The 144179-nt window shown below is 39.5% G+C and overlaps 8 protein-coding genes across 14 annotated transcripts; 3 read left to right on the top strand and 5 right to left on the bottom strand.

The window, feature by feature from the left end:
- Positions 1-23006: 23006 nt before the first annotated feature.
- On the top strand, positions 23007-63458 carry phf21aa (PHD finger protein 21Aa). 3 transcript variants are annotated; one of them, XM_034299746.2, is made up of 17 exons: positions 23007-23330; positions 33811-33862; positions 35511-35603; positions 37530-37562; positions 37693-37758; positions 46217-46387; positions 46704-46952; positions 50889-51332; positions 52141-52320; positions 54255-54306; positions 54500-54579; positions 54663-54720; positions 56547-56713; positions 57407-57562; positions 57929-58004; positions 58533-58636; positions 58775-63458. In XM_034299746.2, the coding sequence occupies exons 2-17, from the start codon at positions 33833-33835 to the stop codon at positions 59405-59407; spliced, it is 2592 nt and encodes an 863-aa protein (XP_034155637.1). In that variant the 5' UTR covers positions 23007-23330; positions 33811-33832; the 3' UTR covers positions 59408-63458. The 3 variants fall into 3 exon arrangements, with proteins under 3 accessions (XP_034155637.1, XP_034155638.1, XP_034155639.1); XM_034299747.2 differs by lacking the exon at positions 57407-57562 and having other exon boundaries at positions 23008-23330; positions 58775-63457; XM_034299748.2 differs by lacking the exons at positions 56547-56713; positions 57407-57562 and adding an exon at positions 56446-56468 and having other exon boundaries at positions 23008-23330; positions 58775-63457.
- Positions 63459-73324: 9866 nt separating this feature from the next.
- zgc:110699 (uncharacterized protein LOC325371 homolog) lies at positions 73325-78684 on the bottom strand. The gene is made up of 7 exons (XM_026946713.3): positions 78026-78684; positions 77748-77828; positions 77504-77560; positions 77311-77384; positions 75973-76120; positions 75540-75633; positions 73325-75056 (listed from the first exon to the last, which is right to left on the bottom strand). The coding sequence occupies exons 2-7, from the start codon at positions 77815-77817 to the stop codon at positions 74867-74869; spliced, it is 633 nt and encodes a 210-aa protein (XP_026802514.1). The 5' UTR covers positions 77818-77828; positions 78026-78684; the 3' UTR covers positions 73325-74866.
- A 915-nt stretch (positions 78685-79599) lies between these two features.
- harbi1 (harbinger transposase derived 1) lies at positions 79600-83038 on the bottom strand. Of its 2 annotated transcripts, none has more exons than XM_026946693.3 (3): positions 82884-83038; positions 80636-81320; positions 79600-80192 (listed from the first exon to the last, which is right to left on the bottom strand). In XM_026946693.3, the coding sequence occupies exons 2-3, from the start codon at positions 81303-81305 to the stop codon at positions 79816-79818; spliced, it is 1047 nt and encodes a 348-aa protein (XP_026802494.1). In that variant the 5' UTR covers positions 81306-81320; positions 82884-83038; the 3' UTR covers positions 79600-79815. The 2 variants fall into 2 exon arrangements, with proteins under 2 accessions (XP_026802494.1, XP_026802493.1); XM_026946692.2 differs by lacking the exon at positions 82884-83038 and adding an exon at positions 82684-82877.
- A 98-nt stretch (positions 83039-83136) lies between these two features.
- On the top strand, positions 83137-103636 carry atg13 (ATG13 autophagy related 13 homolog (S. cerevisiae)). Of its 3 annotated transcripts, XM_034299620.2 has the most exons (18): positions 83137-83340; positions 84359-84439; positions 84580-84660; positions 84751-84870; positions 87589-87635; positions 87754-87894; positions 88034-88074; positions 88219-88315; positions 91155-91253; positions 91513-91606; positions 92755-92853; positions 97739-97834; positions 98667-98803; positions 98999-99116; positions 99194-99271; positions 100316-100429; positions 101346-101474; positions 101673-103636. In XM_034299620.2, the coding sequence occupies exons 2-18, from the start codon at positions 84368-84370 to the stop codon at positions 101748-101750; spliced, it is 1641 nt and encodes a 546-aa protein (XP_034155511.1). In that variant the 5' UTR covers positions 83137-83340; positions 84359-84367; the 3' UTR covers positions 101751-103636. The 3 variants fall into 3 exon arrangements, with proteins under 3 accessions (XP_034155511.1, XP_034155512.1, XP_034155513.1); XM_034299621.2 differs by lacking the exon at positions 92755-92853; XM_034299622.2 differs by lacking the exons at positions 92755-92853; positions 97739-97834.
- Positions 103637-104508: 872 nt separating this feature from the next.
- Positions 104509-108998, top strand: si:dkey-23n7.10 (SPRY domain-containing SOCS box protein 3). Its single transcript, XM_026946740.3, has 4 exons — positions 104509-105225; positions 105496-105624; positions 105733-105923; positions 107584-108998. Exons 1-4 carry the CDS (start codon positions 105069-105071, stop codon positions 107785-107787), a joined length of 681 nt encoding a protein of 226 aa, XP_026802541.1. The 5' UTR covers positions 104509-105068; the 3' UTR covers positions 107788-108998.
- Positions 108133-127365, bottom strand: arhgap1 (Rho GTPase activating protein 1). Its single transcript, XM_026946739.3, has 13 exons — positions 127285-127365; positions 122676-122842; positions 120574-120666; positions 120369-120456; positions 119234-119365; positions 117489-117575; positions 117166-117264; positions 116951-117061; positions 115630-115706; positions 115186-115263; positions 114874-115002; positions 111345-111448; positions 108133-110793 (listed from the first exon to the last, which is right to left on the bottom strand). Exons 2-13 carry the CDS (start codon positions 122809-122811, stop codon positions 110623-110625), a joined length of 1305 nt encoding a protein of 434 aa, XP_026802540.1. The 5' UTR covers positions 122812-122842; positions 127285-127365; the 3' UTR covers positions 108133-110622.
- A 682-nt stretch (positions 127366-128047) lies between these two features.
- Positions 128048-135218, bottom strand: f2 (coagulation factor II (thrombin)). The gene is made up of 14 exons (XM_026946770.3): positions 134976-135218; positions 134691-134848; positions 134460-134484; positions 133121-133192; positions 132768-132873; positions 132387-132517; positions 131349-131660; positions 131129-131236; positions 129791-129914; positions 129500-129667; positions 128978-129151; positions 128613-128791; positions 128419-128489; positions 128048-128288 (listed from the first exon to the last, which is right to left on the bottom strand). The coding sequence occupies exons 1-14, from the start codon at positions 135049-135051 to the stop codon at positions 128133-128135; spliced, it is 1860 nt and encodes a 619-aa protein (XP_026802571.1). The 5' UTR covers positions 135052-135218; the 3' UTR covers positions 128048-128132.
- An 878-nt stretch (positions 135219-136096) lies between these two features.
- znf408 (zinc finger protein 408) lies at positions 136097-141949 on the bottom strand. Of its 2 annotated transcripts, XM_026946767.3 has the most exons (6): positions 141756-141949; positions 140096-140318; positions 139638-139843; positions 139472-139539; positions 138923-139188; positions 136097-138302 (listed from the first exon to the last, which is right to left on the bottom strand). In XM_026946767.3, the coding sequence occupies exons 2-6, from the start codon at positions 140103-140105 to the stop codon at positions 136543-136545; spliced, it is 2310 nt and encodes a 769-aa protein (XP_026802568.3). In that variant the 5' UTR covers positions 140106-140318; positions 141756-141949; the 3' UTR covers positions 136097-136542. The 2 variants fall into 2 exon arrangements, with proteins under 2 accessions (XP_026802568.3, XP_026802569.3); XM_026946768.3 differs by lacking the exon at positions 140096-140318 and having other exon boundaries at positions 141756-141944.
- Between the last annotated feature and the right edge of the window lie 2230 nt (positions 141950-144179).

The raw sequence follows: 144179 nt of genomic DNA, 5'->3' as shown, positions 1-144179 counted from the left end.
CTGGCACCCTCATCCAAATTTTCTAGTCCACTAACTCCAGTAACACATCAACTACGTTTACATGCACATCAATATTCCGAATTAATATTAATCAGAATTTAGTAATATTCGAATTATTATTGAGTCATGTAAACATCGCAATCCGACTGTCCGATTCAGATTAAGACAATATTCTGATTCCCCGAATTCTGATTCCCCAAATTCCGATTCCCATCCCTGGAATATGCCTGTCTTAACTGGATTTTTTTTTTTGCATGTATACACCTTATTCAGAAAATCCACTGAAAGGAGATATATGCGCACACTCAGACCGCAAGGAATTGTGGGGCTAACAGATGCTTAGCTTAACAGATGCTTACCCGACCCTTTCCATTTCGATGTGGTGTTGTCAGGCATTTTTTATGGTGAGAAGTATTCGAGTCCTAATTAAATTAGTGTGAAAAAGTAGTAATAAACCTAATAACTGAGCATACTCTATAACCAATGGCAGCATCTTGAATCTCCCGGGAAATAACAGCGGGAAAGGAAAAGCGCACGTGTAGATCAGCATACTTACAACAACCACGTATACAGGAATATTCCGATGCCTGTACGCATATAAACATTGTATTCAGAATATGGCTGCAACATGAATATAAACCTTAAATGGAATTTGCTGTGCATGTAAACATAGCCACTCTTGCACTGTTATCTCCTGCTGATGTTTTTCCATTAAAAAAAATCTAAAAATGAATGAAAGCTCATCAACTGCTAATCCTTTATGTAAAACGCTAGTGTTTTACAGAAAAGTTACAGGGGATTATGTCTTTGATGGAGAGTAAATCTGGAATATCTTCTGATGTGTGGTTGTCTAAATGGAGTTATAAAGTAACTGTTTGGGAGAAAGACCAGGCCTGAAGCTTCACCTTCTTCCTAGTTAACTTCATCTCAACTATTCCACAACTCATGTCCAAGACTCGTCAGAGGAGAGACTGGCTATCTAGTGCAAAACAGAAGCCACACAGAACTTCAGCTCAAATTCTAAGAGTCCATCCACCATCAACGCCATTTTGTGAATTCTCCCATATTTTCAAAAGTGGATGATGTTGCCATGTAACAGTAGAATCGCACAGTGCTACACAGGCGCTACTTGCTTTCACTACTACTTTCTGCTCTCTTTTACTCTACTGCTATTTCTACACTTTTTTCTGCCTCTGATTCTCTTCCAGTCTGATGTCCTCTCCTCCCATATTCCATTTCAGTTTCACAATAGCTTGCTGTGTAGTGAACATGGTCAAAACAGACAGTAATGATCCTCCATTGCTAATAAATGCTGCTTACAGTGCTACATTGTTAAATGCAGTTCTTTCCTGAAGCAAGGCAGTGCTGATAGCCATCAGTGTACTTCAATATTCCAATGGGTAGGTTTGTGTGTGTTTGTGTGTGTGTATGACTGTCTCTGTTGCAGAGGAGAAAAGGGCGTGATAACCTTCTGAGGGGTGCTCAAAGTGTTGAAATGCCTTTTCACTAAAAAGACAAATGTTTATCTTTTTTACTTTTTTTTTTTACCAGATTGGGACAAAGCATCTCTTTCAGCTAATTTATGTCAATAATTATCTGGTTTATGCTGAGTAGCTCTAACACTACAGTAAAATCTACACTACATGGCCAAAAGTATGTGGACACCTGATCATCACGCCCATATGTGGTTCTTCTCCAAACTGGTGCCTCAAAGGAAGCACTCAATTGTATAGAATGTCTCTGTATGCTGTAGCATTACAATTTCCCTTCACTGGAACTAAGAAACCCAAACCTGTTCCAGTATGACAATGCTCCTGTGCACAAAGCGAGCGCCATGAAGACACGGCTTGCACTGACTGCGCTCCAGGCCTCCTCACCCCACATCAGTGCCTGACCTCACTAATGCTCTTGTGGCTGAATGAGCACAAGTCCACAAAGCCACGCTGCAAAATCTAATGGAAAGCCTTCGCAGGAGAGTGGAGGTTATTATAACAGCACAAAGTTATCTGGATTGGGATGTTCAACAAGCACATATGGGTGTGATGGTTAGGTGTCCACAAACTTTTGACCATATAGTGTATAAATTCTATTTTTTTCAATTCAACAAGCGTTATTGGCATGACCATATACATGTGCTATATATATATATATATACATATAAGAATATAAGATACAGTAATTAATATAAGATATAGAAAGAATATAAGAATAAAAATTAAGCATTAATACAAATATTGGCAATCTTAAAGAAAACCAAAGAAGACAAACAGGGCTGTGTGTGTGTGTGTGGGCGTGTGTGTTTGGGTGGGTTACTCACTGTCCCTCTGGTTGTGGCAGGCAGATATGTGCTGTCCTGCTAAAACACAGCTCTCCTTCATTTCTCCTAACAGAATGGGCAGTGTGTCAGTGTTGGGCAGAAAGGAGAACTGGGGATGTGTGAATTGAATTTTTTAAACAATATATATTTCACGTAAGTTTTTGAATTTGTTACACTCTGTTAGAAAGTACAGCTCTGTCTCCTCTGTGGTGCTGTTGCAGTGTATGCACACTCTCTGCTCTTCAGGGAGCCATGATTTCTTATAGCGGCCCATCTCGATGGCCAGTGTGTGTGCTGAGTCTGTACTTTGTCAGCGTGGTTCTGTGCTGGTGCTCAGTCACTGTGCTAGTGTACTGTCAGTTTAGGGCCAGATAGCACTGCATTTTATTTTGTGCTAGTGTTTGTGTGTTCCAGTGGGTTTTTGTAGTGTTATAATTTGGTGAGGTCTGATTGCTCTTGTGTCCGGCTGCTCCTGCTGTCGAACCATGTTTCATTTAATGGAAATATAAAATATTATACAAATACTGGCCACAAATAATGAGTAGTACAGTATGTAATATGTAATATTATGTAACCCAGTTTCACACAGCTTTAAAAAGAAAGGCTTTCATTCTGAAACGTGATTCATTTGTTTTATTTTTAATGTATCAGTTGACTTTGCCAGAAAGTACAAACGACGTTAAAACAATAAGGTCTGTTTCCAGTTGTAGTTAGTTAAATTAAGCCTGAATACAGAAACTAATATACTGAAAACCTGTTTTAATCACATTTACGTGATGTCACCATTGCATGAATTGCATATAATAACGCTTGATTTAAGCAGTACTGCTCCCAGACTGTTGTCACACATGAAAGAAATAGAGCTCCTCCACTTCATACCTCCCAATTTATTCTGTTGGACATGCTAAAGAGAATTAAAATACACTGTGAAGTAAGAGAATAACAAAAAAAAATTGTATTTGTATGTATGTTGCAACATGTAGGCATTTCACGCAGGATGCACGTGCATAAACTCAGCATGTGCTTTATTTTATCTGAAAATCGTAGTGAAAGGTCATAGCAAATGTCAGAATACAGGTAGGAAGAGTTAAACAGGAATTATAATGGAAAGGAGGCTAAGAGACGCACGTTAACACTGAACCAGCCTTCACCAAGGAACAGGAGGGTAGAAATAGTCAAACTGATTAAGAGCTAAACACAAAACACCTAAACACATTAGAGAAATAAACCAATGATACGATAAAAGCAAAGACAGAACAAAAGTACGTCAGAACAAACAAAAGCACAAATGCATCCTGGGCTGAGGGGCAATTTGTGACATACTGTATGTTCTGCATTTTGAATTTTCTGTTGTTTTTTTACATTATTCAATCAAATCAATCTAAAGTAAAGGCTTAGAAAGAAATTCTTAGAAAGCTTGATTTCCAGACATAATAATTTCATATTAATTTCATTATATCCATATTTGGTAGATATTCAACATGGTCTCATACTTGACCATTCCAAACAGGTTGCACAACTTGACCTAATATCCAACTACACCGCAATGTTTGTTCAAATTCATATGAATTTCTCAGGAGATGAAGACGTGAAGACAGTGAGAGCAGATATCATGAACACATGAACATCACATACACATGCTGATGCATTGTTATCTGTTGCTATAGATTTCTATAGCATCTATCTGATAATATCTTATACTTCAGGTTTAGTAGTTTGTTAGTAGTAGTTATTTAGTAGCTGTGCCTCAAACCCTGTATGCAAATCATATAATCTGAATACTCCACACATATACACACACACACACACACACACACACACACACCCCTTCCAATTATTCTAACTACAGCCCTGGATTAAACAATGCAACACCCAATTAAGCCTATGATTAAGTAGCAAATGAATCATCTGAATCAAGATGTTTAACAGTGCTGCAGGTCTCTGTTACTGAACAATGTTGTCCTAGATATTTCTTCATTATTGTCTCCTAAGAGCCTTCTTCAGAGTGCAGTTTAGTCTCTTTCCTCTGGAGGAAGGAGTTAGATGTATTTTGACACAATTCCACATGGCTGCTGCTTATAATATCTGTGTTTTTCATCTGTCTGTGGCCCTCGTGCCCTTGAGCAAGGTGCTTGAGCCCAAGCTTCTGGAGGGTTGCGACAAAATCCAACTTCATTCAACACATGTGACTGTATATCACCCCACAGAAATTCTCCACTAAATATCACTTCAGAGGAGAAAAGTTTAACAAAAGCAGTGATAGATGACCTAATTCTCTGGTGTATCCAAGCAACAGGCTCTCGTGATTTTGCCACAGAATTGCTACAGAATAATGTAAAGACATAATATAAAAGACATATATATATATATATATATATATAATAAATTTCTGAGGTTTAGGTGAGAGTTCTACCCAGAATGCCAGATCTGTTCACAGACATCTTGGGGGACCGGGGTGCAAGGGCACAACCTCCACTTGAATTTGCTACTAATGACTATTAATAATCATTACTGATGATAACCACACCAATTCCGGATTGTGATTGGTCAGAAGGTGTTGATTAATTTTCTGTAACACCAGCTCTGACAGTAGTGTCGGCTGCAAGGCAAATCACAGGTTTATATTAATGAGCTTGTTCTAATACATTAATATTTCTCTAGTGGGACTTGTATGGCGGACACTCCACATAAGCAGTTTTTAGAAAAACGTGTAATTGTTGATACGGTGAAGCAGGAAGGAGTCTCCAGTGTCAGCAATTTTGTACCAGTCAGAGGCAAAGCTGTTCCTTTAAATTTTAGACACAGAACAGAGGGTTTTGCAGTTTCTTGTTAACATCAAGAGAGAGAAGTATAATTGTTATAACATAATTCTAACAGGATCTATCTTGTTTCACGGATGTTCCACAACATTAAACGTAACTATAAATGGATAAAAAAAGTATGAGATGTCATTTTTTAATAAATAAATAAATTGTGGTTGTTGGCAAATTGCTGTGCCATAAAAGGAATAAAACACTTCAGGACATGCTGTTAGAGAAAAGGAATCAACTTTGGGGCAATATGCCATTTTATCAAGATAAAATCAAGATAGTATATTGCTATCACATTACTCGAAAGAAGCGACCAGAAGACACATGACACAGGCACAGATTAAATATACACTTTGCGCATTGACTATAGGCATATTGTTAGCTGTGCTGTGTGATAAGTTCATTTTTAATCAGATAGCTTTCTTACATTCATAGTGACCCACTGGCTGACATTATGCATTTTAACTGATTCTCAGTGATATTAAACCATGCAAAAAATGTTAACAGGAAATTCTAAATGTCACTTGATTTATATTGTTTGCCCATGAAGCCCGTAGCTGCTGAACTGAAGCCACTACTGAAGCGGATCTTGTTTATTGATGCTGCTGGGATCGAGTCCCTGACCACAGGCACGAAGGCCATCATTTTTACACATTCCATCTCAGAGGACACCTTTGGCTAATTGCCCTAAAACTGCATTTGAGTCAGTTTGTAATAACAGATTAGATTAGCGGCAGTACATTGGTGCAGTGTAGCGTTGCCGCCTCACAGCTCCAGAGTCCGCATGCTAGCATATTTAGGGATGTAGCACTGGGTGTATCATTTAAAGTTCATTGTTTTTCCATTGGCCTTCAGTAGGATGAAATAAATTAAATCACTACGCAAACTGCTGTAATAAAAAAAAGTAATGTTCAGAAATAAACAGAAAAGAAAGGAAGAAGGAGAGCATGTTGGAAAGAGATATAAGTTGAGCTCAATGGAAATGTTGAGATGAACAGTGTTTCCATGATGTCATGTCACATCAGGTGCCATACTGACCATACCTGATTCCTGCAGCAATGGCCAATAGCACACACACACATTCGAGATCCTGACGCACCAAGCCACCATGACAACCAACACGGAGGAGCCAATGCATGAATAAGAGAGAGAAAGAGAGAGAGAGAGAGAGAGAGAGAGGGAGAGACAATCCATGAAAAACATTGTTGCTGAAATCAAACCTTGATTTTTAATAGAAATATGGAAAAGAACTGTGTCACTGAATTTACTTATAAAAATGACACCAAGTTAGCAATGCAGCTTCCAAGAGTGTGTAACACCTTTTATGACTTTCCACTCAAGCAAAAGTAACAGTTCAGTGAATTTCTGAATCTGTAACTAGTAATTAATGATTTGGAATTGATTGGAGTGACAGTGTGCCTGTGTTCTGACCCTGAACATGAAGGCTAAGAACCAAACAGTGATTCACTCATTTACGAAGGACAGATTTTCCATTACATTCGTGTGTGTGTGTGTGTGTGTGTGTGTGTGTGTGTGTGTGTTTGTGTCTGTGTCTGTGTATTCAATCTGGTGCTGCGATGAGTCAGTGTGTTAGTCATCATGTCAAAGCAAAGGGAGAATGTGTGTCTGCACTAGCCCTTTTGTGATGTTGTAGCTCAAATCAACCATTACTCACAGACTATCAAACAACACAACTGACTTGATTTATTGTATTGTTATGGAATCCACACACACACACACACACACACACACACACACACACAGACACAAGGGAAAGTGAGAGAGAGAGAGAGAGAGAAAGAGAGAGAGAGAATAATACATAAATGTCACAATGCAAATAAAACTGTTGGCAAAATGTCCACTTTTGTCAAACATTTGTGTGTGTAACTAATGTGATGGTGTGTGAAAAATTGTAACAATCAGTAAGAAGAAAAGAGGCTGCTCTGTGTGGATGTGACCTTTTCTGCATCTCTGTGTGTGTGTGTGTGTGTGTGTGTGTGTGTGTGTCTATGTGATCCTGACCTTTTCTCATGTGTGACATCTGTTTGAGATGAATATTCTGATGAACACACATCAGATGTAAGGCATGAGAAAGTGTGTGTATGAGAGAGTAAATGAGTGTATAGTGGATTGTGTATTGTGTACTGCACCCAAAGTATTGTTCCACGCCTGGAACTGGCTGTGGCAGTAGTGTGTTACTCCCATGCACTCTAGGATCTTCTCTTGAGTCTCCAGTGATGAGGGATCCTAGAATGCATTCTTGATTGTCCTGGTCACACCCCTCATTGTTCCTGTTTCATGGATGCATCGTTGGCTGAGATGTTCGTTGACTTGATCCAGTGAATGCGAAGGCCAGAGTGTGAGATACAGAAAAAAGCTATAGTTGCTTTTGTCTTTTTGTCAGTTGCTAGATGCAGCCAGTGTATGGCCAGTTAAGTCCCTGGGAAGTATATTATGGATAATGTGTAATAAGTGAAGTGAGAAGGAGTGAGAGATTTCTTTTTGGTTCTGGTGCTCAGGGAGAATGAAGAAGCCTGCGGTGACTGTGCAGAGTGTCAGTTTCTCACCACCACGCTGGAGGCCTGGTTTCTTCAGAGGAATTTGTTTGGGGAAAAAATGAGTCGATATAGAGAATGATTTGGCAACATAAAATGACATCTGGCTGGCAGCACTTTCTTCATTTTGATGCATTCTGTGATGACTGGTACTGTTTTTATCCCTCTTTAAATGTGCATGTGTGTGTATTTATCATATTGCATTATGGTCTTATGAAGTTTTTGAAATAAAAACATAATATAATGCTAAACTCAGTTAAACAATTAGCATAGCAGATTCCAAACATTATTTACAGTTTATTTAGTATATGATGTAATGTAGAAATGTGTGTGTATGTCGGTGCTAAAAGCCAATGTTTTGCTGCTATATGCATTCACGTTTATATCTAGTTTAGTAAGACCTCATGCAGGACATGATGATAAGTGAAGGTATGCTTGTGTGGTGATATGATAATGCCAAGCTTCTTGTTTCTGTGTTTAAATCAGTTGTTATTGTATTGGTGTTAATTCAGCTGATTGAGATTGTAAGCTGTAACTGGCGAGACTTTAGATCCATGTGTTAAGCTGTGATAGGAAAACAATCAGAAGAAATTAAAAGTATGACATACTGTCCTTGAATACATAGCACTGGCAAACTGTTATGATATAAGAGGGAAAAAAAACACTTTGCGACATGCCATTATAGGAAAATAATCAACTTCAGGGTGATGACAGTAACTCTGCTTTCCACATCACACCATTCCGTTGTTGATTATTTTCCTTCAACAGCACACTCCATGAGTTTTATTCCTCTTATACTACAACACTTTGCCAGTGCTATTTTTTATTTATTAAAGAACACATGATGCTTTTTAACCATTTATAGTTACTTTTAATTTTATGGAACATCCGCAAGACAACCTAGTTCCTGTTATCACTTATATTATAGCAGCTATAAACGTTTCATCACCAGACTTTTCTCTCTCTTAAAGTTCATTCATTCATTTTCAGCTGGATCCACGGAGGGAGTACACCCTGGATGGGATGCCAGTCTATCACAGGGCACCATGCACACACATTCACACACTCATTCAAACCAAGGGGCAATTTAACATAGCCAAACCACCTACCTGCATGTTTTTGGGAGGAGGGAGGAAACCCGAGAACCTGGAGGAAACCCACATGGACATGGGGAGAACATGTGAAACCCTCCACAGAGAGTAATCCGAGCTCAGGGTTGAACTGGGGACCCTGGAGCCGTGTTGCTGCTCTTGAAGTTAATTAGACAAAAAAAAAAAAGTAATTTGCCATGTTACAGAGAAACCATAGAGTGCTCAGTTGTGAAGACTTAAAGTTACAGCTTTACCTCTGACTGTTACAAAGAGCTGACACAGGAGACTTACAAAAAAGCTAAATAAATGTCTCCTCACAGAAAATTTTACCATATCAACACTTACAAACATTTTTAAAAAGTGTTTATGGGGAGTGTCTGCCATACATGTCCCTGTGTTACTATAGAAACAATAAATTATTAGAATGAACTTATTAACATAAACCTGTGCTTTGCCTTTCATCCAGAACTACTGTCAGAGCTGCTTTCATATAAATTAATCAACACCTTCTGACCAATCAGAATCGAGAATTCAACAGCATTGTGGCATAAAGGTTTTAATGTTTCAGATAATTTCACAGGTAGTGCATGAAGTTATAAAGGCATACATAATGTAGTTAAAATTAAAAGGTCACAAATTGACAGTGACAAAATTCAGCATGACATTCAGTGCAAGTCACACGCTGTACCATAATGACTCAAGCATGGACCATTCTCTTTTTTTTCTCTGTCATCTCTCTCTTTCTCTCCTTCAGCTCCCCCGTGTCTGAGGTTTGCTATGTTATTCCAGTCAGAGGAAAGCCAAAATGAAGCCCTTTAGGCTGTAGCCTCAGAGGCAGCCGGCAATGAAAGAGCTATTTATATTTCTCCGCAGGGTCAGAGTGTCTGCCTGTCTCGGCTTATTATGTAAAGTGTTTTTGAAATGATGAAACTAAAATTCATTTGACCTGCCTTGACTTGACTTCAGTGGATAGTCTGAGGTTTTAGCTACTGATAATTCTTTAGTAGCTTACTACTCAAAGATCTCAGATGATAAAGCACTTTTCTTCTCAGCTCCTAGAGATCATCAAGGAAATAGTGTATTGTTGTGCTTATTGTCGGGTTAAAACTGATGGATTTATTCCTACCCAGAATCTCTCCGGTTCCATTGTTACAGTAAAGTATCCGTCACTGTGTCATATTACAGTTAATGGTGTCAATAAAACTTGCAGTATACCTTGAGCGAGTCTGAGAGTTGAATCTAGTGTGTGTGCTGCAGAAGTGTTCACACACTTCTAGTAAGACTTGTAAATTTCATCGCAGTTCACATAGGGTTTCTTTTTTATTTAAATAGGCAGAATACAGGAAATGCTGATTAAATGTGTAATGTCTAATTCGCATTCAAAAGGATGACTAGTTTCTGTTTTTGCTCTTTATTTGGCGGCTAACCCTGGGAAAGCATGCAGAACATGGACTTTTTGGCTGCATCCGTGTTTTAAAAAAGCGGAATTTACAACAAGAGCGAAATTAATGTGCTGGAGTCTAAATGTAGCTGTCTTGCCTTTTATATTTAAGTGAGTGTGAGGAAGCACAGCATGAAGCGATTCTTACCTGTATTGTTCTCATTAGCTGCAATTATCCTTAACACCACTTTATTAATGCAACCTCATTCAGAGGTAGTGTTACTGTTGTAATACACTCATGACACTAATCATAATTCTATGCTTAGTGCCTCGGTGCAACATCATCAGAGCATTTCTTCTAACTGCTTCTATGAGCCTTTTTCTAACCTTTTTCTAAGTAGCTGAAACTTAGAAACCATTTTGGTGTCAGTAATATTCAAGATCATCTTTTGATTTCCTTTTAATATTGACTGTGAGCTGGTTGGGAGATTCATAGTCATGTTCCTGTGAAATGCTACACCACCTGGTCTGCAGCTTGAGAATCAGTGTCAAAACTCCTTTGTCTCATCAGCAGTGACGCAGAGATTAGTCAGGTCAGTCTGGGGAAGCCTCACTGCCTACTCTCCTGAGGATTTCTGCAGTTCTGCTAAGTTCATCAGTGTTGTTTTGATAGCACCCCACTTACTGACCTCTAAATACGCACAGAAACCACAGTGAATAACAATTACTGCTGCATCTATGAATCGACATTTGATTCATTCATGCCATAACGATCATCATCTGGCTTTTGTCATCACAGATCTATATCAAAATCTGAAAAGTTTATGATATAAATGTTTCTAACAGTTTAAAACCTTTATCCATCTGTCATGTTTTTTTTAGCAGACTGTCCTGCCATAGTTGTAGAAAGCTTTTTAACAATAGAGATTGTCACAAAGCAGCTTTACAGAAATCCAGATGTAGATTTACATCCCTAATGAGCAAACCAGATGTGACAGTGGCAAGGAAAAACTCCCTGAGAAGACATGAGGAAGAAACCTTGGGAGAAACCAGACTCAGAAGGGAACGAATCCACTTCTAGGTGATACTGGATAGTGGGAATGTACTGTAAATCATTACAGTATACAAAAGTAAAGGCACAAAGCACCGAGTGTGCTGAAAGGATGTTCAGTATGAACATCATAGTGTTCTTGATTATAGCAACTGTTCTTAGGTACTGCATGTGAGATTATCCACTGATGCAAGCGTAAACTTCTTTTGGGAAATGCAATCTACTATGCAATCAATTACTCAGTTCAATTTTTAAGAAAGTGATCTATATATCATCATGGAGTTGTCTCATGTGATCAACTTTAGCATATTAACTCATATTAACTATTAACATATTAGCATATGTAGCATATTTAAAATAAATGCATAAGTACTAGCAGTATGCAGACAGCAAACCAGCAAGATCATGCTAGTCAAAAAGACTAGGCTCAAATACTGTACACGGTCTAAGCTTTTCCTCATTCTCATAAGTAAGGGAATCAAAGAATTTCTAAAAAAAAAAACATTTGGCATTTGTTGTGCATATCTTGCATATCTCGCTTAAAAAAAGAAGCTATGCTGCTAATTTTAAGACTACACATTAGCTACCAAATTATTAACAGTCGACTTTAACAGCAGTTTTATTCATAGCCGATGAAAGCAAGCTTACAATCTATTTAGAGTATGTATGCTAGGATTGAAAATGGCTGAAAGCCAGATAAACATCTGTACTAACACTAATTTTCATCTGATTACTGCAACACCAACGAGAACTATTCCTCGTCTATGTTTGAAGTTTTACTCATGTTTGGTCCCTTTGAAAGGTTCTGGAAATGCATTCATTGTCTAATAGATTCATTGTGTGTGTGTGTGTTTGTGTGTGTGTGTGTGTGTGTGTGCAAAATATACAGCCTGTAGAGCCCTCTAGAAGTAACAGGCTATAGCAATGAAGTAAATGAAATGAAAAATTGTGGCAATACTATTTTTACATATATTTTTACATATGTGGTTGAGGTCAACTCTAGTGTTAACCCTCCAGCCTGACCCTAATCCTTGGCCTAGCAAGAAGGGTAGCCAAATTTAGCATGGGTACTTAGCTACAATATGACTTGTTCCACAAAAAAAAAAAAAAAAAGGAAAGATGAATGTTGCCATATCATGCCATACCACACTGTATGATGGAAAAATGTCCAGAAGAGTCATTTTTTGTGTTAGACAAGAGTGGGGAAGAATGTAGATTAGTGTCTCAGAATAGATCTTTACTCCAGTTACATCAGCCTCAGTTATGAGAATATAAATAAGATGATTTCATGCTAAAGTGTGAGGGGCGTATGTGTGAATGTGTGTATGTGTGTATATACTTGCCTGCAAGCATGTGAGCATACAGTTTTAAGGGCTTCCCACAAAACCACCTCACAGCAGTCCTTCCCATCACCATTTCAAACGCCGTCCTCATAAAAGCACATTTTTATGGAGGCTTTTTGCTTAATATGCCTGATTCTTTTGCACCCAGCATATGTGTGTTTTAATGCATGCTGAGATTTGCACGGTGTAAAATGGCTGGGTGAATTAGAGTTTAAAATGAGAATGTTAAAAGAGGTTGACTCTTATTAGAGTGAAACTTATGTATACTAGATTGCATGTATGAAATCTCAGTTTAGAAAGTGCTTATACAGTTACATACAGATCCACACACACTTTATTTGTGCTTGAGAAAATGAGAAAATCAGTCAAGGGAAGGATATTCCTCTCCTCAGCCTGCACTATGTCAGGAGGTAATAAATAGCCTGACGGAGTGATGGACAGACGAGAATAAGAATTTAATGATAGAGAAATGGTAGAAATCCCATGTGACTGATGTGCAGGTTGAGAAGAGCAGAGAAAATATTGATGAATATTAACGTTAGGGAGACTGTCTGCTTTCAGTCTTTCCCCTCTTCTTTCTTTCTTTCTTTCTTTCTTCAGAGCATTCACAGGTATTTTGGACAATTATATGCTTCTGGCTAAGAAGAAATCTATGCTATTACATTTATAATAAGAGCATTTCCTGGAATAAGTCATTTTAGGCAAATCAGGCACAAAAGAATAACTTTTCCCCCCATTTGTCTCCCCACTTCGGTCACCTGCCAATTCCAACCCACCAGCCAGCTCGCACCTAGCACATAACAGCTACCAACCCGGGAAGGGTGAAGGCTAACACGTGCTTCCTCCAGGACACATCAGGCAGCCGCATCTTTTTGAACTGCTGCTCATGTTGTACCAAAGTGGGAGGGTTAACATATTCAGAGTAAAGCGCTATCTACCCTCTTCCACTTACATGAGCTCATAGACTAGCCAGTGTCTCTGTGATTGACAGGGGAGAGAGTATACCATCCCTCCTGTCCTGAGAGAACGGCCAGTCTTGCTCTCTTTGACTCCTGGCCAAAGATGGCTGTTGCATTGTCAGGATTTGAACTCACAATCTCTGGACAAAAGGGAGAATGGTTCTCTATTCCATTACTCAGAAGCCAAGAATACATTTTTCATAAGATTACATTTGCGAACTAGATATTAACTATATATGCAGCAATGGTGGTATTTTAAAGTATATACCCCCTCCTCTCTGACGCACCCACACCTCACTCTATCATCACCCCTACACCACTACCATCATCCCATCCCCCAAAACACACACACACACACACACACACACAGAAGACTCACACTTGTGGTTGTCCATGATTGTGTGTGTTGTGGGTCGGATGGCAGAGTGTGTGTGTGTGTGTGTGTGTATGGTTTAGTGAGTGGAGTAAGATGGGCTGGTTAGGGCTGTGGTTGCTCTGATGAGAGGGTTTAGATCAAGGTCATGATGTAAAGAAGTTCACCACGCCCTGCGTTCACTTCTGCTCCCGGATAAAGATGTAAAGTAGTCATCACTGAGGTAAAACAGACATCACAGCATTATATTAGACTAAACTGAGCTGTGTACTTGCTCCCCCCTGTATTATTCTGGAATTATCCTCTCACCGAGAAGCAGGCTGACCAATCACAGCAAGGCAGAAATGAAATGGATCAGAAATATCCAATCACAGCACAGGACACGGGAGATGAGTCAGTCTGCCAGAGACTACAGTGTTTGACTGATGGTTCAGAATCTCAGACCATAATGAAAGACTTTCTGAGATGAAAGGATTTATGCAGTCTTCATTGTCTTCAGCGGCTCACTACAAACTCTTTTCAAATTAGCTAAAATGACTGAACTATTGCTAATATCAGTCATTTTGCAGGTTTGTTAATGGATTTAAATCTAATAGTAGCTTTAGGGGGATACAAATTTTCAGGATTTGTAGGAGAGAAGCCATGATATTTAACAAGAAAGTTTTAATATTTCAAACAATGAAATGCAATCTCTCACTGTGCACTACTGCAGCTAAAGATTGGCTGAACACACACGCACGCACGCACACACGCACACACACACACACACAAACACACACATTTGTCTTACAATCCTTGTGAAACATAATTTTTAAAGCAGCTAATTAATCGTAACTAACCAACAAGAGCTCACACACACACACACGCACAGACACACACACCAAAAAAAGCATTTGTGTGTGTGTGTGTGTGTGTGTGCGCGTGTGTCTCTGCGTGTGTGCATGTGCATGTGTGCGTGCACATGTGCGTGTGTGTGCGCGTGTGTCTCTATGTGTGTGTGTGTGTGTGTGTGTGTGTGTGTGTGTGTGTGTGTGTCTTGTTTGTCCAGTGTAATTAGCTTATTTACTTAGCCTTCTGGAACTTTGGTTTGTTCCCTGGGACATTTTTCAGGGCAGATGGAACATGACATCTGTATAACATCTGTTTACATCCATCATATTCTTTTGATAATTTTACAGTCAGCTGAGGTTTTTGTGACTTCCAATAATTATTTATCATTTATTATTTATCATGGGCACGTCTTACTTAGGTTTAATTATGTTCTAAACGTGCTGAAAAGGTAACGGTGAGGTCTGTATTTTTAGGCTTTGGGGAATAGAAATATTGGTGAAACAGCACAACTACACTGGACTCTGTCTCCATCTACAGGTTACATATACAGTAAACTAGTAGACGATAACTTCAAAGTGTATTTAAGTATTTAGAGGAAATGATATGGAGCAGTGGCAATGTGCTGCTTCTCCTGCAGTGGCTGTTTAGAATCAGTAGTAAATAAAGGGCACTGTTTGTAAGATCATTGTTAAATGGCAGAGCGAGTATCACAGTGAGCACTCTCTCTACTACACAAGAATAAATAAAAATGATTGTGATGGCTAGACAGCTGGGTCAGAGCATCTCCAAAATGGCAGGTCTTGTGGGGTGTTCCTGGTATGCAGTGGTTAGTACCTACCAAAAGTGGTCCAAGGAAGGACAACTGGTGAACCGGCGACAGGGTCATGGGAGCCCAAGGCTCAGTGATACATGTGGGGAGTGAAGGTTAGTCCATCTGCTCTGATCTCACAGAAGAGCTACAGTAGCACAAATTCATGTGGATGTTACTTTGACACGTACCACCTACCTAAACATTGTTGCAGACCAGGTACACCCCTTCATGGCAACAGTATTACCTAATGGCAGTGGCCTCCTTCAGCAGGATAATGCGCCATGCCACACTGCAAAAATTGTTCAGGAATGGTGTGAGGAACATAAAGACAACAAGGTTTCTGCAAATTCCCCAGATCTCAGTCCTTTCAAGAATCTGTGGGGTGTGCTGGACAAACAAGTCCCATCCATGGAGGTCCCACCTCGCAACTTACAGGACTTAAAGGATCTGCTGCTAACATCTTGGTGTCAGATACCACAGTACACCTTCAGAGGTCTTGTGGAGTCCATGCCTCGATGGGTCAGAGCTGTTTTGACAGTACAAGGGGAACCTACACAATATTAGTCAGGTGGTTTATATATATATACATATACATATATATATATATATATATATATATATATATATATATATATATATATATATATATATATATATATATATATATACATACATATACATATATATATATATATGTTAAGATATTATGCACTTTGAGCTGTGTATTGTAATGTATGAAAGGTGCTATATTAAAAAAGCTGATTATTATTATTATTATTATTATTATTATTATTCCTCAGCTCTGCAGTATGAAAGCTACTGGGTCACCAGCTATCACCAATTAGAACTCAGCAGTAAGATGGGTCTGATAGTGCACGAATTTGCCTACAGAGATCATGCTCTACAGTATAAGCAGAATCCCAAGACTGACTACTACACCATTGTCATTAGTAATTGTCAGGGAAACACTAGATCTGTTTTTCTACTGTTTTTTTCTACTAATAAACTGTTGTGACCTGCTAATAGTTTTCCTCTGACACTTAACTCTGCTGGAAATTTCTGATATTTTTTTAATGACAAAACAGAAAAATCTATCTGCAGTTTCAGCAATCTTCTATTCCTGTAATCGAACCTCCCCCACTCCTGTTAATGGGCAGTTTTCTACATCTATGCCACTGGAAATAAAGTTTTGTTGCATCCAGAGCTAACACTTGCATTCTGGATTGTATGCTTACTCCTTTAATCAAAGCATGACTTCTTTCACCATGGCTTCTCATAACTAAGAATATCAATGCTCCTCTTAGTTTTGGCTCTGTTCCCCTAAGTTGAAACTGGATGCAATCATTCTGGTTCTTAAAAAGCCAGGGCTTGACCCTGAGGAACTCAATAATTACAGACTCATTTCTAACCTGCCTTTTCTGGACAAGCTACTTGAGCATGCGGTAGCAGCTCAGCTCAAAGAACACTTAGCCTCCAACGACCTGCTTGAGGAATTTCATTCTGGGTTTTGGACAAACCATAGTAATGAATCCGCACTTGTCAAAGTTACAAATGACTTGTTGGTTGCAACTGATCGTGGGTTGCTGAGCATATTTGTTCTGCTTGACCTGACTGCTGCTTTTGACACAGTATCCCATGACATATTCTGGACTCGACTAAAAAAAATTTTGGCCTTTCTGGTGCTGCCCTCTCCTAGTTCCCATCTTATCTCCCTGACGCACAAGAATTTATTTTAATTGGTAGGTCGAGGTCTCATGGCGTTCCCCAAGGCTCAGTTCTTGGCCTGCTGTTATTCATTATATACGTGCTCCCCCTTGATAATATCATCAGGCAAAGGATCTAGAGGCTCTATAGTTATGGTATGTGTCCACTTTTTGAGGCCTTATGCCTCTGTGTGGCTTCTCTTTGTTCATTATCCGTTTCTTTGACGTTGACGTAAATTCGGTTATGGCGAATCAAAATGCTTCCCTTTCGTGAAGCACTTTCCAGAGTGATGGCTACATGTGCTCTACACCTGCACGAGTGAAGCAGAGCTCTCCATTAAAATGAAATGAATAGCATGCGGTGTGGTGATTATCAAGATAGCATTCTTTCAGTCTTTTTTCCCCTCCATTACACTCTTGGTGGCAGAGATGCTTGTCCATAAGTTTTTCACTTCCAGACTTGATTATTGCAACACTGTTCTTGATGGACTCTTGGTCCAGGGTCTGAACACATTGCAGTGTGTGAAGTTCTTATCCACACCAGTCCATGTAGCAGTGCTACCACTACTACTACTCCTACTACTACTATTACTGCTACTGCTATTACTTCTACTGCTACTACTACTACTGCTGCTACTACTATTCAATTCAATTCAATTTTATTTGTATAGCACTTTAAACATTGGACATTGTCACATAGCAGCTTTACAGAAATAAATACATTCAGATTAATTTGAATCAAAATAAATTGTAAATGTGTGAATTTATCCCTAATGAGCAAGCCAGAGGCGACAAGGAGGTGGCAAGGAAAAACTCCCTGAGTCGATATGAGGAAGAAACCTAGAGAGGAATCAGACTCAAAATGGAACCCATCCTCATAGGATAGTGCATATTATAAATATTTCCCTTCTATAACTGTGTACTACATGGACAAATAGTGCAATTGTACAACCAGTAAGTTCATTACAGTTTTCACATGAAAACTACTACTACTGCTGCTGCTACTACTACTTCTATTACTCCTGCTACTGCTGCTACTACTACTACTTCTATTACTCCTGCTACTATACTACTACTACTATTGCACCTACTACTTCTACTACTCCTGCTACTGCTGCTACTACTACTACTATTGCTACTACTACTTCTACTACTGCTGCTGCTACTGCTACTACTACTACTACTACTACTACTGCTGTTACTACTGCTACTACTACTACTACTACTTCTACTACTGCTGCTGCTACTACTACTACTACTACTACTACTACTACTGCTGTTACTACTGCTACTACTACTACTACTACTACTTCTACTACTGCTGCTACTGCTGCTACTACTACTGCTACTACTACTACTACTAGTGTTCATTTTAAAATTATCCGGATGGATTAAAATCTTCACGTGTGTAAATTGTTTAGATAAGATGTGTGTATATAAGTTTAAGGTATATAAGGTCATGTAGAAAGCTGAACTGTGCATTCCAGTGCTTGAACACTAGTACTAGTGTAAAGGTGTCTGTTAGAAATCCTGTCATTTACCTTTTTAGCAAATTAAAATATATTTTTCTTCTTAAATATAAGGGAGGATGATGCATGCCTAGGCTGCAGACTTATTTGTAAGGATGAAAGCGTTCAAATATCTAATAACTAGTGTGAGACTGTGTGTGTGTGTGTGTGTAATAGTTTGCCCCACATCATTTTATTATTCCACTGATGAGAACTCGGGACATAATGCATTACTCAGCCCTAACAGTTTCATTGTTGAGCTATAGATAGATGTTAGTATTTAGCCTCCCATCTAATATCACCACCAGCCACTGCTGAGGACATCATACTGCAGATGAGCAACAATCCTCTGACAAAGGTTAGGGACACTTCTTTCTGTCTGTCAGATATTCTGTTCTTTCTATAGAAATTGTTTCATTTTTACTAATTACCAATTTACAACTCAATGCAGACATAACAAACACAAATTCACTACGAACTCAAATCCTGTTATTATACACCCTACTCCCAAAACCTTAAACCCACAGGCGAAACTCTACACACATGCCTCAAAACCAAATGAATGAGAATCACAGACAAGCAGAGCGTATATGTGTACACACACAGGTCAGTGAGTAAAACAGTGTCATAAAACACAAAGCACTCCTGTTAAAATACAACCGCCACATAAAAGCCACTGAATAACCAGTTTATTTATATTCTGAAATCACACTGCTTTATCACCCACCAAGAGCTGCAATCACACACAAAACTAAAACAGCTGAGCAATTTTCTTAAGTACTGTTTACTACACACTACAGTATGTGAAGAACTGTTAAAAATCCATCTGGCCTACATTTTACTGTAGCGTTAAAATAAATTATAAATCAATCAAGCCTAAGTGACTTGGATCTGGTAATAACATCTGACTTGCATCACGGCTAAAAGTGTTCCCTTGAACAACACATGGACCAAACACCTAAAATGACGAATCCATCATTGATAGACTCTTGAGCTGGAGATAAATTGGAGTGCTGAGTTCCTTCATCTTAGGTTCATGTCGACAGCAAGCAGCCCTGAGCTATAATTTGATGTAAATATAAATGGTGACATTGCATATTGGTGATGATAATGATCACGTAATACACTTTCACACTGCTTTAGAGAGAAATGCTCTTCCTGGATGACCCCCCACCCTCCCACAGGGCTCAAAGGCTCACTGAACAGTTTCATGAAGATGAAAATGATGTAAATCATATGCTGTGGCCTTTACATTCACCAGATCTCAATCCAAGGAACAGAATAGACAGTGATCTCCTTCATCAAATCACCAACTGAAGGAATATCTTTTGGAAGAATGCCGTTCATCGCTCCAGTACAGTTCCAGAGCCTTGTAGAATGTAGCTGCTCTGGTGGCTCGTGGGGACAAAAAAAACCCACCAAAGACACTTTTACTAAGATAATTTATCTAGTTTTTTTTTTAACCTTTAATTTGTCACTCGTCTGAATATTTAATCATTAAGGCAAAATTTGCTAGTTTAAAAGCTTTACTGTATCATGTATCTTAGGCAATAAAGAATCAGGATTTTTTTCCCCCATTTTGTCCTTCAATTGGTCTTGGCCAAATTACACTCAAAAGCCATCTCTGCCCTGTCATACAACAGTTACAAACTAGGGAGGGTGAAGGATAGTACATGCTTCCTCCGAGGTATGTGAGGCCAGCCAAACACATCTTTTCAAACTGCTGCATCACAGTGCAGCATAACACACTCGGGGGAAAGTGCAGTCTGCACTCTTTCGCATACATGAGAACAGATGTCCACAATTGGCTAGTGTTTGTGTCATTGACAGGGGAGAGAGAATATCCATTCATACAATAATAGACTGTATATATGGCTCCCACATTGTACAAAAAAAAAAAAAAAAAAAACACTTAAAAATAAGGCTCCCCCACCTCCTAATGCCAAATTTTGTGAATTTGATCCCTTCGCTTAAGGCGACTGCTCTGTGCATTGCCTCAAAAAGACCCACTTGGTCCTATGGGTTCAAATCATATACCTTTTACCGGCAGACTGAAATCAGTTGTCTTGAGAAAATAGTGGAAGGAATATAAATAATTTGGATGTGTGGATGGTCGGTGAACCATTACCGGATGTCTCATTCTACAGTATAGTGTTGTCTGGGACCCTGTGCTGTCTCTCAGGGAATATGAAGAATGAAGAATGAAATAAGACTTTTTAAAAGTAGTCCTGTGTTGTGCAGGGAAATAGTGAATGTACAAGCTCTTGTAGATTGATAACAGGGCTTTGTTCTTCACATACAGTATAGTTATGTATCATCAATATAGCCTCTTTCACATGGTCTTAACTCCTCTTAAATGGGACTCCATATATTTGTTCATGCTTACTGGGTTTCCTCTTATTATATAATCATCATTCCTTCATGTTTTTAAAATTCATCTTTAGTAACTGCTTTAGGCTGGGTCAGGGTTGCAGTGAATCCGGAGCCTATTTATAACATAATCAGTTGTTATGTAAGGAATAACACATAGGGGGAGTGCTGTTATAGGATAATAATCAACGATAGAAGGATGTGATGCTGCCCAACATGAATTATTTACATATAACAGCATGTCATGACCTGTTTATTCCTCTTATACTATGGCAATTTGCCAATGCTAACAATTTGTATTTATTAAAGAATGACAAGACATGACGTCATTCCCTCACCAGCACCTTTTTTTTTTCTTGAAGTTAACAAGACAAAAATTCTCCTTGTGATATTACTGAGAAGCTATAAAGTCTTCCATCCTGAAGACCGCAGTGGAATACTTAAAGAAACTGCTTTACCTCTGACTGTTACAAAGTGCTGACACAGGAGACTCCTTCCATAAACGGTAAATAAATGTTCCCTTACAGAAAGCTTCCCCATGGCAATGAGAATACATCTTTATTTGCTAAATAGCAACCGTTTTTTTTTATTTAATTTATTGTTAGGCTTAGATTAGGATATCCAGGTGAGTCCCTGTGTGAGTTGTGTAAAAATGAGCACATTAATATAAGCGTGTAATTGAATTATAGCTGGCACTATTGTCTGAGAAGCTCTTATAGAAAATTCATCTTTTAAGAATTCCAAGTCAAGAATTTCACAGCGGTGTGCTACAATACTGTATGAGCATATCTGATCTGATCATATGAGCATCTAGTTGTCTAAAGTGCTAGATATTCATTTTTTCATAGTGTTTAATAAGTTGTGATTGGAAAGATAAAGTTGATTACAACATGTGGTCAAATAAAGTAGACCAAGTAGACTAAAAGAGCATTACTGCATATTTTTTCTGTTGTGTATGCAGTGGCACATTCTGCACAGGAAAGACGGACCATTCTGTTTGTAATGTTTTTTATATGCTTGCAAGCACTTTTGTTTCTTACAGTAAGTACTTTTGTTTTTCATTTATTGATTAAAAACATTTTTCAAAATTCTGGCATTTTATGTCTTACTAGAGCTCTACCACCATCAGAGTAATGTTATTCTGATAGATAGATAGATAGATAGATAGATAGATAAACTGTTTTTATTTAATGATGTATGAATAATTTTGATAAAATTTTTACAAAATGTTTACAAGTAAATGAGCAAACAAGAAAACAACAAAAAAATCTTTACAAAATCTTAGTACAGGCCCATTGTGTATATGTATATGTATATATATATATATATATATATATATATATATATATATATATATATATATACAATGGGCCTGTACTATACAGTATTATAAACCTTGTATCATTCTTAGCTTAAAGAAAACATTTTAATATTACTTATATTCTCCAGCTTCTGGAGCAGCACATAATGAAGTTTGATGAGGGATGCCTGTGTGTGTGTGTGTGTGCGTGCGAGAGAGAGAGAGAGAGAGAGAGAGAGAGAGAGAGAGAGAGAGAGAGAGAGAGAGAGTTGTGCAGGATGGTGATTGGTCCATCCGCGCGTTCACGTGCACCGTCTAACTTCAGTTTCACCGAGTTTACATCCGGGTTCTTTTCCCTAGGCAATGGGGGCGCACTACCCCCGTTCCTTAGGCAAAGTGAAATAAATTCGCCGCACCGGCACATAAAGTAGTCCTCTTTTTCAAACTAATCTTTCCTTTGCTACGTAGCCAATTTCATCGCGAGCTATAACGGTATAAGAGTGCTTTCCGTGCTAACGAATAATTCAGAGGACGATTCGGGACAATTTGTGGTTTATTCCGCATCCTTTCCCTGTCCCATTCTCTAGCTGGCTTCCTGCGCGCAGTGATATGTGGTGTTCGCAGGCCCGGCTGAATGAGATTGAAGAAGAGTTCTTGTTTTGTATGGCAGTTTCTCTGTTTTTCATACATTTTTATAAAAAAAGAAATTCAACTCGTCTGTTAAGGAATGTATTATCCTACGCTATGAAGTCTGTAGCGTATCAAAAGGAATAAAGTCAGAGACGGGACGGGTTCCGGTGGTGAATATCGGGCTGAGAGTGAATATTTATTTAAATAATTAGCGTGTGTGAGGAAACGCGAGCTAACTGCTGCTGCTGCCTGCTAACTGCTGCTGACTGACTGACTGCTGGAGGAGTGAGTACCCGGGTGAGTACCACCTCCACATTCCTGCCTTCTAACCGCAACTTTTATTCTCGACCAACCTGAATACACTTTTCCAACAAAAAGGGACGTTTTCCTGAAACTGTAATTCGACGGAGAGCTTCTGGTTTTGTTCGTTTCTGCTTATTCTAGGAGTTGGCCGAGAGTGGAGGGGAAGGGGGGGGTGGAGATGGAGAGAGGGGGAGACAGAGAGAGAGAGAGAGAGAGAGAGAGGGAGGGAGGGAGGAAGACAGAGAGAGAGAGAGAGAGAGAGAGAGAGGGAGGGAGGGAGGGAGGAAGACAGAGAGAGAGAGAGAGAGAGAGAGAGAGAGAGAGAGAGAGAAGGGGGGGGGGGGGGGTAAACACAGTAACTTGCAGCTCTTCTTCCAGATGAAATGAATGTTAGCTCCAGAGTAAAGTAGTGAGGTTGCAGCAGTTTGGACAGGAGGTGGAGGTGCTGAGTTCCTGAGGCTGGGAACCGCAGCATCTCCTCTCAGCTCTTCTCTCCAGTGCACTTTGCGTTCTGTGAGCTTTCATCAGCTGTATGAAGCCGTTATAAGCGCTTATACACACACTAGCATCCAGGTTCAGCATCTGATTCTTTAAGCTGCTGCAGGAGTCTAATGGCAGTGATGCTGAAGGGGCCTGTGGTCAAAGCATCAAGTTTATACAGATGATGGAGAAGAACTCAGTAGCATGCCTCAAGACTGAGGCGTGAATGAGCTGAGCTGAGGAGAGCTGAAGTGAGGGAGGTGAGGTGAGGAGAGCTGAAGTGAGGGAGCTGAGGAGAGGAGAGCTGAAGTGAGGGAGCTGAGGAGAGGAGAGCTGAGCTGAGGTGAGGGAGCAGAGGCTCTGGAGGAGGTTTCTGCCTGGGGTTGGGAAGCCGGTGGAGCTGAAGGCCCACTGACCCACTGCAAGTGCGCCGAGGTTGGATTGCATTGTAGCGTAAAGTGGTCAGAGGTGCTCTGTGTTGCCAGATTGGACGCTTTCCCTCCCACATGCAGCTTTTCTAATCACCTTTGGCTGGGAATAAATGGCCCAAGGCCTTTAGCCTGTAGTTTAGTGGAGTTACAGTTGAGGGTGCTGAATGAGGAAGCTGTAGTGAGCTGGGCTTTAAATGGTAAATCCAATCTGGCAACCTCAGCAGGTGGAAGCTCTGTTTCTGTTTTTATCGCTGTTTATTAATAATGTTTCTCCTCCTTGCAGATGCCTTTATTTTATTTTTACATAACCCACAATCCTTATTTCTGTACATAACAGTGCTGCCTTGTGCTGCTTGCTAATTCCCATCCAGCATGTTCCTGTAGAAGGTAATTATTAGAGACAGTATTAGAGAAGTGTGGGGATGACGTGTTTGTGACGTAGCAGAGAAGCTGTTGTGAATGTGATGACGTAGATTTCAGGTTTATTTATACACATTAATCAGTAGTAATATTACAACTGATGTGTATTTACAGTGCATGTCTTTTGGACAAAATGAAGAAGACAGAAAAATGTAATTCATATCAACATAACAAAAAGCATTAGTGTATGTTAAGATGTTAATAGTGAAAAATGATAAGGTCAGTAGTTTGCATTTCCCTTTTAGAATCTGATTTAAATATTCTCTAACATGTCCCCCCTTTATAGCTCAATGCTTTTCTTCTTGACATCTCTGTTATAGCTGGCAGATTGCATGTTCAATCGTTGCCCATTCTTCTTGAAATACCTGCTGTAACTCTACCAGATGGCCAACACTGCCTTCTTAACCCCTTTATAGTCCCGGCTTATTATTCTGTTATTATTCAGTCCATATGAATCATTAGTCAAACTAAACAGTTGAACAAAACTGAGGGCTTTTCTTTGTCCTCCAGAAACAAGGGGGTGCAAACTTTTGCACACAACTGTATAACAGATAACACTAAAAGTAAATATATCAGTTTGACACTATAAGATTTTAATTTATGAGTGACTGTGAAATGAAACTGTTCAACAGTCAGGAGTTAAAACAGCACCATAAAGTCTAGCTGTTACTGTGACTATCAGTGCGCTTTGGTCTGTGTTAAAGGTTCTGATGATACTCGTGATGTTAACAGAAAAGCATACTGATATAATTTATCATATTGATATCATATAGCCAGGTCTTTGGCTAGTCTGAGGAAGGAAGCTGTTCATGGTGCTTTTGGTTTGAGGATTTGTTGTTGTAGAGGACAGTGTTACTGATATGAGCTCGAGATGGACAATCATAAATGTATGTATCAGCTAGCTCACTGGGCCAGTAAAAGCTCCGGTGTGCTGTCCAGAGCCGTGTTCTGCTTACCTGCAAACCTGACTGACTAGGCTAAAAGTGGTAGCTAACAGAACATAATAACACATGAACAGCTAGTTAACTAGTCTAGTGCATTAATACAGACTAAGGGAGATGAATGTATATGTTAATTCCCAGGGGCTAAAGCTTGCAACTCTGAATTTCCAGCTTCCGATTAGGGGGAAAAAACAAACACCACCAAAAAAAACCCCCACAACTCAGCTCAGAATGCCAGAGATGTTACGTGTTCATGTTCAGGAACTCAGTGTCCATTTTCTGGCTAGCTACAGTTTTTGCCATCAGTCCATCTGTATGTCCAGTATCCCCGAGAACGAGTGATTGAATGTTTGTAGGCTTTATGTGGAATGATCATTGTAACCAGCAGATGAACTGATTCAATTCTGATCCAAACAGGATCAAGGTCACAGCAAGGTCAAATGTCTGAAATAGTTTTTCTACAATAGCTTCTTCCCTGTTTGAAATATAATTTAAGGGTACTTGAGGTATAAATTATTATTAACCAGAAGGTCTACCCAGAACATCGGTGCCGTTGGTATCGAGTTCTGCTTGTTAAATCTGTAGCACTGACTATACAGTTTGCTGTTTTGAGGAGGTAAATAAACATCACTCACATCATTGTTAGCTGGTTAGATTAGTGGTAACAAATGACGAGGAGTCCATGTTTTTCCACTTTGTAGCTCGAATGCACGGAGGTTGAAAATGATGTAATGAGTTAAGTCAAGCCCGGCAGTAGTCCTTATCCTGTCCTGAGAAGCGTGCTGAAAGTTTCTGCTATGAGCTGTGCTGAGCTCTGCTCTGCTCTCACTATCGATTATTTTGCTATTAAATTAGTTGAACGTTTCTTTCGATTAATAATCAAGTAGTCGTTATCAGATGGCACTTAAAACTTGTACAGTAAACTAAATCTCTTGTACAGATAATTCTTAACGTTTTTTTTTCCTAGATAAATTCTACATAAGTCCTATATAAATAGACTTCAATTTAACTTAAAATTCTGACTTTTTAATGAGAAATAAATTCCCTACAATTACTGTATTTTTTATAATGTATATACAAAATGTATTTTTGTTTTATAGTGTATGGCTTTTTCTGTAGCATGAGCGTTTCTTTCTTAAGGCTGCGGACACACGAGACTTTCAGCATGCGAAATTTCTCTGGAGACCTCTGCGAATATGGGCGGCAACCGGATATGACATCACACGCCAAGACGTTGGGTTTTTTATCCACACATCGTGGAATCCAGCGTGCTTTGTTTCAGTGTTTAAATATACCATCTGTTCCTGTATGCAGCGACGCCGCAGTCCAGGCAGCTTCTCTTCTGATGCGGAATTTATATTCATTTAAAGCTGTGTTGTATAAAAGGGGATGGTGCGACACTGCTGTAATCAGCGCTTCTGAATTCGTGATACGAATTTGCAGGTCAGATTTCACCAAACCTTAACTTTGGAACGGAGCGAAATGTGGAACTTCTTCCCATGAGCTTGCGTTTCCGGGCTCCAGCATTTGCATGCTTATGGACGGAAGTCAGTGGAACGAAAAGGGTAGTGTGACCGCCCCTTAAGGGAGACACGGACGAGAAATAAAAAAAAAAAAAAGAATGAAAAATTCTTCTCAGTTTAAAATAAATAATTTGATAAATAATTTCATTTGAAATAATTTGTTATAGTTAAGTTAAAATCATCCATTAAAATTTACGCTTTAATGTTGCAGTGTTATAAAAAACGTTTGTATTTTCAAAATGATAACTTACACTTGTTATTGCCAGAGGTGGTTAGAGTATTAAAAATAGTTATTCAAGTAAAAGTAGCATTATTAAGAAGAAATACTCAAGTAAACGTAGTTCTCATCCAAATATCAACTTGAGTAAGAGTAAGAATGTATCCAGTTAAAAAAAAACTACTACACAGGAAGCGTCACATAAAACAGACTGTAAATAAATGTAGATGCATCTGATTTAAACTCATGTATTAAGATTCAAATGCTGGTTAACGGAACGTAATTATAAATTCATACAGACACAGTGCTTGTATTATCATTTAATGAAGAATAATAATGTTTCCGCTTTGTTTTATTCACCCTCCGTTATCGTCCATCCTCTACACACCTGCATGCAGGAGTATGTATAAACACGCCAACATTAACATGCTGTAACGTAAGTAAAAGTACATTTCTCTTTACTAATTTATTAATAATTTAATTTAGAATTAAAGACACCTCTGTGTTGTTCCTTGTCGTTTTCATGTCAGGCTCTTTTGTTTTCACTCTGTTTCACTCGTTCCTCATAAAGCAGCGGTGCTCCATGCTCGTTTGTGCCTTAGGTGTGTCTTCTGTTGCCTGTGCCATGGGTCAGCCCTGTGTGTGTGTTCACCTCTCTCACAGAGAGTAATGGGATGTTATAGGTGATATAGAAATCTTCTCAAGTCAGACAACCCTACACACACCCCTGTGACCAGGATGCTCTCCCTGAGCTCCTGGCAGTTAAAGCTTATAGCTCCAGTCAGGAACGGCTGCATCTGTCTGGCCAGATTTTGGTGCTGCACCACAGGAACATTATGTTGCATTTCAGTGTTTGATATTGGTGATTAACCTGTAATAGCATAAACTATTAAATGAAACAATAACTAATAGCTGGTTTTAATATTTGATACTGAACTGGTATTATGTGAGTTGTGTCCTGTTTCAGCTAATGTTGGAACTGGTTCTTTATAGGCTCAGGATTTGAGTTATTCAAGTTTGACTTATTTATTTTTTAATACCATTAAAAAATAAATAAGTCAAACTTGAATAACTCAAATGGTGGTCACTAAAAATGTTCAAATTCTTTTTCCACATACACAGTCAGAAAATCCTGTGTATTTTACCATATTATCATTATTGAGGCTGTAACTGACAGAAATATGCTCTCGGTTTTTCAAACACCTGAAACGTGTATAGGATATCTTGGACTTTTAGTCTACATTAATGAATTGTGATTATTTACAAGCTATTGTCCCATATCTAGTAAAATTTGCTGGGAGCAGGAATGCTCTAGTGAAGTTCATAGGGGAGTTAAACATGAGATTAATATCATTTGGCATTAAAGATGCATGAAGGCTTTCTAAATATCATATAGGCATTATTGCACTCACAGTTTGCTTTACCTCCTCTCAGTGGTGGTTCGTCCATAGGGCAGGTGTGGCAGAACCCCACTGTTTATCTCAACCGTTCAAATATGAATCTTCATAAAGTCCTCATTCACAACTCCATACATTTTAAATTCCATTGAAATACTAATGACCTCTTGTGAGTGACCAGTGATTTAAAAATGTTGCTATTTGACAGAAAGCAGCCAATTTTTCCATTGATGTGCTTCTGTTTCTAGATGTTGTGCGTTTGCGGGCAGCATGTGCACTGCTCTGCTTAGCTTGTGTAGAGTTATTATTGCACCTAGAGGTCAAAAATGGGAACTGCAGTCCTAATAGAGCTGCCAGATGATGCTAGTTCAGAAATACTCCGCAGCCACCAAGATCTTGTTTTAGAGCAAATAATCCAGATTAAATCTAAAAACTTCTATAATTTCTGTTTTAAGATACGTTGCACAGATTGGGTGAGGGAAAGGGGGATTATATACGGGATAATGTCCTTACAATGTCCTTATTAAGAAATGTGTGGAATTCTTGTTTTTCCACGCAAAGGCTGAGGAAAAGGAAAAAAAAAAACTTTTTTTTCACTGGCCAAATTTTTGGGCTAGTTTCAGGTAATTAGTCTGGATTTTGAGATGTAGTTTTGGAAATTTTGCTGAAACCTTATAAACCCTGGTTAATGGCATTACCTCGAACACAGCTGAAGGAATATCTAAAACCTCTGAGTAAAATGAGCTGCTAGACTGTACGCTAGATCCTTTATGTTCTCACACCTATCTGCCTATTACAGGGTTGCTCTAAAAATACACTAGATAGTAGTCTACATCATAAGTCAAGTGTGAGAGCCTCTCTAATTTTGTTTGAGACTATTATTAATGTCAGCCTACCTCACCAAAATCCATGATCACGAGCTGCTGCTGCACCTTTACATTCTCGTTCAGGCCTACCAGTTTGTGATTTTAGATATCATTCACTTGATAAAGCCATTATGACAGCCTACAACAAATTTGCCACAGTGTCTAGAGACAAAAAAAGGCAAACAGAAAGTAATTATTGTACCTAGAAGAGCGTTCCATCCACCAAAATGACACTGAATCAATGATGAAGCCGTGTTCACTTTTTCACTTAAGTGCTGTCATTATCCCAGCATCAGAATTAGTACGCTTGTTTTGTTGAATGCTGTTGATGCAAGTATTAAACTTTGGCCTGTGATGCAGACTGCAGAGTTCAGTACAACAGTTCTTTAGTTTTTGCTATACACTATAAGACATTTGGGTTTGAGATCAAAAGATGAATATGAGATGTTAGATCAAAATTTCAGCTTTTCTAATATTTACATCATGATGTGTTAAACAACTTAGAACGTGGCACATTTGGTGGCAGACAACCCAATTTTCAGGTGAGCAAAAGTATAGGAACAGATTAACACTTAATATTTAGTTGCATATCCCCTGCTTGCAACAACTGCATCAAACCAGCGACCGACTGACATCACCAAACTGTTGTATTCTTCTTTTTCAGGCTTGTACCGCAGCTTCTTTCAGTTGTTGTTTGTTTTGGGGGGTTTCTGCCTTCAGTCTCCTCTTCAAGAGGTGAAATGCATGCTCAAATGCATGCTCAGAAAGGTCTGGTGATTGGCTTGGCCAGTCTAAAACCTTCCACTTTTTCCCCTGATGAAGTCCTTTGTTGTGTTGGGGGTATGTTTTGGGTCATTGTCTTGCTGCATGATGAAGTTCCTCCCAATTAGATTGGATGCATTTCTCTGTAAATTGCCAGACAGAATGTTTCTGTAGACTTCTGAATTCATTCTGCTGCTACCTTCTGAATTCATTCTGCTGCTACCTTCTGAATTCATTCTGCTGCTACCTTCTGAATTCATTCTGCTGCTACCACTTCCATCACTTTGGTAGAGGTTAATCTTGGTTCCACAACTTATGGACATTCCAAATTGTTGTATTGGCTATGTCCAATGCTTGTGCAATGACTCTGATCAATTTTCTCTCTTTTTTCAGCTTCAAAATGCCTTGCTTTTCTCTCACAGACAGCTCTCTGGTCTTCATGTTGGTTTTATCCTTTTAAACAACAAATGCAGTCTTCACAGGTTAAACCCACGGCTCAGTCCAAGAGTAGACATTCATCTCTACTAACTGTTTAAAGAATCAATCTAACGGCACATTTGGGCAACAAGAAACCCCTGTCACATGTACAAATATTTTTGATCACTTGAAAGATGGGTGGGTTCAAACAACACGTGCCATGTTCTAAGTTTTTTAACACATCTAGATATAAATATCAGGAAATGAAAGCTGAAATTGCATCATCTCATCCATCTTTTGATCTCAAACTCAAATGTTTTCAGTGTATAGCAAAAACAAAAGAATTGGCCTTGCTGTTCCAATACTTTTGGAGGGGACTGGAACTCGCTTGATGTTGCATCATCCTTGAATGCGATCAGATGCTTCATTTGAAAATGTTAATGCACACTTAAGGTTCAACAACATTCTCACTCCTCATGTTTAGTAAATGTATGTAAGTCTGTCCAGCCTTTTTATAAATAGATAGCTCATTATTAGCCGTGTTAAATTAGCAGTGAACCTGAACAACATGTGGCAGAGACCTCAGCAAGCGTGGTCTCATGGTGTTGATGAGTCAGAACCTGCCTGTGCTTATTTTTAACAGTTAATCAACAGAGAAAGGGAATGACCAGTGTGGCACGGCTCTGAGTTGGAACTTGCTTGTTTCTGTATCGCACCAACTTCCTCTGAGTTAAATTTCACTTTGGACTAGAAAGATGATTCTGCTGAACTCAGCTTCACTCCACTGAAGTCTTAAAGGAGAAGTCCACCCTGAAACCCATTAACACTTTATATTGAAATATTTGCAGTATGCTTAGTGAAGCCGGTGCTAATTTGTTGGTTGGTGCTGTATTGTCATTATTCCCGTGAGAAGTTAGCGGTTGTTTGCCGCACTGACATCGCAGAGGGACATTTCTAGTGCACTTACAATGAAGTTCAATATGAAAAAAAAATTTCAACAATCTCAAAACATATGGGATAACAGTCAGGTTTCACTGTTAGCTCCTAAAAACAAGTGCAAGAGATTGCGCAACAAAAACAAAAGCTTCTTTCCTCACTCACCATTTTCCAGCATTGTTGAATGTCATATTAATGAGAAATCCAAAGCAGACTTTGGCGAGATGGCAGACACCAGATTCCAAGCTCCAGTACGCAGCACAGCTACATGACGAAGCTGAGCTGAGTTACAGCTCGGCTACGTAGCGATCTTCCAGGCAGTACTAGCATGGAAGTTGATGCTTGGAAAGCTGATCTGTGTGAGCAGAGTGTTCTTCATCGCTCTCTTCAGGTAGTGATCGAGCAAGGGCTAAATCCCACTGGCACTACTGTCAGCAAGTAGTTGAACAGCATTGTGGGTAATGTAGAAAACCAAAGAGAAAATAGCTCAACATGTTGGTGAAAGAAGTTTCCTTTAACACCAGCACATGGCTGAGTATGAGATGCTTGATTAGTGTTAGGGATGAGAGGCAGACATGTAGACATGTGTTTGTGTGTCTAAAGTAGTCCAACGTCTCTTCTCTTTGGCCTTGATGAGAGAAAAATGAGACAAGAGTCTCAACATTGTGGGGAGAGTTTTTAAGATCCCTGTGAAGTCAGTTCTGTTACTGTATGTTAGGATTTTAAGTGCAGCAATATTTAGTGATTCATGGTCTCACACTTGCAAATTCTCATGAAAATATCTGGATATCATGGTTAGGGTTATGGGTGGCTTTAGCATTATCTCTTTTATAGACTTTTTTTTTTTCCTAATTCTAACTACATCACCCTTGCACTTTTACAATAGAATTTACTGATAATCAGTTCAGTAGTATATTACAGTATTCAGCACATGGTAATGTTTAAATATTGCAACTGTCTCCACATTTCCCTGTGTGTATTAACATTTCTGGGCTGCATTTGCATGTTTATTACACGTAATGGTACCTTATTTTGGTCAACACAAATTTAGCAATCTTACATTTCGAGTTTGATGAAAATTACACAATATGTTACACAACCAAGGAATACTTTTTTCAAATATAAACTAAGTACAATTCCGTTGCTGTTATAATTAGGTTGTATTTGTATATTTATAGATTGTGACGACTCTTATTATTAGTGTTAGCTTAATGGCAGTGTATGCAGTTCTCATCAGTCAACTAGCCAGCTATATGATTCAGTTCATTACAGTATAAGAGATATCCCTATTAAAAACAAACAAACAAACAAACAAAAACTGAGGTGTATTGTGTACGGTGACAAACATGAAACATGCATTTATGATTTTGACCCCTTGTTATGGTGAGTCACCTGAAAGCAGTGTCAGACCAAATATATATATATATATATATATATATATATATATATATATATATATATATATATATACAATAAATATTTTACATTTCTGTATCAACAGACAGGCTGTTTATGTAGGGCATCATATTTTTCAGAATTGTTATGTTCATATTTGGCCAGACAAGTGGTTTTATTTGTTTGATATTTTCCGTTCATGTCCCTAATAAAGGTGTAAAGAGCAGTTTTTAAACTGTACTGGTGTAAGTCAGTTGATCAGCAGTAAATATCTTTGACTAAACAGCTTGTCATGATGTGCAACATGTGGACATGGAGCAGACTGCAAACTGGACATGACCCGCTTTTCATTTTCTCTAAAGTACACACTCAGCCTGTTGTGTATAAATCCAAACATTTGAGCATATTGCAGTTAAGTCTCAGTTCAGTCAGTGCACGCTGTATGATTTCGGCTGTTAGCACGGAGCTGACTCGTTCACTGATGTGCACTAGGGCTTTTGGCTTAGAGTTAGGTGATTCTGCCTGTTAGGAGTTACTTAACACTGATAATATTTTTCAAAAAAGTGCTATTCGTAAATACCTTTCAAAATTAGGCTTTTGTTTGTGTGTGCGCGCATGCATGCGTGCGCATGCGTTTGTGTGTGTGTGCGCGTGTGTGTGTGACTCATTTCTGCCCTTCATCTTTCCAGGCTCCCCCACACTGCCAGTTGGATGGTGTTCAAGACAGCAGTCGCTGTGAAGGTATACCACAGACTACACTGTGCTTTGGGGGAAACAGAGATCAGATGACAGATGTGATCCAGTGGTTCTGCTTTCATACTGTCATTTATAGGTTAAACGTGTGCAAGCTAAAGTGCGGTGTTTAGGTTGGAACTCAGTACAGAGTATCCTCCTCAAATTATAAATGCACTTGCACATACAAGTTTGCTTTTGTGACATTTCAGGACATAATATTATGCATATGTCATGTAAATATAGTATGTAATCATGTATATGTAATAGAGGTGTAATGCAATGCTATTATCTGGATCTGTTTAGTGCTCAAAAAGTTCACATCTGTTTTCATATCCGTTATTCGGCTTTAAACTGGAAAAAGGGCGTGGTCTATACCGGAAGGTTATTAATTTATTTTATTTATATTAATCCTACTATTATGCTTTGGAAATGCTGGAACACAAGTGAAAAATTACTTTTTCATTCACAAACTGTAATAAATACTAATTTGCAGAACAACTCTTGCTCCAAACGCCCTGTGGAACTTTCTGGCAAGCTTTCTATTTTCTATCCGATGTGACTGAGTAAGCAAGCCGACTATGTTTCAAAGCAGTGATGACTTTCCCAAATCAAGAAACTGTTATTTAGGCTACAGTGGACAACTATATCCATCTAATAATATTTTGTCAGATTTTCCTCAGTTTTTGAAGTTTTTGGAGTCCAGTGTGGCATTGTGTAGGTCTGGCTAAAACTGAACCGTGTATCTCCCTTTAGCATGCTAATGAACTTATTTTTGATTTTTCAAAACCTGCAAGCAGCATTGCCAGGTTCTGCGTATAATATCTGAGTATTGCAAAATCAGAAAGCTGCATGACTGTTAACCTGTACTCTCCAAAAGACTGGAGAAAGGAGAAAATGTGTCTACCTTTTTTATGCCCAAACATTTTAGGCTCGTTTCATGTCTTGGTGTGCTTTCCGAGTTGTAGGATGGGAATTTTGCTGAAATCTGGCAACCCTCCCCACATGAGCTTCCGCTAGCTGTTCTTTAACGCTCTATATTAAAGTAAAAACCTCACACTGGCACGACTTTTCTTGTTTTGTCCTGTGGGATCCCAATGCACACATCTATTCTGAAGCCTTCTGCCAAGCATTCTCAGAATAAAAAAAACCCTGAATACTCTGCATATTGCCTGTATTCATATTCGTTTCGGATGCATTATCATTCAGTCCAAATAATGTATTCAGTTACATCCCTAATATGTAATGAGAATTTTTCAACACCAAATCCTAAATCTAAACCTTACCTCAATTTGAGTAACCACAAACAAATGGTTTTAAACTTCAAGTATTGAAAAAAGAAGCACATAGCTTTTATTAAAAAAAAAAAAAAACACTTTATTTTGTCAGAATAATCTTGCTGCTCCTGACAAAGTAGAATACCCCTGTTCTTTTCTGTCTTTCTTATATAATCACATAATTTTTGTCCTGAAAAAAAAAAAACATGCAAACCCAAGCAACATGATGTTAATAAGCTTTTATTATCCATTCTAAATTAGAAGAATGAATAAAAGTATTTACCTAGAGTTCTTTAATCACCCTCCCTCCCATTTCTCTCTCTCTCTCTCTCTCTCTCTCTCTCTTAACTATCTCTCTCTTTCTGTCTGTGTACCTCTAGGCTGAGGGAGGTGTGGAATTCGGGCAGAAGGGCTTGATGATGGAGCTACAGAGTCTACAGGAGGCTCTCAAGGTGGAGATACAGATTCATCAGGTAATAAACACAAGGACTGGGAATCCTGGCACAGGAAATCCTGTGTAAATCCTGAAGTGGCTAAAAGTAGTATACATTATAATCACAAAAGAAAAAAGTGGGGAAAATATTTAATCAATATCCACATTATACCACTCAGATATTAATGTAGGGCCCCAGAGATTGCATTATTCCCCCAAATTCTGTTTTAATCTTTTATTTTTATTATCCAGAATTATTTTTCTATCATTTTGATTTCTTTGGACAGAAGGGATTTGGGCAGAAGGGCTTGAAGATGGAGCTGTACAATCCATTTCTGGCTCTCATGATTAGAGTCTGAGCATTTTCTTGCACATCAGTGCCTGGATAGGATCTTAAACTTTGTCTACATTTATGAATAATAGCTAGTTACAGTGGGCTATTGCCCATTGTTTGACCCATATATACCACATCTGTGTAAATGTGGTATGAGCATGAATACTCTTCTGCTGTACACTAATTTTGGCGTGCACGATTCCACAGTGCAAAGCACACTGCTCATTGTGGAGTTAAACATTAATTTAATATTATTTGGCATTAAAGAAGACATTTTCACTTCAACACCAAAGTGTGGATTTTAAAGGAGAATTGAAGGGTTTAGGGCACTATTTGAGACAAGGCCAGAGTCAACTCTCTTAACCATAGTGACAGCATCATAGAAATGCTTAAATGACTTATATACCACCCATGATCTATTCCAAAATGTAATAAATACTTCGTAGCCTATCTGGGTTAAATATGAGCCAGGTAATGAAGTGAAACATAACAGGGCGTTTAATAGGAGGAACATTTTAAATGATCTCAGATAGACTGTAAGTGAGAAGTGTCAGGTTTTGCTCTTAAAAACAAAAGAACAGGTGCTTCTTTTCTCACTCATCATTTTTCAGCACTGTTGAATCATACGAATCATAATACATTGATATTAATAATCATTGCATGTTAATAAGAAATCCAGTATGGATGTAGCAGAGACAGAAAACATTGGACTCAAAGTTCCAAAACGCAGAGCTGCTGTATGATGCAGTTATGCCGCGTCAGGGGCGCGGTCAGCAGACAACTCGGCTAGACTAGCTACAGGATATGAAGCATGATGGCCTTGATGGAGGACAGATGAAGTGAGGGCTCTCGCACACCAACATGTTAATGAAAGAAACAATTGTATTATGTGTCCTAAAAGTGATATTACATGCGAGTAGTTAACACCCTCATCTTTAAAGACGTTTGACTGGCATATAGTGTACAGTTACATAGGTTCTGCAGCAGTATTGTGTTATTCACTATTTAGTGAAGAAGCTATATGTAGTGAGCAGGAAGGATTTAAAACATTAAGACTTAATGATTTCTCTGCAAAGATCTTTTTTTTTTAGACTTTTTATTTTAAATATTTATTGTTTTTTTTTTTTTAATTTATTATTACTCATTGTTTTTGTCATGTGTTTTTGTGTTGCTTGGACATTGTTTGCATTAATACGCACACTATGTTGTAAATAAAATATTCAGGTTTTTTTTTTTCCATTAACACGTTTATTACTGTAGTCCAAGAGGACCCAAACATAATTATTTTTGGCTTTTTGAGTTTATCAGATCTGGAAATGTCCCCACAATGAGAAAAATTTCATGTACTCCTGTAATCCTGTACTTCCACATGGAGTACAACTGTAAGAAGGCTGGATTTGTGCTGCTGCTTGCAGTTCCACTATCTGCCTCTAAGAGTCGCTGTGTGAACAGTCTGAATTACACTCTGCTTGGCTAACCAAGTATATGAAGAGCTCTGAATAATCTGTGTTCTGACTATTCTCTCTTTGCTTTTCTCTCTCTCTCTCTCTCTCACTCACACACACACACACACACACACACACACACACACACACACACTTATTCTTTGTCTCATTGTCATTCTTTCTGCAGAAGCTAGTTGCACAGATGAAGCAAGATCCACAGGTGAGAGCTGCATCAGCATGAAGACGGTCACTTCTCATTCCGCTATATTAACAAATATGTAGAGAGACACACAGATATGATTTCTCAAAGGGAATGTCAGTGATTATTTGTGTGTTCCTTTTGTGCGTAGAATGCTGAGCTGAAGCTACAGCTGCATGACCTTCAGGCCAAGATCACAGTGCTGAGCGAGAGACAGGTAAGAGACAAAAGACATCTGAATCTGTAAAAGAGAGAGACAGCTGGCTCTGTTAGAGACAGTTAAAGACAGTTGAATCATAAAGACACTGGCTAATTTGTGTGGAGTCTTGAATCATTTTTGGTTTTACAGTTTTATTTTTCAGTAGTCTAATTCCAGTGAAGCAGAGAGAACTGTTTTAAAGCAGAAGAACTGCCTCTTGTGTAGTAGTTGCTTCAGTGTAAAACTAGAAATGTCTAACAGTTATTTACTAATTAGCAAACAGCCCACGTTTCTGGTGATTGTTTACACACAGGTATTGCACTCTGGCACACAATTCTCAATAACCAAATTGCATCTCTCTCTTCCCTAAAGGATTAGCACTATTCTCTAAACAATTCTCTAAACCAGTGATCATCAGCTGGCAGAGTCAGCAAAGTACTGTCAGTGGACTGCGCCGAGTTCTTAGAAAACTTCTGTAGCAGAGCCGAAAAATGTGTGAAATAACTTGCTACTCTAGTTTTCAAAAAATGAACCAGGGTGGCGCCTGTAGTCGTTCTTCTTCTTCATGCATTGATGTGAAGAAGGCAGCTCATTGGACCTGAGACTTGGTAAAGGGCTAGTGACATTATCTCAGAAAGGGGGAGTTTTCACAGACTTTGATGAAATCAATTGAAATATGAGACGAGGGATGATGAGGATGTGTAAGAGGTTTGAGCAGGCCAGTGGGTATGTGTCTGGTGGTGTAAGAACGTGCACAGATCTGTTAGGCCTGGACACAAACTGCGTTGAGTATTTCGTGAGAGAAGGCCACCAGAACTTACTGACTAGGGTTACTGGGATGAAAGTTTTCCCAGGTGGACATTTGGATGAAGCTGGTTCTTCTCTCTGAGCCCGTGTAATGTCATCCATTATCTCCCACCTTATGGGAGCTACAACGCAGGAAAATGGCAAGATGATTTGTTCACTGGGATAGAACATGGCGTCCTTGTGGAAAAAGAGAGCATATAATGGCTTGACAAGGATTTAGTCTCTTCACGGATTCACATACTCAAGCTTATAATATATAAAGTAATGAAAGGCTGCTTTATGGTGGAGAAGTATGGAGGAAACAGTGAAAGAAAGAAGAGAGAATAGAGATTGACTTAGACAGAGAGATGGAAGAGTGGAAGAAGGGCTCTCTGTCCAGGTGACCAACAGCTCAACTCAACTCAAATGAAATTCAATTTACACTAATTGACTATGCAGCTGGCAAAAACATGCCAGTAGGTGGATTGGCGACTAGGTGTGAATGTGTGTGTGTGCGCGTGTGTGCGTGTGTGGGCGCACACGGTGCCCTACAATGGACCCATCCATGGTGTATTCCTGCCTCATGGCCAGCATTGCAGGGACCGACTTCAGATCCTCGATCAGGGTTGAATAAATGTATACAGCACACACATTGTGACAGACATGTTCTCAAATAATCAGTGTGGCATGAAAATCATCCATTTTATAAGAAAAAGTGGTATTTTGACACACATGTTTCATTTTGTTTTCATCTTGTTCATGGTTTTGGGGCCAGTGTTTCATTTTGCTCACAGTATATTTGTGTCTTTCTGAGAATTGTGTTAGAGCATTTTAGATAGTGAGACATTGTTTACAGAAATTGAGAGAAACTGCGAGCACACACATTGGCATCTGGCCTAGTCAGTTATTTCTGTCTTAATGTTCAGCAAGAGAATTTGTTTGGAAACTTTGAAAAATAAAAACTGATACTAGACCAGTAAATACAACAAGAAGCCTCTATAGTGGCACAATCGAACCTGGCACTTGTGCTGAATCTAGATTGTGTAGAAGTAGAGCCTTTTGAGTGGGAGAAGGTGAAAAGAAAGGTAGTCAAGCAACAGAGGGAAAGAGAGAGAGGGAGAGAGCAGTCTCTCTGCAGTGTGTCTGACGAGCTGTATAGTCACACAGTGTGAAATCTCCTCAAGAAAACACTTTCCACCTGTCGCTTATTGATCTGCCTCATTCTTCCTGCCTGCCTCTCTCTCTCTCTCTCTCTCTCTCTCTCTCTTCCTCTCTCTCTCTCTCTCTCTCTGTTCACTCATGCTGAGAATTCTTTTAAACACCACCAGTTATTGGTGCTAAGGACTGCTGCTAGATCCTCATTTAGAAAGACATAAATGAGGTTGTGACCCTGCCTGAGCTTTGTCCTTTCTCTTCTTTATGCTCTCTCCATTGTTTTATTTGTTTTGGCATCCACATACTGGTCTTCCTCTGTCTCTTTGTTTTTGCTGTATATATAGGAACATTTTGCCTGAGTTAATGTGCTTAACGGTCTTAATCAGTAGATTTAGTAGAGTTATCATATTAGATATGGCTAAAGATCCGTATGTGAAGTATGCTTTAAATACAACCAGAGATATGTTATAATCAACCTACATATATAGTATATAGTGAATCAAAATAAGAACTTTGGTTTTTTTTTGTCTTATTTGTTCATTTTATCATGTCAGTGGTACATATCAAGTACAACAAAGCAAACATAGTTATTAGACTATTGATAGTTATCAGACTGGGAGAGATGGAGTTAAAGACTTTGTTTCTTAGCAACAGGTAGAGTAAATGAGTTTCTCACAACCAGTCAGAATCTGTGTGTGTGTGTGTGTATACGTGCACGTAGCAGGTAATTTCTTTTCAGTCATAACAAAGTGTGTACTGTTTGTGTGTGTGTGTGTGTGTGTGTGTGTGCGCGTTTCTGCGCTTGCGTGCCAGCTTGTGTGCTAAAAGGGTTTTGTGTATCAGGGCCTCCAATTGCTTTTAAAGCTAATACAGCAATGGAGTGGACATTAAAGTAGAAATCAACACTAAATGTGAATATTTAACTTGTAAACATGTTTATATACATTTATTTTGGTGGATTCTGTTCAGTAGTACGTAATAGACGTAGTATACAATAAATGTTAGGTTTAGCTGTATCTGATCGTGACCTGGTTAAAGCAGTTGCTGAAAATGAATGAAAGATGAATGATTGTAGTAGCCTCATATCAAAGCAGGATGCGGTACAGGGGATTTGATCCTATAGTACGTAAAAGTGAACCATTCAAGTGCACACATTTTCAGTTGTCGATGCCCCAAACTTCAGACGTGTCAAACATAAATGCAGATCCCTCTTATTTTGCGTTCTGTTTATGCAGCCTTTAAATGGACAGCTATTTGTAATTTATATATGTGTTAATTCTTAGGTAATTTACTTTTATTGTTAGCATAGTGTTACCTAGATAGTGTTCATCTTCTGGTATAGTATTTTTTCTAATTGTAGTTCTATCAGAACAGCTCAGTTAAATAATAGCTACAAAACCATGGTTAGGTCTTGTGCTGTTTGGGGATGCAACAGCACTACAGACCTTTCCTCACTGATCTTCACAGTTACGGTAATAGGACATTGGCAGAGAACTTCTCTCCAAGCAATTATACCATTCACAGAAGAATAGCACTCAAAATAATAATGACGCAGGGTACATTATTAGAGGACTTTCACTCACCATGCCTTTCCTTCTTCCCCTGCTCTTCAACTCAAGATCCACCCCTTCTGTTTTCCAAATATGCAGAAATCAAGATGGAGTGATAATCAAGAGTCCTCAAAGGGAAAAAGTGAGATTACAACTACTATAATTCAGCCCTGAATTGCACATGTTTAAGAGAAACACTTGACACTAAAATATTCTACTTCTTTTTTTTCTTCTACCCTCTTATTTCCATCTCTAAATTCTGATTTGTGTGTAGGCCTGAATATTATCTGTTTATTTCTAGTAACGCGCTCTATGACAGCAGCTGTTTCAGTGCTTCGGCTGTGTCTCAGGTATTGGACTGAGCAATGTGTGGCATCTGTTCTTTTTAAGGCTTTGAAAGCCCAGCCACAGCCACACACAACTCTGCAGAGAAGCTGTATGTGGTTTTATAAAACTCACTGGCCTGGATATAGAAAAAAATTAAATGTGTGTGTTAACATTTCAAGAAAATGTATCAATCTCAAAAGAGAGCTATGTTCCCGGCTGTGCACCCACACACCCCTGCACTTCCATCGTGATTGTCTAAGTTTGGGTTAATTGAAATGAAAGATAGAATGCTTCGTGAATCAGCCTGTGAGAGCCAGATCAGCACTTCCATGCTGTTCCTAATGACTAGATGTGCACTAGTGCTGAGAGAGAGAAATGTGGGGTGTATGTGTGTGAGGAAGCAGGCAATGTGAGTGGAATTTTAATCGGAGGCTCAGAGCTGGTTAAATACCAGCACAGAGAGAGTGACAGCAAGCAGAAAGATCCTCACAGCTAGTCTTTGTGTGTGTGTGTTCAGGTATTATCGCTATCAAATAAAAAATAAAATGACATCAAGGACAAAGAAAGAACATCAGAAAAAAGGAGATAGCATCTTCAGCTGAAAGAGAGAGAGACTGCATCATTTATTGCAGTACATATTCACTGTGTCACACTGTATATGCTTGAAGAAGTTCAAAAGCTTTTACACGTTCTGGCGTACAAATTAATAGCTTGTTTGTACACACATAAGCACACCACCATGCACAAATCATTACTAAGGTTCTTGTGGAATGGTACAATTGATATTGTTTCTATAAATTGTAGGTTCTGCTGAGATTAGTGAAGGTTGGATGTTAGCAGTTTCTGGCATAGACAACTTTCCAGAGACAGAGCTGCAACATGTTGTACACTATATGGCCAAAAGTTTGTGGACACCTGACCATCACACCTGTATGTGCTTTAGACATCCCATTGCAGATTATAATGCTCCACTCTTCTGGGGAGGCTTTCCACTAGATTTTGGAGCATGGCAGTGGGGATTTGCTTATTCAGCTACAAGAGAATTGGGCACTGATGTCAGGTGAGGAGGCCTGGAGTGCAGTCAGCGTTCCAACTCATCCCAAAGGTGTTCAGTGGGGTTGAGGTCAGGGCTCTGTGCAGGCCACTCCAGTTCTTCCAATCCAGCCTTGCCAATCCATGTCTTCATGGAGCTCGCTTTGTGCACAGGGGCAGTGTCATGCTGTAATATGTTTGAGCCCCTTAGTTCCAGGGAAGGAAATAATGCTACAGCATACAAAGGCATATTAGACAATTGTGTGCTTCCACCTTTGTGGCAACAGTTTGGGGAAGGCCCACATATGGGTGTGATGGTCAGGTGTCCACATACTTTTGGCCATATAGCGTATATGGATGCTTCTGAAACCATGTAGTAGCATTGCGAGCCTGGTGTCCTGCCACGTTACCCAACTCTATTTGGTTAACATTTGCAGCCCACCCTGTCCACCTAAATTTAAAATTTCACCTCACGCTAATGAAATAGATCAGGATGGCCATTGTGGTTGACTCTTTGGTTGTAAATTAAAACATCACTTCATTCTGTACATTATGGACATGTGTGAATCATAAAATTCTGCACATGTGCTATAATAAATTGCACACAATGCTTTGAACCAACACATAAAAAAACCCATAACAAAAAGATTAGACTATTGCCAGCAGGAGCCACACTGAATGATTTTAGCTCAGTGTTCTCACATTTAAATCTGGAGCTATAATAATGTTTGTTTAATAATATAAGTTTACATTAAAATAGGTTTGTTTATGATTAACAAATTGTACCATACAAAAATATTTTGTATGGTACAACCCTGAGCTCAGGCTATTGTCTGTGCGGAGTGCGTGTGTGTCTGTGTGGGTTTCCACACACCTCCTAACATGCCTCCCCAGCGTGCCAGTAGGTGGACTGGCTATGATAAATTGCGCCTGGGTGGGAATGAGTGCCTGTGCGTGATGCTCTGTAAGGGACTGGTGTCCCATCCAGGGTGCCTTCATGCCCAGGGTTCCTGGGATAGGCTCCTGATTAACAGTGACCCTGACCAGGATAAAGCAGTTACTGAAATTGAGTGGGTGAGTTTTATAAAGTTCATTTCTTCAATAAACCTGACATCAAAGCTGACCTTGTTAGTTTATGTGCATTTGTTAGTTTAGAGTGTGTACTGGGCACAAAAACATGCTGCAGGCTCATCTTCATGGAACACTGCAAGGTCAATTATTTGGTTGGACAGAAACCCCAGGTTTAACCTCAAGGTAACTGAAGAGTCCAGCTTCCACCTAAGAGCATGCAAGACCTGTGTACTAAAGGCTGTTGTATTCATGAGTGTTTCCTGGACTACTAGGTCCCAGTCCTCAGTTAACAATTTCTTTTAAGCGACCAAACACACATTCACAGGTGACCTGGCTGAGGGTCACCAAACTCCATCCATTTGGGACAGCTTGGGGAGGAAGGCATCTGGGTGCTCTGATCACTAGCAAAAGCAGCAGTGGAAGCCAAGGTCTTGTCATCTCTGGGCCATGAGCAGGACTCTGTTAGTAGATGGTGCTAGTAGATGGTGTCATATCCCTGGGACAACACTTCTGGGTGCAAACACCACTCTTCCATCTGCTACACCATTGTACAGAGTTGGTATATGGTACACAATCAAGGAATCTGTGCAAGGTGGGCCTTCTGAACTTGTACCACCCTAATGATTGATATATTTGACTGTTACAATGTCTAAGTGGACCATGTGGTAATGTCACATGGGGCCAGTAGGAAAAGCTTGGGCAGGATGGGCTACCCTCGGTTCTGACTGGATGGTGTGTTCTGATCTCATACAGGGGTGCCACATGCCCCCTTTGACACCATACTGCTCCACAGTAGTAAGGTAACTGTCCATGGTGTCAATATCTCTCTAATGAGGCATTGCATCCATTTTGTTAGAAAAACCTTCCATCTACAGCAAAGTAGAGCCCATGTTCCTCTCACTGAGACAAAAGCACTTCTCTGGTTGTGGCATTTGGGTACCACAAAAAATGCTTTCATTGCAGCAAGCCTAGAGGATAAAAGCTAACGTTCCCATCTACATAGCGACCTGAATGGCAAGGATAAAGATGCCTGCAGCACGACGGGTGACAGGGTGGCTAGCATTCTCAGTTAATCTAGCTTGAACCTGATGAATCGTGTTCATTGCAAGGCCAAGCACTGCAGTGCGTATATGGAGGGTAGATGTGCCCTGAATTTCCTGTTTCTTGGTGGGGGCATATAGGAGCCAGTATGGCAATCCAAGTACATCAATACTGGCCATCAGAGAGGACAAAGCCACTTGCATACATCTTGAAAACCCCTATTAGAGAGAGATTAAAGGGTAGAACTCTGAATTGCAATGCCTTTCCTTAGAAGTCCAGGTTTGCTTTAGAACCCCCACTTCTCATACAGTCAAGTGCTGATGGACAAAACCACAGTGAAGCCACACATTATTTCCTGCCCAAATATCAGATTTCATTATGGAAAATAATGTATTGTTTTGAGTTTCATTTTGTTATTAAAATCAATATTTTATTAATCAGAAAACTTTTTGCAGGCCAGGAGTAATAGGGTGGACCTTCAAAATATATCGGGAAAGCTTTTGTTTTCATACAAATGGCAAGTCAGAAAGTTGCAAGAGTATGTTGTGCATACTTCTAGTAGCATAGAGCTTAAAGCACAAAGCAAAAATAGACTTGAAGCAAGAAATTCTGCTTTGTGCACAAATGACTGCATGCATTGACCACTTGACTGCAACAAAGACTGTTGTTCTATTTTGGCATATTTTAAAATGAGGTAACCATCAGGCAGTTTGTGTACCTTGTCTCATTTTACATACTTCTTTAAAACCAGAAACTTTAGTTTCTCAAGAGCTTCTGGAACATGAAACATATTGGACTGCACAAACTTGATGCTGCTGTTTGTTTACCCAGTATCATGTGAAAGCTTTCAGTGCTGCATTGTTCTGATCTCACATGCTATTTTATTTCTATAAGGAGCATTACATGTGTGCATGCACACACACACACACACACACACACTTAAAATTTACCCAAGCATACCACCTATTCTCTTTCATTCCCTTGTCATTAGTTGAGTCAAAGAATGGCCAGTGACTGTGACTCCCACTCTGAATGACGGAGAGAGTCGGTTATATAAGAAGCATCCACCTAGTGTAGTGCTAACCTTGTGACAGTACAATGAGGATACTTCTGGAATGAATATTTTACGACCTGCAATAGAAGGATATTGAGAATGTTTGTTGAGAACGAAACATGTAGAGTGAGTCAAATTCAGAACATACTGCACCATGATCACATGTTGTGGTTTTACATATTATTAGAGGTTTTACATTAGTTCTGTTTATATTGCAAGAGATTTTTCCTTTTTATAGGCTCATAAAATACAGTCACAGTGGGAACAGAAACACTTAGACCATCTGTTATAGACTGCTGCAATGAGAGAGTTGAAATCCACACAGCAATATAGGCTTGGCCGAGTGGGTGTATGTGTGGAGTCTCTTCAAGCCTGTGGGGCTGTCATTACACTTTTCACCTCTTTAGAACAGAGCTTGTTGTGTATTCACAGCTTTAGTGTTGCTGTATTCTTTCCCCAGAAAAAGGTGGTGGAGCAGTTGAGGAGAGATTTGCTGGTGAAGCAGGATTCGGCGGAGATCAGGCTCCAGACACACACACAGCTCCCTCTACAGGCTGATGGCAAAACTACCACATTGATCTCCAACCAGAACCAGAGCTCTCTTCCTCCAACTCACCTCAACACTCCACAAGTAGTTGTCCTCCTCTTCCTCCTTTAAAAATGCCAGACTTCTGTATTACTGAAATGTAGAAGAAGTTACACTTTATAATGTGTGATATCACAACTTCCTGCCTAAAATGCCATGTACAGTATGATGCAAAGAATTTCCAAGAATTAAGTTAAGAAAAACAAACAGCTTGGTCAATTACAGTTAGTATTTTTTTTTTTTGAGCAACAGCGTTTAAGTGTTTCTCTCTGGTTCAGCAGAACTTGAGGTGTGTGTATACTGTGGTTCTATATTGTGTGCTTGTATGTGTGAATGATGTGACTGATTTTTCTCTCTCTAGAACTCAGTGAGTGTGACTCCAGTCATTGCCACTAAAACTCTACCTCTGATGCTGAGAGCTGCCACACCCACCACTCCCATTGCCATGATGCCTACGCCCACCATTGCCATGGTTACCACCCTCACCAATACACCCCGCCCCAGCCTTCCAAACTCAGACCCCCAGAATTCAATAGGTCTCCAGACAGCCAGCAAGCCAGCCAATCAGGGAACGGAGCCTGTGCGGATTGTTCCCAAAAACACCATTGTTGTAAGTGAACATGTAAATGTGTTTTAGGGTGTCAGGCAGTGGTGTGAGAGGTTCACAAATATAAATGAGAAAGCAGAGAAAACTATGGAATTTTTTACTCCTGTTTCTACAGTAGTAGTGAAAACTACAAAGACAACCGGATTTGTTTTAATACAATACTTGTTACAAATCCTTGTTAGTCCTGTTGTTTTATTCAGTTCTTTTGTTTTGCTTGCACAGATTTCTATAGTTTTACTTTGTTTTCCTTAATGTGGTATGTGGTGTTGCGTAAACCTATTTCATAAAACTCAAACAACATCTGATGTCTAGGACAAACAAGAAAAATGAATACTTTCAGAAATGGAGCCATATTCTTAGTTAGTGTGCAGTCCTGGCTTTTAAATTCACACTGCGTGTGACTCATTGGCACTCTGCCAGTCAGAGTTCCTAAATTTGTCCTGTCCACCAGACAGACAACTGAGCTTCTCTACTGCCAGTTTGTTCCCATGGCAACCATTCAGTCCCCATCCCAGCCGGCACGACTAGCGTGTAGAGCAGGGGTTCAACTTTTAGCAACCGGGGACCCCTTTAACTGTAAAATAAATTCCATGGACCCCTTCCAATCACAGTCCAATTATTCAAATATTCAGCTCATTATTTCAATGTGTACAATAATATTTTGGCTATCAATTGCAACCAGAGAGTTTTTAAATTCCTGCAATTTCTGTCAACAAGTGAGGCCCAAGATGACCAGACCAACAGGCTAATAACTGTCAGAACTTAATAATGAATATAATAACTTTGACATTTGTAGGTTGTGATTTCCAGCACTCTAACAGTGTAAAGTTAAATAAATAAATAAATAAATAAATAAATCACAGACCCCTGGCTATGCTTCACGGACACCTGGGGTTTCCGGACCTCACTCTGAGAACCACTGGTGTAGAGAATGTGTTACTGTTATGAACATGCTTATCTGCTCACTGTTTATGCTTATCTTTCTTGCTCCCAATTGCCGTAGCTTTTTGTGTTTCTGCTTTTTATTCTCCATCAAAGGCAGCATTTCTGTCATTCAGATTTGCCTGGAAGCAAGTGGTTCTTGTAATTGCCGATAATGCTGTGAGAGTGTGTTTTTCTTTCTGCTGTATCTGATTCCTCCTTGAGTAAAGTCCTTCAGTTTGTTTCAGGATACTATACCTTTTTGCAAAATTTTCTATAAACCTTCATTTTTATTATACAGTGCTGATGTGCTTTTTGGGTTCAGATTTTCAGATTTTAACATTATTAAGTTAATGTTTTGTAGAATTACTATACCTTTTACACCTAATGCAGATATTTCTCACATTGATTTTGAATAAGTGATCTTTGGGTCTCTATTATTTGACATTGCACAGAAGGACAGTTTAATTAGAAATAGGGGGCACAACAAGAGAATAAAGAAATATGTAAGTATGTACAATTGTAAAATTCTAAAAATACAAACCTCTTAGAAAATGCTGAATAATGTTTTTATGAAGTGCCAAATGAAAAAGATTGGTTGCTCAGCTCACGATTGCACTATATTAAAATCCTTCTACCTAGCTAGCTATACATAGTGAAATATCAGATAACCAGCTCACCCTTTTTACAGGCTCATATTTCACCATTTAATTTGTCTTCTTCTTACCTCTGTATATTAAACTGATTACTGCACAGTTTGGGGGAAACTGAAACACAAGCAATGAGTCTGTTGAGTCAATGAGTCATTGCTAATTTTCACTGTTTTTAAATAGTAACAGAGTGCATAGTATATGCTGAATGTATTAAAGACAGCACTTGGCTCAGTGAGGTTCGTTTAGCTTACAGCATTTTAGGCAATGCATATACACTCACCATTCACTTTAATAGGAACACCTGTACACCTGTATGGTTGTTGGTACCAGCTGGGCTGGTTTGAGTATTTCAGAAACTGCTGATCTTCTGGGATTTTCACACACAACAGTCTTTAGAGTTTACACACAATGGTGCAAAAAACAAAAAAACATCTTGTGAGCGGAGGGTCTGCAGGCTGAAATGCCTTGTTGAAGAGAGAGATCAGAGGAGAATGACCAGACTGGTCTGAGCTGACAGGAAGTCTATAGTAACTCACATAATCACTCTTCACAACCGTGGTGAGCAGAAAAGCATCTCAGCATGCACAAAACATTGAACCTTGAGGTGGATGGGCTACAACAGCTGAAGACCACATCAGGTTCCACTCCTGTCAGCCAAGAACACAAATTTGAGGCTATCATGGGCACAGACTCACCCAAACTGTACAGTTAAAGACTGGAAAAGGAACATGCGATTGTTTTTTTGTTTTTTTTTTAATCTTCAATTGTCCAGTTTCAGTGAGTCTGTGCCCATGATAGCCTCAGATTCTTGTTCTTGGCTGAACCTGATGTGGACTTCTGCTGTCGTAGCCCATCCACCTCAAGTTTCACTGTTTTGTGCGTGCTGAGATGCTTTTCTGCTCACCATGGTTGTGAAGAGTGATTATTTGAGTTACTATTTCCTTCCCGGCAGCTCGAACCAATCTGGCCATTTTCCTCTGACCTCTTATCATCAAGGCATTTCCACCCACAGAACTGCCACTCACTCAATGTTTTTTGTTTTTCACACCATTCTGTGTAAACTCTAGAGACTCATGTGTGAAAATCCCAGGAGATCAGCAGTTTCTGAAATAAGCAAGCCCTTCTGGTACTAACATCCATGCCAAGTCACAGAGATCACACTTTTTCTTTATTCTTTAGACCGAAGCTCTTGACCTGTATCTGCATGATTTTATGCATCGTGCTGCTGCCACATGATTGGCTGATTAGATAAGGGCATGAGTGTACAAGTGTTCCTAAAAAGTGGATGGTGCGTGTAGCACTTGGCGGAAAAGTTTGGGTAAACCGGCTCCACTTGAGTCATTGACTGAAGCACACAAAAACTTTTCACATTGCCTTAGGCTTTTTTTTTATCCTGTTGTTTAGGATTCCTGAGTTGGGTATTGTTTTGTGTTCTTAATTTTTGCATTTTTTTTGCATACTTGGTCATTTTATGTGGACTGATGATATCTTAATTAGTTTGTCTATTGTGTGCTGCTGATGCTTCCACTTCATTTACAGAGACTTGCTTAACAAACTACCTGTGTTACAACCTGCAAATGAAATCTAATTAATTGGCATTATATGTCAAAAATCTTTTGTTTGCTATTTTGATTAATGCCATCCAAACCTGATCACTGTCGTTTGATGGCTGGCCTCCTCTAGACAGAGTCTTAATTGTGCCATGTTCTTTCCATTATTTATTAATGAGTCTAATGTTGCTTCATGGGTGTTCGAAACAGGATTTTTGTTAAGAACCAAATCCTGGCTGGTACTTTTCCAGACCTTTGTCCCGGATTTGCTTTGCAGCCTTCCAGGAACAGGTGTAATTATGTTGAGATCATGCAGTTGCTTGCAGGTCAACTCCATTCATCTAATTATATGATTTCTGATGGCAACTTGCTACACCAGAACTAATTTTGGAGTTTCACTGCAACAGGGGTGAATACTTATGCAATCACAACTTTTATGTTTTATATTTGCAAATAATTTTGCAAACTATATAGATTTTTCATCCCCCTTTAATGTCATGGGCTGTTTTCTGTAGATTCATGAACAAAGTTCCCATTTAGGTCCATTTCAGTTCCAGATTGTAATGCTACAAATGTGGAAAAGTTAAAGTGGGGGTGAATATTTATGCAAGCCAGTGTATCCTGACATAGCCATTGTAGATGAAGTTAAACACTACATAATTGCTCTCTTGTTTTGCCTCTTGCACCGCCCTATTTGGAAAGTGTATACACAAATGTCACAGGATGTGTTGTGTTAACTGCAGCAGATGTGCTACTCCATAACCTTGTCAATCTCTCTATCTTTCTCTCTTTCTTCCACTAAACATTTGGAACAGGTAATGCCCAAAACATCTGTGGCTCCAGCAGCACTGCAACCAATCCTGGCCTCATCTCAGCAGCCTGTGCTCCTTACTGCCAAGCTCAGCTCAGCTCTGCTGCCCTCAACAGGCCCAGTGCATCAACTCCACATTTTTAATCCCCAACCTGGCACTGCCAATGCCCCACCTGGAACCACTAATGCCACCCAGCCTTGCCCTGGCAGTGCCCAGCCTGGATTTAACATAATCCAGCCTTGCCCCAGCATCACCATGACTCTCAGCACCAACATCAGTCAGTTCAATACTAGCAGCACAAAGCACAACACACAGCTTCCCAGCATTCTTATCTCGCCCCAGCCCAGCAAACCCCATGCTGTGTCCTCTGCTCAAGCTAACATCGACTCTGTAAATACAGGCACACCTCACACAGCCCGGAGCAGCGAGCCCTGCCATAATATCCCTGTGAGTACATCATCCACATCTCCTAAACAATGGTTAAAAAAAATAGTTACAGTTAGTTAGTAGTTACGTTTTGTATAGTTAGTTAGTAGGTTCTGTGAAAATTTGTAGATTTGTTAAACAATGAATTAATCTATACAGTTATTACCCATATCACGAAAGGGGGGTGCATCAGGACTAAAAAAGTCGGGCAGTTTTTACTTTCAGACAGGAGGTCAGAAGCTCAATAACAACTTTACTAAATCTTCATTAAAGGTCTTAACTGACAATGGTCAGATATTAAGTACCTTAGGTTTGCAGATTAAACCCATTTTATACCAGAGGTGATGTTGCATGTTGCAACTGGTCTGTCACAATTTTAATTTTACACACTGGAGTATTCATTTCTGTTTTTATTCACTGGTTTAGTAAATATAAAGCGCAAATGTACTGTCAGATTATTATAAACATGCAGTTTGTTAATCCATGTGATGCTTCAGTAGGTTTACAGGCTAAAATATTGAGAATAGAAGCTAAATACTTGGCAAATACTTAACAAACTTTGTAGAATTTGCTCAACTGTGTATTGGTCACCATTTCCTGTGAAAAATGGAAATAAAACGAATGTTTGGTTTTGCTTGGGATCATCATGAAAAATTTTGATCACATCTTAGTTTAAAGAACAAATGTTCTTTTACTAACATATTTTTTTCAAAAATGTTGTGTGTTAGTCTTTGACATCAAGATGTTCAGCAGCCATTGACACACAAGATGTTTGACCAAGGAAGCGTGATATTTGGATGGATATTCACTTTGTCTCTGTCTCATTCAGACACCTGATGCAGTGGACAGAGTGGAGCCAAAGACATCAACCAGCAGCCCTGCACCTTCCCCGGTTCCACTGAAACCACCTGTCCCTCCTTCTACAACCTCCAGCACACACACCCAATCTCACACAAACACACCTGCAACTTCACACACCCCCACACCCAAAAGTCAGGACAACCCGCTGGTAAGGCATGGCTTTTTAACTTCCGTTAGAACATCCGTTGTCATACAATATAATGAAAAATTAAAGATAGATAGCTGCAAGTGTAAAAAGAAGTATGTGAAAGAAGAATGTAATGTGGGATGTGTGCAGTAGTCAGTCAGTTAGTGTTCTTTCGTGGTGTTAAATGAAATGCCATTCTATATAAGCATATGATATTGTCTTGAAGTCTTGCAAATTTTGCTAATGTTCTGATCTTATGAATTGTTCCGAAATATTGCTAACATTCTGATGTGGTTTTGATGTCAAGTCAAGTCCAGTGGCATTATTGTCATTTCAACCATATACAGCTAGTACGGTACACAGTGAAACATAATAACATTCCTCCAGGACCATGGTGCTACATAAAACAACACAGAACTATAAGAGACTACACATTACTACATACAGTGCACATGCAAACGTGTGCAAACAGCACAAGACAGTACAATAACAGTAAGAGACAGTGCAGCGCTGACCAGGACATAGTTCTAGTGTGGAAGTGTCAAATATAACAGTAGTGCAAAAGAATAACAGTATAATAAAATTAGGTGAATGTAAACGTAACGACTATGACATAGTATTCAGCGGATAAGCTTATACTATATATGGACATAGCAGTTATTGGGGTAGCAGCAGGCAGAGAGTATAGTAATGACAAGAATTATATACAATATTTCTATCAATACAGTAGCATCAAAAAAATGCAGGTAGTGAATACAGACATGTGCAAAAATTGCACAGGGAGTGGGATGGTGTTCAGTTGTGTGTGTGTGTGTGTGTGTTGTCAGTCCAGGCTCTGAGTATTGAGGAGTCTGATGGCTTGGGGGAAGAAACTTTTACACAGTGTGGCCGTGAGGGCCCGAATGCTTCAGTACCTTTTGCCAGACGGCAGGAGGGTGAAGAGTTTGTGTGAGGGGCGCGTGGGGTCATCCACAATGCTGGTGGCTATGTGCGGTATAAATGTCTATGATGTGCAGTTTGTTATGGAGTGTCACTCAGTACAGAGAGTGCTTCTAGTGCATAACAGATTAATAATGATCAGCAAGGTCAGAAGTCTAGGTCTAGATATCTCAGAGAGTGTGTGTGAGTGAGTGTGTAAAAGTGTGCGACTTAGTAATAACATACCCTCAGCCTGAGAAGTCTACCATTACAGTTTTTCTGATTGATTATGATGATTATGTTCAGAGTGTTATGCAGTAGTGTGTGTGTGTGTGTGTGTGTGTGTGTGTGTGTGTGTAATGTATAAAAGAGCCTCTCACAGTTTAGCCTGTAAATGTCAGGATGTCCTGCACTGGCTGAGAATTTACAGCTACTCCAACAGCTTTTTGCTCTTGGAGTGTTAAATATCTGCACAGTAATTATTGATCTTTGTTGGTGCTTGTTATTATGCCTCACTAGGTACAGCAATGATTTAGCAAGAGTGATCAGTGGTAAATTATGCTGTCTTTTTTCAGGGCAACAAGATGTGCAACATTTCCTACAGTTGTGCCATTATTGTTAAAATGAAAGTAAAATAATCATTTTGATTTCAGTTTCAGTTTGCATAAGACTTCACTTTGTATATACTTTACACTAGAAGTGTGTGCATTGTTTTTAACTCCTTTCACGTCTACTCCTGAAGGAATTCTCACTAAACCTTACTTTTATTTGTAGCCCCCCCAACAAACTTAGTTGGTTTCAAATATAAACAAAATTGTAATTTAAAACACAGTGAACCCTGATCAAGATAAAGTATTTACTAAAGATGAATGAATGACTGCATAGCACCACACAAGCATACAATGTACTCCCATGTCAGTGAGAATACGCTTTGACCTTTTTTGTTGCGTCCCAAAGCACACCTCATCTATTCCTCAGTTGCGTGTGTAATTTGTCATCAGTAACTGATGTTTTTGACTGTGCTTTTGTCCTTACAGAAACTGGCCTTCATGCTGTCTCTGGGGCTCGTAACACACGACTATCTGGAGGGTGAGTGTGTGTCTCCATTTTTGGCGTGTCTACTAAGCACATGCAGTACAGGAAGTATATGTAGTATGAAGACACATTCTCCCCGTGCATTTTATACAAAATTACACTCAATACAGTTAAAGCAATCAGCCAACAATCAGCCAACAATCAGCTGACTCATTGTGTTAACCTCAGCACTTTTTCTTGTGTGCAGAGATTCAGAGCAAACGTCAAGAGAGAAAGAGACGAACAACAGCAAATCCGGTGTATAGTGGAGCAGTGTTTGAGCCAGAGGTAACACACTCCCACACACAGATACAGATACAGTGTGCACATAACATGTGGAGGATAATTCCTTAACTGTGAATGTGTTTCAGCGTAAGAAAAGCACAGCATCTTACCTGAATTCTGCTAATCAAGAGTACAGTAAGAGAGGTGAGTATAGCGGTTTAGAAATTAACTTAAAGTGTGTGCACACAGCCATATTTTACAGTTTTATATGTACAGCTTCCGACCTTATGACATAATTATACTACCAGCAAAACACCAGCAATGTGCTTTCACTGGTACCTGTGCAACTTCACCTGTGTTCTTTTAATGTCTCTCTCACACACACACACACACACACACACACACACACACAGCCTGTAATTGACTTATGTAATAGGTTTGTTTACACGCACTGTTTAATGCCTCTACACTTTGAGAGATACTGAGCAGAATGGCTGCAGTGTGTTACTGTCAAAACTTTGCGTTATTTATTTATGCACAACATCAGAAAGCTGGTTCTCTAGTTTTATGAGGGTTAAAAAGTATCTTAATATCTAAAATAGCTGTATGATAAAAATTAAAATGTGTTGCTGGCTTCTTAAAAGCAGTTATTTGAGGAAGCATAGAGGCTTAGAAATGTTATTGTTAAAGGGGACATTAGTTCATGTCCTTCATTCACACACACAAAAAAACCAATATGTTGTCTTTAAGTGTTTCTTACACGCTCAGATTTATTGCCTGCCAGATCTTTAGATGTGCCTTACAGCCCAAAGCACTATTTAAATTTTCTGCTTTAAACAGACAAATATACCCCTGCACATGCAAAGATTGTTGAAATGAAACACATTATTTTTGTCCAACTCAAGATCACTGTATTTATCATGAAGTAAATTCTTCTTTCTTTCTTTCTGAGCTTTAAAGTTAATCAGAAGTTTAACTGTGCACGAGAATTAGATTATCATGTCCACCCTGCATTCTAATTCAGTTTATTTGTACATTTTCTCTTTTCTGCTGATGCTAATGTATGTACTTAATTTAATATCACTTAAATTTATATTTAGAAATCTCAATTTCCTGTAACTCAATTAAAAATTTTTCTGATTATTACATTTTGTTTATCGTTAAAACTCAAGGAGTTGACACAGACTTCAACGGGAGTGAAGGCTATAATTTTATGAACTTTTTTGTTTGTTTTTTAAATTTTTATTCTTTTATTACCATTCTTTTATCATGATAATAATAACAATAATACAACAAAGAGGAAATTGCCAAGAAGTGGCAGTAAAAAAAAAAATTGTAAGTGCTCTAATGCGTGAGTTTCTCTGTACGTGACGCTTGTGAATATCTGTATGTGCACACGTGGAACCTTGCACTCATTTTTAATGATCAGGCTTCCTGCCTTGCGTGCTCAGGTCAGCCGTCCTTGTGTTCTCTATTAAAGCCTGAGCTTTGAGATCTGACAAAGATGTGCACACTTGTTTTTCTTTTTTTTTGTTTAAGGGTTTTTAATGCTCACATTTTTTAATGCATCACCTTTTTAATGCACCCCAACCATTTTTGCATTGTGAAAGGAGTCCCATTTCCCTTTTTGTACAGCTTAACTCCATGACCTTGCTGCAACAAGAGTGCTCTTAAACATTTAGTCAGATGAGAGATGAATTGAGGCATTACACTTACCTGTGAAAGGAAATTATTAACTATATTAACGATTATACTTACCTATTTAACCTGTATGAATAAACTAATGATACTACATTTGTTAACACTTCAAGTGGTACATAACAAATGATTAAATCCATGTGGCTGATTTATTCTTTAGGTTGAATCCCTGCTTTGCTTTTTCTATTGTATAACATTATTTTTTCATTCCTACTTCTCTTTCTTTGCTAGCCAACGAGGACGGCTCATCAGAGGTATGTCATACCCGTGTTTCTTCTTATTTGTCTTTCCATTTTATTTTTTCCCCTTTTGTTGTCTCTCATCTCACCCAGGTCGCCCACCCAAACCCAGCAGTGTGGTGGAGAGGGGCATCAGCCCTTTGACCCCCACCAGCCTACACCCAGCGTGTGTGGGTCCTCACTTCCCCGTCTTTCCACAATCCCTCTCATCACATCCATCCCCATCCAGCCCTCGTCTCAGCCTGAGCTCAGTGGGGGATGTAAGTAGCTATGGGAGACTACTGCACCCACTGATACACTCCCCTGTTCTCTTCAGGATTACCAGCACTCCCTATGGGACAGATGAAGCTGTGGTCTCACTGGTGGCTAAGTGACGCTAGAATGACCACTGACAGATAGTGGCATTATAAATCATTACAACTGTGGAAGAGTAATGGTTTATAATCTCACTATCCGGTGTCATCCAGAAGAGGATGGTTTACTTTTGAGTCTGGTTCCTTTCAAGGTTGTGTCAGGAAGTTTTTCCTTGGCACTGTCGCCTCTGGCTTGCTCATTAGGGATCTAAAACTAGGTCTACATCCGGATTCTGCAAAGCTGCTTTGTGACAGTTGCCATTGTTAAAAACACTGCATAAATAAAATAAAATTTAATTGAATTGACCACAGTTTGTCGTGTAATCTGCCTTTCACCCCACATCAGTTAATCCTTTTGTATAGAATGTATCTTCCCAAATAATATTTTAAAAGAGATATGCTTTAAGTTGTAAAACATTACACATTACTTGAAGTATGAGGACTCCTGTTAAATGTTGCTCAAAGTGGTTTATTGGATTAGTTGAATGAATCCTACTGGGCATTTTAAACAATTTTTGATTAAAGTAGTCCCACCTCCACTTTTGTGATTGGCCCAGCATGTGGCAGTCAGTGTTGTGATTGGTGGATTCTGTGTGGCAGGGAGACATCCATGGTGCTTTCTGTGTGGTGTGTAGGCGCAGTGGGCAGTTACTCATGTGTGACGCCTGCTCATGCGTCTATCACCAGGACTGCCTGGCGCCGACCCTCCACATTGTTCCTCAGGGCATGTGGATTTGCCCCTCGTGCAAAAAGCAGGTAAATGCCCCCCTGAGCCTACAGTCTTTGCCCCCTGAACTTCTGCCCCATGCTCTCCCTTAAAAATATATATATATTGCCCAAGCCGTAGCAAACAGGGAATTGGCAGTCCTTGAAGATCTACACGTGCAAAGGCTCAATGACATGGGAGCAGTTCAGACCACGTTCATTTGAGCCGAGGCTGTTCTGTGCTGTGGAAGTTTAACATGCTTCATTGTAGTGTCCTCTGTTCTCTGGTACACGCATTATTCAATGTTGCATTTTCCTCATCCACTTCTTTTGCATTCATGTCTTTTTGTTTATTTCTGCACCGAGGCTATGTTGGGGTGTGCTTTGACTGCTAATAGTAGTTTTTATAATTTCCAGATTTTGAAGAAGGATGAAGTGATAGAGTGGCCTGGAACTCTTGCCATAGTCCATTCCTACATTTCTTACAAAGCAGGTAACAGGTTTGAGTCCTGGTAGCAGACCTGCCAACCTTTACACATTTTGCGAAGGAGCGCTGCATTTCAACCTCAGAGTACGCCGCACTGAGGTATTACCCAAAAATACGCAAAAAGAGTAGTCGTCTTTTCCCCCCGCAGATAAAAACGGCAGATTGACATATGAACCTGGAATGATTGACCGATGTGCAAGTGATTTGAATTCTCCAATATTACTGGACCCCCTGGAATTCCTCCCTTCCTCCCATCTTCCATTAGTAATCTCTTGTCTAATGATATAGCTAAAACTAGATAAGTTTACAGTTAACTATATTAACTGTATGACTGTTTTTCTGTGTTAAGATGTGGAAACTAGAATAGTTACTTAGACAAGTGATTTGTGAAAAGACGATTGAAAGAAGTACTGCGTCCTATGCATTATTCCTCTTCGGGGTTGGTCGAGGTCTTTGGTAATAATTTACACTGTTTCATTTATTAACTGGTAGTGATTCAAATATGCGGCATGACTTTCCTCTTTTGTCGTACAGAGAGAGAACAGGAGAAGCAAAGGCTGGAGAAGTGGAGCTCTGAACTGCAGCAGGAGAGAGAGGAGCTTGAGCTCAAAGCTAAACAGCTCAGTGACTCCATCACGGTGAGATCATGTCTCATTAATTTCTCCAGCCCCAAGGTTTCCATCTCTAGTGACTAATTATGTCATTCTTTGACATTTTAAAATCTTGAGACATTGGTCACAGCTAATATCTAGTTTTCTTGATCTTGTCTCCTTCAGATATGTACGGAGAGTAGGAATGGCGTTCTAGCCCGACAGAGGGAAATGGAGGCCTCAATAGAGAAGGTGAAGGATCTAGTACGTCTTATTAGGGGCATCCAGCTGCCCTCTCTGCCCCAGTTTTTGGCCATGGGCATTACCAACGGAAATCCAGGCACTATTTTGACCCAACAACCCATCACCACTCCCAGCTCGGAGGAAAACCAACATCCAAACAGAAAGAACAGCACAAGCTTTGGTAGTCTCTCTGATGTAGGCAACACCTTTACAGATCTCAGAGATACCTCAAACCTACACACCAATCCCACAAACACCAACAGCAGCATCCCAAGTGCTGAGAAAACCGAGGACACCAGTGAAACGAAGAACACTTCCATTAGCCGACATGGTTCTGTTACAAACACCTCTCCAACTCTCAGCAATACACACAGCCAGAACACCATGTGTGCCAGCTCAAACGGGACTCTGGAGCCAGAGGATGGATATGAGGAAAGCAAAAACCAAAATATCGCCAGTGACAAAGGCTGCGTGGGAGACATAAATAAAAACAGCATCAGGGACCTCAGAGGAAGTGTGGAGCCTCCGTTGCCTACAGTAATGCCCATGGCAGAGGTAGTACAAGGTATAGAATAGTATCGACATTAAAGTGTGTATCCCATTCTACCCCTTATGCCCCATAGACCTCCGATCTAAAAGTGTCCTAAGTTGCCATTTAATGTTTCTGTTCCTGTGTTGTCTTGTCTGTAAGAATCCACAGTGCCATTTTGGATGAGCAGGATTAAAAGTTCTAAAGTACCAGCACCTGAAAAAATTAACACAAATAATAATCAATAATAATATAAAGAAATAAAATTAAGAGTTATCAGAGTATATCACACCAATGTGTGCCTGCTATAGTTGCCATTGCACCTCTTGGTTGGAAAGCTTACGGAACAACTGAGCAAAGGATTTTTCCAGCTATTAAAATATTAGTGTTAGGACATAAGTAGGCATGTGCCGATAATATACAATAGTTGTACAATACATTGAGATATTAAACTTGCACGGTCTTGTCATTGTAGGCAATGACATTATTATGTCTGTATGACAGTGAAGTAAAGTTCCTTACTTTGGCCAGTTGTGAAGCCATCACCACATTTAGCCCTCAAAGCAGATGCATTATTCTGTTTATCATGAAAGTTTAAAATGTGCTGACTGATTAGTAAATTTCCAGAAATCCTTCACTGTTCAATTTAGCTAACTATTATAATACACACTGGTAGGCAAACAGTTAGTTCTTCAGCTGTTAGTCAGCTAGCTATGTTACAAAAACTAAGCTTGTGTATTTTTAGGATGTTTGATAATTCATTCATTCATCTTCAGTATCACTTTATCCTGGTCAGAGTCACAGTGTATTTGGAGCAACCAGGAACACTAGGCATGAGGCAGGAAGACACCTGGATGGGATGTCAGTCCATCGCAGGGCTTTCATTTTTTTTAGCAACTTGATTGTAAAATAAATGCACAAGAACTTAAAAGTTATGAATATAAGAGGTTGCCAAAGGCTCTTGCTGCCATTTACAGTTAAAATGGAGCGCCACAAGACAGCTACAGGTAAGCATGTAGTAATTATTTAATGTAATATTGTGATTACATCATAAACCCTGATAAAATTTATATATAACAATATGAAAAATGTATATCGGTACATGTCTACTTCTGGTCCTATTGCTGTTAAAAAGGAGTAATAAGGCTGGTAGAGTGATCGAATCAGTCCAGTACAGGTGTAGGGCTTTTTTCCCCTCTGGGCTCCAAAGCAGAACAGCTAAGAGAAAGACATGAATCATAATTTATAAGCAGGTCTTCCAGGTGTTCAAAAAGCTACACACCTATTAGATGTATTTGTTCTATTTATAACGTCCATGTGCAACAATTCTGTAAGTATATTTTTAAATTGTTGTCTTTTCAAATAAATTACTCAGCTCTGTTTTGCCAAATATTGTTTGCCACAGGGACATGTATTTTTACTTTATGGTGATTAAATAGATGTATGAATAATAGCGTTGTATTTGTGTAGCATCAGTATTGAGGACTCCTAATAAAACACAGACACAGCCTTTACTAGTGATCAAAATGACATGTGTTTGAGTGTTAAGGCAGTTAGTGAGTTTGGTGTTGGATCTCAAACACAACCTTTACAACAGAGGATTTCAAGTGTAATGTTCCATCTCTTTCCCTAATAGGTTTTTTTTTTTTTTTTTTCAATTAAATTAGACTATAATAAATCAATGACTTAGTTAATAGAATGACTCTAAAATCAGACTTTACAAAGACATTGTGGTTAGTTTCCCTCTCTAGTGTACCACAGGGCTGACGGCATCTGCACACTAAGTAAAGCTTTGTTAGTGAAGGTTTCTGCAGCACACTGATGGTAAGCATTGTTTTCTGTCAGCTGTCACTTTTCTGTGGGTTTATTTGGCCCTGTGGTACTTTACTGTTGGTTTATGCACATTTTATCAAAAAGAAATCTTTTATTTGTGAAATGATGCTTATGTAGCATTATACAAGGGCTTTCTATTTTGTATTGTTTTATTAGCTGAAGTGTTAGCCTTCCACATGGCAGCACTGTTAAGACAACGCGGAGCAAAAGCACAGGAGTGCGAGGTTTAGCTAAGAACAGCACAGGAACATAAAAGAACCCAACACCGCTCCACTCATCTGCTATCATATCATGTTAAAGAGTGAGTGATCAAAGACATGCTGCATTTGTATCATATCTCTGAAAGTCTACAGATGTGAGTGTCACACCATTATAAATACAAGATTGTGTGTTTTATACAAGGGTATGGCGACTTTTATGAAACTTTATGTCGGTAATGAAGCACAACAGATCATGCAGAGATGCAAATTACAAATATAAATGTGATGCAGGTCTGTGTAAATATAAATAGTACTGGTTGTGTCCTTGTATCAGCTTTGTGTGTGTGTGTGTGTGTGTGCGCGCGCACGCGTTTCACTACTCAGGCAATCAACCCGTTTGGCCTGTAGTAGAGTTTTAAAGCGGTTGCCTTAACATGCTCTGGTTTCTTGGTTAATGTGATGTCCCAGTTGGAGGAACATTTGCGTCAGTGTGATTTGGCAAAATTCTGTGTGTTTCCCTCCAGGAGTCATTACTGCTTTCTGTTGCACTATCATCACATTTTAGTTGTGTACCTTATGCTTATTTTTGGCCAGTGCCTGATTTGAGTTTTGTTTTATTACGGTATTCTTGCACTTTCAGTTAAAACAATTTAATTGTTTTTTTAATTTCTGGAGTGCTTTTGCGTCCATTTCATGGTTTAGTTGGTTTGATTCAAAGCAACCAAGCTTTATTTCTGACCTGCTGCACAATAGTGTTTAGCAGCGAGCCAATTAATTTTAATTTTCAAAAGCCCTGTTGGAGAACATTTTCTAGATGAATAAACAGTGACGTTTATACAGACGTATGTGAATTTGCCAGAGTGGGACCTAATGGACAAAAACTGGTGGGCAGCTTTAAGCCCTGTAAAATTAAGGGGAAGGGGGGAATTACAATATATACAAAACTGTTGTTGACTCTCACTAAAGTTGTGAGATCTCAGTTGTGAGCATTGATGTGCATTTTTCTACAGAGAATTGTTCTTTTTTTTTTTTTCTATGATGATGAAATGTCTGATATAATAAAAGTGTGTTTTAGGGGTTGGTAAGGGATTGCCCATTAAATTGGATATTTGCAAATGTCATCTTAAGCCCCTTGTTGGGCCAGGAAATGTCAGGTTTTGCTGAAAACTCTGACCATTTGTGTTTGGATGTTTAAAGCTGTAGTGTCTGAAAGTGTGGAAAGTCTCTGCATATACGTTACATACACTAGAGAATAAGTGTTTGTGTCATTTTATTGGTCCCTAAAGTGTTTTAAAAAAAATAATAATACATTTTTTTTTAAATGTGAAACTACTGGAAAGCCCAACACTGAGGCAGTGCATTACAGTCCACTACAGTCATCATTAGGCTGCTTGGGCGGAGTGTTGAGGTCCACATTCACATTTTCACTCAACACAAACTTGCACGCCTTCCTTTTACCATTACCTCATTAAAGGGCCTCTCACCTGTACGAATTCAGGAAGGCAATCATATAAGGAGTATTGCACAAACACAACAAATTCACAGTGGTACACCCCTTGTGCCAAACAAATTACAAAGTGTTCAGTATGCGATTTACATAGTTCTCTTGGAAAGAAGTGTTGAATATTTTTTCATAATGGTTTTAAGTATGATGTGATGAATTACTTTTTTACAGTTTGTATGTTATCTGGTCTTTGTTGGTCTTTGTTGTTTGGTGCTGCCTGATGTTGGTTTGTTCGTTTCATTCATAGACTTCATCGTTTTCTTCGTGTAAGTTATTTAATGCACATTTACACATCTTTCTTCATGTTGAAGGGGATGGGCATTTTAGGAGCATTTGATCAATTTGTATTTATTAATTTTTACCATTTTTGCTAATTAAAACCATAAAGTCAATCACTGTTTCATTTGTCTGTTTCTGCATCAAGCTTTACTCCAGGTTTTTAATGACATGGTTACAGTCTCTCCACATATGACATACAGTATATTGTATAGATTCTTTGATAATTAAAAAATATAAATACATCCAAATAAAATATATACTTAACATCCTTTTCAGACACTGGAAGCATCAAGCTGAAACCCTTCACATATAAATCATAAAGTGTAGATCTGATAGGCAGTGGGTTAGTAATACTTTTGAAAATAGTGAATTTTATGTTGGTACATGTACATTTACTCTTCTGTTTCTCTTACTGTTCATTGTCAAGTAATAAGAAGCTAGAAGGTCCAATAGTCAATTCACTTCTATTTGTACAGAGCTTCTAACATTGTCACAAAGTTGTAACAGAAAGAAAGAATTCCATGCTTTTTGTTCCTCACAGATTTGGTACACTGTGTATAGAATAAGCAGTTCTGAATATGCCAGGTTGTAATTTATGTGCAAAATTATGAGTACTGTAAAGACCTTCACACTTCATTTATGTTTTTCCCCTCTCCTGCCATGTGTAATAAATGTAAGAGCCACACTTGCTTTTTATAGAGAATGGTCCTGCCCAATTAGCTTCCCAAGGATGCCCGTGAGTATTGACTTTAATCATTAGTGAATGTCCCACAGAGTAGTCTACATGCTTTACATGTTGGTCATAATACAATGTTATACATTCTGTAATGCTGTAATCTGTGTAAGGGTGGTTACACTAGAGTTTGGTAAAACATCATACAGGGTTGTCTGAAGTGTTTTCCCCTGCTAACATGTTATAGGAAGTGCAGCTATGTGGCTTAACAGGTGTTCCAGTCAATACTTTCATGAGCTCATGAAGGCTGAATCCTGTCACTCTGTGTTCCTCAAAGGACAACTACAGTCGTAGGTAAATATTTCATGTCACTGAATTAATTTTCCAAAGCTATCTTTTAAAGAAGGTTTTAATGGTTCAGTTCAACCTCTAGAGGTTGATGCATGTCATGTGTCTTGAAGGGTCAAACTGTTGCATACATGTGGATTGAAGAGCTCAAAGGATGTGCAGGAATTGAACATTTCCAATAGGGTTTGGGAAGATTTTCAAGGAGTTGGTCCATTTTTGGCTTTGTAGGCAAGTGTTAGAGATTTAGGCCTAGGGCAGACAGCCAAGGAAGCCAGTGGATGGAATGCAGTATTGACATGGGTGAATACAAGTAGGGCTGCTGGAGCTACATGGAGAGAAAGGGTCAAATTCTCATGATCGTTTGATCGTCTGACATTATTCTGAGGTTTCATGTGGTTTTGGAAGGAGTCATCAGGGAGTTCTCAACAAATATGGCAGAATCAAGGCATGGGCATCCATTTACAGTTATATATAGTAGCTCAGTCTTGCTGGGATTTAGCCATAGTTGATAAGATGAAATGTCTGCCAGAGATGCTGGGATACTGATAGTAACTTGGGAATATGACGGTGGGAAAGAAAAGGCAAGTTGAGTGTCATCAGCATAACTATATTAAGAAAGTCATGTACAGATATTCCCTCACCAAGAGAATGGATATAGAGGGAAAAGAAAAGGGGCTCGAGCACCATGGCTTGTGGGACACCAAGAGATAGGATATATAATACAATAAAATGAACAAAAGGATACTGTGGCTAACTGTGTCAGAAGTTCCAGGACTGATTATAGTTTGGCTAATCTTTTTTTGTTTTCCTTTTTTTTAATTTATTTGATAGGGACAGTGCTCATTAATCATATACTATACTCATTAATTCATATACTATACTCATTAATCAGATACTGTAAATAAGCCAGAATTAGCCCAGCAGGCTAATTTTCATCTGTTGCCCCTTGCCACATATTATGGTGGCAACCTAAATCTAAAAAGTTATCACAAATAACAAACGTGTCAATACAATAAAACTGTACAATTGAAACATATCCATGATTAAGTAATGATAGAAAAAAAACAGATTTAAACATACATCAAAACAGAATAATACCACATCAACAGATACATACAATAAACCCTACTAAAGATGATAATGGCAATGTCAGAGATAAAATGGTTTATGTACACATGATTACAAGTTTGCTTTTAGTCATATCTTTAGTTTATATTTAAATGTTAGATAATTTGTACTATCTCTTAACTCAATTTGTAGAGTATTCTAATAATGCATGAAAAGCTGTGCTGCCTCTGTTGTTAGGTATGGTCTTATATGCCTAAAGTTAGCCAAATTAAATTTAATGGTATTGGCCACCTTTTTGGCATGCTTTCGAAATGACAAATGAGAGTCTAAAATAAGATAGATATTTAAAATCAGACAAGACCTTATGTTACATTGACTCTGTAGATTTTTGTGAGAAGAACATGCAAACAGTTTTGCTTATGTTCAAATGTAAATATGAATTACTTAACCAGTCAGAAACTTGAACCAATGCTTCAGTTAAATTGTTTGCTGCTTCTTGTTGTTGTTTTTAGCATGCACATAGAACTATATCATCAGCATACATTTGAATATTACAAATGGAAAGACTAAAAGCAAATCATTAATATACAAACTGAACAGAATAGGGCCCAACATTGATTCTTGAGGAACTCCAATATTAAAGTTAAGATATTTTGATTGACTATTACCAACACTTACACTTGGCTTCCTGTTTGATAAATATGAATTCATCCTTTTAATGGCATCAGTAGAAAAAATTAAAAGTTTTGAGAGGAGTACCTCATGGTTCACAGTATCAAAAGCCTTCTTTAAATCCAAAAAAAAAAACTGCTCCTATTACCCTGCCGCCATCTAAGTTAGAATTTATCTTTTCAAGAAAATAGCAGTTAGCTGTTTCAGTTGAATGTTGAAACGAAATCCAAATTGCATTGGATGCAAAGGGGTGTGTCCCTCATTCAGGTAAGCAGTCAGCTGTTTGGCTACCCATTTCTCAGCCACTTTGGAAACTACAGGTAGAATGCTAATAGGTCTGTAGTTTCCTACAGTTGTTTGATCACCAACCTTAAAAACCGGTGTTACAATGGCTGACTTCCAGAGATCTGGGAAAATGCCTTACTTAATTGAGAGATTAATCAGATGGGTGATAGGACAAACTAAAATATCCTTATATGATTTTAAAAATGTAGTATCTAATCCATATGCATCTTTTGCTTTTGAATCTCTAAAAGAACTTATGATATTTATCACTTCAGTTTCAGATATTTCATATATTCTAAAAATTGGTTTATCCTCACTGATTGGGTTACACACACTATTTCTGGAAGAGAAGCTCTTGGCCAGATCCTCAACTGAGTTTATAAAAAAATTATTGAAAGTGTTTTCTATCATTTCCTGATCCTGAGTTAAAATTCTGTTAACTTTGAGTTAAATTCTATTTGTTCTATGATCAGTATTTCTTCTAGTTAGTTTATTAAGATTTTTCCAGATAAGTTTCCCATTACCCCTTGCATCATCAATTATTCTGATATAAAACTCCGCTTTAGCCTTCCTTCTGTTCCTTACTACTTTATTTCTTAGGGATGTAAAAATGTGCTTATCGCTACTGTGATTTAAGTGCTGTCTTCAATGCAAAATCTCGCTCTTTTATTTGTTGCCAAAGGGCATCACTGAGCCATGGTAAAGTATTATTTTGTCTGGATTTAATATTAACCTTCCTAGTAAAGGGGGATATTACTTCATAGTTGTGAGAAACATATTGCTACTGTTCTTAATATCTTCACTGTGCAGAAGATTTGACCAATCGATTTGCCATAGTGTATTTTCAAAGTTATTCATTTCATTTTTTGGAATTCTCTGATGGTTAGGTTTTGTTTTAATTGTATTGTCAAAGCGTTTTCTAATGAGTTTCCTTACCAGTAGTGTGATATTATGGTCCCTCCTAAACACATGTATCTAGAGATATCTAGCGCAGCCATTGGGGAAGATTTAGTTAACCATGTGTCAGAGATGCCAAAAAAGTCCAAGGTTGAGCCAGTCAATAGATGTTCCAGTTGATTGCTTTTTGATACAACACTGCGAATATTTAAATGTCCACCTAATATTGCCTTTGATTCAGAGCGTGGATCCCATAGAATTTTTGCATGATTAAGAGTTCGAAAGAAGTACATTCTTCAGTGTTTCATGATCGCTGGATTTATAGCTTTTTGTTTTTGTTTATGTACAAAAATCTGTTTGTCTGGACCCGTTAAGTTAGTAGTCGTCGGAGTGTGATGCACAGTCAAAGTTTGGGACTCACTGACACCGGTTGACTGCGAATCAATGTGTCCCCCACAAGTCACCTGGGAAACAGTCGCAGCCATGGCCGCACGCTCAACCAATCAGGAACGCCTGGTGCATCTGCAATGAAGGACGACATCACACTCCAGGATTAGTCGGCAAAAATACAGCTGTCAAGGACCTCCACATGCCGGCGGGATAACTCTACATGGTCGACATGATTTCTAGAAGCATGAAGTGTCTCATTTGTTATCTGAGTGTCCCCCATTGTCCCACAAAAGCGGCGGTGCTACCAAACAACTCTAATCTGGTCAGCCTAGTTCGAATTCAGACTAGTTGAGATTCAAGGAAAATATTAGTTTTATTCATTTTATTTATGTGTTCTCCAATGAGATAACCAGTCAGTTTCTGCTGTCAAAAAGTACCTTCCTAGGAAGTAAGTCCCCATTAATTGAATATGGAAATGCTCAGGACCCATACTTCCTTGTGGACAGTGTGCACATCCCATTGAAATGATTACCCCCCCACCATGTGGACTCAGTTCTTGCCATGGTAAAGGGATTTATGTCATAGATTATATACCTAGACGCCGCATTGTCTATTTAGCCCTGTTTTACCAAATACGTCAATGGCTGAGCGAGATTCGCCATCTTGCAGTGGTATTTGTTGCTGCACTTTACATTGTTAAAACAAAATTACTACTGTAGTTTTATGCTATGATTAGAAGAAAAGTAGAATAGAAAAGTAGGTAAATAGAAAATGTAGATAAAGTGGAGAACTAAAATGAAAGTGTAGCTCCACAATGAATGCATCTTGTGGGTTCACCACTTGTAAGTTGGGTGGAGGGCAGCTGCACTGACCGTCGGATGGAAAGCACATGATGGATAGTCTTAGATGCACTAAACCTTGTTAGAGAAACATGGAAGAAAGAGAAAGAGCCTGAGATAAGGTGTGAAATGGGAAAGTATTGACTAGACATAATTGATCTTAAGCCTGATTTATACTTCCATCTGAAAGGTTACTGACCTTTTTGGAGAATTGGAAAGGCACTTGGGGCAGTTCAGAAAAGTCCCAAACTGCCTACCCTCCACAGTATTTCATCAGAAGTGTGAATGAATAGGGGCAGAAACCGGCCAGACAGCATGCCTCAGACCCTTTCCTAAATTGCATTTATCAAAGCACAGTGTTTGGTCACAGTGAACCAGGTTAACTGATATAAGTGTACCTCTTCAATCAGGTTTTAAGAAAAGTGCAAAAGCCTCTATTCATGCTTTAATAAATGTTTTAACATTGCAATTGTGTATAAGCTTCCACAGATGATGATGCAGCAAAAATGGCAACAGTCTTAACTCAAGTGAAGCCAGACAACAATAAAATGTGTGCTTACCTGATGACATGCCATTCTGCTTACTGTCCATCCCTTGTTTAATGGACAGCTAAGAACCTCCTGGTGTTTTGTAAAACAACAGTTTGGATAAACCACAAAATTGATTTTAAATCCATCACAGTACAGGCTCTGGTACCAAACCAGGGGTGGTCTCTCATCTATTCCCCTAGGAGAATGTGGGGGTGGTCACAAGTCTCAGATTGAGGGCTGCGCATTTTCATTGTTTCTCAGTGGCCAAGAGGATTTTTTATAATGAGGCTTTGAGTCTTCCCCGTGATTCCATAGTCCCACTGGAGCTGAACCCGAGCAGTGAAATGTTATTAGATGTTTTTGTTCAAGTCAATAACATATAAGCACAAATAAGCTGTCTAGTATACTTGGTACAAAGTTTAGCAATGTTCTAATGACATTATTTGATTTTAGGTCATATATTTTGGACACTCAAGTAAAAAGAAGGGAAGAGCTCTCAACTGATCACCAGTTGATGAGTTGGGTTTGTTGCATGGGGTGGTGAACAAATGCCAAACCCAGTGGTGTCGTTCAGTTGCTCATGGGAGTCTGACAGAACCAGACAAATTTAACTTCTATCTACGAAAGGACTGATTCGTGATACTGAGTGATGGCAGTAACCAAATAGACCATGTTCCAGTCCTCAGTTGCAGAATGCTTACCTGATTCAACTGCTATGAAGGCCAGAAGAGCAGAAATCAGTTGCAGAAGCAAAAACCTGAGGAAAAAAGACTTTCGGATGGTCACAAAGATTTCTGGTAAACCAGCATTGCTTCAGCAGGGGGAATGTGCTGTTCTAAGTTATGGTAAGCAAGAGTAGGTGAGTGGCTGACCTCTACTGGGGTTATTGGTGAGCACTGGAAGAAGTACTTTGAGGAACTCCATAACTCAGTGGACATGCACTCATTTCAAAAGACAGTGCCAGATTCCATCTGTGGCTATGGTAGTTAAAAACCTTTGCAGTGGCAACGCTTTATGGATAAATGATGTCAGAGATGTCTGATGACATGACCGTGGTGAGTATCATCAGCAAGAACGATGAGTCAGCATACAGAGAGGAGGTGCAGCAGCTAATGGACTGGTGCAGAGCCAACAACCTGTCTCTAAATGTGGACAAAACTAAAGAGATGGTTGTTGACTTCAGAAGAGCATAAAATGACCACTGCCCGCTGAACATCGGCGGCTCCTCAGTGGAGATCGTCAAGAGCACCAAATTTCTTGGTGTTCACCTGGCTGAGAACCTCACCTGGTCGCTCAACACCAGCTACATAACAAAGAAAGCCCAGCAGCACCTGTACTTTCTGAGAAGATTGAGGAAAGCACATCTACTACCCCCCATCCTCACCATGTTCTACAGAGGGACTATCAAGAGCATGTGTCCTGTGAAGCTGCATCACTGCCTGGTTTGGGAATTGTACCGTCTCGGATCGCAAGACCCTTCAGCAGATAGTGAGGACAAGATCATCAGGGTTTCTCTTCCCTCCATCGCAGACACTTAAAAGCCACCAGCATTGTGGATGATCCCACACACCCCTCTCACACACTCTTCACCCTCCTGCCGCCTGGCAAACGGTACCGAAGCATTCGGGCCCTCACGACCAGACTGTGCAACAGTTTCTTCCCCTATGCCATCAGTCTCCTCAATACTCAGAAACTGGACTGAAAGAACACACACAACTGTGCATCCTCCATCCTCTTTGCAATTTTTTCACGTTACATTATGCTGCTACAGTATTTATTATACTGTACATAGGCTGCTACTTCTTATGTTTACATTATTTCAGCAACTTATATTGTACTCTTTGCACTATGGTCACTGGATTCACTTTCTAATAGAACTGTGTACTGGTCGGTGCTGCACTGGGACTTACTGAGCCCATTGTCTATCCCAGTAGTCATTGTACTGTCTTGTGCTGTCTGCACATGTTTGCACTTGTGCACTTTATGTATAAATTTATGTAGTCCCTTGTAGTTCTGTGTTGTTCTGTGTTTATCTTATGTAGCACCTTGGTCCTGGAGAAACGTTGTTTCGTTTCACTATGTACTAACTGGCTGTATATGGTTGAAATGACAATAAATTCCACTTGACTTGACTTGACTTGTTCATGTATACTTGCAGAAGGTGCATGATCATGTGCGTTAACTTTGCGTGAGGCACTACAGGACTATGAGATACCAGGGTACGTACTTTATGTATGTAATGTCCTCTAATGAAAAGCAAACTCACACTTTGATTCCAGAAGGATATGTCCAGAAGACATTCCAGAAGATCCTTTGAAGATCACACACACTGAAGTGTAAGTACATAGTCCAGAGATCAAGAAACTCAAGGACATATGGCAAAGTAGCTACTAAACGAGATGTTTAATTTTTAGCATTAGAAGCAGAAATTTCCAAGCTATATGCTGGGCAAGATTGGAATTTTCCTAAGCCTTGGCTGGATTTCCTCTGACTCACCAGATACGGTGAACAGAACTAAATCTTCTAGTCATTTTGTGTGAAAAAATCTCTTCAGTAGCCTTAAGTTAAAGGTGTGTTTCACTGTTATATTTGCATTGTAACTAAGGATGGTATTCTATACATGCAAAAAATTCACACTCTTTCATGCTTTTTTTGGGTTGCTTTTTAAAACTTTTTAGGCTTTCTGTGTTCATTTCTAAAGGTCATGAGCTTAGTCTTGGAAAGAGGATTCATGGAATGTAGTCACATTAATGCATTTGGGAGGCTGTATTAATGCACAGTGCATATGTTATTGTCTAAAAACTGTTTAAAATCTTAGTGTATTATGTTTCACCGATCAGATATAACATTAAAACCACCTGCCTAATATTGTGTAGGTCCCCCTTGTACTGCTAAAACAGCTCTGACAGTTCAAGGTATGGACTCCACAAGACCCCAGAAGGTGTGCTGTGGTATCTGACACCAAGACGTTAGCAGGAGATCCTTTAAATCCTGTAAGTTGCGAGGTGGGGCCTCCATGGATCAGACTTGTTTGTCCAGCACATCCCACAGATGCTCAATCGGATTGAGATCTGGGGAATTTGGAGGTCAACACCTTGAACTCTTTGTCATGTTCCTCAAACCATTCCTGAATAATTTTTGTAGTGTGGCAGGGCACATTATACTGCTGAAAAATGCCACTGCCATTAGGGAATACCATTGCCATGGAGGGGTGTACTTGGTCTGCAACAATGTTTAGGTAGGTGGTATGTGTCAAAATAGCATCCATATGAATACCAGGACCCAAAGTTTCCCAGCAGAACATTGTCCAGGGCATCACACTGCCTCTGCCAGCTTGCCTTCTTCACATAGTGCATCTCTTCCCCAGGTAAGCGACACACATGTACCCGACTGTCCACATGATGTAAAAGCAAACGTGATTCATCAGACCAGGCCACCTTTTTCCATTGTTCCATGGTCCAGTTCTGATGCTCACATGCCCATTGTAGGTGCTTTCTTCGGTGGACAGGGCATGGGCGCTCTGAATTGTCTGCAGCTACACAGTACCATACACTGCAAGCTGCGATGCACTGTGTGTTTTTCAGCAATTTGTGCTACAGTAGCTCTTCTGTGAGATCAGACCAGACGGGCTAGCCTTCGCTCCCCACGTGCATCAGTGAGCCTTGGTTGTCCATGACCCTGTCGCCGGTTCATCGGTTGTCCTTCCTTGGACCACTTTTGGTAGATACTAACCACTGCATATCAGGAACAGCTCACAAGACCTGCCGTTTTGGAGATGCTCTGACCCAGTCGTCTAGCCATCACAATTTGGCCCTTGTCAAAGTCACTCAGATATTTTTACGCTTGACCATTTTTCCTGCTTCCAACACATCTACTTTGAGAACTGATTGTTCATTTGCTGCCTAATATATCCCACCCCTTGACAGGTGCCAATGTAACAAGATAATTTGTCGTATTTACTTCACCTGTCAGTGGGTTTAATGTTATGGCTGATCTGTGTACATTACATGAACAATAAAATATGCATACTTTTTCAAAAACATTTTCTACATTTCAATATTTTATCAGATGAGAAAATGAGTGTGTTTAAATTCCACAAATTTTCTAGACTTTCCATATCAGCACAAATGAACCAAATAACTTGCCTTAACGTGTAAGGGAAGTCAGGCGATCCAAAGGGAATAATCTGAATAATGCTGATCTTATTTATATTATTTTGATGTAATTAATCATATTAAAATTACATTTAGGTGTATCACTTACCTCAATCTATGAGAGCCCTATAAATAAATATTACTTTAATGCCTGCAAATGTAGATTATGCTTGCCAGTCTGTCTTGCGATTTCTTATGGGATTAGAGCTATACTCATTAGTGATCTGATGCACATCCACTAAAACAAATGTTAGAATTCTTGGATAATTAAAAACAAATCAGTTCAAAAATATTAAAATTGCCTTGTCAACTTTATTCAAAGGTTTCTCCAGCAGAACAGTCTGATGCAGCTAGGACACAAATAAATAAATGAGGAAAAATTGGCATAAATCACCCTTTTTGGTCTGTGTGAGTTCGTCTGAGGTCTCTTCTGTAACACCCATCTCTCTAGCATATGTCCTAGGCTAAAGAAAGCACATATCTTGCAGAGGAGCAAATGACTTTCAGTTAGTAAAGCATAGCCTCCCCTCCTTTTCTCTCTTTCTCTCAAAATAAATTTTATCCCTTAACATCACTGATGAAATCATTGACCATCCAATAAACAATTAAACTATGAGCTATGCTTTGGACCATATTAATTAGATTTTTATCTGTTTAACATTTTCCTTGCTGTATAACACACTGTACTAAGATGTAAAGTTAAGCCTTAGCCATGTCATCTCTACAATTTTAAGGCATCTCTGGCTACTGATAAAACAGGTCTAGCAGTCTTTTCAGATCAAGAATGATTTTTTTCATCATAGACACTGATCACTTAACATTAATAATGTTTAAGCTATGGCATGAAGATATGCAACGACTTGATCAAAGCATGAAATTCACTGTATGAGGAGGTCACACTTGGTTTGCAAAGTTTCAGACGTCTTTAGGCAGGCAATGGTTTTTAAACTGGCTCCTTACCCAACATGATCTTTGCAGGAAGATAGGATAGGCAAGATTAAAAAGTAAATAAAACATTTCCACCTTTAGGTCAAATATATGTTTATGATTTCTTAAATTTTAGGTGTCAAAATGTGCTAAAGTCAGAAAAATCCTATTTCCTAAAATCCAAAGGGTTCTCCCAGACCAACACACACTTGTATTGCACCTGGCAATTCTTCTAAAAGGAGGAATCAGTCAAATATAGATGTAAAAGTTCTAATACAATATATTTCCCTTTTTGTTACCTGAAATTTCCCTGGAGTGAGGATTTTATTTTCAGACATCTTCCTCAACAGGATGGCAGGAATCATATTGATTGTGTCCCGTAATTGGGAGGTTCGGAACCTCCCAATTTGTCTGTGGGTGTTTTTTAACTTCCTCACAGCTAATATTAGTATCTTGATGTGTTATTATCTTGATATCTTGCCACTCATTCAAACAGAGTGATCATATTTACTGTATAGAGGACACCTCAAATGACTTAACACTTTAATGACTATCATGTGGCCTTGTAATTCCCACAGAATTGGTTCACCACCCAAATAAAATCAAAGGTGGTCCAGTGGTGGTCCCTTTCCACTGGCTGTCAGGGTAGAGAAGGGCTACATATGGGCTACAGTCAGTAGATGTATAACTAAAGTGCATCTATACAGTAAAGGTATAAGTTGTACCTAATAAACTGGCAGCTAAGTGTGTAAACGGATGGGAATGTCCCATCACTCAGTTACGTGACTCAGTTATGTATCATTTTCAGGATGTTAAACAAGTCCAGTCATTTTCCTTACTGATGGACTAAACTAGTAGTGATTTGGTATCTAGTAGACCGAGATAGCAGAACACCTTCTTGGCTGTATCACCACTGCATGGTTTTGCTGCGTGTGAGTTTATTCTTGAGTGCATGCCGCATCTGCAGCACACGTGAACGCTTGTCCATGGCTAACAGGTGGCGATGGAACTCCAACCGCACCTCACGGATCAGCTGGCTGAATGCTGCCTCCACCGCTGGGGAGCACTCTGCTACGGAGAGCTCAAAAAAACTACACCTGGTACATATCAAATCAGACAAAAAGGCTAATAATAATAATAATAATAATAATAATAATACTGCATTTACATATTCTGTACATTATAAGCCATTCACACATAAACATGAACAAGATCTCCATCATACTAACAGTAATTTAATATTTTATACCTGTAGCAGCCAGAGGGAGAAACAGGAATAACAGAAATACTTCAGCATTGTATGTTTGATTTCCACAGATGAATATTTTCCCTATTTTCTCCCCAATTTGCTTCATATACCAATTCCCACCCAACAGCCACTTCTCCCCATCACGTGACAGCTACCACCCGGGAAGGGAATTGTTCTCTCAGTTATTCTCACTGTGTCTTTGTAAATATGTCAACACGTTATGTTTCTTCTCCTTTCGATACATTAATTTCCCTTTCAAATTGTTTGCTTGCAAAATGTTAATGTATAAAGTCATTCTATGTGCTGCAGTGTGTCAGTGGGATTTACACACCTCAGGTCTCTGGCCAAAGCCTGCCCCTCTTCTGTCCTAACAGTCCGTCCATTCTCCATGTCATTCTTATTTGCTACAATCACTGTGGGAATTCCTAAGCAATGGAACACACACAAACACAAACAGCTTTTTACAGCACATTGTACTCCTAAATCAGAGAAGACCATCATAAAAAGTAATAGCAGGTAGAAGGTGTATTTATGACATCATAAAAGATGTACAAAATACACACACGCACGTACACACACATGCATGCATGCACACAGCCTTACAGTCGCCAACAGTCGAATGTTTACACCGCACGATTATGGGTTACACAGATATTTATTGCTGGTCTAGAGCTCCATCTTAATTTGGAATTATTTACCTTTGGAAAAATAGCTCACTTGACATCAACAAAGCCAGAGTGAAGCTGATCTGAGGTCAGTCTTACCAAGGCTCTGTCTGATGTGATCAATGAGCCTCTTGAGGCGCGCGACAGCCTCAAAGCTGCTGCGGTCTGTCACTGAGTACACGATCAAGAAGCCATCACCCCATTTAATAGAGCTCTCGAGAGGGGCGGCACCAGGTCCAACACACTCCTGAGTGCACACACAAACACACACAGAGCACAGTGACAGTGGTCTAGTCTATGATGAAGTATGAGATTTGGGGCCGAGTAGGTGGCAGATGGAGCTGATCAAGCCCAGGACTTGTAGGAGTTATAACTTCACTCCACCATCATTCCAAACTTTGAAATGGTAACTTCTAATTGTGATCTTAATTTTAGTGTTTACTTAGAAATCTCTAAACACAATCCACACCAATTAAACACTGATGCTTAGTAAAGAATAAGAGCTGAGAGGACTGGAATGAACACAACAGCTCTGCTTACTGTCTGTGTGACAGCCAGGAATGATGCCGAGCATGTAGGTGATGGAGGAAGGTGAGCCCTCACACAAGGGTTGTTTAGTGGGTAAAAGTGAGAGTGAAAAACACAATAACAGACTAAAGGAGCCAAAAAAAAAAAAAAAAACAGGAACAGGAAATGCTTAGATACAGATTTTAGTAGCAGAAAGTCTGTAGACTTGAAACCATAATATACAGTATAATGTTAAACGTCTACTATATAATTTCTTTTGACACCCAAGTGTAAATGTAATCCAGAATGAGTAAGATATGCATGAGATATGCATACCTAAAGCTTTAATCTTTGATTTAGTTAATATTCATGACATATTCATATTAACCTATTAACTTAGTCTGTTATTAGCAATGGATAACAAAATACAGACGAAATATTTTATGATTGTTAATTGTATTGCAGTGTTCAGAATAATCCACTGCTTAATGAGGCTGATTAAAGTTTGGCCAGAACTATGTCTATTAATAGTTTTTGTTTGTTCAGTGGCATGAATGATTCATAATTCACAAAGCACCACAGAAATACTTATCAGCAAAGTATGAGGTCGGGAGGCTCAAAGCACACAATAAAAATTAAGTGAATGTTTAGATGCCTCATTTGCATTTTATGACCCTCTGCAACAGCAGCAATCAAAGGCCAAGATCAAGTTAACAATGAACAAATGATTGTGTTGGGTTGTGCTGCCCTTTTGGTTTGGACTTTTATATTCCATCGGATTATGATTTATCTATTATTATTGTTAATAACACTTAATGGGACTTAATGTGCCTATTTGTTCCTTACAGCATGTGGTATAATTATAGTACAATGTCAGTGCTCTGTGGGGTTCGGATTTAAAAAAAAAAAAAAAAAAAAAAAAGTTTGTACCTTATTAACTGTGTCTAAAATCTCCAAGTCAATCGCTTCCTTGTCCACTACTTTGCGGCACCTGTAGGTCACCTCTGAGAGAAAAGCAGAATATAAACTAAACAAGACAGTCAGAAGATTGAAAACATGGGAATGTGAATGTGACATGGGTTCAGTGGGAATGTGAATCAGTATGTGTGTGTGTGTGTGTTACCCTTTTTATGGTCATACTCCCCAATGAAGCGCTTGGTGATGAATCTCACACACAGAGCTGGATTTTAAACAAAAGGAGTGTGAGAGAAACACAGCAACGGAAGGAGAAGCAGAGACTCAGAGAATCAAAGAAACAGAGATAAAGTGAGAAAAAAGGAAGAGGTCTCAGAATGATATATTATTAATAGTAGAACAATTCATTATTAATAGGCCATAAGTTCCACCATGTAGGCTTTTGCCTTTACCCGTCTTTCCACAGTTCTCTCGTCCCAGCAGCACCAGTTTTGCTCTCGCCATTTTTCTTGTCTCCGTCATTCTTGCTCTGGCTGGGAACCATTAACATTAACATTAATATGAATTTATTACTATACATTAATATTAATCACCATATTACCTCCAGCTTACATAACAGCATATTTAACAACATACTCAACATCAAACCATATCTCAACACCTATCACTTACTAATCCATTTTCCAAGAATTAAAGAGTTCTTTTTTTAAAAAAAAATAATTTTACTTACATTTTCTGTATGAGTCCTGAGTGATACAGACACTATGCTACTCTCCACACAGCAGAGCCGTTCAGGTTCCTTACCAGGTGCCTCAACAACCTCGAGGTCTCAACACATCCCGAGCTTATTGATAAACGACAGAAAACCGAAGTGCACTTGCTGAGTCTTTAGAGCGTATGTGTGGGGATTGGGACAGGGCCACACACAACAGCCTTCCCTAACATTACTCTACTACCATCTGCCTGCCTGCTGCAAGCCTCACTAACAGGACAAAGTGTTCACTCTTTCTCCCTCCCACTCCTCCTCTACATTCATCACTCCTTCCGAGACTGTGCTGGAGTCATTTTCTGTCTTCTTCTGCAGGACTCTCTTTGCCGCTCTGATTAAGGAAGCGTTTGATTTATGGCCTCTGATGGCAGAAACATTCCGTCTGTTCTATAAAGTGCCCATTACCTGCAGCTAAAATTACTAAGTTCAATTCATCATTGATTACATATTCAGCTTTTTTTTTTTTCATTGTGGCACTCAGGCAATCAATAGGCTATAAAGAAGTCTTAAATTTCATATTTTTTGCTCTTTCTGTAGGAGCCAAGGCTTCTCAAGGCTTTCATACAAGGCGACGAGTACCGAAGAAATTTGGGATTATGCATCAGTTTCAAGGATACAGCAATGAAAGGTCTGATGTTAACCTGCAAACGATGCCATTCTTTGTATCAGTCTGTATCTCATCAGCCTGTGCTTCAAATATTTGTGTATGTTTTCACGTTTGACTTTAAAATGGATGTGGGCATGGACATGACAGGATTTTTTATGTGGACCCTAGCACTATGCCATGGGGAAAAAAAGGAGCTGCTGGGAAAAAGAAGTCATGTTTATTCCCAAATTATAATAACAAATAGCAATTTGCAGAATATACCTTTATTCAACTCCTGAACCAGATCATGTGGAACATTCGGGCAAGCTTTAATGTGACTGAGTAAGCAAGATTAGGTTTGTAATGATGTTTCAAAACAATAAAGTCTTTCCCAAATCAGGGAACGGCTATTTATAGTTTACAACAAAAACCATTGATCAATATTTGATCATGTTTGCTTTTGGGTTTGTTATACTGCAGAAAGATCAGAAAAGTTCACTGGACACACTATCAGGATCTACTATAAAGCCGGGGTCATTTATGTGGTATTTAATTATAATGAGTGTAGGATTTTCCAGGAAGATTTCTTTTAATAACAATGGAGAATGATTATTCAAAAACAATGAAAAACACACAATGAACATACATGTTAATATTTTTAAAATTAGCAAAACGATTACGTGCACAGCATGTGGTCTGTGTGAGCTATACGGAGTGGCGGCTCAATAAATAATTCAGAAATATGTGCACACCACTGTTAACTTGTTTCCCATTAAAAAACTGAGAAAATGAAGTGGTCTCCCTTGTCCACTGCCTGTTTTTGGGCTGGTTTTAAATCATTTTGTGGTTTTTTAGAGGATCCCAGTCCCGGTGCACACACCTAGTCACTACATGTAGCTTTCTGGCAAACTTCCTTTAAAAAAAAAAAAAGAAACATGAATACTGCACCTGTTCACATGTGTATTTGTATTTGTTCAGTACACATCATCTGTTCAATCCAAATAATGTATTCACATTTGTTTACAGCCCTTCTACAAATACAAAGCACAAATCAGCAACAAGTTTAGATTCCTGTTAGGTGCATCATCAAGTCTTAACAAAATACATAGTGCACTCTTTAGTCCAAGACATCATGCCTGCTCTGTGGAACTGTCCCAGCTCAGCTCTAGCTAAAGTGATTCTGGATCAGCTCCTGTCGGACTCTCAGTGCTTCCAGGTCCACTTTTTCTGCTGGATCGTTGCTCTCTTCTGATTGGTCAGTGGCCTCAGTTCTCTCAAAGGTCCAGGCGTCCAGTCCGGACTGCAGTGAGACGTTATGGAGCACGCAGCACGCTTGGATGATGTGAGAACACTTCTCAGGCGAGTATTGCAGATAGCCTTTGGCTCCATCCAGGCATCGGAAGCGTGTCTGGAGAGCGCGGAATGTGCGGTCTACGATCTCGTGCGTGGTCATGTGGGCCAGGTTGTAGCGGTAATCTGCCGGAGTCTCGGGATTCGGAACTGGGGTCATCAGCCACTTTCTCAGAGGATAACGATTATCTCCTGCAAAGACAAAAAAAAAATCCCAACCGAGTGCAGATAAACACTTCACAAGCACATGTTAAATGTAAAGAACAGCAGCGTCACCCAACTGCCACTGATTAACCAGACACTTACAGAAAAACAGCACATTCCTGTGGAATGCACAGACAGTAAGAGAAGGAGTTGGACGTGGGCTGCGTGAAATAGACAAAGTTGAGGATGTGCTTTGATTGTGAACAACAGGGTAGGGGCTTAATAGGAGTGGGACACGATTTAATATTACAACTACTTGTCTCATCAGAGGGAAGGGTCAGGGCAAATCAATACAGAGTCATTCTCACTGATCAAACATTTCTATCCTGATGGCAGTGATCTCTCTTGCCTTGGAAATAACTTTGCATGACAGGTAGATAAAAACATACTTAAATATTTAATACAATCTACAAGAAGGCTGTTCATCTCACCTAAAAGCCAGCTCTCGTGGTTGACCTGCTCCTCAAACAGCTTGCACACACTAGACTGGTTAAAAACAGCTCGGTCTGTTAGACTGCCAGGCCAATGTGTCTCCGCACTCAGCAGCAACCCTCGGGCATCGCAAACCAGTTGGCAGTTAATGGAGTGGAAGCCTTTCTTATTAACATACGATGAATCCTCTGCATTAGGTGCTTTTATGGCTATGTGTGCACAGTCTACAACTCCTATAACATTAGGAATCCCTGCCACTCTGTAGAACTCTTCTTTAGTCTGCTGCTTGGTGGCCTCGTCCCTGTTGAAGCCAATGAACTCTGGGGCTTTCTCAATCAGAGCTTTGGTGACATTGGAGACACAGCGACTCATGGAGGCCTGGCTGATGCCAATGGCGTCTCCCATCTTGCTCTGGAAGGACCCCGATGTGTAGAAACCCAAAGCTGCAAGAATCTGAACATCAGGGCTGATCGCTCGCGACCTCTGCGTGCGTCGTAACAAACTGTCCTTCAGCAGCTCCACCAAGTAATAGATGAACTCACGTGGGAAACCAAACGTCGTCAACAGAAAGTCATCCGATACGGTTTCAATGTCAAATCGATCCAGTGTTTTGTGCCCGCGGCCGTGGAGCAACAGATCACAGTCCAGGATCGCAACAGGGATTGCCATTATGAATGAAATGATCTGTAAGAAACATATCAGAGTTAGAAATATGAGCAGCACAGGAACAAAATTGCTCAGATCATACAGAGTTTACCACAATAATTCCTACCAGTGTTACGCTGTGTATAAGATACGCTCACTGATCTAGTGGGTGCAGTGCTCGCAGAAGTTAAATATTTTACATGGATGAGTAAATGCAAAAAAAAAAAAAAAAAATGCAGCAGAAATGAGAGAAATGTCCCTCAGACGTGTTCATAAATCAACGTCTTTCAGATGTCTTAGTACATAATTTAAAAGGCTGAAATTACATTAGCAGCAGTAACCTTTAAATTGATATTTATCAATGTTTCTGGGACTTTTTTTTGTTGCTGTTGCATGAACAGCCTTCTTCAGATCATGTCACAGTATCTCAGACTGCTAAGGCATGGACTCTCACTTGGGCATTGCAAAACACAAATATTCTTTATTAAAACCCTTCTGTAGTTGAGTTACTTGTGTGCTTTGGGTCATTCACTGACTGCATCATCCAGCGTATAGTGATGTATCAAACTCCCTCAGATTTTCATGTCAAATTTCATGCTATAAATTTTGATTAACTGTCCTGTAAATCACCACAAGCTGTCCAGACCCTGAGGCAGCAAAACAGCACCAAAGTAACCTAACATCACCGATGTGAGCTTCGTGAGGTCCACAGACCCCGGGGCATATGTGACGCAATGACAGGAGGTCCGAAACTTTATGTTTTTAAAGGTGTCACAATGGTGAAGATAATTATCAACTATTATTAAAGAGGGTATAGTTACTGATTAGTTATTACAGTTCAGACTAAATAACTTCAGTTGGAATTGAAAGTCTTTAATCTGAAGGCATAAATAATGTCAAATGGAATCTAAGTGCATTTGTAATAAAACTAGTGAAAAAGATGTTAGTGATGTTAATGATGTTAATGATATTAATGATGGTACTGATGGTAATACAGTGTGAAATACACTTAAATACATTGCAGCTGATTTGGGGTTTGTGGCTGGAAGGCTCCAGAATAAACTGTTCTAGTGGGTCCAATCAATAAATAAACATTTCAAATGTACTCTTAAAGTAAATATATAATCCTCAGTTATAAGGGATGTTTGTGAATATTTAATAATGGGAGAGGTTCAAGCTGCAGAATATTAAACAGCATGTGTAACCTCCAGTCCCTGCTCTGGCTTTACTCTGCTAACTGTAATAATCCACTACAGCAACATCTTATCAATCAAACATTACATATTCCATCTAACAAACAGTCAAATTAAAGCATACACGTGTCTACGTGAGTGTACCGCTACACAAAGCAACACTACTCCTGAATAACACGCAGATTTAGCTTCTTTCACAGCTACATTACCGGAAATGCTGCTGAGTTTGTTTACACAGCCTTCGAAATCACACTCCACACTTTCCACACATTTCACTAAGCACGTTCCATGCTTGAACACTTTTCCAGATCTGTATCTAACCACACGGAGTTTTCCAGTCACCAAGTTTCTTTCTAGAAATCGCTTTAGGTTTAGTTAATGTTTTGTTTTTAAAAGGATCTGCACAAACCTCGCGTTTCCGTGTAGCGCGTGCATTTCTGCTGCCTTACTTTCGCTATTCGAGAAATGTAGATTAAACAGTCTCTAATACCCTGTATACATTTACAGAAATTTTAAAAGAAAAAAAAATACACAAAATATAATTTGTTATTTTTTTCTTTATAAATAATCCTACTTCGTGATATAAGACGACTTCCTTGTTTGAATGAGGTCATTGCGTTAATACAATATGACGAATCTGCTGATTTGAATTCCGCGCCTGTACCACGTCATGTCAGTGACCTAGCTGCAACAACATAAACAAAAATGGCAGAGTTAGCATGCTTCAGCGCTGTGATGACTTGACTCGATCCTTTACATGACACTCCTTCAGACTGTATCTGAACACTTTAGACGAACACACGCTCTGTGTCTTGAGATTTAAAGCATATGTGAAGTGTGAGCAGCGGTGAAATCTGGGATGAACAGTAAGTATGTGCATGCTGCTTATTAGCTAGCATTAGCAGGACAGCGTTAGCAGTGATGTTGACACATTTCACTAAGCTGAATATCGAAAGCAGACATGAGCCGCGTGCAGACTGTGGTGTAAACAGTTTCTGATGGGATCAGAGAAGATGATATTAGTTGATATGTCAACATTGAGGAAGCTCTAGTGCTGTCACATCAGGACATGATAGAGATGGAGGTCCTAGTCTCATTACTGTTAGTGATGGCTACTGTACAGTACAGCAGTGTGCAGTCTGGGATGTAGCCAGTGAATGTTTTTGAGGAAAAACATGATCAGAAAAGTCGTGATCAGCATGGACTCAAACTGCAAATGATTTGTTTAGACAGCAGGATCCCAGCCCTGGTCCTAGAGTACCTCCTGTCCTGTCCCCTACACTCACTCATCCACTTTCAGTAAGAGCTTTTACCTGGGCTGGGTCCCAGGAGCACTGTGCATGAGGTGGGATTACACATCATTACATCAGAGAACCATGCACATTTATTCACTTTATCATAGCTACTGGCATGTTTTTGGACAGTGGGAGCAAACCTGGAGGAAACTCACACACATACAGGCAGAGCGTGGACCTTCACACAGACAGTAACCCGAGCTCAGGATCGAACCGGGGATTCTGGAGCTGTGAGGCAGCAGCGTTACCTGCTGCACCACCGTGCTGCCCCTGCTCTAACACACATCATCCAGCCCTTTCTGAGTTGAAGTGGGTGTGTTAGAGCAGGGACGACACTACAGTGTGCAGGACAGGGGTGGTCCAGGGCCAGGGTTCAGAACCTGTGGTCTACACAGATCAGCCAACTCGTGTGTATTCAGTTTAATTAGGTTTATTGTCATGCAGCTACAGCAGATACAGTATTGTCAGAGCACTGAAATAACAGAAGTGTTCATACACATAGTAATAAAACAGAAAACTAGAGCAAAACAAACTATTATAATCATTTCCTCTCTCTCTCTCTCCCTCTCTCCCTCCCTCTGTCTCTCAGGCTCGGGTCATGATGGACAGCGATCTGAGCCCACAGGACAGGAAAGACTTGGACAAATTCATCAAATTTTTTGTCTTGAAGGTCTGAGTTGGCATCGTTTACCTCTTAACTGTGCTGTGCCTAATCTCTACAATACCAAGAGTTACATTACATTACATTAAAGTTGTGATGAAAAGTGTGTGTGTGTGTGTGTGTGTGTGTGTGTGTGTGTGTATAAACAGACCGTGCAGGTGATAGTGCAGGCTCGTTTGGGCGAGAAGATCTGCACTCGCTCGTCCTCTTCCCCCACAGGCTCAGACTGGGTAAACCTTCCACCATCTCCTTTCTGTCACTGTTGTGGATGGAACCATCTGTCCTGCTTCTAATGTGTGTGTTTTCTTCACTCAATTTAGTTCACCCTGGCAATTAAAGACATCCCAGAGGTGACCCATGAAGCGAAAAAGGCTCTGGCTGGGCAGCTGCCCAGTGTTGGGCGCTCCATGTGTGTGGAGATTTCCCTGAAAACATCAGAGGTAAATGTGTGTGTAAAAGAATATGAGAGTGACTTTACAGTTCTCCATCTGTAAAGTCAAAAAATGGTGATTTTCCTGTCATCTAAAACATCCTGGATGAGAAACAAATATGATGTGGGGAATCCTTCCTGATGGCGTGAATCTTAACACACACAGTAAGATACACTAAGGAGCCAGAGAGAGTTTGTCATTCAGCTGTCCACATGCTGTAACTTTATGTTTGTCTTACAGCATAATACACCGTTTTTCAGGATGTATGTCCTCCACACTGTACTGTGCAGAAGTCTTAGGCACATGCAGTGAAATGCTGGAAAGCAAAGCTCCCTTCAAAAGTAATGAAATTAAACGCGTCTACATAAAAACAATATGCGGTGAAGAGCAGTAAACAGTAATAAACTAAACAAAGTCAGTATTTGGTGTAAAAACTCTTTAAAAAAAAAAACCACATCAGTAGTCTCAGGTGCACTTTGTGCAGCTTTATAAGGAAATGAGCTGGATGTTTTACTGAGACTGGGTCATAAACTATAATATAACCACATTTGTATGAATAGAAATCAGGGTGCTGCAGACGTCTGCACAGTGCTGTGTATATGAATTCTGTCATTTTAAATCGATACGACGGGATTGTTGACTCTCATCCTTACCCTGGCTTTGTGATTGCAGTGTGATTGACTTTTGTTGACTGACTTGAATTTTCAGTTTTGTTTTTGCAGCTTTATAATGACCTGAAAGTCAGGTTTCCTTTATTGCTTCTCAGCAAGTGCTTGTTTAATGTATAAAGTAGAAAAATGACTTGATCAGTCCAGAATGTTCTACTTTTGTCTTACATGACGTCCTTGTTTGTAGTTGTAGGTCACTGGTCCGTACCTTTCTCATCTCAGGGAAGCTGATAATAGCTGGTGGACATGAACTAATGGACTTTTAGTGCAGATAGTAGAGCTACAACTACCAATTATTTTAATAAGCAGTTAATCATTTGATTATTATTCTGATGATCTGTCACAGCATGAGAGTATTATCTAGTGCTTGTGTCAACGAACTGACGCAAGGTGACAGTATTCGCACACGTTTTTTTTTTTTTTTTTTTTTTTTTTTTTAAACTGGTTTTGCACACTTTCTTTGCAATGACACGTCGTATCTGCATTTCAAGCCCTGATTTGTTTAAAACCGACTAGACCAGTAAAAAAAAAAATACATATCCGCTGCTTGTCTCTCTAATGAAACCCTGCAAAGCTAAAATCATCTTGTTTGCTGTGCGTGTGCAAGGTGTATCATGTTCGGTGTGGAATCGACTCCAAGGCTTTGGGTTTGACGCTTAGTCTTCAGTGCCAGGAATCAGTGAATCGATTCTTCTTATTGACTTCAATGTGAATGAGTGCAGGATGGTGACTTAATAACTAATCCCAAGATATACTAAAACTCTATATTGTTTCTGCTGAGAAAATTAAATAGTGTAGCGTTTATCAACGCCTATCAATGCTTAGTTTATCAACGCTACTGGGGTGAAAAAAATAGTTGAACTACTTAAAAGCTAATGATGCAAATAGCTTCACCCAGCACTGCACGATACACTGATGAGACGAGTTGTGTTTTGAAATGAGAAAATGTTCGACTCATAGACTAATCATACATTTGAGATGATGTTCATTTCACCCCATGGAGTTACTCGCATGAATACACACGACGTAATACTCACACGTAAACACAAGTTATGTCATGAGGCTAACAGCGTAGTGTAGTGTAATGCGTTCACATACATCAGAGAAGCTTGTAACTTGTGCCACCACATCAAATGTGTTTCTAGTCTAAATGAAGTGATGTAGCTTGCAACACCGCATGCAGATGTTTTCTCGATTTTGTTGACTAGTTGTTGTAGGCCTAGCAGATACTTTGATCACTTATTGATATATAATTCACAAATCTGTGAAAAAGTATTCCATAAATGACCTGCATTGACTGAGAACCTTTTTTGAACATCAAGTGATACAAGCATCAGCGAATTAAATTACGGTTTAGTAAAAACTCATTTCGATGAACTTACATTGGGAAAGTAAGAGCTCTTAAACATTTAATGGAGACTTGTTTGCCTTTGAATACATACATGATGAAAGTTTGAATAGTATTCAGACTATAAAATTCTCACAGCCCCAGTATAAACACAGGCACGTTAGGCATACTGTTTCTCTTACGGTGGAAAAAACCTGTTTTAAAAGCACCAAGAGGTCACGCTAGAAAAAAGAGAGAGGGAGTAAAAATTGAAAGTGCAGAATACGTTTATAATCACATTGTAACCCGCTGAAACAAAGTGAAGATTTGCACTTCTACTGGAACTTTAGTTAGTTAGCAGCTCTGGTGATATTTGTCCTTTTGGCCTCACCTGACATGGGTTTTTCAAATCATTTTTCTATGGCCAGTTTCTGTGCTGTAGTTATGATTAAAACCACGTTTGGTATTTTGTGATTAATGATTCCTCTCTTTCTTTCTGGAAAGCCCTGTGCTGAGGTGTGATTTATAGGTTTAATATACTGGAACTTTGTTTTACAAGGACACAGTAACAAGGTTTCGGTGCTGCTATTACTTTCCCTTTTCAGGACACTGATATTTGAGCAGCCTAGTGTAGAAGTTTTATTTCATGAGCAGGGTGGGTCTGTGTGCAAAGCAGCTGCAAAGGAAATGTGAGAAGTATTTTCCAGCATAACAGAATTCTCCACTGTGCAGGGGGATTCCATGGAGCTGGAAACATGGTGCTTGGAGATGAACGAGAAGTGAGTTATTTTACACTTATCATGTACACAGCTGTTAACCACCTGACCTTATATTCACTTTATACTCTGCAGTAACAGTGTAGCGGACGCTAAATGTGAATGAATGGCCTCATTTCAGGTGTGAAAAGGACATTAAAGTCTCCTACACGGTTTATACGCGTCTGTCCCTGCTTCTTAAATCTCTCCTGGCCATCACGAGAGTTACTCCTGCCTACAAACTGTCACGCAAACAAGGCCATGATTATGTCATCCTGTATAGGTATAACGCATACACACACACACACGCATCCAACATTCACATCTAATCCCTTTATACACACTTGCTTAAGCTCGAATCATTTACAGTTGATGAATCATTAATAATCAGCAATGATCAGGTCATTTATTTTCATTGGCAGGATATATTTTGGTGATGTGCAATTAACAGGACTTGGTGAAGGTAAGACTTCGCAAAGTATCTGATTACTTTTTGGATTATTTGGAGTGTACATCATACATGGACATTCAGTCCATTTCACTGTCTCTTTTGTGTCTGTGGATGTGTAACCCACTCCCTCTCTCTCTTCTTTCCACCTTTGCACAGGTTTCCAGACGGTACGTGTAGGAGTTGTAGGTACTCCCATAGGAACCCTCACGCTCTCCTGTGCATACCGCACCAATCTGGCCCTCATGTCCTCCAGGTACACACTGCCTCTGAAGTTGATTATTTTCCTTATAACACTTATAAGTGTTTCATTCCTCTTGTACCACATCAGATTACCAACAAATACATTTTTATTTTTTAAATGAAATACACATCATACATTTGACCCTTTTATTGTTGAACGCTGTTGTGGAACGTTATTGTGGAAAGTTATTTCCCATCACTTAAGTCGTTCCCTCACCATTTTTCTCTCTCTTAAAATTAAGGCTATTTCTGTCCTGTGAAGCCTTTCCTGTGGTGGAAAACATAAGCGTTACAAAGTACTGATACCGGAAACTCCTTACCTAAATGTTAAATAAATCTCCTTACAGAAAGCTTCAAGGATACATTTTTTTGTCAAACACCAAGTTTTGTAATCCATTTATTATTAGTTTTATTGCTGTAGCATCCACCATACAAGTTCGTGTGAATGAGGTGTTACTTTAGAAAAGATAAAGTGTTAGATGATAAAGTATGAGATTAATGTAAACCTAGCGTTTATGTTACAGTCGTAAATATTGTTAGAGCTGCTCAACCTATTCTGACCAATCAGATTCAACAGTGCTGTGGTATACGTAATCATAGTTTGCAATTTTTTAGTCTAATCTCTATCCAGCACATGTGTAGTGTATATGCACTTACCACAGACAAGAGTTTCAGCATTTTCCCCAGTACTGTAAATGGAACAGAAGTCTTGTTGATTCTTGTTGATTGAAACACACATAATGGAACACTATCTGTCCGTCTATAAACATCTAAACAGTATAACGTGACTACAATCATTGCATTTTAACAAGGTCAGGGTCAAGGTCAAGGTCAGGGTCAAACAAAGAGAGAAATTCTTACCAAAGCTGTTCTCTTGTAGTTTTATCAAACTTTTCTAAAACTAGCAAACACTGGGGAATTCATTCATTCATTTATTCATTCATTCCTCTTAAGTAACTGCTTTATCCTGGTCAGGATTGAGGTGGGTTTGGGCACAAGACAGGAATACACACTGAAAGAGATGCCAGCCCATCACAGGGCACCATGCACACACACTTTCACACACTCATTCTAGGGGCAATTTATCTTAACCAGCATGTTTTTAGGAGGTGGGAAGAAACCAGAGGATTCAATTCTATTCAGTTTTATTTGTATAGTGCTTTTAACAATGGACATTGTCACAAAGGAGCGTTACAGAAATATATAATTTCAGGATATAAATTTTAAATGTATGAATTTATCCCTAATGATCAAGCCAGAGGTGACTGTGGAAAGGAAAAACTCCCTTAGACGATATGAGGAAGAAACCGTGAGAGGAACCAGACTCAAAAAGAACACATCCTCCTGCACGGATAGTGCAATTATATATAATTCCCTCTAAACTGTATACTCTATGGCCAAAAATTGGGGAGGAAAGGAGGGAGGGAGATTGTTAGGTATGCTAATTGTCATGTAATGGTTAAAGAATATGTACATTGTGTGCAAGCAGGGACTCCAGCAAGACTAGCTATGACAGCATAAATAAAAGGGAGACCCAGAAGGTAACACAGACACAAGGGCATCCTGGGACAAGGCCACTCCACTGTCACAAACCCGAGTGAATGTATGAGAGTGGAGGGGTGACAGCATCCAAACATCCCAGTTCACCACAACACTCTATGCCCATGAACTCGCCAGATCTGCTCCTTTACATAAGAAAAAAAACTTGACAAAAGAGGAAAGCCACACAAAACTCTACACCGACAGTAAACCGAGCTCAGGGTTGAACCAGGGACGCTGTGAAGTGGCAACATTATCTCTGGGGAATATAATAAAAATGTAATTCCAGGTGCTTGTAAGTTTTTTGTGACATCCATGTGAAAGCAGACCCACACAAATACATAATACGTAACCACAGATTCTTCCCTCTGAAAGTGCTGGACCATTTCTCAGAAAGCTGGACCATTTCTCAGAGAGGGGTGGCACAGTTGTATAGTGATTAGCATTGCTGCCTTACAGCTCGACGGTCCCGAGTTCAGTCCTGAGCTTGGGTTACTGTGTGGAGTTTTGCATGTTCTCTCTGAGTCCATGTGGGTTTCCTCCAGATTTTCTGGTTTCCTCTGGAAAAACATGCATGGAGCTGGATTGCTACTCTTAATTGCACCTAGGGGTGTGTGTGTGTGTGTGTGTGTGTGTGTGTGTGTGTGTGTGTGTGTGTGTGTGTGTGTATGTGTGCACGCATGGTGTAGTCCTGTCTTGTGCCCAGTGTTCCCAGGATAGTCTCTGGATCCACCTCCACTCAGACTAGGATAGAGCGGATACTAAAAGATGAACTGATTTCTGAAGGGACGGGGCATGCAGCTTTACAACTCAATGTACAAATACCTTTGACTGGAATGAACTGATCTAAGACTGTCATTATAAATGAGTTTGACTAAACTGGTTTTCCATTTTTTTTCCTCAGTGCAGGAAAACTTGTTGAAGTTCTTGTCTGCAGTAATGTTCACAGTGCTCAGCTTTGCACTATAATAGTGTCTGATCATGATGCTAATCCTGTTTTGTGTATTTAGTGTATATTGTGTAGACATCCCTATTGTCTCATATTCACTTCTGGAAAAAAACATTCTCCATGGGTTCTCTGGATGGTTAACGGTTCTAGCTGTAGAAATGGGTTCGACTTGGAATCTTTTCATGTAGAAACTGAGTGTTTATCCTTCTAAAAGTGCTGCACTCAGCGTTGTACGTTACTGAGTGCTGTTTTTTTCTTCAGTGTATGCAAACTGTATTGTGATGTTCCCAGAGGCACAAACTTTCACTTCACAGTCTATTGATTAATTGATAATAAAATGAGTTGACTTGTGTTGGGCTCGCAGGCAGTTTGAGAGGACGGGCCCCATCATGGGGATCATCATAGACCACTTTGTGGAGCGTCCGCTCGGGAACACGGCCCTCATGCACCCCTGCAACTACAGGTGCTTGTCTCTTATATTACAGTTGTGTAGGACTGGCTCTGATACGTGTTAATTTGCGCAATGCAAACCTCTTTTGGTTTCTGTAGTTTACTGTAGTTACCATAGAGTTTTAGCTGTAGCCGTGGAGACACTGGAACTTTGTAGTTGCTTTATTTAGACTTTAATTTCTTGATTTCTTCCAAGATTTTCTTATGCACAAATTTGCCAGGATACAACAAGTCAACATTTGTCTCACTCTGTCCCTTTTTTCCTGTCTCAGAGCTCCAGGTGAGGAAGAGGGAGGGGTTTATGCCGGGGTGGAGGACTCACAGGAAGTGTGCACCACCTCCTTTTCCACTTCTCCACCTTCCCAGGTAGACAATCAGCCAAACACATACAACATTTTCTTGTAGTGCATTCAACTCGTGATTCAACACAGTCACATTCTCACATGAACACAGGAATAAAGATGCACTTTTATACGAGAATTTAACAGGTAAATGTAAATGCAAGTTGAATTTTACCAGAGCAAGACCTAGTACTATCCATGGGAAATTATCAGGAGGTTCATGTGTGAACTTGAGCTGATGCATTACCGGGTAAAAGGCGCACTGACACATTTTGAGACGACTTCAGACACATTACAGTGAAGTAATTACAGGATGAAACAAAAATATCTAGAAATTGGAGCAGTTCAGAAACGTAAGCGCTGTTCACCATTTGTACTAAGAACAACATTTTTCATTAGATGAATTGTGCAATCTGTGATTTGTTCATTTATAATCGACATCAAGAATGCAGCATTAGTGGAGAGAAGACACAGTTGTTAATCCAGCTCAAGTGTTTGAAATATAGCTTCCACCAAAGCTACGCAAATTCTGAATATTAGTGCTGAAGAGCTTCGTAAGGCTTCTGAGGGCTGTTCCACTATTGAAACGTCACGCTGTCTAATCCTGGACATGTCTCTGTCCCTGTTACTCACTGTGTCTCAGTGCATCTTCTAGTTTTGTTAATTTCAATGATTCACTTTTGATCGAATTTGATCTTCATCTCCTGATCTCTTCTTCAGTCTGATTGTCTTTCTTCTCCTCTTTTTAGTGTGGTTGTGTTTTCATTTCTCTTGCTCCCTCTTTCTCCTCTTTTCCTTTCTGTGGATGTGTGCGTATGTTTGTGGCTGTGGCTCTGTGTGTGTGTGTGTGTGTGTGTGTGTGTGTGTGTGTGTGTGTGTGTGTGGCTGTGGATGTCTGTGTGTGTGCGTGCGTGTGTGTGTGGCTGCGTGCGTGTGTGTGTGGCTGCGTGCGTGTGTGTGTGGCTGCGTGCGTGTGTGTGTGGCTGCGTGCGTGTGTGTGTGGCTGCGTGTGTGTGTGTGTGTGCGTGTGTGGCTGCGTGTGTGGCTGCGTGTGTGTGTGTGTGCGTGTGTGTGTGGCTGTGTGGCTGCATGTGTGGCTGCGTGTGTGGCTGCGTGTGTGGCTGCGTGTGTGGCTGCGTGTGTGGCTGCGTGTGTGTGGGTGTGTGCGTGTAGTGTCTGTGTACTGTAAGTCAGGCACATAGTAAAACTCCTAAACCTGCTCTGATGGCCACTCTGAAGGTCCCTGTGATGGGGCTGGGCTTCTCACAGCAAGTGAGTCCTCTGAGCATGAGTGTGTGTGTGAGAATGTGTAGCGTTACTTATAATTAAAAAAATGTACTAACATAAACAAGAAATGTTGCCTCCAAAACTAACTGATATTAAAAGCAGCTGTGAATTAATTTCTGTTTCTCTGCAACATTTCCTCAAATTGAATTCTAGTTTAGTGTGAAAAATGACAGCTGGAAGATGTTTGGGAATATTCTGAATTTACCAAGGAGCTGCTTTTGAAGCTAACAGGAAAATTCAGTATGATATGCTGTAATATGAAACTGCCGCACAATTCTAATACACCAAATCAGTGTGTTTGCTTAATAAGGTACCTTAGCTCTTATAAATTACTCACACAATAGCACAATAGAATTTAAAGTCAACAATCAAAGCTTAAATTCATGACTGACTACTGAGCTATAACAAACTAAAAATAACACACCCATTTAGACAGAAGCACGAGTTAACATCCTCTGACCATTAAACAGATAAAATAATCCCCAGTGGTCTGTTTTTTCCTTCCTGTCTATCACAGGTCTGTTTCTAGCGCTAGTGCTCGAGCTAGCAATGCTGCCGTTAGCTTCAGCATGCTCTCTATTGCTAGCTTTGGACTTTTTAGTAAGACCAAAACATATTTAGAGTGGTTTGCAGAAGGCACTTAGGCATTTTGTCATATAGGTTACTTACAAAAAGAAATGACAGTGTATAAAATACAGGACCAAACTAAATAAGCAGATGTTAGTGTGTGCACCTTTTACGTGTGTTTTGATACATGTAGCAACACCTGTGCCCTGATGGAGGAGAACTAGGACGGAAGGGAGATGAACTTTTTTAGAGTTTGATTTCATTTTTATATCTCATGTAGAAAAGTTATGAGTGTCGAAATAATTGAATGAGTGTCCATTCATGTAATATCTTAAAGAGCAACTCCAGCAGGGTTGTAGTCTGATGTCACACCCGCTGGCTGCCCTGACGTAGTTACCTACACACTGACACCCCATTAGATTTATTTGCCAGTAGAAGCTACACCTTTAGAGGTGCATATTTAGGTCATTTTCACAGCTCATATATTCAACAGACAAAATGAGCTAGCTGATTAATTCCTGTCCTGTCCTTTATAAAGCCTGTTGTGTTTATGTCCTTGACAAAATGTAATGTCAGAAAGTCTTTAGCTGCTTTATAACATAAGCTCTTTCGTATATTTGTTTTCACTCCGAAAAATGTGTTTAATGTGTTTAATTATGAGGTTGTGGAGCATTGAAAAGAAAAATGAAAAGCCCATAGATGCGTTACGACCAGCGCCATTTTAATAAATTTACTTTGTAATCCTGTCGCACAAAGAAAGCTGCTTTGCACCCAATAAGCTTATTTCATCAAGCTAATACACTTTATTTGATTGTTTGCAGTGTTGACGCATGTTCAGGGTAATCTGATGGTCCGATACAGACAACCTGCATGATTTATTTACATGATTTATTTATTTAAATGAAGCTCCGAGCTCCAGTGAGTGAATGGCGTCCCAGTCAGTGTAAACTGAAAAGCTTGACCTGCAAAATAATTAAAGATTATGGCTCCATTTCTTAATCTGTGTTAGGAATGGACTTCAGCTGACACTCAATGCTGAAGTGTAATACTGGGTTGGGCTTAGAGGTGATGACCTGTGTGTAAGCACAACCCACAACATTTCTTAAAATGCAGGTAATTGTTTAAAGTCAGAAAATCAAATTAAAGATAATGCAGCTTATGATCTTATTTTTGTCATATATTCAAAGAAATTAGCTGGAGTTGCTCTTTATGTACGCACTACATTAGGTATCCAAGTATTGGCAGACACATTAGACTATTCATGTCTTAATACAAGTGCAAGTCTTATAAATCAAAAATACTCACAAACCTCCTCTTGGTTAATTTTCCCTCTTCTCCTCTCCTGTTTGCCCTCATAACCTAACACTCATGTTTATCCTTCCGCACCTTCTCTCCACTTTTCACTCTGCATGTGGTTCAGATCTCTCACTTCCCCTGTGTGTGTCTGTGTGTGTTCTGCTCATTCAGGTTTTTTGTTTCGCAGTAGGAAAAAGGAAATTGAAAAATGACTCCGTCTGATTTCTTGTTTTAGTTTTAGGAAATTGGAAATCATGAACTGATTTGTTATCCAGTTTCTGATTTGGATATGAAACAAAAATTGAGCTACTTGCTTGAGAAAGCTTCCATATACAGTGACACATTTTTTGTAATTGTGCCTCTGTACACCACCACAACGGATTTGAAATGAAGCAATCAACATGTGGTTGAAGTGTAGACTTCAAGCTTTAATTCAGGGGGTTTAACAAAAATATTGCATTTAAATGTTTAGGAATTACAGCCATTTTTTACAGAGTCCCTTCATTTTCACAGGCTGAAAAGTAATTGAACAATTGACTGATAAGCAGTTTAATGGCTGGGTGTGGCCTGTTTCCTCGTTATCTGATGACAGATTTAGAATATAAAAGGTCTGGAGTTCCAAGTGTTGAATTTGCATGTGGTAGCTGTTTATGGGAACTCTCAATATGCGGTCCAATGAGGTGTTGATGCAAGTGAAGGAGGCTGAATCATTAGGCTGAAAAAACAAAACAGACCTATCAGAGAGATAGCAGAAACTTCAGGAGGGCCAAATCAACCATTTGGTACATTGTTAAAAAGGAATGCACTGGTGAGCTCAGCAACACTAAAAGGCCTGGAAGACCATGGAAGATATCTAGGGTGGATGATTGCAGAATTCTTTCTTTGTTGAAGAAAAACCCCTTCAAAACATATAGCCAAGTCAAGAACACTCTAGAGGAGGTAGACATATAATTGTCAGTCTACATTTAAGAGACGCCTTCATGAACGGTTTACCTCAAGATGCAAACCACTGCTAACACTGAACAACAGAAAGGCCAGATTAGACTTTGCAAAAAAAAAAAAAATCTAAAAAAAAAAAAAAAAAAAGCCTGCCCAGTTCTTATGCAAGATTAACTTGTACCAGAATATTGGGAAGAGAAAAGTATAGAGGGACTCTGTAAAAAATGGCTGTAATTACTAAAAGGTTAATGCACTATTTGTGTTAAACCCCTTGTATTAAAGCTGAAAGTCTACACTTCAATCACGTTTTGAGTGCTTCATTTCAAATCCATTGTGGTGGAGTACAGAGGCAACATTACACAAATTGTGTCACTGTCCAAATACTTATGGACCTGACTGAACATTTTGGCTCATTTATTCTAATGCAGTTTTGATTATAAAGGTTTTCATGAGGTAATATTTAATTTAAATGCTGTTATAATGCCAAATCTCAGATTCTGACAAATAGGCTACACACATGGCACCAGGCATGATGATAAGGTGGATTATCTGACTTGCCTCTCTGAGGTATGGATTCCTTTTGAGAATAAGAAGCATGATATTAATTTGTGACCGTATGCCAGTCTGTTGAACAAGAATTGAGTTACTATGGTAACTCAATGCATTAACTGATCTGGTGTTTCTCAGTATTCATCAAGCCCAAACATGTTTGGTCTTTTACATAAAGGGCTGCACATTTTCATTCCAGCTAGACAGAAGCAACACGTCACATAAATCATGAGTCGTTTGGAGATAAATAGATTAAGCGGGTGGAATCAGTTGTGGCTCCTGATTGGATGGCATGAAACCTGCAGTCATGCCGTCACTTATATATAGACTTGAACTCGCCTGATCAAGGCTCAGAGTGATGCTGAGAGTGATGCAATTTTGGTCCTACTTTTAGACACGAGTAAAAGTGATGACACATTATGAGTAACTTGTATGAGCAAAGAAGTCGAGAGTTAGGGAGTGAGGAGCTGACATGTCTATGACCTATATATTTCAAGAGAAACAGGATATTTTGGACATCCTGTCTTTCATCATTTTGGACATCCTGTCTTTCATCAGCTGTGCAAGAAAAAAAGAGGTTAAAAGGGGAGAATGGGGTTGGTTGTCACAGCACCTCAGGATGCACCTGAAAATGTTAGCTATAATTCTCTTTTCTTACCTTAACTCTGGCTGAAGGGACTTGATTTGGGGCAAGTTTTTCATACCTCAATATAAAATAAAAAAATTAACGAAAGAGACTTGCACACTCAAAACATACCATCTCCTCATGCTAATAAAATAATCTGACAATGTCCCATTCATTTTTGTGCCAGACACTCTGGGCTTTTATTGGATATGTTTGCTAGTCATCAGTTATTTAATTCAAGTGTTATGACAACCAGACAGAAAAGTGTGACAACTCCCACCATGTTCTCCTACATACACACACATTACATACACAAGTATAGAATGTCTAGACAGACCACAGTCACTCAGTTATTGCCTTTGGAAGGAACATGGAAGGAATTAATGTCAGTTCTCCTCCTCAGTGTGAGTGAGTCCAAGTCTGATAACAACGCAGAAGACCTACTCTGAAGACCTTCGTGAATATAGGCCCAGAACCTACTTCTCATATTGCCTTAGATACTGTACTTCCACGTCCAGTTTAGACTTCGATATGTTTTCCATTTCCTATTGTGAAACAAAATCAAATGGCCAGAAGAGACAGAGTGCTATTGCCTTATCAGGCTTGTTTAGAAGAGAGCTGTATTAAATTACTATTCTGTTTGCACAGGTTGGACTTTTGCCATTTTTATGGTCTTAATTTTTAATTTATAATCAGTTTAATATTTAGTTATATTTTCATGTACTAAGTACACTAAAAGTATAAATGTGGTCTTAATGAGCCTTCAGGTTTAACCAAGTAATAAACAAGTAGTCTTGCGCTCTCTCTCTCTCTCTCTCTCTCTCTCTCTGTGTCTGTCTGTCTATCTGTATCTCTATCTCTCATTCTCTCTCTCCCTCTTTTGCTTTCGTTCAGCTTTGCACTTCTCGTCTGTCATATCAGACCCCCCTCCTGGGGCCAGTAGACTTGTGCCATCCTACTGCCTGCACTGCTGCTGCCCACCCACACCAGGTACTACAGTAACACACACCTACACACGTAAACAGGTCACACAGTGTTTTTTCACTGCACATTTAAAAACATGACCCAGACAAGAAGCAAGGGAACTTGTTCTAGTTTATTCATGCACATTTAAGAGTCAGCTAGAACAGTCAGAGTAAAGTTCTTTATTGTTTATATGGCTGGCTTTGGTTGCTAAATCAGCTGAAACAAAATTGCTGCCAAAAAGGCTTTATGATGAATAGTTTTTAAATTTCATCATCTATAATGACAAGATGAAAATACACAATGTGAAGAAGATGGGAGAATGTTATCCACACACTAAAACCTCTTATGAAGTTGAACCTTATATGGAATTATCTGTTTGTTATGGTTGGGAGATAAAATCACACAACACATGCTATTGTTGATGACACAAACCTCTAAGTAGCCAAGTAGTCTTGCAAGCCAGACTACTAGGACTCTAGTAGTGTACTAGAGTGTCAGGTACCTTTTGTCAACAAATGTGGCAAATCATCTACTTTCAATTTGACAGACATGTTTACTCACCATTAACTGATTCAGACAAAGCTCTCTACATTGTAATGACTGGATTCTGTGTGCCTGTATCAGCCCAATGACTATGTCACACTCCAAAAACCTCGTTGTGTTGCAGAGTTCAAAGGTTTTTTTTCCTACTGGAATGATGCATGAAGGTTATGAGAACCAGTCTGATTGTGACCTTCAAGATTCTGAAGCTTGTAGCCAGAAAAGTGTACAAAAAATATGAGATGGCCTGTGTGTGGAGCATATGGGGTGAAGCTATAACCAAAGTGAATATGACACTTGTAGATTGTCTCTACAGATAGCTGTTCCAGGGAAAGAAGGCGGAGTCCCGCAGGTGCTGGTTCAGCCCAATCATGGCACTCAGGCAGATCATGGGCGTGTCCCGTCCTGCCCCTCAGCAGACACGCCCCACCCTCCACCCTCGAACTGCAGCAGGTAGGGCATTTTGCATTATTTTGTTTTGCGCTAGTTCTTTCTTTGAGATATTTTCTGTATAGATAATAGATATTTAATTGTATAAGGTAGTGTAGTATTTTATTGTGTTTTTTTTAAGCTAATATGCAGCCAGATGTAATGGCTGTTACAGTAGGTATTTTCACTGTGTGTTTGCGCGCGCGTGTGTGTGTGTAGCGGCGATACAGATGTGTTATCGAGAAGTAGCGAAGGGAAGAGTGTGTCTCCTTTAGATGCCCCTGAGACGACCTTCACCAGGAAAGTGGGAGCCTTCGTCAACAAACCCACCACACAGGTGAAAACACAGCTGCACAAATATTTCAGAAATCACATAGGGAGATTGCATTAACCGCCTGGTTTGTGATTGTGTAGGTGACCACTGCCAGTCTGGATCTGCCGTTTGCTGCATTTGCTCCCAGAGGTTATGACTTGGAGGAGAACGACCCCATGGTACAAACATGACGTGAACAAACACACAAATGCAAACACAGACATGGCAATGTGATCAGCAGCCAGTCTTCACCGCTAACTGGTTTAAAACTAAACATCAATCTTGTCCCATCTGTTCTTCTTGTTTATATTACCATTATTTAAGACAAAGATAAGGTATTTTTGATGGTTTAAAATAAATGTTTGCAATTGTATAGACCAAATTAGAGTGTTTGTAAACACCCAGCTTGGCGGTACTTCCGGGTGGATAACTCGCATCAGCAGCGAATGTAGCATATTTGAAGTAGTGGACTTTAAGTAAGAGACTGAATGAAAACATTGGCGGTATAATGGCTTGTTGTCTTCGCGGCTGTAATGTGCAGTGCACTCCAGTACACAGCTGATTAGGTTTAAGTTCATTCTGTTTTTGCCAGCTTTGTATGATGTCTTGTTGACTATGCTCTATCTGCCTGATCCTTCTGTTCCACATTACAGAAAAATCAATTTTTAAATTTGAGTCCATCCCCAAAAACCTAATAAGACATGTTCATGTCTTGCTTTATTCAAAGCTGAGCTTCTTCTGCTCCCTCAGAGTGCACACACTTTGTTTAACAAGTTTAAGTGTCCAAAATTGCTAGTGCTTAACACACATGGTCCTGTTAATTGTCCTGTTGTGAAGTGATCGATGTGCTAAGAACAGTTTGTAAAGAGATTTTCTCTAATTTCCTCTTGGGATCAATAAAGTATTATTTTAAAAATGGACTGGAACAGTTGTGGGAGAATACCAGTTTGCTAATATCAATGATAACGACATTATGGACAACTCAAACTGCAGATATTTAGAAGTATGCAATGTCTCAATATTTGGTACTTGGTATTTTGATATTTAATCGCAAGATGACAGAAAGCATTTTGCTCTCTGTGTTATCCATCCAGAAGGAAGTTTGTTGCTGTGACATAATGCTGATTTGGTCTTTTACATTTATTGTGTGTGTGTGTGTCTGTGTCTGTGTCTGTGTGTGTGTGTATGTGTGTGTGTGTGTGTGTTATCTAACGTGTGTTCAGGTGCAGCCGCCAGCATCACCCACCCCCTCCTCTCCATTACAAGACAGTCTGCACTCACAGAGCTCCAGCCAGAGTGGAGGCCAAGCACAAGATGACTTTGTCATGGTTGATTTTGTAAGTAACCCAGTTTAGATAAAATGTCTACACATGAAATGTATTACTAACACATAGGCATGTCTTGTAGAAATACATTTAGAATGACAAAAGATTTCAAGCCTTTACTGTATTCTAAACACACTCATGGTCTCTCTCTCTGAGGGTGATATTACTCCAGATGTAGTCTATTATTCTCTCAGAATTTTTAAATATACTTCAAAAAAAAGTATAAACTCTGGTATTATACATTCACACAGTTTATGATAGAGCTCACCCAAAGCTGATGTATAGTCCAGAAGGCCTATAAATTTTAGCAAGTGTGCAAGATTTTTTATTTTTTTTTGGAAATACAAAAGATAATTAAGTAATATCCCAGGCAAGAGTGCTGATATTCAGTACAACAGCATGGTTGCGTGTGTGATACTGCTTTTATACAACATTTCTAAAAACATGAAATTAATATTGAGTAACTAACATTTGAGACACAATATGGCCAAATATGTTGTTTATTTTTGCTCTATCAATGGAAATAGTTCCCAAAGAAGCCACAGCTGGATAGTGTTGCATGTTGCCATGGTAACGCACAGACTGACTGACAGCCCGTAGGAAGTGTAGTAACGGTTTCAGTGTAATGAACTGTTGCTAGAACTGGAATTTTATGGAGTGAACACACACAAGTGGACCGATACAAACAGTGAAATGTCCCAGTGCAGTTGGAATGCTTGGAATGCCACTTTTCCAATCAAATTACTGGCCTGGAACTAACTGTTGTAGAACAACTTTTAGAACAGAGCTGAACTGGTCCTCCACAGTTGCTCATGGTGATGAACTCTCAGCAGTTCACTCCTCCCAAGAGAACAGATGCAGTGAAAGCAGAAATCAAATTTGTGATATGGGTTTTATAGTTTAAAAAGTAGTTTTGTTTGCTTTGCAGAAACCAGCGTTCTCTAAGGACGACCTGTTGCCAATGGACCTGGGCACTTTTTACAGAGAGTTTCAGAATCCTCCCCAACTCACAAGCCTTTCCATCGATGTCAGTGCTCAGTCTATGGCTGAAGACTTGGTGAGGAAGACATTAGGACTGAATATAGCTTACCTCAGCATAACTGTGTACACACAATACTTATCTTACTGCTACTTAATACTGATCTTGGATCAGAGTCCTTATCAACTGTGCATTTCCTTGCACAGCTAATAAAGGACTTGTGTCCTGAATGTCCTGTTTCTCTACAGACTTGATGACAATATGTTTATTCTGCAGGACTCTCTGCCAGAGAAGCTGGCCATCTACGAGAAGAACATTGATGAGTTCGACGCATTTGTGGACACACTACAGTAGATCACAACAAAATCAGACTACTCTGAAGAAAGTCTTTTTTTTTTTTTTTCTTTTTTTCTTTCCCTTCAGCCATAACATTATATGGCTGATTGCTTTGGGGTTTCCTGCTCGTCTGCTGTTTATTGCCTATGTTTAAGCCATATGCTGTAATATTTAAAGCGCTTTTCTTTGCATCCACTTCCTGATATTCTTGAGCATGATTCATGATTCCTGGAGTATATGAGAGGTTTTAGGTAAATAGTTAATAGTTTAAAAAAAAAAAAAAAAAAAAAAGCCAGTAGTCTTTACACTTGTTCATTTGGGTTGTCTACTATTTGTTTCTTCCTCTTCTTCTTTTTTTTTTTTTTTTTTTTTTTTTTTGGTAAATGTGTCTATCACAAACTCATTTAGCTTCATGACAAACCAAAATGTCTCAGTGGAGAACCCATGGAGGATCTGACCCTGAACGTTGTAGATCCTTTTGCATTGGATTACTTCCGAATTATGTTTGAAAGGGCGGGTTGGTGTGGAGGGACCTTGGCAGGCCCAAATCATCATGATAAATGTATATAGTGCACACTTTTATTTAATTTTATAGAGCACTGCCAAGAGCTAGAAGCCCACACGCATCTGATATGCTCTGCATAAATCTCAGTGGTTGAATCGCAATAATCCTTCCTTTACTACCATTTCCACCATGTTTAAGATGAAACCAAAAAAAAGCTTAACTACATCCAGACCTGTGACCTGTCCAATGGAGAGGGAGTGTTTGCTGGAAGAGTAGAATTGTATTTAATTGTAGTTATGCGAAGACCATTACTATCTGTATCAATACTGGGAAAAGGTATGCGCCCAATACTGTGCTCATTTAGTGGTACTCATAAAAATGCTCTGATACAACACTCGATACTGTGTGATACTATATAATGTAAGACTAGTCCACGTTTTTGAACAGAAAGCACAAAATGACAGTGATGTGGAAGTATTTCATGATTAATGATCGAAGCAAACCAAACTGAGACCTGTGCTCTGTAAAAATATCAAGAGGAGGATCTATAGCATCGTCCTACAATACAAGAAGCTTGATAAAATATCTTATGGCAAACAGGATCTTTAATAGAGTGTGTGAAGATTATCAACTTAGACTTACAGTTTACACTAATTAAAAATCAGTGTAATGTGCATTGAATTGTGCGCACACAGGCTGTGAAGTGAGCAGAGAAGCTGTTGCACATGAGAGCACTTCAGTCCTGCGAGCACTGAGTACTGCACTCGGTCTCCACTTAGCTCAACAGTCAAGGTGCAGTTCATGGTACCTTGCTCTTATCGTTAACAGAAAAATTAAATTCCATGACGTCCCTGATTGCTTGTTACATAGCAGGTTACTCATTTCGGTGTTGGTATCAATGAGTACCAAAGGTATTTGTACTCAGTCGGAAAAAGAAAATGGTAGTTATGCATCTCTACGTTACAAGAAAAGATCTCAAGATGACAGTTTTTTTAGTGAATCCATCATTTACCTTCACTTCATGTTCTAAACTTAGTATGCTCAGAGCACGAAAAAATGCCATGCATTTATGCTCTCTGCTCCTGATACGTTATTGACCACATGGATGTTCTCCTGAAATATTCCTTGCTGATATTTTTAATATTTAAGAATTTGCTTGAAGCATGTATAAATTTTATTCTTGATTCAAGAAGCATAATTATCCATTGTGATCATAATATTTCAAAACTTCTACTAAACCAGACAGCGTAGTCTAGTTCAACACTGTTCACATTACTCTCTGTGTAGTGTTATTGTGTTATAGTTGGTGTTTTAAGAGCTTCAGCTTTTCCCCTCTGTCCCCTTAAGCACTGTTCCCTGGCATGTACATGTGTGCAATAAACTGGTTTATTTCAAAACATTCCCGAGTATTTCTCAGACGTAGTTTTTGTAGTACCTACAACTGAGTGCAAAAGTTTGCATCCCCTATGGTTTTTCAATGGAAAAAATGCAAACAATGCAAAACATGAGGAAAAATCAACAGAAAAATAGTTTGAAAAGGTTTTTCCATGACATTTCTAGTCTCACACCTTATTTGCAGAAGGCAGTGTACAACATCTGGCAGAGGTACAATACTTATGTTAGGAAAACAGTCCAAAAATAGGCAAGCTGTTTGGCAGAGTTAGAACAGATGTCAGGAAGAATGTGGAGAGGAAATTTTTACAACTGAGAATCCAAAAGCTGTTCCGAGGAAACAAAAGAGTCTAGTGGCAGCCAGAGGATGGGCAAACAGTGTTCTGCAGAATATCTCCCACTTTCAGAACTATCACTACCCCCCCCCCCCCCCTTATTAATTTGTTCATAGATTTACTAACAAATTTGTTAATTTGTTGCTTGTGATGGTGAAACATGAAACCTAAGGACTAAATGTCTTGTTTCTGTAAAGTAAATATTTTATCATTAAGTTGTGCAAACTTTTGTTGTTGACTGTAAAATTTTATGACATTGCAAAGTAGATGATGTCTAGTACACAACCCACTTCCATGAGTAGATAAGTGAGAAACACAAGCTTGGGGTTGTTTTTTTGACCTTTAATCATTCAAGACCTGGAAACTCAGTCTAGCCACGCTGAATGCCTGTGATACTCCACCTGAGACAAACAACTTGAAGCGTCATCTGCCCATACTGAACTGAGCACAGGACCATCGTAAGTAGCATGCAGTGGACCTTCTTCACAACATTTAGACTGCATTGAGGGTCTGTGATTTTATTTTATTTTGGTGCAGTGGTGGAAATCACAAACTACTATTATCAAAGTTTATGATATTTAGTACTGAGTTGTTATAGTTATTAGGTGGTTTGACTAATCATTTGAATTGAATGGGTTTAATCCAAACTTCAATAACTCAAAAACAAGTTGGCATATAAGTAAGGTCAACTTAGATGTAGCGGAAAGTTCAAGAATAAAAAGCTTAATGGCGCCGTTAAACAGCCAAGGTATAATTGTACACATTTAAATATTGAGACTAATATTCAAATAGTTGGGGCCCATAAAATGTATTTTACATTTACAACCCAGTAGAGGGTTTCTCTATCAGAACAGACAGGAAGTGAAACATCATTAGAAAGCTAGATCTGTTACCCATACCATATACCCCTCCCCCTTTTTATTTCTCTAAAAGCTACAAAATTCAAAGAGTAGAATCAGAGAAAAACCTACCGAAAGTATCCTGTATTAATTACACAGGGCCTTATGCTCTTCGTTAATATCTTTTATTGAACTCTTACTGTGTTGAATTTAAACCTGAGCTTCCAGTGTCCATTGAGGTAGACTTGCATAAACAGTTTTTACGATGCCTATCCCAAGAGGTCACACATGGCAGAGTTGGAAATGGGACACAGTCTCAAAGTCTCCCGATGCACATGTGTCTCAATGTGGCCAGGCTGTTTACTTCCACATCAGCCCACTGCTGGAGAGCGAAGGCACTGCAGCTGTGCGAGGAAATAAAGGTAATCTGCTCCATCATCACACCTGAGCAGGTTAGAATATGAAACAATACTCATAACTAGCACCAGGGACAGTGTGTCTTTAGTGTCCCACACAGGCAAGGGAGGACAGTCACTGATCCCTCAAATCATTTAGCTTTCACTTAAACGATCGTATCTCCTGTCTGCTTTAATCGAACTCATTGCTATACTGAGTTATAATTGTTTAATACATTTGTTCTACTTTGCTTAAGAACCCTTTCATAAGCAAGTGTGTGTATGTGTGTGTTACAGGTTTCACTCATGGTGAGCACTACTGGGAGATCGAGTTCCTGGAACCTCCATATGGCACGTCTGTGATGGTGGGAGTTGGTACCCAGAATGCACCTCTGCATGCAGATCACCAGTTCATCAACCTTATAGGTGAGAACTCCAGACAGGGGACATGCAGTGTGTGAGTGTGTGTGAGGGTACTTCGTGTACGTCGTTGGGAACAGTGGGGAACCGAATATGTGCATTGTTTTTCTCTAGGTATGGACGCTGAAGGTTGGGGTTTGTCATATAAAGGCGTTCTCTGGCACAACGGGAAGAGTAAGAAATACACAGAACCATTCTATGAGATAAACACAGTCATCGGGGTTCTGCTGGACTGCAGCGCAGGAACATTAACATTCTACCGCAACGGAGAGAACCTCGGCCTGGCCTTCTCTGACCTCACTCAGGTAATATGGAACTGTAATAGTCATGGCCATTATCACTAACTTTTTTAATTATTATGTTTCTGTGCTGCTGTTTAAGCTTATTATTATTATTATTATTATTAGACCCAAAATTTCTAAACGCTACCCCTCCTAGAGCTTTCAAGCTACATGCACCAAACTCATAGACCTTCAGCCTTAGTGTGTCAGACTTAGTGTGCTATGACTTTTCTAACTGATTGGAATTACGGTTTTCCCGTTACGGAAGCTCAAAGTGGCCAAAATTCCCATTGACTTCTACTGAAAATTTTGGACTGTTGTAACAACTAAACCTTTCAAGCTACATTCACCAAACTCAGCACAGCCCTACAAGCTGAGTGATCACAATGTATTTTTCCTAACTGATCGGACTTACAGCGGACAATCAAATATCCCAAAAAGTCCCGTACACTTAGACTGGCTGAATGTTCAGAGCCTGGCTCGGAATGTTCAAGATTTCAGACTCCATCTGTCAAAACTCACACACACACACACACACACACCTGTGTGCGCAGGGCCTGAAGCCCCTCTTCTCTCCCTCTCACTCTGTCAGTGTACCTGTAACAGAGACTCTCACTTCATCTATCTTTTTATCAGTGCCACACACTCTCTCCACCCATCTCTCTATCAGTCTACCAGTACCACACACACATACTCTCTCTCAATATTTCTTTCCATCAATCTACCTGTATCACTCACTCCTTCTGTCTTTCTACTAATAACACTCTCTCCATCTATCTACTTGTGTCACTCTCACTCCATCTGAATTTCTACTTGTATCACTCTATTTGTCATCTAACTTTCTACCAGTAACTGTCTGTCTGTCTTTGTCACCCTTTCTTCCTTTCTTTTTGTCTTTCAACTACAAACTATCTTCAAGCTTATGAATCAGTTTCAAACTTTCAGACGAGCTTTGTCAAGCCAACATTAAAGTTGTGATAACCTTTACCTAGCTAGTTAGAATTTGCATCCCCCCTCCCCCCCAACACACACAATAACCTGACCCTTACAACTCACAAGTGACACCTCTGTTCATTATTTAAAAAGTTATGTAACAACAATATAGCTAAATATCTTGTTTGTTTGCTTTGTTTTATTTTTTATGATACCATGTATTTGGTAGTAATGCAGTGTTGGCTTTTACTTCTGGGGCCTTACGTGTATGTATGTAACAGCATTAATGGTATAAAATAAACAGGAAACCACATGAAACCGCACTGCTTCGCCAAGCCAAATCAAAAGCAAGTAAGCATGTCTGGTTTCCTCGAGTGTGTGTAGTAAGCATTTTGAAAAGCTTTTTTTCACAAACTCATGACAGGCAGCTGAGATAAGAATTTGTGTATTTAGCACATTTTAGCTGTAGTGGTTACTAGGAAATCTTTGTACAAAACGTATCTAAATGCTCTAAAAGTATTATTCCATGTAGTGTAATCTCTATTTTACTTAACAGTTTATTACATTATTTGATTATTGAGTCACACTTGCTAATTTACTATATATCATATTCATTAAACCTTTTTGTTTAACAGAGTTGTATGCTGAGGTGTTTTTCTGCATTATCAGTGCTTCCTGGTTATGTTTGGTAGTGTGTGTGGATGTGTGTGTGTGTGGGTGTGATATTTTAAAAGCACTGCTCTGTGTGCAGGTTAGTGGTGCTTTGTATCCGATGGTGAGCTCCACAACCCCAGAGACCGAGCTGCAGCTGGGCATCAGATCATCTCGCCTCTCCTCCCTACAGGAACTCTGCATACACACCATCACACACTGCCTCAGCCCTGGATACACACATGCACTGCCCTTACCTACTGCATTATGTTGCCAAATATGCAACTACAACACAGACATATAACACCACACACTGTATACACAATATCACACACATGCTGTGCTGCTCATGCCTAATGCACTCATAGATACATGACCTGGGATTTGTTTTCATGTTTTCATCAATAAGCTGAGTAAAGCTATTAAACAATTGTTCGTATGACTTTGAAAGAAAATTCTAAATATAGCTTACAATTATGCATTCAGGTAACGATAACAACAAGCCAAATATTAAAGCTCCAAATACTGAACTGCATTTAATCCCTTTTATTTTAAGATCTTAATCATCTGAATTTATTCATTGATTACTGCAGGGCATACTACTATACAAACATGATCTATGTTCACAAAAACCCTCTACAACACTAAATACCACTGTATACATTTTATTACTCATATACCATTTATTACCACATTTACAAAAGTACTGTAGATCTGAAAAGAATTACACAAACAGTGAAGACGGAAGCTAAAACCTTCACACGGAAGAAAGCAGCTTTCCACCTAGAAAGTAGAAATACAGATATCCACAGCACAGGTGATCTGGATGGCACTGGGTTGAGATTTACAACAAAAAGGCACAAAGTTCACAGATCCGAGCAGAGGAAGGAGGCTCAAGTGGCTATAATCTATAACAACATAATCTAATGGCTAAAACTTCAATAAGGCACACAAACACATGGGCTTTGGGAAGGTTCACTGAACGTTTTAACTACTGTTATGCCAAAATGTACATACACAAATTGGAGGTTGATGTACATACACAGTAAACAATTACATTTCAATATGGAGGCATATGACACTGCACTGAGATCAAGTAAAACCCTGTTCATCCATGTGTGCATGGGTGGAGTCCTGCTCTGTTTCCTAAAAACAGCAAAGTGCATTATGGGTATTCTGTACCTTCTGGACACTTGCATATTGCGGTGCATTGTAGGGTTTCATGAATGCACAGGATATTTTCCACTAGACTTCAAAACTCACAAAATGGTGCACTACATAGTGACTAGGGACTGGATTTTAAACTTCATGAGAAAAAGCAAACCACTGTGCAAATATTTAGCCATCTTTCCCTACTACTGTGGAAATGAAATAGAGAATAAAGGCAGTTCCTTTCAGTAGAAAGCACCCTGTACTCAGCATGCAGGTGTAGTGCTCATGTTCGTGGAAACACAGGGAATGTTTCATGTCATTTTTTTTCTGTGTGAGAATAAACAGGATAATATATGGATGATATGGAATATGGAAAAGTTTCTTATTTAATACTGAGTCCCAGGTGTTCCAGCTCTGTTGTCTTTTATAGAACACTGAAAAAACAGCTAACAAGATTATTCAAGGCAAGTTTTCAAGAAAAAAAAAAAAAAAAAAAAGCAATTTTTGGGTAAACCTGTTAAGGATTTACAACTGAACAGCTGACTGAAATAAACCTACTTACTTCTTCTCTGTTCCTGAAGAGACAGAAAAGATCAAATGTTTTAGAAGAGGAAGTTCAAGACAGCTCAGACGTGTGGTTTTCAGTCAGTGCCACTTTCAATATTTCAAAAAAATCTAATCATTATCATGTTCACCATTAATAAGAATAAGCTGAGCCTCTGGGAAACCATGTGACTGACCGCAGGACACTGATGCCTACGCTCTGGTTCCAGCTGTACTGACTGATCTAGGATCAGCTCCCCTTGTCCTTATGATTGCTGTCAACTCAATACAAGACCCAGACACTGAATCCAAATCAGCACACGTTCATCTCTACTACATATGATAATGTACAGCAAATGTATGTGAAATATAGTATGCAGATGTTGTGTGGTATAACTATTTCAGACATTAAAAAACCTTAAGTCTCCTCTTCAGTCAGCATCAGACCACTATAGAAAAAAAGTATACAATAACACCAATACAGTAGAAAAGATTATACAAATAAGAAATGTAATAAAAATAAAGACTAACTGAGAACCTCTGAAGGTAAAAAAGAAAAAAGTGTTTCAAGTTTGAATATTAGTGCTTTATACTTTTCCATAGCTGTGACTATGGCTGATACAGGAAAGGACTTCTCTCTTGCACAGAAAAGCTTATACTCTGAATTATCCTCAAGTAATATCTACACAAAAAGGTCAAAATTACCTAAATAATCCCCCAGCGCGTAAAAAGAAACCTTAAAAAGTAAGCCACCTAGATGCGTATATTATATATCTAACGATAAAGAGCTGTATTTTTCCCCCGATAACCTGATCTTTACAAATCACATTAGGGTCCAAAAGTCCACAACTATTAGATTCTTAAAAAAATTATGTATGAATTATTTTCTTTAAAAAATGTTTTGTATGAAACCAATATATAGCTGAATATCCTCTTTGCTTTGTTTTATTTTTTCCAAATGATGACACCATTTATTTAGGAGACTAACGTCTCTTATTGACTCATCTCAGTTCTGCACATGCTCTGTGTTACCATCCCTACACTTGTTTTGACAAATGAAACATTTCTTGGTAGTGGACTCAGACTTTTGGAGCCTTCTGTAAATACATGGATGCATATGTGACTGATTTTGGCCCGAGAGCAGAGAAGTTATGTAAAATTTCTCTGCTTGACCAGTACCGTGACAATGATAACAGCTACGTGATCTCAACAGGATAAGCAGAAAAGACAAATTACTGATTGTCTGAAATTGCCCCAAAAAGAAAAAAAAAAGAACATATATTATAAGTATCCTGGAAAAACTCACCCTCACTCTCTTCAAATCCTGTACCTGCCACTTTCCTTCCTGCCACTCTCACTCATTTATCACACTCATGAATTTGGCAACACAAAGGAGAAAAGTACAATGGTGTGGATTTATATACAGAGGCAGGGCCACTGTTTTTCACTGGCTGAAAACGTCCTGGTGCAGGTCGAGCAGGACGCGGGTGAAGTTGTTGATTGGTCCGATGGAACTGAGAGTCATGGCGGCGTCCTGTGCCCACAGCAGATTGGGGCCGAACACCACAGCCAGGTTTGTGTTGGTCATCTTGTTTACCTCGCTCTCGGCCGACACCTACACCATAACAAACAACACCCCAAGCCCTAATGTAATCTTGAACGTGTAATTATAAACAATTATATAAATGTAATATAAATATAAAAAACTATTATATAAGAATAATGTTGAACAATAAACTGCTCAAATGTGCCGGGAACACCTCTATATAATATGTGCAGTACGCAATATTGCTGAGTTCAGCAATGAGAACAGCTCAGAGGTCAACAAGCATGAAAGAAGAGCAGTGGAGGAATAAAACACTCTGTCTTTTATGGCTTAAAACGCTCTTTGTATTACTCAGCAACTCTGGAACTGTGTTTTCATATTTGCTAGTGTTGAAAACAATGATGATTTAGAAGTGACAGGCCAACACTGTCTAGGAAGCATTTTTTTTCCTAATTAGTGTAAAATCATAAGAAATAGTTTTTCACTGAAATCCCTGCATGATGGGATGAATATCCAGAAAAATCTATTTGTGAGAATGTGAGAAGGACTGAAATAAAAGGGAATGTAGAAGGGATAATAATGTATAAGGGAATGTTCTTGTCACCACGTATTTTACTGACCTGAGCGAGGAACTGTACGAGGAAGCGCACCGATACATAGTTCTCCTCAGGAAGTGACATCAGCATGTTTCGGACGGTAACAGCTTGAGATGCACTGTCCACGCCTGACAAAAGGGGAAAAAAAAAAAAAAAAAAAACACACACACACACACACACACACACACACACACACACACACATAAACCATGCTTTTGGTGAGGGACAGAAAATGTGTATATACAGTATATACAGAAAATATGCCACCATCCTAAGTGTTTGTCCTTAGTCTGGGAGTTGGTGCTTTGAGATGCAGTGAGATGTGCTCAGTGCTGTGAGATGCAGTGAGATGTGCTCAGTGCTGTGAGATGGAGTGAGATGTGCTCAGTGCTGTGAGATGCAGTGAGACGTGCTCAGTGCTGTGAGATGCAGTGAGACGTGCTCAGTGCTGTGAGATGCAGTGAGACGTGCTCAGTGCTGTGAGATGGAGTGAGACGTGCTCAGTGCTGTGAGATGGAGTGAGATGTGCTCAGTGCTGTGAGATGCAGTGAGACGTGCTCAGTGCTGTGAGATGCAGTGAGACGTGCTCAGTGCTGTGAGATGCAGTGAGACGTGCTCAGTGCTGTGAGATGGAGTGAGATGTGCTCAGTGCTGTGAGATGGAGTGAGATGTGCTCAGTGCTGTGAGATGCAGTGAGACGTGCTCAGTGCTGTGAGATGCAGTGAGACGTGCTCAGTGCTGTGAGATGGAGTGAGATGTGCTCAGTGCTGTGAGATGGTGCAGTGAGACGTGCTCAGTGCTGTGAGATGCAGTGAGACGTGCTCAGTGCTGTGAGATGCAGTGAGACGTGCTCAGTGCTGTGAGATGGTGCAGTGAGACGTGCTCAGTGCTGTGAGATGCAGTGAGACGTGCTCAGTGCTGTGAGATGGTGCAGTGAGATGTGCTCAGTGCTGTGAGATGGTGCAGTGAGATGTGCTCAGTGCTGTGAGATGGTGCAGTGAGATGTGCTCAGTGCTGTGAGATGGTGCAGTGAGATGTGCTCAGTGCTGTGAGATGGTGCAGTGAGATGTGCTCAGTGCTGTGAGATGGTGCAGTGAGATGTGCTCAGTGCTGTGAGATGGTGCAGTGAGACGTGCTCAGTGCTGTGAGATGGTGCAGTGAGACGTGCTCAGTGCTGTGAGATGCAGTGAGACGTGCTCAGTGCTGTGAGATGCAGTGAGACGTGCTCAGTGCTGTGAGATGGAGTGAGACGTGCTCAGTGCTGTGAGATGCTGCAGTGAGATGTGCTCAGTGCTGTGAGATGCAGTGAGATGTGCTCAGTGCTGTGAGATGCAGTGAGACGTGCTCAGTGCTGTGAGATGGTGCAGTGAGATGTGCTCAGTGCTGTGAGATGGTGCAGTGAGACGTGCTCAGTGCTGTGCGATGGTGCAGTGAGATGTGCTCAGTGCTGTGCGATGGTGCAGTGAGACGTGCTCAGTGCTGTGAGATGCAGTGAGACGTGCTCAGTGCTGTGAGATGGTGCAGTGAGACGTGCTCAGTGCTGTGAGATGCAGTGAGACGTGCTCAGTGCTGTGAGATGCAGTGAGATGTGCTCAGTGCTGTGAGATGGTGCAGTGAGACGTGCTCAGTGCTGTGAGATGCAGTGAGACGTGCTCAGTGCTGTGAGATGGTGCAGTGAGACGTGCTCAGTGCTGTGAGATGGTGCAGTGAGATGTGCTCAGTGCTGTGAGATGGTGCAGTGAGATGTGCTCAGTGCTGTGAGATGCAGTGAGACGTGCTCAGTGCTGTGAGATGCAGTGAGACGTGCTCAGTGCTGTGAGATGGTGCAGTAAGACGTGCTCAGTGCTGTGAGATGGTGCAGTGAGATGTGATCAGTGCTGTGAGATGGTGCAGTGAGACGTGCTCAGTGCTGTGAGATGGTGCAGTGAGACGTGCTCAGTGCTGTGAGATGGTGCAGTGAGACGTGCTCAGTGCTGTGAGATGGTGCAGTGAGACGTGCTCAGTGCTGTGAGATGCAGTGAGACGTGCTCAGTGCTGTGAGATGGTGCAGTGAGACGTGCTCAGTGCTGTGAGATGGTGCTGTGAGATGTGCTCAGTGCTGTGAGATGCAGTGAGATGTGCTCAGTGCTGTGAGATGGTGCAGTGAGATGTGCTCAGTGCTGTGAGATGGTGCTGTGAGATGTGCTCAGTGCTGTGAGATGCAGTGAGATGTGCTCAGTGCTGTGAGATGGTGCAGTGAGATGTGCTCAGTGCTGTGAGATGGTGCAGTGAGACGTGCTCAGTGCTGTGAGATGGTGCTGTGAGATGTGCTCAGTGCTGTGAGATGGTGCAGTGAGACGTGCTCAGTGCTGTGAGATGGTGCAGTGAGACGTGCTCAGTGCTGTGAGATGCAGTGAGACGTGCTCAGTGCTGTGAGATGGTGCAGTGAGACGTGCTCAGTGCTGTGAGATGGTGCAGTGAGACGTGCTCAGTGCTGTGAGATGGTGCAGTGAGACGTGCTCAGTGCTGTGAGATGGTGCAGTGAGACGTGCTCAGTGCTGTGAGATGGTGCAGTGAGACGTGCTCAGTGCTGTGAGATGGCGCAGTGAGACGTGCTCAGTGCTGTGAGATGGCGCAGTGAGACGTGCTCAGTGCTGTGAGATGGCGCAGTGAGACGTGCTCAGTGCTGTGAGATGGTGCAGTGAGACGTGCTCAGTGCTGTGAGATGGTGCAGTGAGACGTGCTCAGTGCTGTGAGATGGTGCTGTGAGACGTGCTCAGTGCTGTGAGGTGCAGTGAGACGTGCTCAGTGCTGTGAGATGGTGCAGTGAGACGTGCTCAGTGCTGTGAGATGGTGCAGTGAGACGTGCTCAGTGCTGTGAGATGGTGCAGTGAGACGTGCTCAGTGCTGTGAGATGGTGCAGTGAGACGTGCTCAGTGCTGTGAGATGGTGCAGTGAGACGTGCTCAGTGCTGTGAGATGCAGTGAGACGTGCTCAGTGCTGTGAGATGGTGCAGTGAGACGTGCTCAGTGCTGTGAGATGGTGCAGTGAGACGTGCTCAGTGCTGTGAGATGGTGCAGTGAGACGTGCTCAGTGCTGTGAGATGGTGCAGTGAGACGTGCTCAGTGCTGTGAGATGGTGCAGTGAGACGTGCTCAGTGCTGTGAGATGGTGCAGTGAGACGTGCTCAGTGCTGTGAGATGGTGCAGTGAGACGTGCTCAGTGCTGTGAGATGGTGCAGTGAGACGTGCTCAGTGCTGTGAGATGCAGTGAGACGTGCTCAGTGCTGTGAGATGGTGCAGTGAGACGTGCTCAGTGCTGTGAGATGGTGCAGTGAGACGTGCTCAGTGCTGTGAGATGGTGCAGTGAGACGTGCTCAGTGCTGTGAGATGGTGCAGTGAGATGTGCTCAGTGCAGTGAGATGGTGCAGTGAGACGTGCTCAGTGCTGTGAGATGGTGCAGTGAGACGTGCTCAGTGCAGTGAGATGGTGCAGTGAGACGTGCTCAGTGCTGTGAGATGGTGCAGTGAGATGTGATCAGTGCTGTGAGATGGTGCAAAGCGATTGTCTGCTCACTGTGAAAGTTGACGACATCATTGTAGAGCTTGTACGTAAGCAGAGGTTCTGGCAGCTCTCTGAGGAACGTCTTCAAGATGACCGCGGCTAAGTGTACATCGTCCATCTCAAAGAAATTCACCTTCTCACCTAGACCATGTACACACAGACACACACACACCCTAAAATTCAATATTTACATTACAGCACTTCCCTTTAAAGCAAATATTAGAGATTAATAAAACTGTAAAAGAAGTGCCTGTGCCCAGTTAATGCACTGTTTAAAAAGCGGAATGCTTAAAGAGCAGATTCTCAGTAGTATTATGACAGTACCTGAGTTGTATTTCTGTTGGATGTTCTTCACCAGACTCACGTTAGCAGAGCGCCGGAATATCCCCTCTGTTTGCAGACCTGAGAGATGGTTCAGGGAGCAAGAAGAGGAACATTAATTGAATAAAAATACAACTACAAAGCTTGATTATACATGAGCAAACCTGTACCTAATTGTGAGTGAAGTCTTACAGTATTACAAAACCATAAACTTCTCTTTACAAATCACAGGGATGGGCTCCTAAACATGGATTAAGCCTAGTCTTTCCACTGTTTGTTGTGAAACACCAGTGGAATATCTGTTATCTCTATAAACTTAGTCTTGTGTCTTCATGTGGAAGATCAATCCATGAACATTTTCATATAAAAATGTTTATTTCTGAATAACAGAATTTCGGCAAACTAGTCTCAACATGTAAACATGTAATTGCAGAAAATTTTGCACACCCTTTTCCTGCAGGAAAGTGATGGTATCTCGCATCACCAGCGGAATCCCGTCCGAGTCTGCACCCCTGTCTCTCAACCTAAACACAAACACAAAGCACGCAACTTTATACTTATCCCATAACCCATAACCCATGAAGCTGCTTCTACAAAACAACATACGCTACAAGATCAACTATTAGTGATCATTTAGTGAGCTTGTGATCATCTTCACGGTCATTATAGTTCTTCTAGATTATATTGTAGCAGTAGAATAAGAATCATTACACAGAGCCTGCTATTAAAGAAGTTTGCTCTCAATGACACTGCCATGACAAGAGCTAACGATAGTAATATATATAATAAGTATATATATAATAAGAATAAAACATGATGAGATGTGCTGTTATAGGAAAAATAATCAACAATGTGGTGAGGTAATGTACTCCAGGGCCAGGGTTGGGAACCTGTGACTTACATTATAGCAGCTACACTATATGGCCAAAAGTTTGTGGACACCTGACCATCACACTCATATATGGTTCTTCCCCAAACTGTTGCAAGTTGGAAGCACAGACTTGTATAGGATGTCTTTGCACAAAACGAGGTCTCCTCGCCTGACATTGGTGCCTGAGCTCACTAAAGCCCTTGTTGCTTCATGGGCACAAATCCCCACAACCACACTTCAAACTCTAGAGGAAAGCCTTCTCAGAAGAGTGGAGGATATTATAACAGCAAAAGGGGACTAAATCTGGAATGGGATGTTCAAAAGCACATATGAGTGTGATGGTCAGGCGTCCACTTTTGGCCATATAGTGTATAACCTGCAGTTCCTTCACCAACCACTTTTCTCTCTCTCTCTTGACGTTAATAAGACAAAAAAATGCAACTTGTCAAGTTACCAAGAAACCACAAAACACAAATTCCTCTATCCTGGAGATTTTTCTATGACAGAAAACTTTCTGATTATTACAAAGCACTGACAGTGGAGACTCCTTCCATAAATGTTAAATAAACATCTCATAACAAAGCTTCACCATCAATGATTATTCTTTGTTAAATAGCAACACTTTTATTATTAGCCTTAGAATAAGTGAAGAGTGTGCTATACAAGTTATTACTGTTAAAAAAAGGTACATTAATATAAACCTGTGATTTGCCACGACTACAGTCAGCTGCTGTTATAGAAAATTAATCAACACCTTCTGACAATTCAGATTCAAGGAGCCGAAAGCACCGTGGTATGAATATATGTAATTAATATATGTAATAAATACATGTACATGTTTATCCAGTACACATACACATAATGAGTATAAGTAATAAAGTTCACTAAGCCACTCACACTGAAAGCGGCACTCCGAACTGCTGGAAGGGGAGAGGAGGGCTGTGAGCAGGAGAAATTGAGCCAGGTACCACAGACGGCTTCAGGTTCATACGGATTTTATCATCATACCTGTATTCAGACAAAAAAAAGGGAACCATCATGTCCAATCCTGTAAACAGGATGTGTATGTATGGTAATGCCATAGAGCATGTGTATGGTGTGTAGAGTCTTACTCTCTGACTCGACTGGGAATAACAAGCTGATCACACTTCACTATCTCCTCCAGTTCACTCAGGTAGTTCACGTAGTGGACCTTACGGCCAAATTTGAAGCTGTGGACCAAACACACACACACACACACACACACACACACAAACACACACAAACACCTGTAAGACCCGGTCTACTGTAGTCTATGCTTATGCAGCATATTTAAATATATTTATATGTACTACATGTGAATAATGTGTGTACATAAAAGGAATAAGCATACAGCAAGTCTTTAGATATTACACTTGTGTATTTACAATGTAGGTGGAGTGTATTTAGTGTTGACCTGATCAGTGGTTTGAAGAAGATGAGGACAGTTCTGATAAACATGGTGGGATGAACAATGTAAAATGCCTTAATGTTCTTCTTATACCTGATAAAGACACACAGAATTAACTTCACCATATGTTCTGTATATATCCAGAATTCACACAATGCTATGAATAGGTACGCATGTATATATAATGTGTACATCATCAGTTTAGGTTCCTCTTTCCTATCTAACAAAACTCACTACATACAGTCAGGTCCATAAGTATTTGCACAGTGACACAATTTTGGTAATTTTGCCTCTGTACACCACCACAATGGATTTTAAATGAGGCAATCAGGATGTGATTCATGAGTCTCTTCATTTTCACAGGCTCAAAAGTAATTGTAGAAACTAACAATCATAAATATTAGGATTATTTTTAATACTTGGATGCAAATCCTTTGCAGTCAATGACTGCCTGAAATCTCGAATCCATGGACATCATCAAATGCTGAGTTTCCTCCTTTGGGATGCATTGCCAGGCCTTTACTACAGCTGCCTTCAGTTGCTGCTTCTTTGTGGGTCTTTCTGCCTTCAGTTTTATCTTCAGTAAGTGAAAATCATGCTCAACTGGGTTGAAGTCATCAGACATTTAAGAACATTCCACTTCTTTGCCTTATGAAGCTCTTGGTTTGCTTTTGCGGTACTTTTTGGGTCATTATCCATCTGTACTCTGAAGCACCGTCCTATAAGTTTGGCAGCATTTGACTGAATCTGAGCAGAAAGTATAGCTCTATACACTTCAGAATTCATCCTGCTACTTCTATCAGCAGTGACATCATCAATAAACACCAGTGACCCAGTTCCATTAGCTGCCATACATGTCCATGCCATAACACTGCCTCCACATGTTTGACAGATGATGTGGTATGCTGTGGATCATGATCCCCTCCTTTCCTTCTCCATACTCTTCTCTTTCCATCAATCCGGTACAAATTAATCTTACATTAGAACCGGGCAGGCTTTTTTTTCAAGAGTTTTTCTTTTTTTTTTTTTTTTTTTTTTTAAAGCAAAGTCTAATCTGACCCTTCTGTTCTTGAGTCTTACCAGTGGGTTGCATCTTGAGCTAAAACCTCTATATTTACATTCATGAAGGTGTCTCTTGATTGTAGAATTTGACAAATTATTATATGTCTACCTCCTCCAGAGCGTTCTTGACTTGGCTAGATGTTTTGAAGGGGGTTTTCTTCAACAAAGAAATAATTCTGCAATCATCCACTTTAGTTTTCTTCTGTGGTCTTCCACGCCTTTTAGTGTTGCTGAGCTCACCAGTGCATTCTTTCTTTTAAAGAATGTACCAATTGATTTGGCCAATTGATTGATTTCTGCTATCTCTCTGATATCTCTCTGTTTTTTCAGCCTAATGATGGCCTCCTTCACTTTTGTGAAGTTGCATATTCTAAATCTGTCATCAGATAACGAGGAAACAGGCTACACCTGGCCATTAAACTGGTTATCAGTCAATTGTCCAATTACTTGAGCCTGTGAAAATGGAGGTACTCTGTAAAAAATGGCTGTAATTCCTAAACGGTTAATGCAGTATTTCTTATAAAATCCCTTGATTTAAAACTGAAAGTCTATGCTTCAATCATGTCTTGATTACTTCATTTCAAATCTATTGCGGTAGTGGACAGAGGCAAAATTACAAAAATTGTGCAAATACTTATGGACCTAACTGTATAGAGAGGCTCAGTCAGCGAGATGTGATGGTGACCTACTTTCTTTCAAACTCGCGGTAGGCATCTCGTAGCCAGCTGAGGGACAACTTGTTCTCACTGGTCATGCCATGGTGGAAGTAGATCAGTGTGTAATCACTCTCCACATACTTATCCAGGGTCTGTTTCAGATACCTGCAATTCCACAGTTCATATCAGACAGTGATATCTCAGTAGTTAATGCTCTGTGTTAGTGATTAGAAGATTGTGAGCTCAGTTCCCAGGGAGCCACTGTCAGGCTTTTCACTGCTATATAAGGAACAAAATGCAATGGGGTGTGCTGTTACAGGAAAATAATCAACGACACGGTGGTGTCATGTGGCCTGCTGTGAAGCATTATTTTCCTGTAACAACACATCACGCTACACGTCATACTTTTAATCGTTTATAGTTACTTTTAAAGACATTCTGCGAAACAAGTTAGTTCCTATTATCACTTACGTTATAGCAGCTATTAACTGTTGCTCCCTCACCAGTCTCTCCTACTTCCTCTTTCTCTTCACACAAAAATATAGCTTGTCATACTACCGAGAACCCACAAAGTCCTTTGTCCTCAAGACTCTCCCATGGCAGAAAACTTACTGTTACAAAGTGCTCGCATCCGAGAATCCTCCCAAAAATGCTTAAAAAGTGTCTCTTTATAGAATGCGTTGACAAATCAATGATTTGCCGTGCTGTTACAGAAAACAAATCAACACCTTCTGACAAGTCAGATTAAAGAATTCAGCAGTGTTGTGGTATAAATCACTGTATTCCACCTCACTCCTGTCTTACTTTCAGATAAATATATATTATATATAAATATATATATATATATATATATATTCTGTTCATAAACAGGGGTGGACAAATCATAAATTGATTAACTAGCCTACTGGGCAAATAAATGCTCTAGTAAGCTTATCATTCTGAGTGTGTAATATTTATAGAAACAGTGTGGAGTTTGTTCCTCTTTAAAGGAACGTGTTCTACAGTGTAACTGCAAACCAGCAAGCACTTCAGAGGAAGTGTTATTTCCGCACAGTCAGAAATAGTCAGAAGAAAAAATAACTAGAACTTTATATATACTATATATACATTTATATACATTAGTGATTCAATTGAAGAAAACTGAACAGTTTAAATGACAGACGCTTACATCAGTAACATGTGGTGGTTTAGCTGATGTTGCGGAGGCATGCGACACGCGTTGAACACTATCACTTTTCGGCCAAAGTTATCATCACCTGCACAGAATACGGATAGAAGAGAGAGAGAGGGGGGAAGGCAAGGAAAGTTCTGAGTTAATGATTCCTGTTTATTGCTTGCTTTCTACAGTAACACATATATAATTGATGGCTCACCTGCCACTTCCACTATTTGATGTCTTGCAATATCATAAAAGGGATCATCCCATGCCATGTGAGATCCATCACTGAGACTCTTAATATCTGTAGCTACACAGCAGAAAGGGATATAATATTAAAGTTAATTTGTGCAAAAATACAGCTAAATGAAAACACTCAACACAGAGACACATCCTGCGCAATGAGCTATGAAGACACTTTATCACCTTGCAAAACTGTGCACATAGATCCCTTTAAGACACTTGATTTTCTTGCATGTAAATCCCAATGTTAGCGCATCATCAGAAGAAAGACAGGGGCAGATTGTCTCAATATCTCCTCTATTCTTATTTAAAAGAACACTCTAGTGTTTTTCAATCTAGTCTCTGTCCACTGCCTCTGTGGAGTATAGGTGAATACCAAGGACAAGAATTTCCATATGTGATGCTATAGTGAAAGGGGAAAAACTGTTTAACTCAAAGCACACTTATCTCTGAAGTCTAAGGGTAGTTGAATTGTATCAATTAATGTTTAAACTACACAGTGTTCATGATAAAGGTCTTAGGATAAGACATTATGCAGCTTTATTCCATGCTCAAATTATACAGATATATGACTTACTTTGGACTGAAGAAATCGTAAAAATGTAAATGAAATTATTTATTGGCTGAAGTCAGTTTGAGTAAACGTTTCCTGTTTTTTCATAAGTACAGGAAATGCTGAAACTAATCTCTGTTGTAATCGCACATGATACAGATGTTTTAGTTTTTTGTTTTTTTTTTTACAGTAATACAGTAAGAAAGTGCTTTTAAAGAAATCCACATGGAATTTTTGGGTACCATACTGACGTAACCTTCCCACTGCTTCCACTAGTTGATGAATAAAGGAATATGTGTGAATGTTTTACTCAAGCAAACAAATGTGCTGCCAGTGGAACATTCACATGCATTTAGACACGCAGCTCCTGAGGAAGTCTAAACGACATCTAGCAAATTCTGAGCAAGCGCTGATGATGTGATTGCATGATAATACAAAGCCCAAGCGGGTAAAAGTGTCATGGAGATGATAAAATGTTAGAATCTATTATTTTCATTTATCCTACATGAGCTGATTCAGGAACACAGTGGATAAGAGCTTATTTCCCCTGGCACTGCTGGACCCTTACCCCGTGCTCACACTGGCAATGACGCAACGCAAAAAAGTGGCCGGAGGTCATTTATGTTCGAAGCACGTTGTCTTTTGCTATTGTCATTCTATGCTAGCGATGCAAATCGGGCAGGGAGAGTGACGCGAAACATTTGAGTTGAACTTTTTGCAAATTACCAGCGAAGTAAGCGAGAGTACAGCTGGCACTTTACATGCTTCAAGATATTCGCTGGTGTTTCCTAATAATATAATAATAAATGTCATATTTATGTTGGATAATTAAACATCATTTTAAGTGTGTTCGTTAAAAATATATCCAGTGTACCAGTGATAACACAAATGACCTGAATTCAGCCTCGCAAACAAAATAGCTATTATTTTTGGAATTTTACTTTATTATTGCACAAAGAGACAGTAACACAAGCATGTGTGTTTTTTTGTTTCCACATGCTTGTTCTTACTTGCAGCTAGCTGATGATAGTTGCTAAGCTGCGTTCACTGTTTTATTTGGATACATTAAACAACCCCGTCAAACATCGCGCAAAGCAAAATATTGTTTTTGGTTCTTTCGGTCATGAGTAGACTCACTGCACAGATGCACTTCCATATGGGGAAGACATCTGACCTGGTGTCAAATTGGTGGTTTTGTTTATGGTCTTGTGTGGATATGGCACTAGCCTGGTATTACTAATCGGCAGTAAACCAAAGATAGGAACAATCACTAGGGAACAGAGTGATGTGAGGCAAAAAGGTTTCCTCTAGTTTAAATAACAATAACACTGAACTCAGCTGGCAACATCACCACGTAGGCCTACAACTAATCACACACAGCAAAATGAAATCTTCTGATTTAGGTCAGCGGTACATGTAATGCTAATTACACTGCTGTGATCTGCTGCAGGTTCACAATGCATGAAAACATGACAGCCAAAAACAAACTATGATTAATTGTTTAAAGCAGTGGTAACACTCACCAGACTTGCTGACGCTGACGGGGTCATCCTGTGGCCACTGCTTTTCTGGCACCAGTTTGAGCTGGTCGAGAGCCGCACTGGGAGAATCGTCTCCCCCCAGCTCATCATGCAGATCCACCAGCAGGTCTGAGGACATGACTGTCCTCTATAACACCACACACAGAGACCTGCCAAACACACAATAATATACACAGACTGCACATAAAGATACACTTTATCATCACCCGATTTCACTTTCTCCAGAAGGGCTACAGGACAATGACTAAAATTATAACCATGATTATTTTGCTCAGTTGAAATCATGAATATCCCAATTATGTAGTCAGTCTAGGAACAAATGTTTGATTTTTTAAAAAGAATTTATCTAATTTTAAAAGATTTTTTGCATAATTATATGCCTAAATGGATTTAAATGTACAAATCCTTGACCCAAAACAAGATTCCGTAGTTAAGATTCCTACGTTCCTTATTCAATCTTTCAAATAAACACAGCGGTATTCATAAATAAATACCCCACCAGAGTGTGATGCGATTGTTCAGACAGTTAAATCATATGAATAGATGGCTCACGATTGAATGATTTAAGTTAAAAAAAAAACCCCAACATATTATAACGGTGGCCAATGCACTTTAGCTCAGTTTGCTGATTTGAATAATGTTTAACAAAGACAAAAATTGTGATCACAATTAAAATTTGATTAATTGCAAAAACTAGCATGAAAAACTGTTTCAGTCATATCAGATAACTGTCAAACTATCACTGGCACACACCCATGCATGCACTCGTACACACACAAACAATTTATTTATATCCACTCAGCAAAGCAGTAGTACAGAACATAAATAACAGAGGTGTAGCCCACAGAAAAATACATCATCCTACAGTTAAAATGGACTATACTGATATTTATCAGGGGTATAAATAGCAGCGCCTTCTCCATATATGACAGCTGTCAATGATAGGAGGCACTGAACAGTATTTTGCTAGCCGTTTACCTCCTGATGACCCGTCTATGGACATGACACAGGCTGCTGAACAAAAGACCAAAAGTCTACACTTACAGCCGAGCTCGGAGACGTTATTCACAAGCGGTTGGTACCTGATAACCTTAGTCCTGAAGGCTTCCTCAAGCCAAACATGCAGCCTACCTCTAGAACAAATGCCTGTCTGAACTCTTCATTTACAACAACAACATCTGGTGTATTAGCAAAGAGATCTGCAAAAGTTAATGAATCATTGTTACAGAGGATGTACATCACAGGTTTGTACTTCACAGGAATGCTTGCACATGCACAGCAATGCTTACACGGAAGAAGGTAAATGGATTGATAGAATAGTAGACCTCATAAGAACTATCAAACACACACACACATATATTCCAACAGGAACAGTAGGACAGGTGCAACGCAGCTGGCTCTTCACTCACCCACTGGTGAATGGAGCCTTTATTAAGCTTCTTCAAATCCACAAACTAATAATGTTGCTGTTCATAGCTCACTTCTGTGTCACACACATATATACACACACACACACACACACACACACACACGGGCAATCAAGCTGCTATATATATATACACAGGATGACAAGTGGTAAAATCTTTGCTGAGTTTTTCTAATTCAGTGAAAGGCAGGTCTGCAGTGCAGAAACCACACGGCTAGGTGTGAGCTTTTAAAACATCATTACAGCTTCGATGTAGCGTCTATGCATTCCAAAATAACATGATTATTCTAGAAAAACAACACATCCTATTAAAACAAAAAATGTCTCTGGGAACATGAGCTGCATACTGTAAGTGTGTTGCTGCCAAAAAAAGCAGAAACCCATTCCAAATCTGCAGAAAGTGTGTGTGTGTGTGTGTCTAGCCGTAAGCAGTGGCTAGATTCAGATACTGATCTGCTGTGACATTTGGCTTCTTTATATATCGTGACTGGGATATGTGTGTGTGTGTGTGTGTGTGTGTGTGTGTGTGTGTATCCGAAGCACAGCATGAAGGTTGCTGAGGCAGAAACAGCATCTTCACACATCAACACTTCATGTCTCGCCATTACAGAAGAACTGGCGCAGCTCGAATATGAGCACAGATCTATAACTGGTGCTTCACAGGCCACAAAAATACTACTAGAATGTGAAAGACAAATAGTTTAGATCAATCTTTGTGAACTTTAGATCAATCTTTGTGAACTTGTATGCAAACCATTTTACACAACCACCCTGCGGTTTTCCATTTCCAGGTCTTTATGTTTACTTCCAGCGTACAAACTGCTATCTAATATGTAAAGAATACAGCATGACAAGGCATGCGGTTATAGGAAAATAATCAACAATGGGGTGGGGATGGACGAAGTGACCTGATGTGAAGTGAAGTGACCTGATGTTGATTACTTTCCTATATCGGCGCATCCTGAAACGTTTTATTCCCCTTACACCACAGCAGTTTGCCAATAATTTCTATTTGTATTTATTAATAAGCAACATTATCCTTTTTAACCCTTTATAGTTATATTTGAAATTGTGGAACGCCTATGAAACAACATTATGTTATATATTATGATATGTTATAAACAGTCATGGTGCACTTCCTACTCGCTCTCTTCTCTCTCTGTCCTGAAGACGTACCTGTGATCGAAACCTTACTGACTGTTACAAAGCACTGACACTGGAGACTCCTTCCATAAATGTTAACTAGACATCTCCTTACAGAAAACTTGACCATATCAGTGATGAATTATGCGTTTTTATACACCCTGCAGCCAAACAATAAGATGCTACAACTGCCTTTTTACACCAGTGATATTAAGGCTATGCAAAATTCATAGGTTTTTTTCTTTTCTTTTTTCACTGCAATACATGACTACACCCTGGAGCATTCGGGGTCAAGTCTCAGTCTCTCGACATTTATTTCAATACTTCAATACTACATGTACAGCCACTTCAGCACTCAGAAGGAAACAAAAAGAACGTGATGTGTCTGATATCATCCCTTCCATCATGGACATCATCATGCAAACCCAGACAGTCTGTTTAGAAGTGTTTGGCATTGAGAGTTACACACAGTCTTGTACCCCTTCGGTGTGACTCAGAGGTGTTTATCAAAGCATGACATGGCCAAGAGCCATCTTGTGTGAATGAATGTTTGGTTTCAGATCTCACAGAGAAGTGCAGCTCCTACAGTTTACAGCGAAGGGGATAGATAAAAAGTAGTAGTACTTTCCAAAACAACAAAATGTCAAACAATACAAAACTTAAACCTTTCACACTTTATTTAAATAGAATAACACTACATTCTCTCTGTACACTACACCCACGATGTATGCTACATCCCCTGCTGTACACGACACCCCCAGCCGTACACTACATCCCCTGCTGTACACTACTGTATATCCCTGCCCACAGACTTGGATGAGAAATTCACATCTGCCTCTTGTAAAGCTTGAGCACCAACAGTTACGCCTTCATAAATACACTAACTGTTTTTATGAAGTGCTAGCAAACTGCACCTGGATAAAGTGGTTAAAGATGAATGGATGATGGACGGGATCTATACTGAGTGTGTGTGTGTGTGTGTGTGTGTGTGTGTGAATTGTTTTTACAGTTAGAAGTGGCCCTGACTGTACTGTACAACAATTGGGAACCCCAAACTTAAAAAAGTAAATAAATAAACAAATAAATAATAATTAAAAAAAATTCCCAAGGATTATTTTTCACAAGTTTTCACGCAAGCTTATTACGATGTACAAAAATATATATAAAAAATATATATATAATTTAATATATACAGAAAAACAGAAAAGGTAGAAGCCACAGTACACTCAGAGCTTTGGTACTGGTATCAAATTGAAAATGTAGAAAATGTGGAATATTTAGCTTTTGCCATAATACGGTTTTGATATTGTGTGTGAATTATGATACTGTGATAATCTTTCAGACAAACCTGCTTTTTTTATAGACTTTTATAGACTGACTGGTCATTTTTGATGTCCAGAATAGTGTGTGTGTGTATATATATATATATATATATATATATATATATATATATATATATATATATGATGTGAGATATTCATGCACTTCATATTTTCTTCAGTATTTCCTGTAGTTGTTGCAGAAGAGAAGCGGTTATGAAGAAACTACACACACTGTACTGCACTCACACACAAGCGACAGTGTGTATGTATGTGTGTATGTGTGTGTGTGTGTTGTGTTGTGTTATTATGAGAATAGCAGCACAAAGCCGAGCTGCAGAGACTCAGCAGTTTGCTAGCAGGACCTGTAGGTGTGTTTTTCATGCCTAAGACTTGTGCTCGGTGGGGAAAACAGCAGCCACTGCGCTTTTACTGGCTTCATGTTGTTTACTTTTTGCTCTAACTGCACATGGAGCCATGAAGTGTACAGATGCTAGCTTTAACTCTCTGTCATCATCATTCCCTATTCAGACACTCTGAATCAGGCTAAACAGCTTAACGCTAGCTAGCAACCTGCTTCTGTTTAACTGTATACTTCATGTTAAAGCAGCTACAGCACTTCTCCTCTTCCTGCGAACAGCAGATAATAAATACTGCACTGAAAGCCTTACTCTAATAATAAAAGCCCGAATGAAAGCTTTACCTGACACTCGGAGATTTCACAGCTGTGCCACTTCAGCTACTCACCCAGCACTTCCGGTTAGAGACTGTCAACATGTCCTCCATCATAAAAGCCCCAATTTCAACACACGACTGGGTGACTTTTTAAAAATAAATAAATAAATAAATAAATAAATAAATAAATAAAATTAAATTAAATAAATAGATAAATAAATAAATTTAAATAAAATAAATATCAAAGTATTATAGTTTGCATTGGAGTTAACAGATTATCTGCATTTAAGTAAAGCATGAATATCATTACTCCACTGTACAGAAACAAATTCACAAATTGAACATTTTTTTTTTTGGGTTGTGTGTATTTTGTTCTCTGTACAAAAATAAATAGATTTGAACGAAACAGAATATTTCTGTATTATTATTATTGTTGTTGTTGCTGTTGTTGTTGTTGTGACACTCATTCACACAGTATAAACAATCCACCTGCATGTATTTTTGGAAGGTGGGAGAAAACCAGAGAACCCGGAGGAAACTCGCACCAAAACAGAAAGAACACACACGGTAATCTGAGCTCAGAATGAAACCAGAGACCCCGGCACTGTGAGGCGGCATCACTACCCACTGTACCACTCTTTATTTAGTTATTTCTTTGTTTGTTTACATTAAGATATTAACCTTTATTTTGACTGCAATATTTGATATTCATTTATTTTAGCCTGTTTTCAGAATGAGACAATCACAATTGCATAATCATCACAAATACAGACAGCACCAGGATAAACACATTGAAAATAATCATATTTTATTTGCATATGAATACAACTTTATAAAGAGATCTGATTTTGGAGCTCTCATTTTATCATAAGAATATCAGTCTTCATCAGTAGCTTCTGATTTCTCGATGACCTTCCTCATCCAGCGGCGCAAACGGAACAAATGAGTGTAGAATCCATATTTCCCATCCCGATCGCAGCCCTCACCCCATGAAACAATACCAATCTGGTACCAGCGCTTATCATCAGGATTCTGCAAGGGGTACGAGATTTCAGTTGGATGTTTATATGAGTCATACAAATCCGGAAAGCACTCTGAAATCATAGACTCTATGAATCCAGTGTCTCTGAATAGGAAAAAAAAAAGGAGAATCTTCTCTTACCTTCATCACGAAAGGTCCACCACTGTCGCCTTCACAGGAATCGCCTCTTTTATTATCTTCAGGACTATAACCTAGAAAAATCACATCAAGAAAAGATTACGCTCATTGCATTATCAATATTACAGAGCCATGTGTATAGTTTCTGAAATGTAGCAGATAGGATTTGAGCTCATGATCATTCGGGAGCCCGTCACCTGCACAGAACATGTTGTCTGTAATGTGGATGGAGGTGGATTTGCGGCAGATTTCTTGGTCCACGATTGGCAAGTGGATCTGCTGTAGTTTTGCTGGCAGGTTTTGAGGGTTAGATGTCCATGACTCTTTCAGGTTCCCCCAGCCTGTCACACGACCCTTGTGGCCAACTGACATCAAACTACACACAAAATTAAAGAAGGAAGCTCTCATTTCCTTCATATTATGCCCAAGTTATCCTTCTGTGAAGTTTTCTGACTTCAGTAAAAGTGAATGGTGCTTTTGAACAAGTGAAAATCATCTGAGTATGAATCAACTGAGGGAGTCATGTTTATGGTGGAATGATACGAGGTAAAAAGTGTCTCACGTGTTTACGATATTCTTGGTGGGAAGGCAGATGGGGTGGATCTCATTGGTGAAGGAGACAGGTTTCTTCATGTGCAGCAGAGCGATGTCTCTGTTCAGATTCTCTTTCCAGTTATACTTCGGATGGATGATGATTTCATCAATAGCCACAATTTTCTCTGTGCCTCTCTCATACCTAATATCACAGAGGCAATAAAACAAGGGAATTATTATAAAAAGACACGTCCAAATGATCCATGATGTATCGTCCATGGTGTATCATGGTAGCATGACTAGACATCAACGTCAGTATCAACCCTGTACTTCTTCAATGTATGGCTCTTACTCTCTTTGCATAAAAAATATTGAAAGCCTTTTCATTCCTGACTGATGGTTCACTCTGAGACTGATTATTGATTATTTTAGGAAATCACTACATATAGCCTAAGTCATCAAATTAAAGGTCTGGCCTTGTTATGTTTACATCAATAAGTCAATATGTCATTAGTGCTATTTTAACCACATATAATTACAATGAGCTCACTTGGCCCGTTCATGTTTTCCAAGTCGCACAAGAATGTCATTGATGGTGAAGTTCTTGGCCCACGGTGGGTAAAGGAGGCAGTGGGCAGCAGTGAGGATCCACTCATCGCTGATCAAACTCGCTCCACACAGCAGCTCCTGAGGATTCCGCTTATACAGCATCACTTGCCTGTCAATCACACACACATATAATACATCAAGTATCACAGGTCTCTCCAAACCAAATCAGCATCAACCTCGCAGGAATGTGCGCTTTATATTGCTAGAACTATGAGCAAGATTTTTCAGTTACCATGGTGCACTTCCTACTTCAGCATTCTCCCCGTGTACGATTCTTTTCTCATAGGATTTGATCAGCTCGGCTTCTGTTGCATCTTCTTTGTTTATTTTCTCGAACAAGGGTCGCTCGCCACATTCTGACAGCAGTGAGGATAAAAAATAATCACTACAGCATTTACGAGATGACCTCATGAAATAAGCAAAGAAGATTAACAAACTACATTTACAGCCTATTCAACTTTGGCATATCCACTAAGCTAATGCAATGCAGGATGCATTTAGAATGACAAAAATTAATTTAGAAATAATTTGGCAATAAATAACCCTACTTTTATTGGATTTGTGTGCTTTTCTTTGGTCTGCAGTCACAGTAAATTGAATTGTGTTCAAAACTACAGGTAAGTAACAGCCATGTCAGTGAAATGGTATGCATGTTTCATGAAAATCAATAAATAAGGATAGAAGTGCAGTTACCTGTGTAACTGTGTACTTTGAGAATATGTAACTGTGTAACTTTTCACCTTGTACACATCAGACCACATGTACACTACAGGTAAACTGTCCTCCAAAACGATAGACAGCTTCTCATCTCTTCTGACTTGATGAGTGTTTTTTTTATATATATACACATGAGTGCCTTCTTTTCTAGTGAAATGCTAGATTCACCCACTGAGGACTGTGATCAAGCAGTCCAGGAAACACTCCAGAACACACGCCCCTAGTACACAGGCCTTGTATGCCCATAGGTGGAATCTTTTATGTCCTTTCTAACTTCAGAACTACTTTCTGAAAGTGGCAACTTTGAACATGGCGTGGGATCTCTCCCTTAAGGCCCTTCCATGAGCCTATGCAAGATGCACAACTGAAATGGATCTTTTGGGAAAAAAAAGAGTGGGGGATAAGCACTGTTGATATGCCACTCAAGGAGTGAATCCTCCTCATGGGCATTACTTAAAGCCATGCCACTCTAGGAAGTCTGTGTTGCTGCTACCTGGGTGTCACTGTGCACTTTCTCCAGGTTCTGCATTAAATACATTATCCAGGCAATTCTCACTGCTCCTGCCAGTTAGGAGGGCTGGAATAGAGCACTAATTACATATGTAACTGTAATGAACTGTTATAAACCTCAAATAACCTCCGGGGATCCCTGTCATTCAGAACCAGCACCAACCCACCATACAGTTCTAGGGAAAGATGGCTGGAAATCAGCAGTATTTATTGCAAATACTGCCTCATACTTCGCATGATGTGGTGACGCGGTGACTTTGTTGGAAGGTCTTGGCATGGTTAGTCTGTGGTTAAGAGAGCAAGTGAAGAACAAGTGCACTGGCTCTGTATCCGCGGATCTTACCCAATTCTCCCTGGCCAAAGCTGCGAGGGTTAAAGAAAGTGTTCCTTTTGGCTGCAACAGTTCTCTGTCGAACACCATCTTCATCTATCACCCCATCCAGAGGAGCATCTGAAAGACAAAAAGACAAATCCTTTTGCACTAGGGTTCACAGAAGAATTAGTAAATGATCACAAAAGATGACAATGAAGTTTTATAAATATTATTTTGGGGCTAAACTCACCACAGAGCTCCAAATCACAGTAGTCCATGGTGATGTTTCCTGCCTCTTTCACATAGCACCATGGTCCCTCCAAATCTCCATCTGGGTTCCTGCAGTAGTTTTTCACTAGAAGAACATCTGGGACGAAATCCTTACCCACACTCAAAGCTTTCACTTTGGGAAGCTTCCAGTCCAGGCAGGTGTGGCCATTCACAGACACTGAGAGCGTTCCAGTGTAACTCTCCCCACTGCCCTGTAAACAGTTGGTTTGATGGTAGCGCTCAGCCACGTTCTTTACTTGGACAGGGTTAACAGAAGGTGGTAACTTCTCACCTGTGTGGAGAGAAAACACAGAATAACTGAGTGTATGGCAAAATCAGACCCACAGATTACCATCCAAAATGTAAATAATAAAAATCCAAACAACTACAACTCTAGGGCCCGGACAGATTTAATTTATGGATAAAGATATTTTCTTTGTGAAAATTGCAACTTTAATTTAACAGGGTCAAGTATACACGCAATATTAAATAATTACTGTGATATGACCACAAAAAACAAACCTAAAATATACTGTATGTTTAAAATAATTTTTTTTTTATTCTCTGTGTAAACCTAATAAACTATACAGATAAAGTACCCTCCAGCTGTTAGCTATTAGCCCTACTGTCACACAGCTTCCACCCCAGCAACTTCCGCTTCGCGTTCCCCAACAGTCCTCTTTTTCGCATTTCTCTCCTCTTTTTCAGCACTACTTTGTTTAAAAATGAAAGGCACACACCATATTTAAATGTGTATGAGGTATTTGTATTGACCATTTCAGGATATTTGTGGGAGGTAACTGGGTGGGAGAAGAGGCCTTTTCACCTGTGCATGCCTTCAAGAAGACTGTGATTTATAAAGCAATATTGCTTTTATAAATCTGACAAATGCGCACGCAATTTCCTGTTTTTTTTGCATATGCAAACTTTTACTCTGGAATCCACACAAAGTTTTCTAAATGAGGCCCCTGGTTGTTTGTTAAAGGCTTTCCAGGTTTCAGTGCTTTAAGGTCCATACCACATTTTAGTACTGCACATTTCTCCGTCCTGACAGTGGGGTCACTGGTGAAGCACCATGGCCCACTGGGTCTCTTATCTGGATTCCTGCAGAAATTCTCTGGCAGGTTCAGCGTTGTTGTATTGAACTCACTAGAAACAAATGTCATTGTGAAATAAATGACCAACAGCAGAGTCTGATAAGCAATATGACAGAGTAATTTTTAAAACATGGATCCAGTTTTGGAGTGCCACATCTCTCTGTGCTGATGTAACATGGCTAATTCAGTTAAGCAAAAAAAAAAAAAAAAAAAAAAAAAAAAAAAAAATCATGCTACATAATATAACACGTTATATAAACAATAATACATTATAATTAAAGCCTAAAAAAACTAATACGTACGTGATTCGGTGAGGGAAGTTGCTTTTCCAGTACTGGCACGGCTTTCCTGAGATAGTGGTATTGACATTACCGTTGTAGTGTTCACCAGAATTAACATAGCAGAGACCTGTCAAGCACATAAAGGATTTAGACAAAAAGCTCTGCTCTACTATCTGTAATGTACACACTGACCTAGTTATCACCATTTCTCATTTTTTCCAACAGTGAGATGTATTTGGTTAGCCAAGGATCAACTTCTAAGAGGACTATCTATCTATCTATCTGTCTATCTATCTATCTATCTATCAGCAAATTTGTTTATTACTGTTTATAGTTACATTTCATCCTCAATACATCTGGAAGTTAACCCTTACCTTTCTGATCTATACAAGTTCGAATTCCTCTGACACTATCCACATTCCGCTGTACCGTGGTGCCAGAACAAGCTGTGGAGTCACAGGAACATTCAGATCAGTGCACAAAAGGAAAACAGAAGGTAAAAGGAAACATCATGCCAAATCATTCAAGTTTGTTGGACATATTAAACATATGGAATATTTAAAACAGCAATTTTTAGACTCATGTCTAGAATCATATAATTTCTCTCTTATGTCTCTAATATACGAGTCCATATAAACCAACCAATGAAACTACAGCATTAAGCTGAAGCTTTCAGAGATTTTTGGTTGACTAAGTGTTCAGCTGACATCATCTTAAATTATGTCCATATTCTGCACTTCGTAGAATTACTAGAAATATTTTTGATTGGTTAATATTTTGACAAACTGTGAATCATATTCAGATACCAGAATAAGATAAGGAAAAAGCCCATATAACATTTCAAAATAACATTTTCATTACCTTAATGCTTCTTTTTTTACTCAGTTAATAATAATAACCACCTTGAAGAATTAGTTCGACAACACCCAAACTGTTTTTAATCATGTCATATTAATGTTTTCTAAAAGAAAATATGGGCAAATCATCAGAAACAAAGCTCCATTTAAAGACCTTTAATGTAGAATACTTTCTCTGGTGTAAGAATTCAACATATTGAGTAAACACTGTTTTTCGAAAATCTATAGATTTTTTTAAACTACATTTCAAAATCTACAGATGTAGGCGAATTAGTCAGTTAGTCAGAACAGCAGTCATTCACACATCAGTCTGAAAGGCACAATAATAAGAAAAACCTGTTTAAGAAATACTTTTGTAGGTTGTAAATGTCGTAACTGTTCTTGGTAACATAAACCAAACTGACGGTACAAATAGACTACAGGCAAAAAAAATAAAGTACAAGGAAGTGACTAGCATTGGACATATTTTATGTGAAACTCTTATTAAATATATTAAGTAATGATTTACTTAATAGTTTAAAATTAGTGACTGAAAAAAACAGTAACTGAAGATTTCTAGGGATATTATTCAAATGAGACGCTGCTTAGCTCCCTCTGATTCTTCCCCCATTTTCAGTCAGCTTAGCATTACAATTTTTACAACGATGCAATTTCTGTCTTCAAAAAATCAAATTAGTGTGTCTTCAGGGCTAATACCTTCGTATAGATGAACCACAATCAAGTATATCGAAACTGGGACTGATTTAGTAATCACTCAGAAAAAAGACTGGGGAAAGTTTGAACTTTGCTCATGGTTCAATATCACATATTTACACAAAATGTGATCTCTGCTGACTCCTGTTTTTGATAATCTTACCCAAGTATGTGCTCCAAAATGCAGCCTAAAAGACAGAGCAAAGAAATAATTAAACTTAACATAAGGTAAAACACTCCATTTGTAAGAAGCTATAATGCTAAAATACTTATATAAGTACAATGAGTACAAGAGAAATGTACACTTGTGAACCCCACTATAATGGCAGAGCGTTAAGTTTAGATGGAACAGTATAGTTTCAGTAGAGTTGTCCGAGACTGCAGCTGTGCCTACCGTTTTATCGTTGGCCTCAAACACCTCTCGAGCCTCCTCATGGTCACAGATCTCCTCCACACATTCCCTCTCCAGATTCCCTCGCTTTAGCTCCTCAAAAGGTGTGTTTGCTCTCTTTGCTCGGAGAACCTGAGAAGCCCTCTTCTCTTCGATAAAAACTGCAAAAAAGAACAAGTGTCTAGTAACACTACTCAATAGACACCAACACAATCACTATTAGTACGTGACCATTTCGTATAAAAAATAAATAAATAAATAAAAAAAAAGGCATCAAATTTGCCATACCATCATAGCAGAGTGTAAGCAGAAGCACTTGGCTGAGCAGAAGTGTGACAAGGAGAGGTGCTGGTACTGCTCCCATTCTTTACAGTGATAAAGACTGCAATCCTGAAAAGCCCTGGAACATCACACAGAGCTGGAAAACTGCTAACAAATCCCAGAAATCCTCCTCCTACTGCTGCTCGAGTTAATATTGAACTACTGGAGTTCAAATAGAACAGAGATTATGTGTATGATGGAAGCAAGACCAGAACCATCCATGCAGGTTTATATCACTCTAAACAGTGATTCAGCAGAGGTGTTCCAGTACAGTCTTAGTACACTTACTAAGACATGAATCATATATTGAGTCAGTTATCATTATATGATATGATAACAGTGCGATGTTATCATATCATGTAAAAACAGTAGATATATTTTGAGTTAAAAAAAAAACAACAGACACTGGTGCAGTTTAAATTTCAGCCTTTATATCTGTCTGTATTAGGTTCACATTCATCATCAAACATAGCTATTAGCTGCCAATGCTATCTCTGTAAGAAGTTCTGCTTCATTAAAGCTAATTTGGGTTTTAAGTGCTGGACTTCATCAGATATAGGTGTAGGATTATGGGGTCATGCCACTGAAAAGATCCATTTGAATGCAAACGTTTGCATGCTACATGGTTTTTGAATGGACAAAAGTAGAAAATCCCTCTATTTTCAAGTTATCTACAAATAAATGGAAATCTAGCATAGTAAAATGAAAGATAATAGATCCAAAAAGTAAAGCAAAACCAATAGACATATTTAGAAATGATGTTCCACGATGCTTTCTGTCTCCAGACATGATTTGAAAATGACATTTGTCAGAGTAGATATGTCAGAAATAATGCCAGGAGTGAGGATGGCTAGGCTACACTTGGCAGAATGAGAGGATTAAAAAATTGTCCAGAAGATGCAAACATTATGCAAACAGTGAAAGTTGAATGAAGAATGAAGTCATTATGCAAATAATCTAGTAAAAAAAAGCATTTTTCATTTTCATCCACCCTTCAGCCTCAACTTGTGTGCTGTTTAACAATCAGTGTCTGATCTAAATGGAAAAAAAATTACACAATGAAGTACCAGTGCATTTAGTGCTTGATATTGGGATTAAATCTGCTGCACAAGGCAACACTTTTTTTATTTGCATGAAGAAGATTCAATAAATTGACAAACATTAGTAGGTAGAGATACAAGCTGAGATTTTTATACAGCCTCATTTGCGCCTCCTTGAGTTCTACTATACATGATGGGTGGTATCTTTAAATATAAAATCCCTGATTAATTCTACTAATTCTGAAAAAAGCCCACAAAACTGGTAATAGTTGGAACACTAACAATGTTACTTACAAAGTCATTTTTCAGCAGAGATTTGTCTTGTACACAGTGCTCAGACCTGGCACAAACAGTGATGACACAAGGTTCAGTGTACAGATGAGTCAATATTTACTAATGTCTTTAACACAACTGCTGCCATTTCAGAATAACCTTCTAATGAAATGTGGTAGCAAGCCTTTGAGCAGCGAGAAAACTCAACATATTCAATATATTCAGTCATCAATTCCCGTCTCTATTTCAACGGTCTCTGCCACCGAGTTTAGTTCATCGTGACCTTGTATTACAACCACGTTACTGTTCTCGGCCTGCTCTTCCACAACAATACATTTAGTACTCTTGTCCAGGTTCTCCACTGGTATACACTTAGCATTAGCATCCTGCTGATGTAAAAGAATACACTCAGCATTAGCATCCTGTGCTTGAACCAGAATGCACTTATTACTGTCAGTGGACACAACAATTTCTATAATGTCCTGACTGAGTTCCATGTGTTCCAAACCTTCTTCAGCTTCTGCAACAACTTCTTCAGAGCGAGTTGTCATTCTGGTTTCCTGTAGGTTGTGAACAAAAAACACAGCTTGCTCCTTTTTCTGCTTCCTTCCATAACCCTCCCATTGCTCGCTCTCTTTATGGCTTGATCTTCTAGGTCGCCCCCTAGTTGGCACTGTGTGCCCGGCCTCCATCCGACCTGCATGTACTCTGAGGTGGCGCTGTAGACTTTGCAACAACGTGTACCTGCTTCCGCATATCTCACACTTGTGTGGCTTTTCTTCCAGGTGTGACTTCATGTGCCTGCGGAGCTTGGTTGCCATTGTATACCCTTTCCCACAATCCTGGCACTTATAGGGCCTGTCATCAGCATGAAGACGCTCATGGGCCCGCAGTGTTTGTGGGTCCCGCAGTGCCTTGCCACACACAGGGCAGAGGTATGCCTCACCCGTGTGGCAAATCAGGTGCCGCTTCAGCTCGGGTGCCTGTGAGAAATGGAGCTCACAGTGCGGGCACCCATAGGGCTTTTCGCCTGTGTGGAGGCGCAGGTGCCCCTGCAGGTTGGAGCGCTGGCGGAAGCACTTGGCACAGTGCGGGCATGCGTACGGCCGTTCACCTGTGTGCAAGAGCATGTGGGCCCTAAGAGAGTTCTGGTTGGCAAGTTCTTTGTTGCACTCTGGGCATTTGATCCTGGGGACCCATTTGGCCTCATGTACCACCCTGTGGGCACGCAGAGAAGGCCGCCGTGCAAAACCCTTGCCACACATATCACACACAAACGGTTTCTCGCCGGTGTGTAGCACTTGGTGCTCCTTGAGGTCACGTTTCAGACCATAGCCCTTGTCACAATGCTGGCACTTGTAAGGTCGTTGCCCACTGTGCAAGAGTAAGTGGGCATGATAACTCTCCTTGGATCTATAGCGCTTTCCACACTCTGTACAAGCATATGGCTTCAACTCAGAGTGTGTGAGCTTGTGCTTCTTTAAGTGGCAAAGCTGGAAGAAACTTTTTCCACATTCATCACACTTGTACTTGCGCTCTCGTAGATTCTCGATGTCTTGAGAACCCTCTTTTCCTCTTCGCACATGCACAGACCCTTCCCTGGGCTCATCATCTGAGTTAGCATTCTCCTTGTGGACAGAGATCTCTTGGCTTTCTTTTCCATTTTCAGTTGTAGTCTGTTTGGTCTGGGAGTTTTTGGTAACATGTGTGGCAATCCCACTTCTTTGCCCTTGCGACTGCTTGATTAAACGGCTGCTTAGTGAGTGTACTATGCGGGGTTTCATGGCTAGACGACAGCTGGCTCTCACAGCCACTTGAAGCTGCTCAGGTGGTTTTAATAGCTCCACTGCTGAGGCTCCAGCACTGCTCGCCAGCCTCTCAGCACCATACATATCCATCACTTCTTTTTCATGACTATCTCTGCAATCCAGTACATTCCATTCTGCATTACTGACTGAGTGTTTATCCTTCACCTGTTTTGCTGTAAGACATACAAATGCCACATGTTAAAAGTAACCTGGTAAAATAAATGCACAGTATATGCATGTATAGCATTGTTATATGTATGTATGAATAAAATAAAATTAATTAAATTAAATTGACTGGAAGCGTCTGTCATAGTAACGAGAAGGTTATGAGTTGCTATCAAATATACACATATACACACAAATACAGTCCATAAGTATTTGGACAGTGACACAATTTTCATAATTTTGCCTCTGTACACTGTCACAGTGGATTCGAAATGAAGCAATCAAGATGTGCTTGAAATGTAGACTTTCAGCTTTAATTCAAAGGGTTTAACAATAATATCAGGTAACCTTTTAGGAATTACAGCCATTTTTTTGGACAGAGTCACTGTCCAAATACTTATGGACCTGACTGTGTATATATATTTCATAAGGGGGCCATGTTGCTCCTTTCCTTTACATTTTTTAACCTGCTAGGAAGCTGATAATAGAGGCAGTAGTTATATTTCATAGCAACTCATAACCTTCTGGTTACTTTGACAGACACTTCCAGTCAATTTAATTTAATTAATTTTATTTTATTCATACTTATAACAGTGCTTTTTAGATTAAATAGCATGCATCTACATACCTTCCCCCTCAGAGCTCTGCTTTACATAACCAGGCTTTAGTGACTCATCCTCTTTTGCCCTCTGTGGTTCTTCCTGTTTGCAGAGTTCTTCTGTTATGGGCACTACATTATTCTTCACAGGTTCCTTCAGAATTTTCTGATCTTCTGGCCAGACTAGGAGCTCTGTTCCCTGGCTGATGTCCTTACAGGTCCTGAAACACGGTTTTCCATCCACCTCATGCACCGTGACGTTCCTTTGATCTTCACTTGGGGCACTACAAGCAAACCTGGACGTGCCAATAATTATTTTGATATTATGAGTCATTGGAAAAAAAAATCGTCTAAACCAAAACATTGTCTTCATCTGATCTGAGTTTATTAACAAACACAACACGGTACATGTCCATATACTTCCATTTAGTGCATGTAATCATTTTTAGTGCACGTGATCAAGTTCAAATGTCTCTCTTGTTGCAGAACCACGTAGAATGTAGTTGTTACTTCACTTTCTTTCATTCACTTTCTATTTATGTGGGTTTTGTTACCGTAACCCAAATGTGGATATCATACCTCATCCAGTATGTTCTGTCTGAAACTCGTCCTTTAGCTCCTTTTAGGCATCTGCTCTCTTCGGCTGTCTGACACATGAGAAAACCAATTTAAGCTTTATATTCCAATTCCTATAAAGGTTTATGGAGGTTACAGCTAGAAGGAAGTTTGTGTAAACATACTGTACCTCTTCTTTTTCTGGCACTTTGTCTGGCTCTTCCAGCCCCAGAAGAGTTCCAGTCTGTAAGGCCCATCCAACACACCACAACCCCATTTGCCCATCTTTAGCTAGAGAGGGCCCTAAAGTCAGTCCACGGGGTACTAACTTCAGCACACTATGGACAGATTCTTTCACACACTCCAGCAGGCCCTCATTCTGAGCAGATGTAGCCACTAAGGGAAGAAGAATAAAACATGAATATGCTGTTTATGATGAGGAACTATACAGATGTTATTAAGCGATGGACTTGGACGCAGAGACACACTAGAAGTTATAGCTCAAGGACTTGACCATAGTGACTGAGCTATGGGATGACAGGACCCATATGACATAAGAGTCAAACACAAGCACTACAGGCAGAACAATACAGCCTCAAAATACTAAGTGATCCATAGTCCACTATTTCACAGCATTTTCACATTTACATGTTAGCATAATGACAAATCCACATGGTGGTGTAGGGGGTAACAGCACAATCCTGAGCTCAGGTTACTGTCTATGTGGAGTTTCTCTACATGTTCTCCCCAGTCTGCATGGGCTTCCCCGGGTTCTTTGTCCGTGTTTCTCTTTTCTCCGTGTTCTCCTTTTTATCCACGTCCCTGGATAGGCTCCAGATCTACTGTGACCGTGACCAGGACAAAGCGGTTACTGTTGAGGAATGAAGATGAATGAATGATAAACACATCACCTGTCCTACCAGTTACACCTGTAAAAATGGACGAAGCTTTTACAGCTATTAAAATTACATACAAGCTGTGAGATAACAATCCAATTGTAGAGTTTGTCCATCTCGGGCCTGAAAACTACTGCACCCTCAAAAGGTATGACAAAAAGCCAGGAAGATTATGAGAAACTACACTTATGCAACAAAATGATGAAAAGCCTGTTTGTTGAGACCTCTTTTTGTTATAAAACATTACACATTCTGGCTTAAGAAAAACTGTAGGAGTGGCCAAATCAACAATTTGGTACATTCTTAAAAAGAAGGAATGCACTGGTGAGCTCAAAAGGCCTGGAAGACCACAGAAGACATCTAAAGTGGATGAACACAGAATTCTTTCCTTGTTGAAGAAAACCCCTTCACAATGTCTAGTCATGTTAAGAACACTCTGGAGGAGGTAGGCGTATCATTGTCAAAGTCTACAATCAAGAGACGCATTCATGAACGTAAATACAGCCAGTTTACCTCAAGATGCAAACAACTGCTAAACACTGAACAACAGAAATGCCAGGAAGATTACTTGAAACTACACAGATGCCATAAAATGATGAAAAGCCTCTTTTTAAGACCTCTTTTTGTTATAAAACATTACACATTCTGGCTTAAGAGCCTAGATTTTTAAAGAAACCTATGATATCTATAGAACTGGTGCACTTATAATAGTGCACATGGAATGGTCTTAAAGTTAATGGCCCTTTGTAGTCAATGTGGCATAAATACAACAATTAATTGAATAATTTTAGTATTATTTTACAAATTACAAGCAAATTTTAGTATTGTAGGAGTAATTAAGAAGTGTCTCCACGACAATCTGGAGCTGTTATGTTCAAAACTAAGTACTCCTGCAGGACAACTCTGCCAGGGTTATTCTGCTGGGTCTGTGTGAGAGTAGCGCGCATGCGCACATGGTCTGCGACAAACTAATTTCTCAAACAGCAATGTTTCAGATTGCTAACAAATGAATAATACGCTGTTGTTTTATTGTAATTATTTTTTATATCAGTTAATAAACCAGGTATAAAACCCCACTGCTTTAGTGTTTTTCGTTACAGTTTGTATTATCTGTTTCTAACTGAATAAAAACAAATGAGTAGCTATATAGCTAGCTAATTTAATTAGTTATATATTATAAATAGCTGTGTAGGAATGTGTTGCCTTAGTTAGCTGATTAGTCTGGATATAATAAATATCCATTCAGGAATATTTGCGTTATCTTTCATTTGATGGAATGGTGGGGAAAAGCCTGTAAGGTTTGCAGGGTTTTTCTTCACTAGCAGCAGCTTGCTAGCTAACAAGACCAGTTATTTGAGCTGTTCTGTTTGTTTAAGTGACAGATAGTTTCAGTATGTTACTCTTTCACTAACTTAGGGATAGGTTTCCTTTCCGCGTTGGCCACTCCAGTGTTCTCTCATCCGCACAAACTCCGCGAAAATCATAACGCTCCAACCAACAAGATATCCACAACCCGGAAGCCACCTGCGTGTGTGACTGGTGTTACCGTCTAACTCGTCCCCCTAAACACAAACACCTCTGACGTTCAGTAAACAGTGGCGACAAGCAGAAAAACAGCGCCATTCACGCGTTTTCTTCTCTGAGCTTTCAGTTAGATAGTGTGTGAGAGGGAAGTAGACCTGTGTAGACATATATTTAGTAATGAATAAAACACTTTGTGGTGTTTTTTTTTAATAACAGCACAACCTGAAGTGTTTTATTCACTTATAGTTGTGTTGTCACTTAGTTTCTAGAAGCTATAAATAGTCATTTCCTCACCAGATTCCTATTTTCTCTCAAACATGTAGCTTGTCATGTAAACAAAGCCCTCTGTCCTAAAGACAGTCCTCTGTCCTATGTCAGAAAACTTACAGCTTTACTACTGACTGTTACAAAGTAGTGATACTGGAGACTCATTCCAAAAATCTAATAAACGTCTCCTCACAGTAAACTTCACCTTATCATCTTATATATATCTATCACCATATATCTTTCAACCTGTTCTTACCGTTCAATGTAGTGTTATTATGGAGTTCTCAAGGTTGATTACCTTCTACTTGTTTAGATACGTAATAAAGTGAACTAGAAATAAACAAATAAACAAAAGTTTGACTTTTTGATCACATGTATCACAGCAGTTAATAACACCCTTGACTGAAGGAAGACATTTAATTATTTTGAAATTAAAGCATTTCTATATAAAGAAGTGTGATACTGTTAGATCATTAGCCCCATTATACTATGCTACCATCTACACTTACATATAATTGTAGTCCTCGAGCCCAGCACTGCTTGCCTTTCCCATAAACCAAAGCTGTGTGTGTGTGTGTGTGTGTGTGTGTGTGTTACTCCTAATTGTACTTGAAGATAACTGTAAGGACCCAGGATGTAAGGTGCTTGCTACAAACTATCCTCAGTCTTAACCCAGCAGACACAAGAGACCATAAGTATTTGGCTTTTTTTGTTGACTTCCATATGCCATTTCATTTCTATTTCAGCATCACCTTGCTTCCTTTCTTACTCAGTTTATCCCTTATAAAAATCTTTCATGTCTAGTCACTTGGAGGAGGATATGTAAGTGTGGTGTGTGCCAGGGAGTTCCCTGGATTAAAGTAGGCCCTATATTTTTACCTGGAGGATTTAATGAAATTAGGATGACCCGTAACAGTGTTTGTGGACGTATTTTCCATTAACTGATTAACTCTTAATTAGTATTATGTCAGTCAGTATTGTACTGTGTTGAATCATGACCTCAAATCATCTCAGCCTAAGAATGACTCTGAAGTGCATTTTAATCATGAAGAGAGTGTGACTCTATGGTAAATCAGTATTTAAGCATAGTTCTAATCAATTAATTAGAGAATAATTTTTTAGAGAATGTTTGTGTATGTGAATCAAGAAAACTAAATTGTATCTTTTCAGTCCAGGCTTGTTCTGTCCTCTCTGTTTCTTATAGTGCATTGTTAGGGGTGTGAAGAAATGTTAACATTTTTTAAAAAAGTAAACTGACCGACCTCCACCTTAATGAGATCATTGTTTTAGAATTGTATAAATGCATGAGCCATGACTACGTAAATCAGATGCTCTGCAGACCATCTCGGCTTTGTTGTTTGATTCAATAGAGTCTATTGATTTTTGGCATCTAGAACCCCTTGTCTTTGTAATTCATTTTCTTATTCTGATTTGCAGAAGTATTTGCCATGACATGTTATGATAGTTAAGACAGTGTTTTTTTCTTTTAAGAAGGAAAAGGATCAGAATGGTTCCAGATGAGAGCAACTTTCACCACCTGGAAGAGCTCCAGATCATTTTGCACAGCTCACAAATAAGAGCCGACTCCAAACTGTGGCTGTTTGTCTTTGTCTAAGCACGGCTGAAATTACTGAAGTCCTACTGTGTCTACTAATTAAGAAAATAATATTATTTTGAATTGTGATTTATTAGATCTGTTTAAATAATTATAAAATCATCATGGCACTACAAATGTGTATTGACAAGTACGGTAAGCATCGCTGCGTTAATGTTGTTATATCTGCTTTGTCTGGGCTTCATTTCCACTTATGCTGATATGTGATCGCCTCCCCTAATACACTTCCTACAGTTCATCTTCCACAAGCAGCAGTGCAGAGGACCCTCCCTGTCATGCTGCCTCATACACAGCCCAGAGTCAACCACACTTCTTACCTTACGTGCTAACAAGCAGCTCAGATGTTGAAAAGAGGTTTTCCATGGAAGCATTTTGATTAAATTACAGTGCGAGTGTAACAAGCGAAAATCAATGTTCTCTCAGCAGTCAC

Source organism: Pangasianodon hypophthalmus, chromosome 25 (genome assembly GCF_027358585.1).
Source record: "Pangasianodon hypophthalmus isolate fPanHyp1 chromosome 25, fPanHyp1.pri, whole genome shotgun sequence".
In the NCBI taxonomy this organism is placed as follows: domain Eukaryota; kingdom Metazoa; phylum Chordata; class Actinopteri; order Siluriformes; family Pangasiidae; genus Pangasianodon; species Pangasianodon hypophthalmus.
Note: the sequence above shows the minus strand (reverse complement) of the source record. Positions and strands in the feature narration are given on the sequence as shown.

Coding starts and splice junctions, on each gene's coding strand:
- phf21aa (XM_034299746.2), top strand. CDS start 33,833: ATGGTGTTCAAGACAGCAGTCGCTGTGAAG. Junction 37,759..46,216: donor CAGTGCTGAGCGAGAGACAG/GTAAGAGACAAA, acceptor TTCTTTCCCCAG/AAAAAGGTGGTGGAGCAGTT. Junction 58,005..58,532: donor CTACATTTCTTACAAAGCAG/GTAACAGGTTTG, acceptor TTTGTCGTACAG/AGAGAGAACAGGAGAAGCAA.
- zgc:110699 (XM_026946713.3), bottom strand. CDS start 77,817: ATGACGGAGACAAGAAAAATGGCGAGAGCAAAACTGGTGCTGCTGGGA. Junction 77,385..77,503: donor GGAGTATGACCATAAAAAGG/GTAACACACACA, acceptor CTTTTCTCTCAG/AGGTGACCTACAGGTGCCGC. Junction 76,121..77,310: donor TTTTAGACACAGTTAATAAG/GTACAAACTTTT, acceptor GTGTGCACTCAG/GAGTGTGTTGGACCTGGTGC.
- harbi1 (XM_026946693.3), bottom strand. CDS start 81,305: ATGGCAATCCCTGTTGCGATCCTGGACTGTGATCTGTTGCTCCACGGC. Junction 80,193..80,635: donor CCACGAGAGCTGGCTTTTAG/GTGAGATGAACA, acceptor TTGTCTTTGCAG/GAGATAATCGTTATCCTCTG.
- atg13 (XM_034299620.2), top strand. CDS start 84,368: ATGATGGACAGCGATCTGAGCCCACAGGACAGGAAAGACTTGGACAAA. Junction 92,854..97,738: donor GGCTGGGCTTCTCACAGCAA/GTGAGTCCTCTG, acceptor GCTTTCGTTCAG/CTTTGCACTTCTCGTCTGTC. Junction 99,272..100,315: donor TGGAGGAGAACGACCCCATG/GTACAAACATGA, acceptor ACGTGTGTTCAG/GTGCAGCCGCCAGCATCACC.
- si:dkey-23n7.10 (XM_026946740.3), top strand. CDS start 105,069: ATGCCTATCCCAAGAGGTCACACATGGCAGAGTTGGAAATGGGACACA. Junction 105,226..105,495: donor AGCTGTGCGAGGAAATAAAG/GTAATCTGCTCC, acceptor TGTGTGTTACAG/GTTTCACTCATGGTGAGCAC. Junction 105,924..107,583: donor CCTTCTCTGACCTCACTCAG/GTAATATGGAAC, acceptor CTCTGTGTGCAG/GTTAGTGGTGCTTTGTATCC.
- arhgap1 (XM_026946739.3), bottom strand. CDS start 122,811: ATGTCCTCAGACCTGCTGGTGGATCTGCATGATGAGCTGGGGGGAGAC. Junction 117,062..117,165: donor ATTCCCAGTCGAGTCAGAGA/GTAAGACTCTAC, acceptor GTCTGAATACAG/GTATGATGATAAAATCCGTA. Junction 115,264..115,629: donor CACTTTCCTGCAGGAAAAGG/GTGTGCAAAATT, acceptor ACCATCTCTCAG/GTCTGCAAACAGAGGGGATA.
- f2 (XM_026946770.3), bottom strand. CDS start 135,051: ATGGGAGCAGTACCAGCACCTCTCCTTGTCACACTTCTGCTCAGCCAA. Junction 132,518..132,767: donor AACTTCCCTCACCGAATCAC/GTACGTATTAGT, acceptor ATTTGTTTCTAG/TGAGTTCAATACAACAACGC. Junction 131,661..132,386: donor ATGTGCAGTACTAAAATGTG/GTATGGACCTTA, acceptor CTCTCCACACAG/GTGAGAAGTTACCACCTTCT.
- znf408 (XM_026946767.3), bottom strand. Junction 139,189..139,471: donor GACAGAACATACTGGATGAG/GTATGATATCCA, acceptor TGGCACGTCCAG/GTTTGCTTGTAGTGCCCCAA. Junction 138,303..138,922: donor GCAGAGCTCTGAGGGGGAAG/GTATGTAGATGC, acceptor TATGTCTTACAG/CAAAACAGGTGAAGGATAAA.